The following is a 140746-nucleotide window of genomic DNA, read 5'->3' as shown; positions in this document are numbered from 1 at the left end:
TTTCAGAATGAAGCAATTCCTGATGAAGATTTTGATAAAAAATTGAAAAACATACCTCTTGGGATTTCAGTCTGGCTTTAAATTTGGCGACAAGATCCTGAGTGGTCACAGGTGCCTTCTGCAATAAAACAGCCCTGATTTCATCTTCTGTGACTGGTCCAGCTGACGATGTTGATCCAGTTTTCACAGATGATGATGGCGTTCCCTTTGCAGTTGCAGTAACTTTAGAAGGAGATGGGCCTTCATCTTTTGCAGAAGATTTTGATTCCTGATTCCCGATTCCCAAAAAAGATTAAAATTGAATGAAAATTATCTAAATAAAGGTGGTCGATTACTCAATAAAGAATCGCTCACATAAAATAAAGCAAGTCTATCACAGGTAGAGGCTTACATTTTCTGTCTTCACCTTCTTTGGAGGTCCACCATTAGTTGTTTTCATGTCATCACCATTTGACTTTCTCTTCCCTTTTGATGATTTTGAAGTAGGTGGTGTTGACCGAGCAGAAGCAGGAGCTGATTTCATAGGACTGTTATCAGCAGGCTCTTCTTTAGGTACATCCTTCTGTTTTGGAGCCAGCACAGGAGAAAGGCCAATCTCATCTTCCTGGACAAACCAAAAGAAAGAGGCCTATGAATGAGCAAAGCAAAAGTGAAAGCGTAACTGGGTTGATGACGGGTTTCTCAATGGGTAAAGAAATCGAGGAAGCAATTTCACACACAAAGCATGTTCTATGGCAATACTAGTTTGTTAGGCACCCATGAAATTATGATTAGGCATCAGAGGAACTAACTTCTTCATCGTCATCGTCATCCTCTGCATCTGAATCATTCATTCCAGCAGCTTTTCCAAGCAGTTTTTTCAACTCCTTTCCAGATTTGCTTAATCCTCCCTCCTCTTCATTAGAATCATCTTCATCCTCTTCATCCTGCAAGCATGTGTAAAAGAATCACCTTAACATAAATTGTACAATGTACAATTTGAAGGAGCCACAACCTTAATCATCTAGTGGAGTGCATAAATAAAAAATAAAAAAATAAAAACAAGTAGATATTCTAGCACTAGAGTGATGATATTAAACACATGAAAGTGGCACAGATTTTCATAAAACAGGAGCATAAACAGAGCAAACCTGCTTTATTTCTGGAGGTGCAGGAACTTCGGGGGCCAAATCTTCCCGTTCCTCAGGATCATTACCAACAGCTTCATCGTCATCAGTGAAAATTTCTTCATGCTCCCAATCATCACCTGGCAACAACCAAAAGCAAACAATCAGACCCATGCTGCATCATCAAATATGAAAATTATGATTCCCCTGAAGATGCTAAGTAGAGGAGAGAGCACTAAGAGTTTCTATCTAGAGTTCATGTTTCTTTAAGTGGCAAACACCATGAGTTAAGAGATGGTAGAACAAGCAGTTGCATATTCACAACAAAAGTCAGTAGGAACAATAGTGCTGCATAACTGGTAGAAGTCATGCTTTTAATGAACACTAAATAAGGACAATGAAATACAACTGAGAATAGACTTCATCAGCTATATTTCACTGTTGAAAAGGTTTTTTTCCTCTGTATTAAAAATAAATTGGCAAGGACATCTTGCAATCAAATAGGCTGCTCTCATAATTCTATAGAACCTCCTCTTTATGATTGGGCTTTAATCTATCAACTGCAAGAGATAGGAGACAAATGGTTGGAAACTTGAAGGCATTAAATGGATGGTGGGAGGAGACAACCCCTATGGATTGCAGGGAGACAGAAATTAATGAAGTAGACAAATGCACAAATATGAAGTAACATTGCTAAAACAATTATATTGGTGAGAGAAATCCATGTCGGTGATGACATTCAGGTCTGCTTGGAAAGTGGGCCACCTGAACCTAGTGGGCTATGATTATGATGCACCAGCTCAGGTTACAATCAGAATCTAGTGGAGGAAATAGTTTGCTTCATTTAAACAACTTCAGATACTAACAGGTTTAGTTTGATTCGAGTGTTGTAAACAAAACTAAGGAAAACTTGAAGAAGCCATTAACCTAGGATGAAATTGAGGGGAAAAAAGGTCCAAGGTGGGTAACCATTTAGGTTTTTTTTTTTTTGTCCTCCCCTAGAATGCAGTAACGTAGTTTAGTGGTCAACACCTAATCAAATAAATAGACAAATTATTTTTCCTTTCTTTTTGGTCCAAAGACAAGGATAGACTACATGGTTCTGGTCATAAAACCCTCCATCCTAAAAGAAAGTGAAATTTGATCCTAATTTTTTTGGTTACTGTGAAACCAAGGTTTGGTTAATCTTGATTTTGATGATAACAAAACAAGATTTAGAACCAATGATCATATTTCAAGTGTGATTAGGTAAGACGATTTCCAAAGTGGCAATCACAAAGACAAATCAAGTCAAGGAGAAATCATGAAGAAGAAGACCACCTCAAAGAAAAGAGTTTTTTTAAGACCAAAGCTTCATAAGATCTCTTTGTAAGGTTATTGGTACACTAGGACTTTCATGCATTTCATTCTTTATTTATGCACCAAAATCATCCAAGAGTAATATTGTTTTAAATATCTTAAGAATTGGATGATATCATGTTTTCAACTAAAACCTTGTGTTAAATGATTTTCAAACTTGTATTAAAAGGTTTTAAGTTGAAAAATGTTGGGTGTTGAGGCAAAAAATGGCTCAACCGGTTCAACCGGTCGACCGGTTGTGCTCGTCCGGTCGAGGACCGGTTGAGGGAGGTCAAAAAATTTATCTCTCTCCTAGTGGCCTTCTCTTCCCGGTCAAGGTTGAACCTCAACCGGTTGAGGTCCGGTTGAGGTCCGGTTGAGGCCCAATGGTCACTTGTCAAGCATTAAATGCTAACGGCTAGTCAACCTGTCGACCCCTAACTCGATCGGTCGAACCCTCAACGGCTAGTTTGACTTTTTTCTTCTATAAAAAGGCTCCAATCTTCATTGTTTCATGAGCTTAACCTTCTCAAATCTTTCTTGATTATATTTGAGCCTTGGAAAAGTATTTTTGAGTGCACCATTATTTCAAAACTTGCATATCTTTAATGCACTATTCAATCCTAGTTTTTCTTATATCATTTGAGCTTAAAGTTTTTGTGTTAGGATTTTTGAGAGATCATTCATTTGTAAATCTTTGAGAGGAAGTTTCTCAAGTGTGAGGTATCACTTGAGGGATTGTTCAAGAGTGGGATATCTCTTGAGAAGTGTAAAGGGTGCTTGGAGCAAAAAGTCCAAGAGGGTGAATTGGAACCATAAACCAATTGTATTACTTAAAGGCTTGGTTTGGAAGCTTTGGATTAGTGGAACCTCAAGCTCGGGATTGAAGCTAGAGGAGAGTGGATGTAGGCCGGGTTGCGCCGAACTACTATAAACTCTTGTGTTTGCATTCTCTTTTCCCTACTTTTTAATTTATATGCAATTGTCTATATATTGATTATTATATACTTGCATATAATTGTCTCTTGCATTCACTTGTTTGAATTTGCGAAAAGAGACCATCACCCTAATCACCCCCCCTTTAGGGTGATTACCATAGGTTGGATTAGCCTCAAATTCCTAACAGTTACAAACCCAGGACTTGAGCAGCAGACATATATTTGGAATTGGGAAACAAGCCAGCGCAATTTCAATATCCTTAATGCCTTCAAGAAAGCTTCTTTACTTGCAGTGGATTAGGACCAGATTAAGTTTCATGCTTGTTGTCCGGTTATCTTTGGGATGAAGTCAAGGCAATAGGCATCACTCAGTCAAATTTCATAATGAGTAAAGAGGAACAACCTTAGAAACCTAAGCTGAATGCAATTTAAGCCACAAACATGGAAAATGCTAACCCTTCTCAATATCATCATCATCTAAATCATGATCACCACCTCTTGGACCTTCTTCATCGTCATCACCACTTCTTTTGTTAAGTCCAAGTCTGTTCTTCCTTTCTGCCTCTTCTTCTTCATCTTCCTCTGCCTTATCCGAGACATTACCTTCTTCTTCATCACCAGTTTGTTTTTTACGTCCCCTCCCACCACCAGCTGCACCACCAGTCTCCTTGTCATCAAGCTTCTCCACTTCACCAAATGCAGCAGGTCCATTATTTGCTGCCTTCATCATCCATCTTTGATATCCATCTGCAGTCCTCCTCCTATTCTTCATCTTCTCTTCTGCTTCCTCCAAGGTGAGTTGCTTATACTGAGCAACTTTGTTAAAGTTGTACCTGTAAGTCAAACATATCAGTTACATTAGAAAATTGTGTGTTAAAATTAATGTTTAATCCTCATCAAGTAGAGACAATGCCAGAAGGGCTTGAAAAACAATATATAGCAACTTGTTGAATTAAAACACAAGTTTCCCAAAATGAATAAACCAAGTATAATAGATACGTTGCAGCTATTGAATACTCAGAGACAGCATAATTTTTTAAACATTCCCTTCCAACCAAATCAAACACCAACAACACCCTACTCCCCCATGGATACTAAAATATATAGCTCATGCGTACCAAGATCCAGCTGGAATAGCAACAAATTCCTTTCCTTGCATCATTAGTAGGTAGTAAGTTGCTGATTGTGAACCCTCAAGCTGACCATGATACTGATATTGACCTGTTTCATCCTCCAAGAGCCAAGGTTTATTCTTGTACTTCTCCTATGTAAATGCAGTTAAAAACTAATAAGAAGCAGCTTACAAGGAGCAAGAACAGTCAATTATTGGCAAGCAAAAAAAGTAGCACTTCTGCCCCAAGCCTTGAAAATTAAGCAAGAAAAGCAGAACAGTTTTAATAAGCCATATAAAGAGTGAGCTTGCACATACTAAGTCAAAGCTTACCAGCCAAATTGGTTGCATGTCAGATCCGTGTTAGGAGTTTTTATACTGACATTTTTTTTAGTGTGTATATATATAATGGATAGAACACAGTTTTCCCAGGGCAACCTAATTCAATCTGAAGGCAGGCTTCTCATCAATAATTAATCATATTAAATAAAAGGGAATATTTTAAAAGGAAAAAAAAAAATTATATCCTATAGCATAGCAAAGAGATAGCTATAGGTGCACCTCAACAAGGGCATTATAGCATGTTTGGGAACTGTTTTCCAGATTTGAAAACATGTTTAGTAATTTTTTTTATAGAAACCAATCTTTTGAGAACTTGTTTCAAAAATAAAATGTTTTTTGAGAACATATTTTAATTATTTTCACTGGTTTTCACTTATTTTTAAAAAATAATTTACAAATATAGAGAATTATTGAAAATAAAACACTACAAATAAAAGTTTTTAAGAACTATTCGGAAATATAGAAAACAGGTTGAGCATATTCCAAATTTCCAAACAAATTTTTGTTCTAGATAACATCAAAGAACATTTTTTGAAAACTATTCTCAAAAACTGCTTCCAAAAATGTCCCCAAGCAGGCCCTTACTCTTCCAATAGCGATTATAAACATAAAGGTGACAAAAAAATGAACTGATAAATAAACACTTATAGAGACATACACATATACATATATCCATAAAGTTTATATATATTTATATGTATATATAAACTCAAAATTAACATACACCATAGAATAAAAACTCAGAATTAACAGACACCATAAATCAAATAAAATGATACAATTTCACAGTAATATTAATAATACATCATATTGAAATTTTACATAGATCCAAGCCAAGCTATAGTGATGTGCAAGACTAAGAATGGAGGAAGGGGAGGACAAAAACACACTTAGAAAACAAAAGTGCCTCGTACAAACAACCACACCCCTTTTTAAGAATACAATAAACTAGAAAAAATGAACACCCAAATCTTACACATGAGTGTAATAAGATCTCTTATCTTGATGAAGACACTTGTCTTAAAGAGGTGGAGTCATGTCATCCTCACTTTCTCTTCAATCAACCTTTTAAAGAGAAAAACAATCTCCAACTTTTTAAAAAGAAAGGGACCATTGCGACTTTAAATTTGTGGAGACCTTTTAGTGAGCGGTAAAGGAATCCCAAAGCAATCATCCCCATTTGACTGAGTATAATCCTCCTCATCTTCTTCCATTATTCTAGTCGATGATGATGTGGATGCATTATCAAAATCTTTCTCGTCTTCTTCCAAAGCCATCAAAATCTTTCTCTTAAGTTCTTCTTTAGATAAGAAGTTTTTTTGAGCATAACTCTTTAATATGGGTTAATATAGATGGTACATCTATTGATCCAACCATTGATAAACCCATCTAGGTGGAAGGAAGGAGAGAGAAAATGGATTTTATGGAAATAACTTCCGGATATAATGTCCAGAAATTGAACTTTTCCCACCATCTAATTAGAGATATTTGACTCAAGATAAGAAACATAGTCCCAAAAGTCTTTTTATTTTTTATTTTTTTTGATAAGTAAAGAAAAATTCATTTGTAAAGAGACGCCAGAAAAGCGACTCAAGGTATACAAACCTATGCAAGGTATACAATACTATACACCCACCACCAAAAAGGCCAAAGAAAAAGAAAGTGACCCAAAAACCAACTAGCCCAAAAAATAGCCTTAAAAGGATCCCAGCCAATCAATAAAATTAACCATAGATTGAGGGCATTCGACTATAAATAGCTTAGCCTCAGACCAAAGAGAGAGGATAAAGGAATATTTCAATCCCTGGATTGACAACTCATCATCCTTGAATGTCAATCTATTCCTCGCCTTCCAAACCGTCCAAAATATATGAAGAGGAGCAGCTCTCCACACCTTCCTACGCTTTTCGCCCACAAATGAACCATGCCAACTAAGAAGAGACTCTCTAACTGAAGAGGGCAACACCCAAGACACAAATGGTAAAAAGTAACTCCCATAAGGCCCTTGTTTTTGAACAATGAAGAAGCAAATGGTCTATGGTCTCCTCATTCTCAAGACACATAAAGCATCTATTTGCTAAGGACCATCCTCTTTTCTGAACAAGATCTAGGGTTAAAGCCTTACCCCATGCAGCCTCCCGCGCAAAGAAACTAATTTTGGGCTGTACCCACACATTCCAAATACAGCTAAATGGAAACAAAACAGGACAGTCTGCTTCTAGAGCAAGGTAGAGAGACTTGGCCGAGAATTTGCCGCTCTTTGATTCGTTCCAAACCACCACATCATCTACATCTACAAGCATTCTCTTCCCATGAAGTGATTTCATAAGCCCGTTTCAAAATTCATAAAACCCATATAAGGGAAAGAACTAGAGCAATGATTGTCTATTATCAACTTGCTTATTGACAAACTTAAACTTATTTAATGGGGGTGACAAGATATATTGAATTAGTTCCCAAATATTTAACAAATATTAAAACTAATTTGATATATCTTTTAGGATCTAAAGTTTAAATTAGATATACCAACTATGAGCAAAATGTTCATTTTAATAACACACAACATTTTTCCATGCCCTTATACATAGTCAAAAAGAGTATACACATAGGACTTGGTATTAGAAAGCCTAATATATCCTGGCTTTTTAGGGTCAAATCCCTAATTTTTATAAGAGATTACATCCAAAATCTTCCAAAACTTGAAGCTTTGAGTATGCTATAAATCTCTCTTTATTCCTCAAATTGTGGTGGATGATTGAACCTGTATCCATTAATATCACTTTGTAGATATTTTTGTTCCTACATTCATAAGGAACTAAATGGCTTTTAACATATAGAGAGGCAATTTTCTTAGGCTTCTTAGAAGTGTCCTCATTTTTTAATATTATTACTTATAAGAGCCTTGTTATGCCTCTTGTTATATAAAAGAAATCTCCCTAAAATATTGCCCCAAGCAACCCATTGTAGACTAAAAATCATGGTTCTTTTCAAGGTGTAAATGCCCCTTTTATAAACTCAAAAGCGATTGTTGTAATAAAAATAGAGAATGAGGATACTTCTAAGTCCCTATTTAATTCGACTTTTGAGAAGCTAAAACCTCACTTTTAAACTCAATAAGAGGGTTTATGCTTGTTTGGCTAATTTTGTTCAAAGATCTTATGGATTGAAAAAGAGTTTAATATGGAAACCAAGTATAGATGCTTTATTTTGGCTTTGCAAGAAGTTCTTTCATGTTTGATTAAAACTTTTACAATACCCATATTCCTTTTTAAAACAATCATGAATTTGGCTTTAGCTTTTAGCTAAAGCCCAAAATAGGAAGCTATCCCAAATGAGATCCAAGAAGTCTCTAAAAATTGCCTCTATGTATCTTAGAGGCCATTTAGTTCCTTATGAAGACAGGAATTTTTTTTTCTAAGAAGCAATCTTAATGGATATAGGTGGATTTATATATATATAGATATAATTAATGGATATAGGTGGATTTATAGCATGCTCAAAGCTCCAAACTCTATATGTAGTCTCCCATAGAGATTGCGATTTTGACCTTCTTAGGCTTTCTAACTCCAAGACCTATTTGTGTACTTATTTTCACTATATAAGGGCATGAGAAATGTTTTATATTATCAAAATGAACAACTCATAATTGGTATATCCAATTTAGACTTTAGATTCTAAAAAGACATACCAAATTGGTTCAAGTGTTGGTCCAATATTTGGGACCAATTCAATATATCTTGCCATTCTATTAAAGGAGTTATTAAATAAGTTTAAATCTACCAATAAGTAAGTGAATAATAGACAACTATTATTTTGATTCTTTCACCTTATACAAAATGTCATGGATTTTGAAATGGACTTATGAAGTCATTCCTAAGGATGAGTTTTGGGACTATGTCTCTTATCTTGAGTGGCATATCTTAGTTAGATGGTGGAAAAGTTTAATTTCTTAGCATTGTATCCACAAGTTGTTCCTATAAAATTTGTTTTATCTTTCCTTCCTTCTGCTCCAATAAGCTTACTAGTAGCTAGACTAACATATGTACCATATTTATCAACACAGATGAAAGAGATTTGTGCTTAAAAACACTCCTAAACCAAAAAAGAACTTAAGAGGGTGCTTTTTATAGCTTTAGAAGAAGATAATGCATCCACAACATCATCAACCACAATAACAGAAAAAGATGCGTAGGATTATGTTCTATTAAATGAGGACAACTGTTTTAAAATTCCTTTACCACTCACTAAAAGGTCTCCACATATTTTTTTTTTTTTGATCAATAAATATAAGATTGTATTGCAAAGAGGCGCTAAAGAAGCGACCCACCAAATTACAGTATAAAGGGACTTACCCCCTTACAAAAGGGCCCAAACATCAAAGGACAAGGCAAAACAAAAAAACCTCTCCCTTAACGCATACACACCCAGTCTATAAAATCTATTAAGTTCGAAGGACCATCTTTTATCCACACTTTGGATTCCGACCACAAAAAATACACAAAAGATGCTTTCAGCCTTTGAATGGACAACTCACAATCCTCAAAAGCAATTGAATTTCTAGCCTTCCAAATAACCCAAAACAAGCATAACGGTCCCAATTGCCACGCCACCTTCCTTTTCTTTCCCACAAAAGACCCCCTCCACCCTAAAAGGGTTTCCTTGACCGACCAGGGGAAAACCCACGAAACACCAAAAAAGGAAAGGAACACCATCCATACTTCCCTCGTTTTTTCACAATGGATAAGAAGGTGATCAATTGTCTCCTCACTCTTGTGGCAAAGAAAACATCTATTTGCCATAACCCAACCTCTCTTTTGCAAGCGATCCAAGGTTAGAACTATCCCCCAAGAAGCCTCCCACGCAAAAAAGCTTAATTTGGGCTGTACACAAGAATTCCATATAATTTTTGAAGGGAAAAAAGCAAGAGACCCGGCTGCATAGTCCTATACAAAGATTTCACCGAGAAATCCCCATCCTTTGATGCCATCCACTTCACCTTACCTCCTCATCCCCCCTAACCTTCTTCCCCTCCAAGCAACAAAATAGCCTTTCCACTTCTTCCAACTCCCAATCGTTGAAAGGTCTATTGAAACAAGGGTTCCAACTTCCCCCCCATTCCCCCTCGGCTGTCCACACTTCATTTACCCAAGCCTCTTTGTTCGAAGCTAAAGCAAATAAAGAAGGAAAAGCCTCGCTCAAAGGGATGGTCTCCACATATTTAAAACTGCTTTAGAATTCTCTTTCTTATCAAAAAGTTGGAGATTTATTTTCTTTTCATAATGCTAACTAAAGTTAAAATGAGGACAACACAAATTCACCTTTTTAGGACATGTGCCTTTATTAGGATAAGGAATCTTGTCATAAACATGTATAAGATTTAAGTATTCACTTTTAATTAAGGGTGAAACTTGGGAGGGTTGGCTCAACCTAACCTCACTTTTGAGTTGGCTTGGGCAATCAACTTTTATACTCAAGTTGGAATAGGGTTAAGTTTTTATAACCTAAACTCAATTTGCGTTAAGTTCAGGTCAAGGTTTGAACAACCCAAATCCAACTTGAACCAGATTTAATATTTTTATAATATTTATAATTTATATTATCCCATCTAATAATATTCATTTTATTTATTCTTTTTTTTTTAGGTTCTTAATGAAAATATAAAATTATAATTATATCATATGCTTTTCATTTTTCTATAATGATAAATAATTTTATTTTTATTTTTTTTGTCATCTTAAAATTTTGTCTCATTTACTGTTTAAATTTTGGAATAAATATATCAATTTTTTTTAAAAAAAAATTATGGATAAATTTTGAATCATACAACCTAATTAACCCAAATATAATCCAATCAACCTCACCTTAGAAAAATAAGGTTGGATTAAGTACTTTCGATTAGAGGTCAAGTTGAGTTGGATTTGAATTGATTGTTGTTTCTTCATTCACGTTGAGCTTGGGTTAGTCACCAACTCAACCCAACCTTCCCAAGTTTTAGACCTATTTTTTATGGTTTATTGAATCTATAAATAGAGGTGTGGTTGTTTGCAGGAGGCACGTCTACTTTACGGTCTATTTTCTAAGTGTGTTCTTGATCCTTCCATTCTTCCATTCTCAATCTTGTGTTTCACTATATCTTGGCTTTGATCTATGTAATTGTGTACTCTACTCTTATTAAATCTTAGTGTGACTTTATTATTAATATTACTTAATTGTATCCTTTTATTTGATTTTATGCTGTGTATTGATTTTGAGTTTTTAGGCATGTAAAAGAAGACACTGCACATGACAACAAATCAGACACTATATTGCAACCATCAAAACTTGGCGACCCTGTAAATGGATGATAGAAGGGTGCCTCTCTTTGTGAATGTTGTCCAGTAGTTTCAAGTTTCTGGGGCAATTATTTCTGAAATAGGAATAGATTTTTCATTTTCATAGTATTGCAATATTGCGATTTTGGAAAGTAATTAGAACATTGATAACTCTAAGCAGCTAAAACATACAATTAGATCAACTAATAAATGAGATAAACTCAATACCCGCAAAGCATCAGAAACTTGGCGTCCTTGAAGCCCCTCTTTATGCAGAGACCATTTATTATCAGCATTTTTCTTCTTTGAAAAACCCGGCAAACCAGTCACAAACCTACCAATGAAGTAATTCTTATCGCCGCTGGAATTCGTCCGAACATTGTATTCCTGAAATTGAAAACCAAGTAAAAGCATAAATAAAACTTCAGCTTCAGTCCCTAAGAACCCATTTGGCAGCGGATAACATGATTTATGTTGAACCATTTCCAAAAATCAATACCGAATTTATTTCGGCAAACAGGAAATATTTCTGAGAAGAATGTTTTCACATAGGCTATCAAACAGCCGTAAAATTTGCGTGTTGTATTTTAATTGAGAGCAAGAAAGAAATAAACCCTAATCAATCGAGTGACAGGGGTGCCACAGTCGTAGCATTTCCCGTGGTTCTCTGCCATGGTTTTGCCACACGACAAGCAGAGAGTCATGTGCTTGCAGTTGCTTCCGTACAAATCCGTGGTGGATCCACAGCCGCTGCATGAGGGCTTCAACATCAGATCAAACGACATTTCTCCTCCTTCCGAAAATCCAAACAAAACCAAAAAATTAGGGTTTCGAAACAGATAATTCCATAAATAAGAATTGATCTAGAGCTGAATATCATATTGAATTGATCTTACTACCTTCAAATTCACGTAGGGTTCAGTCGGATTCAGAGCTATGATCGATTAGATTTTCCGAAGACAGTTTCTTTCTATGGATTTGAGGATGTCTGAAAGAGTTGAGTCCGTGGTCTCGGTTGAAGAAGCATCATGCCCAAACGGCCGAGAACATAAGCGAACCCACAAGCACAACACAGTGCACGTGCCTATTCTGCTTTAAAGTTACAGACAAAGCGAAAATGTTTTTATTTATTTATTTATTTATAGTTTTTCCTGTTCCTAAGAAAAATATTTTCGCTATAAATAGATCTATATTTTTTTTTGGGAGAATTACCCAAAATGGTGGGTTAGAAAAAATAATGACTATGAAGGCTGTCTCTTTTAGAGGACAATTTTACCCTTAAATATGTTTTTTTTATATTATTTATAAATAAATTGAGATTGTCAATGATGTGAGGTTCATACATGATGATCAGTACAGGTTGATAGGCAATCAACCATACATTTCTCAGTTTGAAAAAATTGTTGTCACTTTTGAACAATTAACTGTTTAAAAATTTGCTATTTAAAAAAAAAAAATCGAAATTTTTTAAAGAACCTTGTAAAAAAAATAATTTTTAATATCTCATCAATAAAAATCATATCCTAAAGTTATTATATCGTTTTATATATAAAACATACAATTAAAAACTTTGTTATTATAATATAATAAATAATTATTTTTTAAGAGCACTCATAAATTGAATAATATATAAATATTCAATTGACTAACACACACCTATTAAATGGAATAACTCACAATTATTCATTAGGTAATATAGCACATGAAAATTTTAAATAAAAATAAATTAAATTATGTTGTAATATATTGTAATGATAGTGTATTTATATTGTAAATATAATGCATTTATGTCGTACCTATATTTCATTATAAAAGTAATAATTATAAAAATGTTTATTCATACCCTATTGGTATTAACACATCGTATTAATATATTAATAACATTTATTTAGTGTTTTGAAATTATTTAATAATTTTTGTATATATATATATAACTACGTGAATTCAAATTAGTATTTCATTTTATTTCATAAATTATTTATGATATAGGTATGTTATGAAATATGGTATGATCATACAAAATTACAATTTTTATAAAAAAAATTCATAAATTTCTTAATTAAGTTTTATTGTAATTTGGATTCAACACTTCGTTCAGACATATGGTTCCGTATTGAAAGGTTCTAGCTTTTGTAGGTTTTCTTTGAGCCATGTTCATGTAATCATGAAATCAATCATTAGTATTATTAACATTATTAATTATTTGTCTACTTAACCAGTCTGCTAATATATTATCTTTTCCTTTAATATGTTCAAATTTAGGTTTAAAACCAATTAAAGAGTTTTGAAACTTTATCCATCTTTTGGTGAACAGTTTTGAAGAATTTTTGTTTTCAAAGAATTTTTTTAATATTCTCACAATCGGTTCTTAAAGTAAATTGTTCTTGGTTCAAAAATAATTGAAATTTTTCTAAGACTAATATTATTGCTTCAATTTCTAAATCTGTAGAACTAAGGTTCTTTTGATAATCATTAAAAGTTCCACTATAATATCTACAAAGTTTTTCTTCTCCTATATTAGTTACTGCTAAAAGTATACCTCCCCATCCTGTTTGACTAGCATCAGTTTGGACTATTTTATATTCATTTTCTAAGGGTAAATGTAAGGTTGGGAGATGTTTCACAAGTTCTTTTATTTTCTGTATAAGTTTAATATCTTCTTGGTTAAAATATCTTTGCCCTGTGTTTTTTGTTTTACTATAAAGGGGTCCAGCTAATCTGCTAAGGTTTTTGATATATGGCCTAGCATAATTTAATAATCCTAAAAAACTTTGAAGGGTTTTTAAGTCTTCGAGTTTGTCTGGAAAATTATTTATTTTTTGCACTATATGTTCTTGTAATTTTATTTGTCCGTCCTCTAATTCTAATCCTAAAAATTCTATTTGAGTCTTAAATAATTTCAATTTCTTTTTACTTACTATTAATCCATGACTAATTAATTTTTCAAAAATCAATTCTAGATGCTTTATGTGTTCTTGAAGAGTATATGAAAAGACAAGAATATCATCAATATATACAAGAACAAAAGAATATTTTCCAAAAATATTATCCATCATTCGTTGAAATATTTGAGGAGCATTTTTTAGTCCAAATGGCATTACATTCCATTCATATAATCATTGGACATGAAAACGCTGTCCATGGTTTACTATCCTCTTCTAATCTAATTTGCCAAAATCCACTTTTACAGTCTAATTGAGAAAAATATTTACATCCTTGAATAGAATTAATTAAAGAATCTTTGTTTGGTATTTTATAAGCATCATCATATGTATTATCATTCAATCTTTTATAATTAATAACCATCCTAACTTTTCCTCGTTTTTCTTCATTATGGTTCCTAACTAAAAAAGCTGAGGATCTATGGGGACTGAAACTTGGTTTTATAAGGTTATTCTGTAATAGTTCTTCTATTTGAATTTTGAATTCTTTTGTATCTATAAGATTGCATGCTATATCTGCCGTTTTTATCGTTAAATCTGGGTTTTTAATTGGTATTTTACAGGTTGTTTTATTTTTATTCCAATGTTTCTGTGGGTCTTCTCCTATAATTCCTATTTTTTCTGCCTCTAATATAAGGTTTTTTAATCTATTTGCATTTCCTAATTGTTCTGAGTAGTCATTAATTATGCTATCCTTTTGTCTATCCACTTTGCTAATTTGATGAGATGTTACATTATGATTTTTATTTAATATATTTTTCATGTTTGTATAAACAATTGTTGTGGTTTTAGGATGAAAACTAACTTGGTTATTTTGTATTGTTATCCCTCCTTGTAAAGAATGTACAAAATTTAAACCTAAAATAAAAGGATATAAACTTATAGTAGGTACAAGATAAGTTTGGGGTAATACTAAGGTTATGTTATTAATTATAATTGGTACGTTTGAAATATACTTGGTTAGTATTAGTTTTTGTTGATTGTATTGGATTAACTCTACTGGTTGAACTAATGTTTGCTGGTACTAAGGTTTCAAATAAAAGGTTTTTACTGGCTCCAGTATCTAACATTGCGTCTACATTTAATTCTATAGTTTTTAATTTAATTGTTGTTGGAAAAATAATAGATTTAACTTTATTTGCCATATTTATTTGTTCTATTGTTTGTATGGTTATTTTTTCAGGATTCATTGGTTCTTTTACAGGACTTTTTGGTTCTTCTGTGTCCTTAGGTTTTGAACAACTATCTTCTTCTTCTTTTGAAATTTTTCCTTTGATTATTTTTTGTAAATCTTTCCATATATTATAAGGTTTTATTTTACTTTCTAAGGGTTGTACAAGGTTTTCTAAATTTAAAGGGGTTTTCTTAGCTTGATTTTCCTCTTTTTCAATAATCATACAAATTTCTTCTTTTTCATTTTCACTATCTTCTATACTATATACACTCGAATTTTCACTTTCAAAGTCTAATTCACTGATAAGTTCTTCTTCTTCACTATCTAGCTGATACTCATTTATTAGGTTTATTTTTACTTGTGTTTTTCTATTTCGTTCATTTAATGGTTTTTTAAGTTCAGGACATTCAGGTCTTATATGGCCTTCCTGACCACACAAATAGCATTTACACTGTCTTTTTCTCTCTGAGGTTCTTTTTCTTTTTATCCAAAACTTTCCAGGTTTTTTATACCTTGTCTGATATGGTCGTTTTTTATAAAAGGTTCTTGACTTTCTTCTTAAAAATTTATTAGATCTCTTAGGTTTTCTAAACTTATATTCTCTGCATCCTATATCTAGATTTTCTCCTATGTGTAATTTTCTATAAAGTTGTTGATTTATGTCTTGTTTCTTTATCTGACTTCTTTCTCCTATGCTTACACATTCTCTTTCTAACCAATTTTTTACAAATTCTATTCTAGCACCTATATAAGGAGAGTTTTTATACTCGGAGGTTGTGAATTCATTCCATAGTCTAAGTCCTACGGGTCCTTGTATTTTTAATATATATTTATTTAAATATTCAGGGGTTCTGTCTACTCTAGCAAGGATTGCATATTTCCTAAATTTTTGTTCGTATTCTCTTATATATGAAAGGTTACATAATTTCAATTGTTCTAACTTATGAAGGTATATTGCAGGTTCCTTTACATCTTCTTGTGTTGTTCCTAAAAAATAAAGTTTTATTAGATTTATAAATACAGATATGCTAAAATTATTTCTGACTTCTTGAAAATAACTGCTGTTTTCTTGTTCCATGTTTCTAAAAAATTGTAGTACAGTTCCTCTAAGGGTGCTTTTACAAAATTCATAAATTTCTTGTTGGTTTTCAAAGGATACTACCACTCCTGCTGAATTTAAAGATTGCTCCCAATTTTCTATGGTTTTTCTAAGATCTTGCGCACTATCTATATCTAATATTGTTCCATATTCGTATACTGGTTGTAAAGAATTATATACTGGTTGCAAAGAACTAGAAGGTTCTGTTTTAATTTTCCATTGAGGTCCTTTTGGCTTGCTATACGGCTTATTATATTTTATTATTTCACTTTTTACATTTACAGATTCTTTTTCTTCATTTATTGTATTTATTGATTCATTTGAGATTATTTCTATGTTTTCGTTAACTTTTGGTTCAATAGTAAATTGATTTATGATTTCTATATCTACAAGTTTTTTGATTAAATTGGTTTTATAGAGTTGTTCTATTATTTGGTCATCTGTATAGTTGTTACACATTATATTAGCAAAGTTTTCCTGATCTACTTGTTCGTCTAATAATGTCGGATTACTAAATTCCTCTAACATTATATTTACTAACTCTGAGTTTTTGTATAGGTTTTTTAACTGTCTCAATGTTTAGTAAAATATCTTCTTGTATAACATTTACAGTTTCTATTTCACTATCTGACTCTACCTCTACATTTACAGTTTTATAATTTCCAAAGGTTATACTTGCACTTCCATCTTGGTTTTCATATAGGCTACTGGATGTTGGATATTTTATTATTGGTTTATTTATTTGAGGTAATTCCCACTCTCGTCCTAGTAAATAGTCTATATTTACAGGTTTTGCTTCTATCATATTTACTGTCTTACTTCCAAAGGTTTTTACTATATCATCAAATTCCATCATACATTTTAAACTTAAAGCGTTAGTAGTTTTTCCTATAAATCCTATAGCTATGCTAAGGTTTTTACTTCCTAATTCCATATCATAACCTTTAGTATTTACAGTTATTTTTATTTTTTCTGTGAATTCCTTAAGATCTATACAAAATTGAGGTATACAACCAATAACTGCGTAATTTTGGTTCATATTAACTTCTGCACTAGCTAAAAGAGCTCGTCCTACTGTATTGTTTCTAGTATCTAAAAGGTTAATATTTATAAGTGCTCCAATTTCTTTACGATGAAGTCCTATTATTCCTATCAGAATTATTCCTAAGTGCATATATTTATCGGTTTTATTTTTTAATAGTTTGTGTTTTGTTTCTGGAGATACTAAATCTAAATATACAATATTTCCTATTGAACTTATAGTATGTTGATTTAAAAATCTAGTTATTTTATTATTTTGAACTAATTGTTTTTTGTAAGGTGTTACTTCCTTTACTGCCTTTTTTAATTTTTCTTCAATAAATTCTTTTACATTATCTCTAGGGTTTATTGCTTCTACTATTTCCATGGTTTTATTGCTAGATTTTTTGGTTCAAAAGGATTTATTTTTCTTTCTATTTTAATTATTGGTTTTTCTCCTAAATTAAGGTTTTCAAATTGTTTTAAAAGGTTATTTATTTTTTGTTCCTCTGATATTACTATATTTCTTTGTTCTAAAAGTTTATCTATTTTTTGGTTAATTTTTTGTAAAGTTTCTTTTAAATTTTGTTGTTCTAATTTTATTTGTTCTATTTCCTTTCTAACAAAATTTTCTTCTCTAGCTAATTGTTCTTTAATATAGTCTAGGTTATTTCTTAGCAAGTTATGGTTCTTAAAGTCTTCCAGCTTCTTTTCTAATTCCTAAGACTGTGTTTAGTTTTTCTACAGATTTTATTTGTCTTTTCTGGATTTCTTTTAAAATATCTATATTATTTTGGTTTTCTTTCTGATTTTGTTCTTGTAGTACTTCGTTTGTTATTTTTAATTGTGTCTCTACTAAAAATTTTAACTGCTTTACCTCTTGGGTTTGTAGATGAAGGTTCATTATCTTTAATATGTTTTAATTAGATGAGCTAGCATATAAATTATCAATATAATATTTTACAATTTCTCTCCTAATTATGGTTTCTGTAGCAAAAAGTTCGTCAAAAGTTTCTTGTATAGCTACTTCGTATTCATTCAAATATTTAAGAGAAGTTAAGTTTTTAATATCTGTGGTTAAATCTTTTACAGTAGTTCTTAAATTATGTAATTTATCACAAGTTTCTCTAAATTCTTTACGTTGAGCATACAACCTATTATTAAGTTCTTTTACACGATCATAATCTATATTATATATACCAGGAGGACAAGGAATAAAAGACATTAATTCTTATGGCACTAATTCATGCTAAGTAAACAGAGCAAATAAAGATTCAGAATAAATTAAGCAAAATTAATCAGACTTTATATGGGGTAAGATAAAGTTTGGTACTCTGAAAATTAATTTGAATGAATCTACAGTCTCCTTTCCTAATTAATATACTGCAATATACAGAGAAAGGCTCTGATACCAACTTTTCCCATCACCAGACACTTTTCCTAATAATCAGTTTCAACATCATTTTGGCTTCAATACTTTTTCTTTTTAAGTTACAAAACTTTTTTAATAAAATTATTTAAATACATCCAAAATTTTTAATTGAACTTATGGTCCACCTAGAAGTAAGCTAGAGTTATAATTTTCATAGGATGGTATTGATATCATAAAATTTTTATTAAGCATAAAGTAATTTCGTATAAAAATCAAAATAGAAATTATATATAAAAAAAAAAACATTTGATTTTCATATTAAGGTTTTTTTTTTAATCTTGTTTAATAAAATATCAATCTATTTTTTAACTTGAAAATGGTTTACATCCTCTAGCAAAACCAATACATTCGTAAACAAACCTCAACTTGGTCTCAAAATTTCAATATTTGTATGTTATTTAAAGTGTGTTTGAAAGTGTTTTTACACAAAGTGTTTTGAAAGTGGAAATATTTTTATCTAAAAATGTCTTTAAGAAAATCACCTATCAAGTATATATCTAAAAAAACATTATAAGAGTTATTTTGATAGTGATTTTAGAAAACGTTTCAAACTAAAAATTGTTTTTGAAAAAAAATAAAAGACTTGTTTGATAACTATTTTCAATAATAGTTTTTTGTTATCTAAAATAAATAAAAAAATAGGAAACAGTTTGGTAATAACAATTTTTTTTTATTTTCTATTTTTAAATAGTTGTTTTATGTTGTCCTCACTTGTTTTTCGAGGGCTCTTTTAAAAAATAAGTATACAGATATGTAAAATGATTAAAAATAAAATATTATATATAAATATTATTTTTAAAATATATTTAAAAATATTAAAAATTTGTTAAAATCACTTTAGGGAACTGTTTCGAAATTTGTTAAAAAATCACCACACATATTTAAAATTTGTTTTTATAAAAACTATTTTTTAGAACAATTTTCAAAACATAGTTACCAACACATGTCCTAAGTATTTAGCAAATTTTATGAAACACTTGTAAAAATCTAAAAAATCACTTGTGGCATTGAAAAATCACTTATAATATTGAAAAATCACTTATCATGTTTTTTTTTAAAGAAATATACATAAGTGTGTTTGATAGTGATTTTAATAAGTGTTTTTAGAGTGCGTTTGAGAGTGATCTATAAAACATTTTTAGCATTTTTTTTAACTAAAAATGATAAAAATTTTCAAGTATTATAAATATTTAAAACTCTTATTAAAATAACTACCAAAACAGACTTTTAATGTTTTTAACACTTGAAAATTTACATCATTCAATTTTATAAATGTTCTCTAAAATCACTACCAAACACACTTGTGCATTTGGAAGTGATTATAGAAATTATTTTTAGTATTTATAACACTTAAATAATAAAAAATTTCAAGTATTAGATATATTAAAAGCGTTTCGTATAATCACTACCAAACAAACTATTTTATCGAGTGTTTCTAGTATTTTTAATATTTAAAATTTTTTATCTTTAAAATATAAAAAAAACTAAAAACACTTCCTAAAATCATTACTAAACACATTCTTAATGTGTTTGACGATGATTATAGGAAGTGTTTTTAGCATTTTTAATGCTTGAAGGATAAAAAATTTAAAGTGTTATAAAAACTAAAAACACTTCAAAGAATCACTATCAAACACACTCAAATATAGTAATTTTAGGAAGCGTTCTAACCTTTCTAATACTTAAAAGGTAAAAAATTTTAAGTGTTAAAAATATTAGAAGAACTTCCTAATTCCTATAGTCACTACCAAATGGACTCTTAGAGTGTATTTGATAGTGATTATAGGAAGTATTTATAATATTTTTAATGCTTGATAAATAAATATTTTTAAGTATTAGAACAACTAAAAACACTTCCCATAATCATTTAAACGTATTCTAATAGTGTATTTGGTGGTAATTTTAAGAAGTGTTTCTAATACGTTATTAATGTGTTTGACGATGATTATAGGAAGTGTTTTTAACATTTTTAATATTTGAAGGATAAAAAATTTAAAGTGTTATAAAAACTAAAAATACTTCAAAGAATCACTACCAAACACACTCAAATATAGTAATTTTAGGAAGCACTACCAAACACACTCAAATATAGTAATTTTAGGAAGCGTTCTACCCTTTCTAATACTTAAAAGGTAAAAAATTTTAAGTGTTAAAAATGTTAGAAGAACTTCCTATAGTCACTACCAAATAGACTCTTAGAGTGTATTTGATAGTGATTTTAGGAAGTATTTATAATATTTTTAATGATTGATAAATAAATATTTTCAAGTATTAGAACGACTAAAAACACTTCCCATAATCATTTAAACGTATTCTAAGAATGTATTTGGTGGTAATTTTAAGAAGTATTTCTAATATTTTTTACACTTTTTTTTTTAAGTATTAGAAAAATAAAAAACACTTCTTAAAATCATTATCAAATACACTTTAATTAATTAAGTGAATTTCATAAAAACACTTTAAGTGACAACACATAAATGATTTTACAAACCCCATACGTTTCTCCAAAAACACTTTCAATGCTAAAAAGTGTTTTTAAAAAATCCTACCAAACGTTGTCGTCGTTAGATTTGAAAGTCATATTTACTAATTATTAAAACCCTACTTTTAACCATTTTCTACCTTTGCAAAACGAGAAGGCAATTATCAATACCCATTTGCTAATACAATACTCCTAAATCGTGCTTGGAAAAGACAAATTCAGCCACCATAAACGAGGCATGAGCCAACCAAGATTGAAAAAGTATAGATACTTTAATATTTCTAATAAATTTTGAAAACCTTTAATCAATGGCTAATATTCGATCCCCAAGCCCAGGTTGTAGTTGGATATAGTTTTTTTTTTTTTAAGTACTTTTTTTAAACTATATTTGATTTAAGATAGGATAAAAGACGATATATATATATATATTATATTATATCATATATTTAATGGGTGATGTGATATGATAAGTTATTTCATCACTTATTCTATTTTATATTTAATAGAATAAAATAAAATAAATGATGAGAAATATTATCTATTTTTTTTCATTAATTTCACACGTGACATGTTAATCTCATAGTAAGATATGAGATATACATATCCCATGTATTATTTTTTTTTTTATCAATTTGTTGTTTTTTAATAGGCTCATTTTACAAAATAATTTTTTTATTATAAATTAAATTTATGATTAAAAAAGAAAAACTAAACAAATATTAATAAAATAATATTAATATATGATATATAAATTATTTTTATATATTAAATATTATAATAAAAAAATTTATTTGTAAAATTTAAATATTCTAATCATCAATATTATTAAATATAATAAAATTTTCATTTTTTTAAATGATAAATATTTGTATGTGATATAATTTTTATTTTAAATAATGAAAATAATATATATTTCATATTATTTTTTTAGTCATTTTAAATATTATGTCAATAAAATATGTATATCAAAGAATATCATATTACATTGAAAATCATATTATAAGATATACATATATATATATCAAATGGGATATGATATCTTAAGATATACATATCTTATCTTATCTTATCCCGCAACCAAACATACCCTTACTTTATTAAAAATGAATTTTTAAAAAAATACTTTAATAATTATATTTTATTTTTTGTGTTAGAAAAAATGTATTTTCAAACACATATAAAAATAATCATAAAACATGAATTCTTTAAAATTAATTTAAGTTTCATGACTCACAAATCAAAATTAATATATAAGATAATCAAAAGATAGTCTATGAAGGGTGAAATTTAGTACATTTAATAAAAAATATGTAAAATACTAATTATTTTAAATAAATATTTGAAATTTATATTTTATAAATTGAAATTTCTATTTTATAGTTTTTTATCATATGGGTGTATGGAAAGACACTTTTTTTTTTTTTGAGTTTTTTCTCATTTTATACAATTCTCAAATTTAACAAATAAAATTTAAAATATCATATTTATAATTTTTAATAAATGAAAATTATTTTCTAAATATAACTATTATCTTATCTTTTAATTAAATATTTCTTTTTATATACATTTATAAATATTTCGCAATTAGATCGTAAATTCTCTAACTACTTTTATGGTAAGTCTCAAATATTAACAGATAATATTTCTTGAACGTATATGTTTTTTTTCATTTTTTTTAAATCGACTATTAAAATAATTATAGAATTATTAAATTTGCTCAAATAGATTTTTGAAGAAGCCAATTTCAACTTTTCTTCTAGTCCTGCAAATGCAGAGAATTGGAACTGAAAGCGAGAAGATGAGAGTTTGGTGGCCATCTACCACATGACCGGCTGTTGATTCCACCTACCACACCAAGTCTACAATTATTATTATTATTATTATTCTTTATAATTACAATAAAAATAATTTAATTTCCCATAAATAGTTAAATATTAAGCGAGAAAAAGAAAATGAGCATGCTATCTCCGAGTCTTAAATTCTTAATCACTTCACATACCTCTCAAAGCATCACTAATCGCACTACTTCACCGCTCTGCTTTCTCTGGACACCGAGACGACGTCGTTTTACAGCAGCCATGGCTCTCCAGTCTTTCGTCGAAGTTCACCCTGACTCTCACTTCCCCATCCAGAACCTTCCGTACGGTGTTTTCCGGCCTGGACCGTCTGCGGAGGCTCGGCCTGGCGTGGCGATCGGAGACTATGTGTTGGATCTCTCGGTGGTTCAGTCCGCCGGTCTGTTGGACGGTCCGATTGTCGGAAAATCCGATTGTTTCCTGCAGGTAAGTTGATTTGGGTCATGCGTGTTGCTTTGTTGGTAGGCGGTGTCGTTTTGTTTGGAGGTGGAGGTTGAAATCTGGAGTGTGTTTTGAGGATGGGAGACTTTGTGTGCTGGTTGCTGATTTGATTTTATTAGCGTGTGGTCTCCTGTTTGGTTGCTGAGAAACTTGTGGAAAAGAGAAGGAAAATGTTGAAGGGATAGGTAACCGAATAGTTCCTAGGAGTACGGCTTGACTTGTTGAGTTTCTTACTAAAAAAATTAAGTAAATTTTTAATTTATTTTTTCTCGCCAACCAGACATAGTCTTAGGTTGCAATCCTTCGATTGTATACTACAATTGTCTCCTTATTATTCTTCTAACCATAATTTGTAATTATCTGTGTTTTTTTTTTTTTTTTTGTTAAATTCCTTCTGTGACACGGTTTATGATGAATATATTTTCTGGTGACTGCTTCATTGTAATTATGATTGGGAGTGTGGCGGAGATGTTGAGAAATGCTTGCGTTTTGCTATTGTTTTGGTGACAGCCGAATCTCAACAAGTTCTTGGGAATGGGGCGGGCTGCATGGAAGGAAGCTCGATCGACACTTCAAAAGCTGCTGTCATGTATGCCCATTTCCTATAATGTTTTGATGTTATGATAATTTTCCTTTTTCATGGGCAAAAAGAAAATTAGACAAAGAGCTCCTAACAAAAGGAGGCAACCTCATGATGTTAATAGTAAAAATGAACTAATCTCTAACAAAATTAAGAAGCAACAAACAACTCTTGATTTTTTGATGCAGCTACAGAACCAACACTGCGTGACAATGCAAGCTTGAGGGAAAAAGCACTTGTACCAATGGTAAAATGCATGTATGGTTCTACATATTCAATTAGTCTGGCAATATTTGAATTTCTAATGCTGGTTTTTGTGCTTGATCCTTCAGAACAAGGTAGAAATGTGTCTTCCTATGGTGATAGGGGACTATTCAGACTTCTTTTCGTCCATGCATCATGCAAGGAACTGTGGGAGCATATTTCGTGGACCAGAGGACCCGATTGGAGCAAACTGGTGTGTCAATTTGAAATTTATGGGAAATGGTAGTTGGTCCAGTAAAACAGTAATGTTATTTTGTGAACAAAAATTTTAATCTTCAAGTATGGAATTTGTCAATTGTTTTTCAGGTTCCACCTTCCTATTGCATATCATGGGCGGGCATCGTCTATTGTTATATCTGGAACTGATCTTATTCGGCCAAAGTAAGAAATTTAACTTGCTCAAATTTTTTTTGTAATGTCAACAAGGAGTTCAAAATTGAGTGGAATTTATGTATGCTTATATGTCCGTATGCCAATCTTATTGAGGACAGGCTTATAACTCCTCCACTCTTGCCATGTGTTCTCATGAGACAAGCAATGAAGCATAAAAATAAACAATGGAGTAAAGGAAGCAAAAAATGGAGTGGGAATAGATCAACCCTTCTTTGCATGTTCTGTTTAGATGTATTTGCACGTATTTTCTCATGTTTAGAAAACATAAAAGTATGCCTCAGATTGTTATTGTTATTATTATTGTTATTATTATTTATTATTATTAGTCACTTGTTTCAGCTCTATTTGGATGAATGCTTTCATTGGCCTAAAAACAAGGCTGAAGAGTACATTTATATCTTCTTACAATCATGATTGGAGTCTTTAGTAGTCTGAGTTAGTATGATATTGTTTCTCACTCATCACATTAATCTGAATCATGTCTCATTTTCTACTCTTTTTGTTTCTCTCAGAGGCCAAGGTCATCCAATTGGCAATTCACCATATTTTGGACCTTCAAGAAAGCTAGACTTTGAGCTAGAAATGGTTAGTTGATATGCATTTTTATCCGATTTAAGAATTTTAAACTCATGATTAATTTTAGTATCAAATTTTGTCTTATGATGAATTTATCGTTATTGCACCAGTTGTCTTGTTGTGATATGTGTTGTCTCTGATTCTATTTGTTAATTATATGGCTTCTTTGTTGCACCCAGGCTGCTATAGTTGGTCCTGGTAATGAATTAGGAAAGCCTGTGGATGTTAATGAGGCTGCAGATCATATCTTTGGACTTGTGATCATGAACGACTGGAGTGGTACACATGTTATTTGTTGATTCATTTCCAAGTTTTCATTGGGTTTAATATCAGTTCTATCTTGACAAGAAGTTGTTTTTGACAGGAGTGCAAGAGATATTCAGGCATGGGAATATGTGCCTCTTGGGCCTTTTCTTGGGAAGAGTTTTGGTAAGAAGTCATATTTTTATTGCTTCATACTTTCAATTCCATTTAGCCTCTAGGTTCTTGTAGCAGAATCATACATTTTTATCTTGGCCTCTTTAGGTACAACACTATCCCCTTGGATTGTGACCCTTGATGCTCTAGAGCCCTTTGCTTGTGATGCTCCAAAACAGGTAGCTAATCACATATACTGTTAATTGTTTCAGAACAGAAACTCTGTTCATAGCCTTATTTTCCTATTTCTTGTGTAGAATTTACTTATTATACAGTAAGGTGCTATAATTTGTTTTCTGGAAATTGCAGGACCCTCCTCCCTTGCCGTATCTGGCTGAAAAAATATCCCAAAACTATGACATTTCCTTAGAGGTATATCAAACTGCGAACTTGAGAATCCTTGTAATATTTATTTGTTCATCAACACACATTTATCTTTCTATGTAAAACGTTTGTAATCTACAATTGAACTTCTTTGAGGGCCTTCTGTAATTTCTTCCTTTCTATAATGTGAAATAGTAAAATTTTAAGAAAAATGCACTTGGGGTATTGCTTTAGATTATCCATTATAATAATGAAACTTCTTTTTGTTTTTGCAAGGTTGGGATTAAACCTGCTGGACATAAAAATTCGTGCATTGTCACAAGGAGTAACTTAAAGCACTTGTAAGGATTTTCAACTCAACCATGTTCAATGTAATTAGGAATTTCCAAATTGGATTTATTATTGCAAGCAATGATAACCATTAGTTCTACAGCCTGATTCTTTCAGCCTTAGCTCAGAAAAGGCTATGTGCTCAGCCTGATCTTGATATGATCGAAATCAATTTTTCGGGGGGCTGAGTGATATTATTCATCTAAAAATTTTACCTGCAGTGGCATAAAAGATATTTTACGGAGAGCCATCAATTTATCTGGTGGCTTGGTGCTATATATTCCTGAGATCCTCACAAGCCACTTGTGTTGTTATTGAATCATAGCAAATTTCCCTACAAAAAAGACATTCTTGGATTTATAAAATTTTAATGGGTACTTGTTTTGCTGCTAATGAAAAAAACTCCTAACTGTCTCTCCCTTTCTCCCTTTCTCTCTTTCTCTCTTTCTAATGTGTTATATGTTCATCTGCTTCTTGATTAATGTTTAATACTTTTCTATCTCATGGAATAGATATTGGACACTGACTCAACAACTCGCACACCATACAATCAATGGTTGCAACTTAAGGCCAGGCGATCTCCTTGGAACTGGAACCATAAGTGGACCTGTATGATTTAAATTTGTTTATAGGAAGATGTCGTAGTGCTCTTGTTCTACCTTCATTTTTTAATGCAGCACATAGCTTAAATAGTTGTAAATATTTCTTGGATATTTTTCTGAAGTTCACCTGCCACATTAATTTCACACAGGAAGCGGAATCTTTGGGATGCTTGCTAGAATTAACATGGAATGGACAAAAGCCAGTATCTTTGGATGGAACAACCCGTGGATTTCTTGAAGATGGAGATGAAGTCACTATCACTGGTTATTGCAAGGTTAATATTTTCATAATTGTTTCAACTCATGAACTTCACTAACATCATTTCTTAATACTCTTAATATCTGGGACATCAAATTTAAGTTTCTATTCTTTGTCTCCCAAACACGTCATGGCCCAGACTGATACCCTTAGAATTTGAACGATAAAAAAAATGACCGTAGATGGCTAGGTTTTTGTTTTTAACTTGAACTTTCCTGTTCTAGCTTGGTGATCAAATAAAGTCTGTGGTCTCCTTCATGGTCTTTCTATATGGAGGCCCATGAGAAATGTTAGCTATTTCATGTTCCTTTTGAGGAATGGCCACCCATCTGGAAAGGGCCTATGAATTTTTCCCTTTGGGAGGATGTTAAAAAGGTCTCTAGCCTGTGGTGATTGGAGTGTTTTGGGAGTTTATTGTCTTGGTGCTTCTTTTAATGTCTGTGATTTGGTTGATTGAGGGTTAACTGGCTCTCAACAGAGCAAAACCATTAATTCTGAATCTGTGCGGTGATTGGGAGCTAACAAGCTGGAGCATTGTTTCCTTAGTTTTTCTTTTTTCGTCCTTCTCTTGGAAGTCTCATGTTGGGATATATGTTTGGACTAAAGATGGCTTGAAATTCGATTTGATTTGCAGGGCAATGGTTACAAAGTTGGGTTCGGAACATGCTCAGGCAAGATTCTTCCATCATCTCCTTGAGGAAAATGTTGGCCCTGGTGATCAGAATAAGTGCTCGTTTCTCACTTTACCTCAAACTTGGGTTGAATAATTGTAGAGCCTAGAATTTCATGCACAGTTTTTTGCTATTGTTTTAGTGAACTGAAGTACATGTCGTATCTTGGCCAGGGGCTAGAAATCTTCTTTATGCTGTGTGTTTCATTTTTGGCGCTGCCCTATAATGCATTAGGAAGCACGACAATGATGAGTTCTTTGAAATATTATCGCCTTTTGAGCAGTAACAGTTTAGTTGGTGCTCTAGAACTTGGATCATTCTAGAGTATTTAGAAATTAAGTTGAAAACATGAAATTCAATTAACTTCTGCGTTTTTGTTCAGGGCGTTGAAAAGAGAATTAAGCCAGAGTAGGGTGTTCATGTCTGTGTGTGCGTGCTTTTTATATTATTTTATTTTAATTTATAATTTTTAAAATTTTTATTATTAGAGAGGTCCCATTCTCTCATAAAGGAGGGTCTGAGTGCGGGCCGCACCACCGTCCTAATCCAACGGCTCGAAGTCACTGTCAAGCAAAATTCACTCTTTTTTGTCTATAAGAGTCTCGAGCCTCTTCTCCGCTTCTCCGTTATCACTGTTCTCTTTACCCATGAAACCCTCTCGTAGATTCAGCTTCTTCTCCTCCTCCTCCTCTTCCTCTTCCTCCACAACCACCACTACAGTGATATACACTTTCCGTGACGAGCAAACTACCCCTCATACCCAATCCAATGAAATTCCTATCCATTCCTCACCCGAACCCCCCATCCCCATCACCGTCCACCTCCCTCAACCGTCGGAATCCGCCGCCGCCGTAGCCATCCAATCCGCTTACCGCGCCCACCTGATCCGCACTCTTGTCCGGAAAATCTCCGCCGTGAGCTCCGAGGCCGACCACCTGCAGCGCCTACTCCAGCGGCAGGAAACCGTGGACGCCATCCGGAGCGACGATCGCGAGAAGCTGAAGATGAACGAGGCCTTGATGGCTCTGCTCCTGAAGCTCGACTCCGTGCCGGGGCTTGATCCGGCAGTGCGGGACCTCCGGAGGTCCGTGAGCCGTCGGATCGTTGGGCTGCAGGAGATTCTAGACTCGGTTTCCGACACCAGAACGGACGGATGGGATGGATTCTTGAGGAATTGGGACAAGGCCATAGATGAGATGGAAGAAGAAGTTTGTAAAGAGAGAGGCGGGGATGAAATGGAGAGGTTTTGTGCAGAGCATTTAGGGTTCCGGTGCCTCCAGAGGTTTCTCCGAGAGGCATAGTTAGCCTGGAGCTCAAGCGTGAGTACGTAATTGAACAGAGAACGAATCCGAACGGAGTTCATACCATAAATCTTACATAATTAACGGAAAATTGTTCACGCTTCTGTAAATATAGGGGGAGTATTGATTCCAGCCTGACGGACGTTCTGCCACGAGGTTTTGTAATTTGCAATATAATAGCAATTAAACAGAAAATAATTTGTATTATTATTATAATTGTTATATCTAAATCATTTAAATTATTATAATTGTTATTTTTGATGTTGCTCGGGCATCATAAGAAAGATGGAAGTATCGTACCATATAGACGTATTGTACCATCTAAATCAAGAAGCTTCCTTAGTTGAAATTTTAAAAATTCTTATCAAACATATGGATTTTAAAGATTATTTATGAAGCATGCTGATTAATTTACTCTTACCTTCAAATCACACAAGGGACCCTTCATAATTGGAAATATAAAGATGGTTAATAAAAATATTATTGGGATATACATGTTTTAAAATAAATAACAATAATAATATTTATATAAAATATAGAAATCTTCATTAAAAAAATATATAAACTTAGTTAATGCATTTTAAAATTACTTTAAAATTGTAATAAGTTTTTTTTAACTAATCATTATTCTAAAAAGTTGCTAATTTTTTATTTTTTATTTTAAAATAAAAATGAAACTTACATCTAATACGAAACCCAACAATGAGCTGCACGTTACCTATAAATAATAATAATAATTAAAAAAGAAAAAGAAAAAGAGAAAGGAAGAAACCAGAACCGCACGCGGGAGTGGGGCTGCGAGGTCCGCGCTCTTATACTAGATGTCGCATTGGTCTAACGTGTGCCGACAGAGCTGATGGAGGGAGAATGGAAGCAGAAGAGGCTGTATCCTTTGCTCGGAACTCTCTCTATTCTCCTTTTTCTCTACTTCAACTTCTCCGATCACTTCAATTTTCCTGTGCTGTGGCTCCCTGCCATAGGCTTCGTGGGGACGAACTCCACCAAGTTCGTCATTGTCGAACCTGATGGCTCTCACCAGTCCACGCTCTACATCAACGGCTGGAACTCCTACTGGTTGATGGAGGAGAGCGTCTGGGGCCCTTCGAGATCTAGGGTTTCAAATATGCTCAGAAGAGGAGCTGAGATGGGTATGAGCGTTTGTCGAACTTGGGCTTTCAATGATGGAGATGGCCCCAATTCTCTTCAGATATCACCTGGAGTCTTCAATGAAAGAGTGTTTCAGGTTCGTTCTACTGATTTTCTTTTTCTTTTCATTTCTTTCTTTCTTCTTCTTCTTTTTGGCAATAGCCCTATGTTTGGTTGCTGAGGGAACCAAGAAAAATTTGGAGTGTCGTGGGAATAATCCCATCAGTTAAATTAGGGAGAATTGAGTGGAGTTGAGGTTTCATCAAAATTTTCTGGACTTTTCTCGGTAACCAAACAGAATAGTTGGAGTTTACGTCATGGAAATGTTGGACAGATTCGAGGGAATAAATGTAAGAAGCTTGCTTGTAGAGCTAATGTTTAAGCTATATTTGAGAGCATTGAGGGAGAGAAACATTAGTTGGGAATTCATTGAATTGAACGTTTCATTCCGGATTTCATCTTTCCATATGGAACTATAATGAAATGTGGGATCAACTAACAGTTGTCGAATTTGAAAAGGAGTCCAAAGAAATAGTTAGATCCTCTTGTATTTATTTCTCGGGCCATTCATACAATGTGCTTTTGAGGCTAATGAAACTTAAGTTTGGGAAATTTCAATCAGATTTGCAGGTGAAGGTCCCCATATGAAAATTGAAGCTTGACAGATTCTAGGCATCTAATATGCAAAACCATTATAAATCCTTAATTTTGTAATGCTATGGTTACAGGGCTTAGACTATGTGATAGTTGAAGCTAGGAGGCACCAAGTCAGATTGATCCTCAGTCTAGTCAATAATCTGAATGCCTACGGTGGTAAAGCACAGTATGTGAGGTGGGCACAAGAAGCTGGAATCAATGTCTCTTCCTCAACTGATTCGTTTTTTTCACACCCAACCATAAAAGATTACTACAAAGCTTACATCAAGGTATGCTTAAGGATCTGCTTACTTGGTCATCTTTTTCTCTTTTAAATTAGAAGTGGAAAATCATGAAGTCACTGTGCTTTGTCCATATCAGTTTAGTACGGAGTGCTAGGTGATGAAAGTTGAACCGTTTTTCTATTAAATGACATTCCCTGTCCTTTGTGTATTGTAACTTCATTATATACTTTGGTGGTTCCATACAGGGTTTATGAAATCTTTGGAGAAACATACTGAAAACATCATTGGATAATAATCTTTTAAGCTGTTCTTCCAAATTGAAAGCAATCAAAAGTTTGTAATTGATGCTTCTCCTTACGCTGTGTCTAAATAATAATAGTGCATCTATTTTGTTGATGTTCTGCATTTTGTAGGCTGTTGTGACAAGAAAGAATTCCTTGAGTGGAGTTAAATATTCTGAGGAACCAGCTATATTTGCATGGGAGCTCATGAATGAGCCTCGGTGTGCATCAAGTTCTTCTGCTCCTATTCTGCAGGTAAATAGTAGAACTTGCTGTCTCCCTTTTTTCTCCTCCTGTATTGTTGCCTTTCATGTGGGAAGAAAAGTGTGAGGGTAACTTATGGAGGAGTAGCTGGAAGCCCTTTCAGTTGGAAGATCTTTTTTCTACAGAAAACCAGCCCTTTTAGGTGTTTTAGCATTCTTTCCTTGTGGGTAGTTTCTGTACTCCTCATTGTATTTCCAAATATTAGAGAAAGGAGCATCATAAATGGTTAGAATTGTTTGATAGTGTCTTAATTGGACTTTTATGTAGGGGAGTGGTTCACCCTATCCATTAGTATGTGTTGGGGTGCAACAATACCGCTTTTAAGCCTAGGGATGTCAGCCAAATGATAGTGGTCAAATGCCATAAAAGGCTTAACCTACCCTTATTCAACACCAATTGGTTTTCAGCTGAGATGGTCACTGCCCGATCCAAGAGTATGCTCTTTGATTGAGCAACCAAGTGGTTGAGCTCTATGAAAATTTAGTCATTTCTTTAGCTTTCATTTATAGGTGTTGTGTTCTTAAACTAGTTATTATCCCTGAAATGTACTAGAAGTTTGTTTTGGCCTGCTTTGACTAGGATCCATTATGTTTTGTTTCCATGCATTTTTATTTGGGGAACAGGCTTGGATCACAGAAATGGCTGCATTTATCAAGAGTTTGGACCAAAAGCACCTTGTCACTGTTGGGCTTGAGGGATTTTATGGTCTGAAAACGACTGAAAGATCTGGAGTGAATCCTGGGGATTGGGCATCTAAGCTTGGATCAGACTTTATACAAAACTCAGCAATTGATGATATTGATTTTGCTTCAGTTCATGCATATCCTGACAGCTGGTTAGTTACTACAACTGCAATTTGTTTTGACAGTTTTAAATGATGAGAGTTGAACTTTTGGAATTAAGTCCAAACGTAAGGATGTTTGAACAGTTTTGTCCCAATAGTTTCATTAATCTGAAACTGTTATGAATGGGGAATATTTACACAAATGATTTATGGGTAAAATTTAGGCTGAAGAGAAATGTTAATACTCAGGTTATGCTTTGATAGATATGGGAACTAGGTCTGTGGAGTTCCCTGGAAGAAAATTTAAAATGTTTGCCAATAATAAAATAAAAAAAAGGCAAAATTAAAATGTTTGACTTGGGGCTTTAATTAATTAGAGGGGCACTTGTAGCAGGCACAGGCTGTATTGAGGACCTTGGTTATATTCATGTTTATTTATTTATCTTTCCAATTTTTTTGGGCATAATATAGGCTCCCAGATGCTGATTTGGAAGAGAAAGCAAATTTTCTTTCACATTGGGTGGATTCTCACATAAGTGATGGGGAATATGTCCTGAAGAAACCAGTTCTTTTCACAGAAGTTGGCTCCATTATGCATAGGAAGAAACAAGGATTATATGATACAGATACTTTCTTGAAGACAGTTTACGATAAAATTTATGAGTCTGCAAAGAAGAGGCAAGCAGGAGCAGGAGCCTTGATCTGGCAGTTACTAGTTGAAGGGATGGAGGAATATAGCGACCAATTTTCCATTGTTGCATGGGATTATCCCTCCACCCATGAACTGATAATAGAACAGTCATGTAGGCTTCGGAGCGTTTTTGCAGAAGGCCAAGTGGAAAGGAAACTTCAACATGGTGATCTCTGCTTTGGTAAAGTATTTAACAACAGCAATGAGTAAGCTGGAAAAAAAAGAAAAAAAAAAAAAAAAAGAGAGAAAAAGGTGCGCTCCACCCATTTGGAAAGCTCTTTATGATTTTTGATCAAGAAGGTTGATGGGTAAATTCTTGATTGAATGAACGAGAAAAACAAGGAAGAAACACCGGCAAGAATTGTTCATTTGAGGTTTGGGTTTTCGATATCACTTAAAGATCTGTATAGTTTATATAGTGATACTGACATGCATAATGTTATCACCCCTAAATAGAAAGGTTATGAACCTCTGGCAAAGGCTTGTTGATGCTGTAACAGAGGAAATATGGTGTAAGTTACTTGGGATTTGTTGTGTTGGTCTTTTGTATAAAATAAATCTGTCTATTTACTGTGTTATTTGCTTCTTCAACTTTGGTTGAACCAGCTTTTTAAGACTAGTCTGTGTTATAGTGCCCTGTTAGAAGTATCAGAATTCTCTCTATGACCAGGAAGCTATGAACCTTGAAATCTAAACACACAGAATAAATCAGACACAAAACAGAAGGATCTATCTTTTAACAAATAGGAATTCATACACACAAAGCTACAGTTAAATAAAACAGGCTAGGCGGGGAAATTCATCTACGCCTCACAGCTGCATTTGCACCTTGACATGCATTTCTTGCAATCCGAGAGCCTTGGCTTTCCCCCATAACAATCACACCTCTTAACACACTTAGATTTCGATGTGCCACCCCACAAGCATCGTGCCATGCAGCGTAGAACAGGTGCGCATGATGGGCAACCGTTCCTTATCTGATTAACGATGCAGTCCTTACACTCGCTGCCATCTGACGGGCAGCTCAGTGCTGGTGAGATCATCAGCCAAAACACCAGCAGCAACATCAGCACTGCAGCCATTGTAGAGAGCTGCTTGTTCTTCTCCATCTTTGCCATATAGTGGATCTTTGCTATGCTCTGTTCTAATTTATAGATAAATGTGCATGCAGGCAAGAGATGAGGTGTAGTACTTCATGCCCTTTCTATCACCATTCAATGAAGATCTAAGGGCCATCGGATGTGAGAGGTGTGCATGGGCTCGTGTATTAGGGTTGTGTACTGCAGGAGGTGTTCATCTCCATTGAATGACCTCATTAACTGCTATTCAATGTGAGTTTCATCTTTTTCATACTCCATGTCTTGGGTTGCTCAATACTCCATCTCAAAGCTCCTCTGTCTCCTGCTAAGTTTTCCCAAAAATTGCATCTGGCTACAGCTCAGTGCCCACTACCAGATGAAGGCAATAACACTGAGTAACATTGGCTTTTTTTATTTAACTCCATGCCTAGCAGCCTAGCAATGTGCCTGTTCACTGTTTTACCACTTGAAACAGACTCTTCAACTCCTGAGTTCATCCTATAAAGCTGATTTCCAGAACTTGAACTAATGTACTCCACTATAACAAAGTGAACAAATGTTGTTTGAAGCTTTTTGGGTGAGTATGGGCACAGGCACAATATGCTTTTTACCTTTAATTTTCGTAATTGCTTGTAAGAATTACTGGGGAAATTAAAAAATTTCAATAAACGACACATTCTGACCTCCATCTTTTATTTCATTGATATTTCATCGTATTTTCAGTCTGGTGGATCAATCAGACAATCACCATTGTTCCAAGAATGAAGGGAAGATTAGAAAAAGAGCATAGGGGACATGTATGAAAATAATTCTAGGAATTTCAGAAATCAATCACCTAACTTTGTTCCAGCAATAATACAACCAAACCCTATAGAGATAGATTTGGAAACAACAATCTGCGACATAAGATTACATATTCTGCAGTGGCCAACTCATTGTACACAAATCTTCCGCATGCACTCTTTGTAGAATCATCTCACTCCACTTCATTGAGGATTGGGACAATGAGTGGGTTCATCTGTGCCAGATATACAATTGCCCACCTAACAAGTGGAGAAGGGATTTTAGTAAATCACCATATAAAATATGCATAATGACATTCCTACTGCATTCAAGTTCACTATAAAAAAAAAAAATGCAATTAATTCCTGTAAATATTCAGTACAAGAAAACCTATGTCAAGAAATTAAAGTAGTTGGAATGATGAAAGGAGTAGGTCTTAACACACAATCCATGGCCTACATTAAAATAAGAATTAGGGCCTTCCTTATCCTCTGACGTTTCAATTTTATTTTCTAACCTGTAAAATAAACAGAAGAAGGTATTTTGTAGGAAAATAAGACGAATGTGGTGAATGATAAGTCTTTTATGGTCCTGCTGTTGGATGTCTACTGGTTTTACGGTTCCAAACAGGAGTGAATAACATAATGGAGATGATCATTGACATGTAGACGAACCCACAATTTTGTTGACGACCACAGATATGGATCAAGAATAAGTGGATATTTACATGTTTATATGAGTGTTTTGTCAGACTTTTATGCAGAAAAATCTCACAGGACTTGCAATGATAAAAAGGTTAAATCTTGATGCAGAATCCAATAAATAAATAATATACAAACTTATGAAATAGCTTACATAATCCAACAGCATGCTGTTGCTGTAATAACCAATGTTAAGTGTAACCTGCAGGAACAGAATGAGATCAGCGGTCTACAAATGTAAGAGTTAAAGGGAATGAATGAGTCAATATCAAGTTGTGACTTTTAGATGTGAAAGGCCTGCGATCAAAATCCAAAAAGAAAACATTCTACAGGATTTGTAGTGCCTGTCAGCTGTGACTTCAGGAGCCGATAGAAAAGTTTTAGCATAAGAAGAGTTCTTTGAACAGTAAGTTTTAAAGGTCTGTTTCTCACTCACCAATCCACACATGACATGGAGTAATAATATTTACCCATATTGACAAGATGTTTTAAAGAAAGGGTGAGCATAAATACTTCTACAGCACACACACAGAATTTATGAGTTGGAACACCAAATCAACAATCATTCAGACAAAATGGGGACGACAGAGAAAGATGTATCTACACAACAGGACATTTTCTGTGGTACATTTTGGTTAACATGCCTGTGTAAATAAAGCAAATCAAGCATGAAAATTAGATCTCATATGAAAGTTTTCATATCTAAGTAAGAGAGTCAAATAACATCAAGACACAACATTTCACATTTCACAAGAAGGATTGTGACAATCCAACTTTGTGGGAAACATGCAGATGTTTTTAAGAAGATAATCTGATACAAAGCAAAAGCGGCACAAAATGATTTGAAAATTAATATAAACTCCGTTTTCGAAGATATTCTTAGCATTAACAGAATGTTGGAACATGCAAAATCAATTACAATCCATCCTGGGCCTCTCTAACACCTTATAATTTTTCCTTTTCAATAAAGTATTATGCAACTAAAATTGTCGAAAGCCAAACAAAAAACTGGCAATACAAGGCAAGGCCCTTAACAAAATCATGTATAGCAATGAAAAAGGAGAAATCAAATGCATTTTCCCCACCAGATCTGTTAAGGGCGTATTTGGACATCCAATAGAATTTGTATGGCTCCATAGTAGTTCATGTAGAATTTGAAAGAAAATACAAACAAAAGATGAAGCATTCTCATTTTGATTAAAAATCTAAACAAAATTGCAAATGATCTCTTGTGACAACAGCCGTAGCTGCTCAAGTGATTGCATTTTGGCCAAAGAACTTTACATTCAAATTCCACATAAAACACATTGCATTGCAAGTAGTTGTTTAAACTTTAAACAGCCTAGCTCAGGTGATAATGCTAAGCAAAACACTACAAAGTCATTCGAGCTCGATGACAAGTCCAAACACACCCAAACATTATTAAAATCCTTGACCACTAAGATTTTATGGTTGTTGTCTAAACAGCCTAGCTGAGCTCCAAACACTAAGCAAAAACACAATGAAGCCATTCGAACTTGACTGCAAGTCCAAACACACCCTAACTGTATTAAAATCCTTAACTACTAAGATTTTATAGCCTACAGTCAGCACCAACAATAAACCACATTAAGGGGTAGCAACCGTAGCATGGCCTACATTAATTGAAATCCTAACTGCAAACATAATCTGAAATCCGGGAAACCACCCAATTGCAACCAATCAGCACATCTTACATAAAAAAAAATAATCCAATTAGCATATTGAAGCTAATTTTAGTAAATAAAATCCCCAAATGGAATGAAACTGAACAAAGCAAACAACTTTAAATTCATAGAGAAAGAACATTGGATCAACAGGTACCGACTAGAAATTGGAGAATGAAAAGAACCATACAGATTTGCAGAAGGGCCTCTGTTGCAGCAGATTCTAACCATAAGAGATGCAATAATGCCCACCATGATGAAAATTAGGGTAGTCACAAAAAACCCCATGAAGTTCCTCTATCCAATCGAATCAAGAACCAACAATTATCTGATCTGCAAATAAAAAATTTCAATCAAATCAAACCCTATTTGAGGCAAATAGCAGCATGGAAGTTGAAAACCCTAACGGGTTTGGGACGAAGATCAGAGAAGAGAGAGATTAAACGCTTACTTGAGGATTCGATGATCCGATCGCGAAGCTTCGTCCTCTCTTTCTTTGTTGTGCTGCTGCGGTATAACGCAGCTTGTACTGATTTAGAGGGTGGGGCTATGAGCCACTATGATCTTGACACCTCGGCAATACAGAAGAATCAGGTCTCATAGTGGGCCCTTGTTAGGCTCTGTTTGCCTAAATATTTTGTTTTTTTTTTTGCTTTTTCTGTTTTTTTTTTTGGCTTTAACAAGGTGTAGTAGAAGCTAAACCTATAATTTTCCAAAAAAATAATCATACTCTAACCCTACGTGTCTTGAAAAAAATTAGCAAAACACAAGAAGAAAAACATAGAAGAAGAAAGAGAGAAAAAAAAAATAGAGATTTAAGGTTAATTAAATTATTTTTACATTTTTAAAATTATTTCATTTTTTCTTCTCTATATAAATATCAAATAATTTTAAAATATATAAAATTTTAATTAATTTATAAGGACATTTGATTATCTATTTTTTTTAATTGTAAATCAAATATGAAAAAAATATTTTTTTTAACCATATATAATACTTTTTTAAAACCAAACATATTAAATAGCAAATACATTTATCAAAATTTAATTTTTACTATATTTAGTCATTGTTTGAATTGATAAATTTATTTAACTAAATCATTGTTTGAATTGATTTCTATAAGCCAAAAGTTTTTTTTAAAAAATTAAATAATTTTATTTAAAAATTATAAGATTTAAAAAAAAAAGGTTAAGAAAATATTATTTCTTATATAACCTCTATTTAGATTATAAAAAGTCTTTTCCCTATAAAAAGTTCTTTCTTATTTAATAAAACTTTTAAAATACTATTATTGATTTTAAATTTTATGACTTTAACTTCAATTTTCCATTTAGCTAAAGAAAAAAATACAAAGTTATCCAAACTGGTTGTAAATGGTAAATACGTCAAATTTAAGAAAAAATTTTCTAAAACTTTCTTGAAGTTACTTCAAATGAGACATTTGTGGGTATCATTTGTACATAAACATAATCTATTTTTTATTAAATATTTAATTATAATTAAATTTTATTTTAAATTCTGTTTAGTAGTAATTTTAGGAAGCATTTATAATATTTCTAATATTTGAAAATTTTTACCATTCAAATGTTAAAAAAACTAGAAATGTTTTCAAAAATCATTAACAAATACACGGCTATTAAGTTATGTTTTTTCATATTTGCACAATGATTGATAAAACAAAAAATATTGAAAATGTAAATTCTCATACAACATGAATAATATCTTTCTTATTCCATATTATGAAATCTTTCATTTTAAAAAATTTTTGGTGAAGAAATTTGTGTCACGATGTAGAAGGGGCTGGGCTCGGCCCACATGGGTTTAAATTCATAGTCCAATTGTTAAAGCCCATTCCATTCCTAGCCCATACACACGTCCAGGGCTTCTGGTCAACAACCGAGGGCTAACCCCATGAACAATGGTGCACCAATAACCTACTCGGGTGGGATTTCATTCGAGTATAGGCACCTTCATCCTAATTCTTTCTCTTTTATTCTCCCTCATATCTCTCCAATACTGACTTGATTTGCAGGATTTATACAATAATTTGAAATAAAATCTCAGGACAATTAAGAAAATTGGGTCCCATTTTGTAATTGTTTTTTAAAATACTCTTTGTTCTTTAAATTAAAAAATAGAAAACATCTTTCACAATAAATAAAAAAGGGAAAATAAAAGTCTGTTTGATCATATTTTATGAAACTTGTTTTTGTTTTTTGTTCTTTAAACTTAAAACCAGTTTTTGAAAACAAGTTTTAAAAAACATAGTGAAACGGGTATTATGTTTTTATTTTATTTTTGAAAATTGGTGAAAACAACTACTATTTATTATCTAGATTATTTTCTTCATTTCACTTTATTTTTAAAAATTATTTTAAAAAAATAATGGTAAAAAATGTTAAAATTTTTAAAAATAGAAAAATGTTTTTAAATCATACGATCAAATAGACTTTAATTTTATATTGTTATTTTTTAAAAAAAATATTTTTTATTTATTTTCATTTGTTTTAGAGGAGGATTTTAAAAAATAATTATATAAATAATGATTAAAATAAAACATTTCATGTAAAGGGTTATTTTAAAAATATAAAAAACATATTAATAACATTTTAGTCTTTCAAACAATCTTTTGTTCTACAAAATATTATAAAATTAAAAAAAAATCATAAAAAGTGTTTTACATAAGTGTTTTTTAAAACACTTATCAAAGAAAACCTTGGTATCATTGTTAGGAAGTGTCTCAAATTCCTAATTAGTATAGATTCCTTTTTGTAAAGAATATTATATAAAATATTTCTAGGTTGATATATTATTGTAATATTAGACTTCCTTATAGAATAAGGAAGGTTGTTGGAAATATCTCTATAAATATTCTAGGTCATGAGGGGAAAAAGTTATGAGATGGAGATGGGCCTGTAGAGACTATACAAGGTGGATAGAGATGTGAGGAAGAATGGGAGGCACCCGGTGGAGCGAGATGACTCGTAGTAAGATATGAATACAAGGAGTGGGGAAACATGGGATGTTTCGGGAACCCAATAGTTGTATCTGGTTCTATCCTCTGTAATATTCTCTATTGTATAGTGGAATCATTATCTCTCATCCGTGGACGTAGGCATGGTTGGCCAAACCACGTTAAAACCTCGTGTACCGTATGTGTGATTGTTTTATCTTTGTATTCTTGAACTAACATTGTTGGCATCAAAGCTTTCGTTGGCACTACAACTGGTATCAGAGCTTAGGTTGAAGATTTCTGGAAGAGCAAAAGATCACAAAGCACACAAGATGAAAACAAAAGGAATTTTCACTGAAGGTGGAGTCGATTGCTCTCTCGTGGTGATATGATACAAAAAGGTTTGTGTCATGGAGAGATTGAAGATTAACTTCATGGAATTTGGTCCAAGGTGGAGATTGTTAGGAAGTGTCCTAAATTCCTAATTAGTATAGATTCCTTTTTGTAAAGAATATTATATAGAATATTTCTAAGTTGATATATTATTGTAATATTAGACTTCCTTATAAAATAAGGAAGGTTGTTGAAAATATCTCTATAAATATTCTAGGTCATGAGGGGAAAAAGTTATGAGATGGAGATGGGCCTGTAGAGACTATACAAGGTGGATAGAGATGTGAGGAAGAACGGGAGGTACCCAGTGGAGCGAGATGACTCGTAGTAAGGTATGGATACAAGGAGTGGGGAAACATGGGATGTTTCGGGAACCCAATAGTTGTATCTGGTTCTGTCCTCTGTAATATTCTCTATTGTATAGTGGAATCATTATCTCTCATCCGTGGACGTAGGCATGGTTGGCCGAATCACGTTAAAACCTCGTGTACCTTATGTGTGATTGTTTTATCTTTGTGTTCTTGAACTAACATTGTTGGCATCAAAGCTTTCGTTGGCACTACAACTGGTATTAGAGCCTAGGGTTAGGTTTGAGTGGGAGCAATGGCAGAAGAAGCAGGAAAGGCGTCTGGAATAGAAAAGTTTGATGGCACTACAACTGGTGTCAGAGCTTGGGTTAAAGATTTTTGGAAGAGCAAAAGATCACAAAGCACACAAGATGAAAACAAAAGGAATTTTCACTGAAGGTGGAGTCGACTGCTCTCTCGTGGTGATATGATACAAAAAGGTTTGTGTCATGGAGAGATTGAAGATTAACTTCATGGAATTTGGTCCAAGGTGGAGATTGTTAGGAAGTGTCCCAAATTCCTAATTAGTATAGATTCCTTTTTGTAAAGAATATTATATAGAATATTTCTAGGTTGATATATTATTGTAATATTAGACTTCCTTATAGAATAAGGAAGGTTGTTGGAAATATCTATATAAATATTCTAGGTCATGAGGGGAAAAAGTTATGAGATGGAGATGTGCCTGTAGAGATTATACAAAGTGGATAGAGATGTGAGGAAGAACGGGAGGTACCCAGTGGAGCGAGATGGCTCGTAGTAAGGTATGGATACAAGGAGTGGGGAAGCATGGGATGTTTCGGGAACCCAATAGTTGTATCTGGTTCCGTCCTCTGTAATATTCTCTATTGTATAGTGGAATCATTATCTCTCATCCGTGGACGTAGGCATGGTTGGCCGAACCACGTTAAAACCTCGTGTACCTTATGTGTGATTGTTTTATCTTTGTGTTCTTGAACTAACATTGTTGGCATCAAAGCTTTCGTTGGCACTGCAACTGGTATCAGAGTCTAGGGTTAGGTTTGAGTGGGAGCAATGGCAGAAGAAGCAGGAAAGGCGTCTGGAATAGAAAAGTTTGATGGCACTACAACTGGTATCAGAGCTTGGGTTAAAGATTTCTAGAAGAGCAAAAGATCACAAAGCATACAAGATGAAAACAAAAGGAATTTTCACTGAAGGTGGAGTCGACTGCTCTCTCGTGGTGATATGATACAAAAAGGTTTGTGTCATGGAGAGATTGAAGATTAACTTCATGGAATTTGGTCCAAGGTGGAGATTGTTAGGAAGTGTCCCAAATTCCTAATTAGTATAGATTCCTTTTTGTAAAGAATATTATATAGAATATTTCTAGGTTGATATATTATTGTAATATTAGACTTCCTTATAGAATAAGGAAGGTTGTTGAAAATATCTCTATAAATATTCTAGGTCATGAGGGGAAAAAGTTATGAGATGGAGATGTGCCTGTAGAGATTATACAAGGTGGATAGAGATATGAGGAAGAACGGGAGGTACCCAGTGGAGCGAGATGACTCGTAGTAAGGTATGGATACAAGGAGTGGGGAAACATGGGATGTTTCGGGAACCCAATAGTTGTATCTGGTTCTGTCTTCTGTAATATTCTCTATTGTATAGTGGAATCATTATCTCTCATCCGTGGACGTAGGCATGGTTGGCCGAACCACGTTAAAACCTCGTGTACCTTATGTGTGATTGTTTTATCTTTGTGTTCTTGAACTAACATTGTTGGCATCAAAGCTTTCGTTGGCACTACAACTGGTATCAGAGCCTAGGGTTAGGTTTGAGTGGGAGCAATGGCAGAAGAAGCAGGAAAGGCATATGGAATAGAAAAGTTTGATGGCACTACAACTGGTATCAGAGCTTGGGTTAAAGATTTCTGGAAGAGCAAAAGATCACAAAACACACAAGATGAAAACAAAAGGAATTTTCACTGAAGGTGGAGTCGACTGCTCTCTCGTGGTGATATGATACAAAAAGGTTTGTGTTATGGAGAGATTGAAGATTAACTTCATGGAATTTGGTCAAAGGTGGAGATTGTTAGGAAGTGTCTCAAATTCCTAATTAGTATAGATTCATTTTTGTAAAGAATATTATATAGAATATTTCTAGGTTGATATATTATTGTAGTATTAGACTTCCTTATAGAATAAGGAAGGTTATTGGAAATATCTTTATAAATATTCTAGGTCATGAGGGGAAAAAGTTATGAGATGGAGATGGGTCTATAAAGACTATACAAGGTGAATAGAGATGTGAGGAAGAATGGGAGGTACTCAGTGGAGCGAGATGACTCGTAGTAAGGTATGGATACAAGGAGTGGGGAAACATGGGATGTTTCGGGAACCCAATAGTTGTATCTGGTTCTGTCCTCTGTAATATTCTCTATTGTATAGTGGAATCATTATTTCTCATCCGTGGACGTAGGCATGGTTGGCCGAACCACGTTAAAACCTCGTGTACCTTATGTGTGATTATTTTATCTTTGTGTTCTTGAACTAACATTGTTGGCATCAAAGCTTTCGTTGGCACTACAACTGGTATCAGAGCTTGGGTTGAAAATTTCTGGAAGAGCAAAAGATCACAAAGCACACAAGATGAAAACAAAAGGAATTTTCACTGAAAGTGGAGTCGATTGCTCTCTCGTGGTGATATGATACAAAAAGGTTTGTGTCATGGAGAGATTGAAGATTAATTTCATGGAATTTGGTTCAAGGTGGAGATTGTTAGGAAGTGTCCCAAATTCCTAATTATCATTGCTAATAGTCTTGTAGAATTATCGCCCCAACATTTGATTAATTCATAAATAATAATAATAATAATAATAATAATAATAATAATTAAGAGTAGGGAAGAGAGTGACGAGTGGGATGGTAGTGAGGAGCCTGGTTGTGCCTTTGGGGATGATCTTGGCCATGGTATAACAGTAGGAAAGAGAGACGAAGGCTGTGACCCACACCATCACAAAGTTGTTGAACTCACCCTCCATTTTCTCACTGCAGAGATTTCCTCCCTTTTGTTCTGTACTACAGCTGTTAAGCCCATGAGCCCTACGGAGGCTGCTTAAGCAATATGAAAATGGGCAGGTCTCTTACGCCTTTCTGATGCCCTTGCCGACTTGACTCAGCTTCATCACTACCAGCCAAGCGCGCGCGGTCTCAATTTTATTTCGTCAACCATGTGCTAGTTTGTTCTAATGTTATTTTTCCAAAATATTTTTGGAATTTTGTTTTTATATTTGAATTGATATCTTATTCTACCATGCCCAAGTATAATTCTCTAAAAGACTTTAAGCATACATATTTGAATGAAGCTGAAGTGATACTTCGAATGAAACCACATTGTCGTTTTCGTGCGGGAGTCATCAATATAATGTCGATCGTGTGAGACAGCAGTCAAATTTAGTCAGCTTGAAATTTTGGGTTAGAGAGGGTGAAAACTGAAAAGACAGATTTTTGATCATTGTATGTTGAATTTAAAATTAATTTTTTAGAATACATTACATCAATAAATATTTTTAAATCTATTGTACTTTTTATAACGTTGAAAAGTGTTTCGTGGAAAATATCTTTCATCAATTTTATATCAATAATACAAGTTGAACAAAATTGAATTTACAATATATTTATTTTTGAGACATTTTCTATCATTTTTATATCAATCACACACATTAAAAAGAAAATTAAATTTATATTAAAAAATCCTTTTAAGATATATATTTTATTTTATAAAATTAAATTTATATTAAAAATATTTTAGAGACTTTCATAATTTTTATATTAATTATATAATAAAAAAATTGAATTTATATTAAAAATATCTCGTAGTATATTTATGCTCCATTTGGTTGCTTGAACATATTTAGTTTCTGAGACTCACGCAGCCCAAAGATAAGGACATGGAGGGAACAGAAAATTTCAGAGAGAAAATGGAGGGCGAGTTCAACAACTTCGTCATGGTATGGGTCTTGGTCTTCGTCTCTTTTTCCTACTGTTACACCATGGCCAAGATCATCCCCAGTGGCAGAGCCAGGCTCCTCACTATCATCCCAGTTATGGCTCTCTTCTTGTTCCTTCCTCTCAGACTCAATACTCTGCATCTGTGCGGCACATTTGCTTTCTTCATTGCCTGGTTGGCCAACTTCAAGCTTCTCCTTTTTGCCTTCGGCGAAGGCCCTTTAGCATCCGACCCATCAATCTCCCTCCTCCGTTTCGCAGCCCTGGCTTCTCTACCAATCAAAATCCAGCAAAATCCACCTCCCAATGGCCCTTACAGAGAGAACCCATCTCTTGAAAAGCCCAAAAAGGGACAGAAGTCACCTCTGGTTTCTACTGTAAAGGGTGTGGTTTTGGCCGTGGTGATCGTTGCGGCTCACTTCAGCGAGGATATGCATCCAATTGTTTCATTATTCCTCCTGATCTTCCAAATGTACTTGAGCTTGGAATTCATTCTAGCATTAGTTGCAACCCTCCCTCGAGTTCTTCTGGGCATGGAGCTCGCTCCACAGTTCAATGAACCCTACCTCTCCACCTCCCTCCAAGACTTCTGGGGAAGACGATGGAACATCATGGCTTCCAGTATCCTGCGCCCCACCGTGTACTTACCCACCCTCCACGTCTCGGCGCGCCTCTTCGGCCGGAAGTGGGCCCCAATTCCTGCGGTCATGGCAACATTCATTGTGTCGGCGGTGATGCACGAGCTGATATTCTACTACATGGGGAGGACGGCGCCCACCTGGCACATCAGCTTCTTCTTTGTCCTCCACGGCCTCTGTTTGACGGTCGAGCTCGCTCTGAAGAAGGTTCTCGGCGGAATTCTGGTCCTTCCGGCATTTGTCTCTGGTCCGTTGACGGTCGCCTTCGTGGTGTCAACTGGCTTCTGGCTCTTCTTCCCTCAGCTCCTCCGCCTTAAGGCCGACGTGAGAGCGATTGAGGAGTACGCCGCTTTTGTCGCGTTTCTCAAGGATATTGGTCGGGCTTTGACATTCAACCTTATCAGAGGTTATCAAAGTGCCACGTATGAATCTTTTGTTCATGATTATCCTTGACATGTATGCTCATCAGTCGGTTCTCCTAGACCACACAACAAACTAATGGTGGACCTCCGTCGTGTACATTACGTACAAGCCTTAATGACTTGTCTTTTTCATTATAATTTTTTGACAAAATATTGATATTATTTTGTTTTTCACCATTTTATGCATCATAGAAAATAAAAAGAAAATACCCATAATAATTCGTATCATTCCATTTTATCAAATTGGCTAATAATGAACTCCCATACATGTAATTAAATCATTAAGTTCTTTTTAATAATAATAATAATAAAAGCAAGCATTCCCCACCCACCACTCCATTTTTTTTTTCCTTTTTCGCTTTTTTAATATGTCCTTTTCCTTTTGAGTTTTAATATATGATTTTTTTTTTAAATTTATATTTATTTAATATAAAAAATATAAAGAAATGCTTCTTAAAAAAAATTGTAATGATATTTTCTATATTTTTAACCATCAATGGACCAAATAAAAAAAAATAAGATAATTAAAATTAATTAATTTATTAAAATATTATTTAATAATTTTGTTTACATGAATATCTACATGTATACGTATGTATATATATATATATATATATATATGTTAAAAGATGTCAGAGTGTTTATGGTAGGCTCATTTCATCCTTGTGGTTTGTCAGAGTGTTGATTGAAACTCGAGAGAAATGGAAAAATCTTGAAATGTCGACAAAAGATTTGAAGATTGTCTAAATGTCGACAAAAAAATCACCAAAAGACAACCAAGGGGTGTCTATTCTCCATTTGTGACTACAAATATTTCGTGATTTTTTAAACCTTGGTTAGGGTTAAGTTTAAGGGTATACGGCAAGAACAACAACAAATTTGGTATGCTTTTTATGTAGTATGTTCAAAAAGGAAAGAAAAATGTTTACCCTAAAAACAATAAAAATTATTGATTTTTCTATTTAAATTTAACTATTACTATTTTGAGGTCTATTGTAAAGCCAAATTCAATGCTATGAGTTGAAATAAATGTTGAAAAGACAGAAGTTCAAAAGTTACAATACAATGGATGAAGACCCATTTGAGAGACTTTTCCAAAATCAAAAGTCGATGTAAAAGCACCTTTTAGTTGTGTTTGGAGGGAAAGAAAATTCAAAGTAGCTTTTTTCTTGTTTCATGTGCTAGACAAGAATTAATCACCAGAAAGGACCGCCTATTGTAATGCTTTCCAGTCAAAACAGCTTACAAGACCAAATCTATTAATGATGTTACCTTTTTATAATCCAATGTATGGCCAAAACAATTTCAAAGATTAGAATTTGAACGGAAATATGTTACCTTTTTATTTTTGGGTTTTTTTTTATTAAAAAGGTTTTTGAAAACCTAAATTTTAAAATTTGACTTTCTACCCTTTTCAAACTTTATCCGGATAAAAATGTATTCATTGTAAAAACAACTTTTTTTAAAAAAATCTATTTATAAATACTTGAAATGGTAAATGGTATTTATGTAAAAAAAAAAAAAAAAAAAGAGAGATACTTTTCAAGAAAAAACATGGAAAAAGTTAGATTCATGATTTAAGGTATATATATATATATATATATATATATATTATAATATATTCTTATAAATATTTTTTATTTTTTAACCATAAAATTAATTATAATAAAAATCTTTATTTTAAAAAATGAATATATAAAAAAGTGATAAAAAAAATATGTTAACATATCTCATATAGAAAAAATATATAAAAAAAAGAGATAATATATTTTACACTATATCATATTTGATTGAATATATGATAAAATAAGTTATGAGATAATTTATTATATCTGTTCACCAACCAAACATGAGATAAAATATAATATCATATCTTTTATTCAATCCTATAGTATATGAGACCTTTAATTGCATAATTCTCTAAAGCTCGAGGCAAGGTAGGAATGTTTTTGGGTTAAGCAAAGACTTCAAAGTCAATTCAAGCTAACTTCTAAACTAACCAAATCGTATTAAACTTCATCGATAAGGGGATGTTGCTTGCTTCACCGGGTCTATGAGGTCAATGTAGATCAACAAGTAGACATTTCCTAAGTAGGTCCATACTACTGGAGTTGCTAAAATGGAAGAAGAAAATATGTTACTTGTCAATCACAATGAATGAATGAGGGAAACTTGGGCTTGCCCAATCTATCAGATTCGTTAATCATATTGAGCTAATCGAAGCACTGATCAGTCACTCACATCCGAAGCCTATATATATATATTTTTGCAAAAAATTATATCCCATACATGTATCAATATTTTTATTTATTTAATTTTCAACATGTTGATATGAAAATTGATGTGAAAAAACTAGCTAATAATATTTTTTTTTCCATATCCAATTACCCTCTATCAATATAAGTATAATAATAAAATTAAGATATATTTTTCTTAATATTATGTATACTTTGGGGCATAGTGGATGATTTATAAATATTCAAGTCTCTCAAATGATCAAGTATTAAATGGTGAGTTGCATGAAATTCAAAATTATAAATTAATTTAGAAGTTCAAATTATGAAAATTTTTATAACATTATGAAAGAAGTACAAGAGAAGAAACAATTAATAAAAGAAAGTAAAAATTAAATTTAAAGTTAAAAAATGATTTTTGCTTCAAACTCATTTTACTTAATTTTTTTATTTTATATAAAAATTAACCAATTTGAAAATTTATAAATTTTTAATCAATTTTAATTATTTGTAAATATTTTTCATTCAAAGTATTTTTGTAATAAATATATATGAAAAATTAATTAGTATTTGAATGTAAATAAAATATTAATTTTTAATAATGTTTTTAATAATATTGTGGACCCCATATTTCGACTCATGCGTTTTCCACTCGATGACGAACTCGATTTTATTTTAAAATGATTTTATTTATTAGAAAATGACTTGGAGTCGTAACTTATTTTTGTTTTATTTTTAAAGGGTAAACAAAATAAAAAAGAAAATCTTAAGTGTGACTCCTTATTTTGGAAAAGGTGGTCAGTGAAAAAATCGGATCAGGTTCAGGAGTCAGGTTACTTATCAGGAAGGTACGGTGAATACCGTAACACCTTTCTAAGTCTTTAAAGTCGGGTCTCTACTAATAAAATGAAACTAACATGACAATCAATAAGAAAATTAATGGATACTCAAATCAATCATGCACATATGAGAATCAGAACATGCATATAGAATGATCAGAATAGAAGTGAATATGTACTTGAACGATGAACCCTAATGCGCTATCAAGAAATGAAATCAGTGCACAAATAACGGACATGAAACATAGCTCACATGCCACTAAATCGAGTACGAAGTCATCATAAGTCATAATTCAATCAAACGGATTTTCAAAGGAAACATCCAATAATGTAGGGCCCCCACCAAAGCCTGTTTTATTCTTGCATGAATTAATTCTATAGATTCCATCACTTGGAATTACGGAATTTAATTCACACTTATTTTTAAAACATTTTAAAAAATGATGGAAGTTATTGAAAATTGCATGCCGAAGAAAATGGCAGCAAAGCATTATTAAAAATGTGATTTTTAGGACCCGAAGACTCTAAGGATGAAAACTAGGAGAGTTGGGATCATTTAAGAAACTAAAGTCCTGAAAATTATTTGAGGAAAAGAGATTTGAGGAAAAAAAAATAATAAAAATTTCAAGAACAAAGGCAATGAGATAGAGGATGGAATACGACCCAAAGATTGCCATGCAAACTCAGGTCATGAAAGTGGGCCCAGAATGTAAATGCTAAGGATGGGTATAAAGCAACCAAATGAGAATGAATGAGCGCGATATATCTCCCAAGAGGACTTTATGAGCAGTGTCATTCATCTCTATCCAGCTGTATATAAGAGCTTTCAACACCCATTATCTCACATTCCAGGCCTGCGCTTTGCAGCATCATGAATCTTGCTTTCCTCCATAGCTTTCCAATGACAGTGGAGGCTTTTCATCTTGACTGGCTTGATAAATGGGGTAGGATGGTGGATAAAAATATGCATAGGCATTTTGGCTAGGAACTTTTGTCGGGAGTTCAATTAATTCTAGCAAGCTGAAATGTGACTCACACTCTGAAACATCAGCTGAAGAAGACCAAATAATCTTAAAATCAACTGATTCTGATTTATGATCATCTAAAGTCATTTTAGCTGAAGATAATGGATGAACTGCTGATGCTCCTTCAATGTAAAAGTAGTTAATCCCTTATGAAATATTGTTTATATCTGTAAAAGGAATATCAAGGGCAGATAACGGGCTATTAACCACATCTAAAATTCTAAGACATGACCTCCCATTCTGCTTGTAGCTACAAACAATTGACTCTTTCTGCCCACCACTTTGAAGAAATTCATGAGAGCTAATGCACAAAAAAACATATAGTGGTCTTGAAAATTTAGCATCCAAGGCATAGACTGCCACCACTTTATTGCTGGATTCAATCCATCTGTAGAGATTCCAAAACCCACTTTTCCAAAAGCGTAGGGTCACAACCAGCAGCACAAATGCGTTTGCAAATATTTCCATTATCTGAAATATAGCCAACCCAAAACTTTGCTTTATCCCAAGGCATGTTAGGGTGATTCCACTCAATCCTTGCAATTCGTTCTCCTTTAGAATCCACACGAGGGAAGGCATAGAAATCACTGCCACCAACTAATACTTTGGGTTCTTGGATATTATTGTCGCTAAGGTCTATCGCCATGATTGTTGTGCTAGGATTTATACTGCTTTCACGACAATCTTCCCTCACAGTGACATAACGGTCAAATCATGAATCAAATACTCCATCAACATAACGAACTGCCTACTTCCCATAATCTGGAGTGATTGATACAGGAAAATGATCTCCAGACGAAATCGATTGCTTGTATAGCCTTTTGATCTAAAAAATCTTGACGTTCAAAGCAAACACAGATGCTTCATCCTTCCCGTTAAAAACAGTCTTCACTTTCTAAAGAGTGGCTTCCATGCCAGCTTTAACGGCAACGCGAAGACGAACGAAAGTGGCATCACCGGAGACACTGAGACTCTTATGCTTGTCGATGTCACACTTGTAGCAGTTCATGCATAATAGCTTCGGATCCGTTTAAGAGATTATGGCCTGCATGCAAAGGTGTTTTTGTAAATGCTGAACAAGAGGAGTGAACATTGCTTTTATTCCGAGAATCTGTGCGAATACGCCGAGACTAGCCAACTCAACCCAATTCAACACAAAGAAAATGATGATTTGTTTTAAATCCAAAACTCATCTCTCTATCAACCAACAACTGCGCATGAAATGCATGTGGTGTAGAGAGAGAAAGGTGGTGATATGCATGGGGGCATAGAAGGTGACCATGGGTGTACGACTCTCATAAGTGTGAGTAAGGAATGGGTATGGGTAGCATGATGGATGGAGAGAAATAGAGCGTCGTGATCAACCCAATTCCACTCTTGTTTTGTGAGAATGGATTAAGCAACTGAGGAATGGCCTTCTTGTCTGAGTTGAACACGATAAGACTGTGAATTGGATATTTCAATTTGCTTGTTCCAAATCTTGAATCAAAAGTAACCAAACTGCCATTACCAAAACGAATCATCTGTTGCAACTGCTGTTGAGGCCTTGCGTCCTAGTGATCCACGTAGCTGCCAAATGGACGCACGCTTTCAACCAATATTGAGTTCTGGTTCAGTTGTCCCTGCAAAAGATGTCCGGACAGGGTGTCCGGACACACCCTCCGATGGTTTTGTCAGCCATGGATAGAGAGATTAATCAGTTGGCTTTTTCCTAGGTATAGCAAGCTTACCTTCCTCCTTGTGTGAAGGTTCAAATGACAGAAGCTCTGCCTCAATCTTTAATGATAGGAAGACTTTTTGGCTCGTCATGATGCCTCTAGGTGGTGGCAGGGCCATCATCACCTTACGGGCGGCTGTCAGAGATCGTGGGAAGTGACTTGTCATCATTCCTGTCTTTTCGCTCTGCAGGCGGCGGAATGTGGGCTGTGGCAGACTGTTGGAATGACGTAGTAAGACATGTTTTACTTTAGTCAATGATCCAGACAAACATATCCGGATAGGATATGGCGATCGTCTGGATGTGATGTTTGCGAGTGTCGTGTGCCTCTCCCTGAGGGAGTCCGGATATGAGGAGCGCGCCACGTGTCATCAGGGGGAGGGGTCCCTACAATGCCCCCTTTTTAACTTGCCCATTTTGCCCGGGCAAAATGGGCGGGTTAAAAATGATTGTTTTTGAAACTGAGGTTTACTTTTTTCGCTTATTAGGCCACGTGGTGCGCGGGGGCGAAGAGAAAGAAGAACATTTATGATGAGTCGCCGTCTCTGAGAATTCCCAGGCAGCGTGTCTTTTCAATAATGGCGCAGCTGAGCGTGTCTTTTTACTAGGCAGAGTCTCTCACTCTTGCATTTTTTCTTCTGCATTTTCTGTTGGTAGTGTTTTCTCTTCAGCCTTCTGCGTATCCTCGTCTGTGAGTGAGGTTCTAGGGTTTCTGCTAGCAATACTCGTGTCGTGATGGTGACTGCACCGTGGATTTCATCTCCATTTCGCCAGTTTACACTCGGTACGTTCTTTATTCCTGCCTCCTACTCGTTGTGTTTGCTTTGTGGTTGTTTCTGGCTTGTTTGGGTAAGCTACTTGTGACTGGGGGTCAGTACTGGTTTTTAGGGCTTTTTCGGGGGGTTTTGATTGTGTTTTGGGTGTGTTTAGGGTTTCTGTTGCCCCCCTGCGCCTTTTGTGGGCCATCGATTCTTCTTTGGGGTAGAGTCAAGGGTTGGGATGGGGATGCTGATGATGTTAGGTTTTCTGAGCGTTTTTTTGCCGTTAGGGTTGTGGGACCGGGTGCTTGTTTTTTGACTGTTGGAATTCTGCCATGCAGGTTCTGTTTCAGCCTCATTCTCAAAAATGTCTACGAACAAGGAAGCTACTTCGTCTAGCTCGTCCAGACAGAGCGACGAAGATGCGTCCGGAGATGCTTACGCGGAGAAATCCGTGGACAAGCTGAATGTGAGGGAGTTTCGTGAACGCTTCTGCATCCCGAATGGAGTGTCCGTTCAGCTTGTGGACGGAGATGCTGTGTCGACTGGGAAATCTGAGGACAATGTCATCTTCTTCACCAATGAGCAATTCAATGCTGGGGTCCGATTCCTCCTCCTATTGTTGTTCAAAGAATTTCTCTACTTCACCCAGATTCCCCCGGCTTACATCCATCCCAACATGGTCCAGGTGCTAATGGGGTGTAGCATTCCGAGCATGCTGTTTAACCTGGACCTTTCACTACTGGAGGTTCTCTTCATCTACTCCATCAAGAAGGGGAAAAATGATATCTATAGTTTTGTCGCCAGCCTTCCATCCCTTCAGTTGGTGACCAACCTTCCTGACTCGACCAAAGGGGCCGCTAAAGGACATGTGCTGGTCAAGGGCCTATGGGCGGGTTTGACGGTGCATCCGAATATGTAGTTCGCTTCCAACCAGTCATTGAAGGTCCCGGGTATGAATAAGTTACTCCCTATCTTTCCGCGGTTGCGAGTTAGGTCAGCATTGTTAGGTGGCTGACATGTTTTATTCTTTTGGGTGCAGACAAGGATAGAAGGGGGAAGTTGGTAGAATGGGTGGAGAAAGCTTTGTTCGACTGGTTGAACAGGCTTTTTGAGATTGCGGCGGACGAGAGGAGCTGTGAAAAGCTTCTCTTCTGGCAAAATCTCCGCTCGGTTACCCAAGAGACCCAGCCGTACGTACTCAACATACTCCCGAGGCGACTGCCCAAAAAGGTGGTGAGCGGAGAACACTTTGTTCTCAAAGATCTCCTATTCTACCCGGAGGTGCGAAAGGCAAACGCCTAGGCACGCAAAGCAGTCCTCAACGAACGGGAGGAAAGAAGGCAAGAGGGGACTTTGCGGAAGGCCTCTGGTGATAAACGCTTCGCGCCCACTCTTCTCGCTGGCGTCCCAGCGAGAAAGAAGAAGAAGGTTCCCTCAAAGGGAAAAGCAATAAAACTTCCAACTCCCCCAAAGGAAGCAGCAATAAAATCTTCAGGTCCCATAAAGGGAATAGTAATAAGATCTCCAGCTCCCTCCGGCTTGCCCTCCGTTTCAAGCAGCTCTGCACATATCGCGGGTATAAACGGATCGGGGCCTTCAATGCCAGCGACTAAACGGCTGGCTCTTATGGCTGAGAAAGCAACCTCAGTGAATCAACCCGGCTCTCCCCATCCGGACGCGGATGTAGTCGGGGCCTCTTGTACTGAAACGTTGCCTCATACGACGCCTTCAATGGAAGAAACGGGGGCTGAAAGTCAGGGTTTGCCTCATTGCGAGCCAAACTCCCTTGCACTTGTACCGGTGAAGGGGCCAGCTATAAGGAGGTCTCATCCGGCCCGCGACTTAAAGTCTGGCCTCATCGGGCGGCTTCAGGATCGTCTTCTGGAAACCATCGAAGTTAGTTGCTCATCCGCCCAGGAGGATCATCCGGAGGGGAGTGAGACAGAGATGACAGAAGAGAACCCAACCGACCCAGTGCTAGTCCCGGATGAAGGTTCACCCGAAGAGATCCAGCCGGCCGTGAATGATGGGGGCCCGGATCCGGGGGAGGAGTCACACCCTACCGCCTCGTCAGAGGGAAGTCCAGTTGATGATGCGGCTTGCATCTCCGCTACCCCTTTCAGCTATGCGGAGCTGGGAGAGATGCTGAAACGGATTCCACCCGGCATAGATGTTGCTCTGCCTTCAGCGAAAATGTTTGAGGCGGTGGAAACGATATAGCTTACTCCTCGTGATTTTGCTTGCCATACTGGCGTGTTTTTCACATGGGTTGTAATTGCACTTCTTGTTGTGGGTTTTTCTGCAGCTAGTGAGCGGTATTTGCGGCATGGTTCAACAATGCGATTTTTTTTCAGACTTGTTGCGGACTGCCGATTATATGAAGGCCTTCGTCTCCCAGGGCATGAACAATGAAGAGGAACTGCGCTTGAGATTGGAGTGGGCCAAAGCCAGCTTATCCGCTACCCGGAGAGCCTCTGAAGAGAGTGTCGAAGCTTTGAAAAGGTCCCAGGAGGACAACGAGGCTCTCCGGATGGAGCTAGCAAAGGCGAAGAGTCGGGAGGAATCTACAGACGTCCGACTGCATGAGGCGGAGGGAGAGATGGCCCAGTTGAGGGGGGAAGTGAGACAACTCCGGACAAAGGTGTCAATCGAGAAAAAACAGAAAGAAGAATTGCAGTTGCGTTTATCAGCGCAAAAAGAAGAGTTGGAGGCTGAGTTTGCTGCGCAACGGGAGAAACTCGAGACGGAATACCAGAAGCAGATAGACGAGATGTATTTCTTCGGCTACCGTTGCTGCATGAAGAAGCATGGTATCAAACGGGACGTCCCTTCGATTCCCCCGGGTGAGGAGGACAAGCTGCGCGGCAAGCCTCCCCAATGAGAGCTTTTCTTTTTGTAATTTTTAGTGCTATTTTCTCCCTGTATTAGTAGTCCGGAGAACCCTCTTGTATATAATTTTTACAAGTATTAATAAAACATACTCATTCACATTGTACTTCTATCTTTCTTTCATTGGTAATACTGCTTTAAATTGGATACATTCCATGGTCGGGGCAATGGGGTTCCGTCTAGCTTCTGTAGATGATAGGCTCCACTTTCACTTGTCTTAGATACTATATAGGGGCCTTCCCAGTTGGCTTGAAACTTTCCTACTCCTATCTCAATAATATTTTCGAAAACCTTTCTAAGGACTAGCGTACCACTTTTAAAGCTCTTAGGCCTTGCCTTGCGATTGTAGTGAGCGGCTGCTCTTTGTTGATAGTCAACCATCCAGATGGATGCAGTTTCTCTTACTTCGTCTGTCCAGTCCAAATTTTTCCCTAATTCCACATTCGCATCATTCTGTTGTCTTGCCTCGGTACGAATAGTAGGTAGCCCTATTTCAGTAGGAATGACTGCGTCCATACCATATGCGAGGGCAAAAGGAGTGTTTCCTATTGGACATTTGGGTGTGGTTCGATAAGCCCACAGGACGTCGGGTAGCTCCTTCACCCACTTTCCTTTGGCTTGCTCGAGCCTCTTCTTTAAGGCAGTTATTAGGGTCTTGTTTGTGGCCTCTGCTTGCCCATTGCTTTGAGGATAACGCGGTGTGGAGTATGAATTCATGATGTTTAGTTCCGAACAGAAATTCCGGAAAGTTTTGCTATCAAACTGTGGACTGTTGTCGGCTATAATGGTTTGAGGGATTTCAAAGCGGCATATGATGTTCTTCCATACGAACTTGGTGACATCTTTGTCTTTGATGCTAGCGTATGCTTTAGCTTCCACCCATTTACTAAAGTAATTTGTGGCGACGAGCAGGAACTTCTTCTGGGCGACTGCGGCTGGTAAGAGTCCTACTATGTCCATGCCCCACTGCGCGAAGGGTCAAGGGCCTGAAATTGGTTTCAATGTCTCTGACGGCACATGTGATATGGGAGCATGCCTTTGACACTTGTCACATTTTTTGACATAGGTTGTCGTATCTTTTTTCATTGTGGGCCAGTAATACCCTTGTGAATGGGCCCTATGAGCCAGAGATCGACCGTCGGAATGGTTCCCACATACCCCCTTGGGCGAGAGGCAGCGGAACAGAACAACACTAATTGCCCACTCCGATACAACCAGATACATATATAATTTTTCTTCGCGGGGGGGGGGGGGGGGGGGGGGGTGTGCTGAGAATGGGCGGTTGCATGAGGCAATATTTAATTTTTTCAAAAGCGCTCTAACAGCTGTCCGTCCATCCGCTTGCTCTAGCCTTTCGTATTGCCAAGAAAAAGGGTCGTAGTTCATCAGTGAAGTGGGTTATAAAGCGTCCTAACGTGACGAGCTTGCCCATGAGGCGCTGTAATTCCTTTTTGCTCCTAGGGGGTGGTGTTTCCATGACTGCCTTAACTTGATCCGGGCTAACCTTTATCCCCCTTTGGCTGACCATAAATCCCAGGAATTTGTCAGCACTTACGCCAAATGCGCATTTAGAGGATTCAACTTCATGTCATACTTACTTAAGAGATGGAAGACTTCTTGCAAGTGGAGTGTATGTTCCTCTCGGGTTTTGCTTTTGACCATGATGTCATCAATATATACCTCCACTTTGAGACCAACCAGAGGTTTGAAGATCTTCGTCATCAGTCTCTGATAAGTGGCGTCAGCGTTTTTGAGTCCAAACGGCATGACTTTGTAACAGTAAAGACCGTGTGGCGTTATGAAGGCTGTCTTTTCTTCGTCAGCCGTGGACATGGGGATTTGGTGGTATCCGGAGAAGGCGTCCAAGAAGGAGAGCATCCCTTGCCTAGCAGTGGAATCCACAATTTGATCTATCCGTGGCAAAGGGAAACTGTCTTTTGGGCATGCATTATTGAGGTTGGTGTAATCAACGCAAACCCTTCATTTGCCTTCTTTTTTGGGTACCACCACTACATTTGCCAACCAGTCTGGATATTCCACTTCTCTGATGAATCCGGCTTCCAGCAACTTGTCAATTTCATCCCGGATAATCTTTTGCCTGTCCGGGTGAAAACGTCTAACTCTCTGTCGGACGGGTCTTGCTGTTGGCAAGATGTTAAGCCTATGAGAGACGATTGAGGGATGAATTCCCTTCATATCAGAATGCGCCCATGCGAAGACGTCATGATTTTGTCGAAGGGCGTTTTGAAAGTTCCGGGTCTCTTCAGGCATCAAAAGGGAACTGATATATGTAAGGTGAGTACCTTCTTCTGAAATTTGGATTGTCTGCAAGGGATCCGCTACCGGAGGATCTTTGTCCGCTGGACACAGTGATTGCTATTGGTCAAGTGCATGGGTGGACTCAGGAAGGGGTTTATCCTCCTGGCTGGTCCCTACTTCTCGTGCTATCTAGTAGCATTGGCGAGCGGCTAACTGGTTGTTGTATAGGTCAATTTGCCCATCTTTGGTAAGGAAGCTTACCATTTGATGATACGTAGAGGGGATGGCTTTCATGTAGTGCAACCATGTGCGCCCCAAGATGACATTGAAGGGTGATAAATCTTGTACCACCGAAAATTGTATGTTGAGAGTGACTGGGGCAGCTTGGACCGGCAGTACAATATCTCCCAAGGAAGTAGTTGACGCCCCATTGAATCCGAACAAGATTAGCCCAGGGTTTTCGAGACCTGTGAGACTGCGTCCCATGTGGCTAATGACCGATGCTTGTACAAGATCGGTCAAGCTGCCCAGGTCAACTAAGATGCGTCTCACGTCAAAGTCTCATATTTCCAGGGACAGAATGAGGGCGTCGCGGTACGGTTGCAATATCCGTGTGGGGTCTATTGGTGGGAAAATGATTGTCCCATCTATGGGGCGAGGGCCCCCCCCAGTTATCCCGGGCCGGATGGAGTTGACACGCTCACGCACCAATGCTGACCGCAACAATCTCTGTCTCTTTCGTTTGGAGTCGTGTTCCTCGTCTGATGGGCCTCCGTTGATATAATTTATAATGGCTTTGGGGGCGGCTGGAGCCTTGGGGGTTCCAGAGTTGTGATTTCGGGAAGCGTCTCTACCTCTGGCATCTGAGTGGAGATATTGCTTCAAATGTCTCGCCTTTATTAGCCTTTCGACCAAATAATGGAGGCTCCTGCACGTCTCCGTTGTGTGACCATGGTCCTTATGGTAGACACATTTTTTACTATGATCCCTTTTAGATGGGTCCGTTCCGAGGGGTCTAGGCCACCTGAAGTCGGACATGTCTTGGATCATAGGGAGAAAATTCTCATAGGATATGGAAAGGGGTGTGAAGGACGGCATTTCCAGGCGACTTGGCCTTTTCTGCCTTCGATCGGATGGCCTTGGCCGGTCCAGAAGTTTGACACTTCTTTCTGCACCATTTCTGGATGCCTGTCTGGCAACCAAGATTTGCTGGGTGGCTACTCGCACGTCATCTTCGAGCATTGAGTATTTGCTTGCACGCCGGAATAAGTCGTCCATCGTCGTAGGAGGCTTCTTAGTGAGTGATTCGAAAAATGGGGTGCCTGGACAGATGCTTCACTTGAAGATCTGCAGGACAACATTCATGCTGTAAGCCTCTATCTGTAGCACGACCTGACCAAACCACTTCACGAACTCCCTCAAGGACTCGTTATCCTGCATCTTTATGTTTTGCAGAGTGCTGATGTTCTGCTTATGCCGAGCGGAGCATTAGTATTGTCCCACAAAGGCTTCCGACAGGTCCCTGAAATTATCAACAGAGTTGGAAGGTAGGCGGTGAAACCATGAGAGGGTCTGCCCTTGTAGGCTGACGGGGAATACTTTGCATAGCAGCACGTCGTTTCCTATATCGAGAGTCATGAGTTGTCGATAATGCATGATATGGTCGAAGGGGTCGCTGGACCCATCGTACGTGGAGAACTTAGGCACAAGGAATCCCCTTGGGGGCTCGTAATGAATAATATGAGAGCAAAAAGGCGTGGAAAGCATGTCGTCCAGCCTTTTGCTGATGGAGCCAATGGGTGGCTCGTTTGGGAGATTTCTCCCAGCTTGTCGTACCACTTGGGGTGGGGGAACGTTCTGCACCATAGGGGTGACCATAGGGTCAGGGTGCGCTCCCCAGGTTGTGGCTATTGGCGGCCTTGGCCTCCCAGTCTCCTGTGGGCCTAGCCTCGCGTGCATTGAGTCTGACAACTGGGGTCTTTTGTCGCGTTGTCTTTTTGTTGAAAGATGAGTAGAGTCTGAGTTTTCCTCATGGGGAGCTCGGTGCATGGGCGTGTGTGGCTCATGTGGCCTAATGTTGCATGTTTCAGGGATTGCTCCTACTGTCCCAGGGTATATTGACTCTAGGTCAGGCCTTGAGTTTGCTACCTGGCCTCTTGAACGCTGACGACGGGGAGACCCTGTCGATGAAGCCTGGATGCGCAACACAACGTTTTCCTCTCTTAATCTTACTGTCTCCTGGAGGAGAGCTTGCAGTTGTCGCTCGCTTGCCAACTGTTTTCTCTCGATGGCTTGGCGCCATTCAGAATTATTTTCCTCTCCCCTAGTAGATGAGTGGCTTCTAGAAGGTGTGGTCATCTTTGCCGATGACTGAATCAATGAAGTTTCCCACAGACGGCGCCAATGTTGAGGCCTTGCGTCCCAGTGATCCACGTAGCTGCCAAATGGACGCACGCTTTCAACCAATATTGAGTTCTGGTTCAATTGTCCCTGCAAAAGATGTCCGGACACACCCTCCGATGGTTTTGTCAGCCATGGATAGAGAGATTAATCAGTTGGCTTTTTACTAGGTATGACAAGCTTACCTTCCTCCTTGTGTGAAGGTTCATATATATAGTAACAGAAGCTCTGTCTCCCTCTTTAATGATGGGAAGACTTTTTGGCTCATCATGATGCCTCTAGGTGGTGGCAGGGCCATCATCACCCTACGGGCGGCTATCAGAGATCATGGGAAGTGACTTGCCATCATTCCTGTCCTTTCGCTCTGTAGGCGGCGGAACGTGGGTTGTGGCAGGCTGTCGGAATGACGTAGTAAGGCATGCTTTACTTCAGTTAACGATCCGGACAAACATATCCGGATAGGATATGGCGGTCGTCCGGATGTGATGTTTGCGAGTGTTGTGTGTCTCTCCCTGAGGGAGTCCGGATATGAGGAGCGCGCCACGTGTCCCTCTTTGGGGAGTCCGGATGGAGTTGCTCCGGACAGCTAGGCGCGCCACGTGTCATCAGGGGGAAAGGTCCCTACAGATGGGTGTGAAGGATATGTGGTATAGAAGATGGGTATGAGAAGGTTGAAGGAAAGCCATAAGTGCATGCATGATAGGGATGAATAGGAGAGGTGGTGAAACGAAAATGGCTTTGCACATATGGATTAGTGTTAGGTTGAGTCAAGAATAATGGGAGAAAAAGGCTTTATGGGTATAGACTGATGGAACGAAAATTGATGATGTGGAGCATGGTGAATCTCTGCACTGAGCCATTGCTGCCATATAATTCCGTAGATGATTCTCAAGTGAAACTTGAAGGAAATAGTGGAGCCTGATGTTGCATTAAAGCATGATATTGAGCCCTCAGCAGCTTGATTTGTTACCGAGTTTGTACCAAAATTGACTGACCTTGGATCCAGTGGGATGGCCTGATGACCAAAGAGTAACAAAGGAGCTCCGTCTGGAAATCATTTCACCCACTTTCTTCTACTCAGTGAACATAATTGAATGAAAAGAAACCCATTCTTAAGCATTAAAACACCCTTCACTAGCTGAGAGAGCTTCATTCACCTTCAAATACCCAAGAGCTGTGATTGTCTGTCAGCAATACCCACTTACCAAAGAACCCATAAAATAATCTAAGTGGGAATAAACACAACCATCCGATGCAAAACTCAACAACACCTCAAATCATTATAAAAAATCCTCTCCAGAAATAGTATATACATCCCTCATTGCAAGCCAAAAAACAGATGAAAATAAAAGGGGAAAACATAAACAATACTAGAACGCATATAACTATAAAAGAAAACTGAGTGTGATAGGCATGAGATGCTTCAGACATAAATAGATATCATGGCTGAGCTCCCCGAGTGAAGAGGGTCAAACTTCTTCTCCCCTCACCTGCTCCTCAAGCCTTCCTCTCAAAATATTTCCTCTTTGTAACTTCAGCTTCCTCTCTCACTGAATACGCTCTCCTGACGACAATTCTCATACAGTAACATATAACCCATTCACCACTGAAGATATATCCTCTGTAACTCTTTGCTCCCACGGGTAGAAATGAGAATAATGAGCACTCTATGAACAGGTACCAGAAACAGGGGAAGATGGAAAAGAGAAACATAGCACAAAGTGTAGGAGTAAAAATGAAACCACACAAGCCACATTTCATGTTTGAATCAATGAGTTTATAAGAGGGTGGACAATTTCAAATGAGTTTTGAAACAAAATCAAGACATGAATGCCAATACTCCATATGAAATCTCAAAACAGAGGGCATAAAGCAAGTTGGAAATCAAACAATAAAGGGAGTGCAAGCAAGCTCAGATTCCATAAAGATAGGCAAGAGTCCTCAAAAGGCACGCTCAGGCATCAAAATCCAATCTAATAATATCCCGAAGACACAAATAAAATGGCATGAGTATGAAAGAATCAACATCTCATAGAAATAGTACCTGTGTCACCTTCTTTCAAGGCGATTCTTCTATATATTTCTTCTTTTATTGACCAACTCTCCCTTCTAAGAAAAATCCAGCTGATCTCTCCTTGCTCAAGCAATCTTACTTCTCCCTCCTAAGCTATCTCTCCTCAAGAAAATGCTATGTCACTCCCCCTCTACTCCAAGGCTACTCCTTCCGGTTCCTTTTGAAAAACCAATACGCTTCCCCCATCTCTACCTCTGTAACCCCAACTTGCTTCCTTCCCTAGCCAAAACAAAAACCTCCCCATCTCTACCAAAAACCTCTCCTACATGTAACAAAATACGCTCCTCTACAACGGCTTCTGCAGATTCCCTCATTTACAAGCGTCTCATCCTCATTGGCTCATTCAATAGCACTAGCTGAATCCATAGCAACCTCTCTTGAGGCAGCACGTGGCTCTTGAAAGAGCCCTCCACTTCGCAAAGAAAATGAGCTGCATAAAAAATGAGAACGAGCCCCAAATGGGGTCTACAAATATATTACATAATAAATAAGTAATTATTGGACGAGACTTTTGCCAAGTGTTAGTTCAAAATTATTATAATTCTATGTTTGATTGTAAAAAATTTTAAAGAAAAATGTAGGAAAAGAAAATAATGAGGAAAAAATAAGATTTAAAAGTAATAAATTAATTTTATATATATTTTTAAGTTAATTCAAATATTCTATTATTAAAATTAAATAATTTTAAAATACATAAATTTATAAAAATAAGCCAAGAATGGTTATAATTAAAAATCCTTTTTTAGTTGCAACAATTCTGTTGGAAATGTTTTTAAAAATGAGAAGAACGAGTTTTGACTCATTAATTTGAAAAAAATATAGAAAAATGAACTTCAATTTTTATAAATCAGTTTTATCTTTATTTATTTTAAAATATTTTAAAATCCATGCACTTTTTCATAAGTTAAATAATTATTTTCTAAAATATCATTTTACTTTTACTTGATAATATTAAATAAATTTATCAAAAAATTAATTTATTATTTTAATTTGATAAAAGTATGTTATAAATAAATATATTATAATTTTTTATTATATAATATGATTTTTGAAAAAAAAAATTGATCAAATGATTGCTCAAAACTATTTCAAATGATTCTCTAAGTTGAAAACTTTTTTATTTTTTGAGTAGCTTTTAAAACTTTATCAAATTTACAAAACATTTTAAGTTTTAACACTTGATTTTATATTTATAGAAGAATTTAAAAACAGTTTTTTAAAAAAAAGTTCTAATTTTTTTTCTTTTTTTACATATTAAGCAAACTGTTTTTAAGTTGGATTTGATTTCATATTAATATAAATTAAATTTACAAAATAAAAATAACACAATATTTTTAAAAAGGATATAAATTGAAACAAGTTTTTTTATTTTTTGTTAAATTATTTTTTAAAACATCCTATCGAAAACTCTTAATTTTTTTAAAAATTCTGAAAAATTATTTTTTATTCTATATTTTGAAAACAATTTTTAAAAGTTTTTAAGTGAACATGAACCATGTGCCTTCTAAATTGATTATTACTATTATTATTATTATTATTATTATTATTAAAAAATTAAACAACTTAAAGATTGCTTAAAAGCATAAGAATAAGTGAAAAGAGAATTTTTGTCGGTTTTGATTAAAAGACCGAGCTAAAAGGGAGGCGGGGATTGGGGGTAAGTGGGTAACGTTCGGCGCTCCCTTTCACATCTTTAGGCTTTGAATATTAGGATTGTTTTTTGTACCCACTCTTCATTTTGGGTACCTACCCTGACTACCCACATTTCATCCCAACAATAAAATGACACGTGTAAAACATAAAAATATTTTTTTAAAAAAAATAGTCACATGTATTTTATACATATCTAAATATTATAATTTTTTTATAATTTATTTATTTTTATATTTTTAAAATTTTTTAAAATACATAAGCCTGATCCGGATTGAACCATCTTCGACCAATGGCCAAAACTATATTTTGGGGTACTTGGTACCGTAGAATTCTCCTAAATATTAATGATTTAATAGTGGGAAACAGAGTTGCTAGAATAACAGCATATTTTATAAAGCTCCTTAATCACAACCGTAGAGTACAACTACAACGTTGTTCGATCGTAAGCCATCACAGTATTTCGTACAAGGTGGCGCTATTCTAACGTACGGTTTCGTTGTAGGGTTTGGAGGTGAAAGCCGTGCCGACGCTCTTGAAAAACGCGCCGACAGCCGCGTACTCATCAAACGCCCTGACGTCCGCTTTGCATCGGAGGAGTTGGGGAAAGAACAGCCAGAAGCCGGTGCCCATCACGAACACAACAGCCAACGGCCCGGATATGAATCGCGGCAACCGGCACGTGTCGGGGAGGGCCTTCTTGAGGAGAACCTCCACCGCCAGGCAAAGGCCGTGGAGGAGGAAGAACCACGTGATCTCCCAAGTGGGCCTCACGCGGGCCAAATAGTAGAACATGAGCTCGTGCATCAGGGCCGAGACCACGAAAGTCCCGAGAATGGCCGGCAGTGGGGCCCACTTCCGGCCCAGGATCCGCGAGGAGGCCCAGAGGGTCGGCTCGTATACGGTGGGGCGCAGGATATTGGACACCATGATGTTCCATCGTCTTCCCCAGAAGTCTTGCAGAGAGGTGGAGAGGTAGGGTTCGTCGAACTGCGCCTCCAGCTCAACACCGAGAAGCAGTCGCGGCAAGAATCCGGCGACGGCGAGGATGAGTTCTAAGGTGAAGTAAATTATGAGAGAATACACACAGAGTATCACCTTCGGATGCATATACTTATTGTAGTCAAGCGACCGAACCACCAGAGCCAGGAGCAGGGCCTTGACGGCATAATTCAGAGTCGATTTCTGGGGTTTTCGGGAGGTTTTAGGAGATGGTTTTTGCTGGATCTTAATGGGGAGACAAGCGACGGCGATGAAACGCAGGAGGGAGATTGATGGGTCGGCGGATAAAGGACCTTTACCGAAGGCAAAGAGGAGAAGCTTGAAATTGGAGAGCCAGGCAATGAAGAAAGCGGAAGTGCCCCCCAGATGCATGGTATGGAGATTGAGAGGGAGGATGAGGAAGACAAAGACGATTGGGATGATAGCCAGGAATCTGGTGATCCCTTTGGGGAGAATCTTAGCAATGGAGTAACAGTAGATTAAAGATGCGTAAACTAAAACCCAGACCATCACAAAGTTGCTCATCTCTCCCTTCATTTTTCTGAGTTTCCCCCCTCCACCCTCCCTCCGGATCATAAACAAACTGAAAGGCTAAACAAAAAATGGAGAATGTGCATGTGCATGTACAGAATGCGGAGTGATTCGTCATATTGTCATATGAACGAATAGGAATCTTGTGTGAGTTGAGGAAGCTTCTGGTAGGTGGTCGTGATGTGCGGTGAGTGATCTTGACGTAGACAGTTTAATCCCTTTCCCTAAATCAGATTTTTTTTTTTTTTTAATTTTTATGACCTCTGGGTTGGATGGTTGGGATTTTAGATGTCTAGACCAAGAAGTCTTGCTGCCAAATTTTATTTTTGAGAGTCCTGAGTTCATTGGTGGTTAATTTGACTCTGATTTTTTTTTTTTTTTATAAAAAAAATGATTGTTTCAAAGTACCAAACAAAAAATAATACCAAAATTCTATGTGCCCAATTTTAATATTCTATCTGCCCAAAAAACTGTATGCTATATCTCAGTATGTTTTTAAATAATTCTCAAAATCAAAATTTTAAGAATATTTATTAAAAATATTTAGAAATAAAAAAGTATATTTAAAAACTTAAATACAAAAAATAATCTTCTCACCTTATTTTTTTTATAAAGACATTAAACATTTATATATAATATAAAAGTTTTTAAAATATTTTTCATATTTTCGATTATTACTCATAAGTATTTTTTTCTAAAGAATTTAAAAAAAATCTTTTTAAAAATTCCAAAGAACCCATAAATTCTCCTTTTTATTAGGTTGAAAAATATGTTAATATTTTATTTGTGGGACATCACAGCCTTACTTGGGATACTTCTTTATTTTTATTTTTTAATTATGTAAAAACAAGACAAAAAGTTGCGTATCCGGTGGGGCATGAATAATAACCAAATTAGATTTTTTAAAATTCACAATACCAAAATTAGATCAGAAACTTTTATGAAATCTAATGAACAATGGAATTTAAAATAATATTTCTTTTTAAAAGAATCATAATTTAAAAAAAAAAAATCAAACTAATGTTTTTATATTTATGGTATTAGGTAGGCATAATAAAGTTTGATATATTTTATCATGCAACATACTTATTTGAATTAAATATGAATGAGTTTAAATTAAATTCATATTAATATGCATAATTTCCTGAATAAATAGGTAAATTTTTAATCAACATATATAATATCAATTTGACTTGAATTAATTCATTTAATAACTTAATTATATTTTAAAATTATTTAACTTATATTAAAGTCATTTTAAATAAATAGATCAACCAATTCAATTTAATAATTACGTAATATTTAGATTATTTGGGTTTGGATTGAATTATATAATGGAATACAAGTTTCACCACGGGAATGCGACCCACCGAATGGGGTAATCAATCTAGAGTCAAAGTCATGCTGCTTGTCTTTCCCTTTGCTCATGTCGGCTGAAATCGATTAGCTGGAATTCTATGTCCATCTCGCAAGGGAAGCACACAGTCAATTAAATAAAAAGGGTTGGAATTCTATGTCCTACTCGCAAGGGAAGCACACAGTCAATTAAATAAAAAGGGACATTTATTAGAGAATAAATAATCGGAATGTATAGCGTCATCAGTTCATTAATACCAATAATATATATGGATATTTGTATGATCATACAAAAGTGTTTTTGATTGCTTCGGAAAATTCTTTCTTTCTTTTTCTTTTTTTTCCTATATCAAAAATTTTATACAACAATACTTGATTAGGATAAGATTTGATAACGCTAAATTACAGATATTTTGATCAAAATGTCAGAAATATCTTCAATTTTTTTCCATTTTCCGACACAAATTCATTGATCTAGAAGCCAAGACGAAATTAGCACAATTTTCCATCAATCAAGAACATGATGAGAAAACTATAAAGCAACAACCAAATAAACAAGAACCAGAAATTATACCAGAGCAAAATTTAGGGTTTTCACAAAAAGTCGATATCTGAAATCAAGTCAGCCACAATATCAAAATATTGGAGGTTTGCAGTGGGCGCACCTTCGAGAGGGTTCGTTTGGTGTACTTGGTAAGGTTCTGATTGTGAAGATAGGATTATTTGCCTAAATGTAGATACAAACAAGGGTTTATAAATTGAAAAGAAAAGACAACTATGACTTCATCATGGACGAATTGAAAGACAGCCACAGCTACTGAAGCTTGTAGAACAAGAAGATCACAGGCAAAGAGACAATATATCAGCTAAATGCCAACTGAACTGATTTAACATATAATAGCAGCAGTATGAATGAATCACAAAGTCGAATATACCGTTTGATGCTATTTGGAACATCTGGCAAAACTAAAGTTTCAAATTTTCAATTGAGCTACTGCAGCAAATAGTAAAAAAAAGAAAACAAAATCTAATATTGGAAGATAGAATTCAAAACCTACAGCTCATTCTCATTGTATATACAATAATTCTAAATTACCAAACATGATCACTAAACAATGTTTTATGAGAAGTTTGGTACTCTCAATGATGGATATATTTATAGTCAAAATTAACTATCAACCAGTGAAGTTGAATGATCATCAGGGACTAACACCTTTCTCAATTCCCATGGGTCTTCAATTTTTTGTGTTTTATATGTTGCCAAATCTACCACTTCTGAAGGTCTATATTTCCTTTTTCCAATTGTTTTGGCTCATGCACTCAACAGACATCATTGTTGCTGCTCGTAGATCTGCATGTAGGTCTCAGATAGAGCAACCATTTGAGGAAGAGTTTCTGAGACATGCAAATCCTGCATCTCGTACCTGAAAAAAAAAACTTAATGTCAGATGGAGGTAGAAATATCTATTACATTTCCATTCACAATTATACAATTAGAAAGAACAAGATTACCATAGTTCTTCTGACTTCCGCTGTACAAATACCCTGTAGAACCCTTCACCAGGCTTTCCATCATGAACAATATTTGCAATCAAATCATACTTTGAACGCAGTTTCTCATTCTCTTTAGGTGCAGGTAGGGGGATATAATCCTTCAGCTCTAAGTTCTTCACAGGAAAATTGACTGACATACCATAATAACATCAATATGGTACTTGGTTAAAAGAAGAGCATCAAATCTAAAAATTCCAAAACATAATTGAAGTTGAAATGTCAAGACTGGCACAAGGTTTGGCTAGGAGGTGAAAGGTTAGAGTGGGGATGAGAAGGCTCTGAGTTTGAAACAAGTTAATAAAAAAATTGTCAAAACTGGAATTAAATTTCAAATTTTCAGACATTTTTGCACAAATTATTTAATACAACCTTGTGTAATGATCTCTTGGAACAGGCTCAGAAAGCAACAAACTTGCTGTAACAAGTTGCTTTTTATCTTTTAATTCCTTTAGACCAGCTAAAAAGGTGGAGAGAAAAATATTAGAATCTCATCTCATCAGAAGAGGTCAACCGTTCAAACCCACAAACCCATAAGCATGAACCATTACTGTAGGAATTCAGTTATAATGGAAGAAGCATATCATAACCCAAGAGTAAGTTGCCGCTAAAATATAGAAACTTGTTTCCTTCACCGAGGCTGATTAAGGATTTTTCATTTTTCATTTTTGACAGGTGAGGACAATTAAGATTTATGATCTAGAAAAACAAATTTTTATGTCCCCAACTTGTGAAAAGAGGAACCCTTGGAACCATTTACCAGATCTAACTTTATTTACCAACAAGGCCAGAGTGTTAATTAGGTCTAATCATCTAATCTAAGCAGGATTCCAGCCTTTTTAGATGAATTTAGAAATCCAATCACATTCAAGAATGCGTAAAACTCACCAAGAGTAGGGTTCTTCTCGATAAAGAAATTGTTCTTAGTAAATCTACGCATGTGGAGAATTAGATACTGAGGCAATCGGGTAACACGATATCTCATCCTTGCTATTCGAGGCCGGACAACTTCTGTGACAAGCTCACCATCAAACTTCTTTAGGATGTTGAAAAGTGGAACCTAAGAGCAAACCACACTTGAAATTTAGTCTATAAGAAACATTCTGATGAAACTCATATAAAATATTTGAAGAATCACAAAAGCATTTTCAGTCATCAATCTCCTTTATGAAACACTCTTTATAAAGCATTTTCTAGAAACCAATAATACAAAATACACTTAAAAATATTGTATAACATATTTATAAGAGAAAATACTTGCTATTACATACAAAGATGCAGATGAACTAAGGACAAAGAGGCAGAAAAATAAAAAAGCCCAGTTTGGATAAATATAATTTTTTTTTTTGATAAATATAATTGAGCTTAGGTGGAACTCAAACCACTCAATAAACTTGTCCAGACTTGATTCATGTAGATATGGAATTTGAACTAGTTTTACTAGGAATTCACAGGCCTAATCACAATATAATTACCTAATAGTATATTCATAAATCATAATCCTAAACACTTGTTAAACACTAGGCAACTTTTACCATGAATGTTTGGTTTAACAAATTTTCTAAGGGGTTATGTTACTACAACTGCAGTACCAATTTCCAACTCTTCATGTGGGCATAATCATCAAGCATAATTTTCTGTTATTCAAGCTTGAGCTTTGTTCATTTAAACTAGCAAACTAACAATCAAACATGAGTTGTTCATTTCTACAAATCTTTATCAGGCTTTCAACTAACCATATCTGAAACACTAGAAGAGTTTGAAAGAATGGAAGCTTTATTACTAAAGAACACTTCATAATGCCTTGAAAGCTCTCAAGTGCTTGATACTTTCCCCAAGTCGGCATCAGGAGAACTCTTTAGAACCTGATGGTTCTCTACAATTCTATAATATTCTATGTACAAGGCTATATAGAAGTCTCTTACAAGATTTCTCAACTACTCTCTAGAATTCTCCACACAACTCCAATATCTCCCATTCATTTATGGAGATATGTAGACGAATTCAGGTTCTTCTTGAAATTTCCTACCCCTATATAAAAGACAGGTGAGGGATCATTTTGAACCCACTATTATGTTATATAATGAGTTGTTTATGGGCAAATGAATCTGCCGGGTCTTTATCCTTACAATTAGTCCTTCTAGCTATAGTAAGTGTCATTAACCAATCTCTAAACCTAAAGAACCCATGCTCATGTCCCTTGTCTACAACTTCCCTTCCTTTGTTTCCTTCTTTTCTCAATTATTAACAACAGTAGTTGCATTTTTCTTAGCTAATTCTGAAACTAATCAATTTTTTCATCATTCTATGCATTTCAAAACATATCTCCCCCTTTTCCAAAGTTTAAAGGAAAGGTGAAAAATAAATAACTCACCCCAAATCTAATGTTACAATGTGTTGATTTATTATTGTCCTTATTTATAATTCCTAGCATTTATGTCCCCAAATTTTTCCAACCTTTTCCAAAATTCGTTGAAATCAAAATTTACATCGTGTTTTCTGAAAACTTTCCATCAATACTAAAATTATAAAAGCGGTGACAAGAGGGTGACCTGAGGTATGATATTTTTCTCCATCACATCTTTAAAAAGAGGTGGTGGTGGCAAGTCCAATCCAAGCATTAAGAACGGCATTCTGCAAGTTTCCAAGATAACATCAGCATGTTCATCTGCAGTAGTGGCCTTATTCTGGTCATCGCCATTTTCCCTCTTCTCAAAGAAACCTTTGTTAGGGATCTCCTTCACAACTTCCAATTCACCCTATTGAGAACATTACTTCATAAGCACAACTTAAAAGAATAGTAGCAACAAGCAACAAAAAAGGTAAAAGAATACAACAAATGATGAAAAAACCTGAAAGCAATTGTAGATAATGCTGCTATTTTTCTTCGAAGTTCTTAGATCTCCATGAAGGGTATTAAGAAGCCATGACATAAATTCAACTGGGTCAGACTGTGCACCTATTCGAAACCGTTTCTTACTAGCTTTCATAATTGCCTGTAGAAACTCATGTGGACTCACCTATAGGCAAGCAAAATTTTTAAAAATAATGAATTTTCAAATTCAAGAACCATAATTAAGATAATCATTAGGGTCATACCTGTCCCTTAAAGTTCCGTGCATGCCAGATCTTTCGTGTAAGTTCTCCAAATCGGTGAACAAGTGGAGATTTACAGTGTCGATAGTTTTCAGGTATAAGGAAAAAGTTCCTCAAGGGAGTGACCCTCATTAAAGACTGAATTGTGACATTTACAAAATCAGTCTCTTTAATATTATTCAATCCCACCTGAAAATTTGCAGAGACCAATCATCAATAATTAACACCAAGAAATGATCGAAATTCAATATTTTGATTGATAATGATGATGAAACTTGAACTACATGCTCATGTGATAAAGAATGAAGATACAAACCATCCCAGGCAGGTAATCAGATCCATCAAGTGCTCTTGACCATTGTTTGTTTTTGTCAAGCTGATCAACTTGTTCCCTTGTAAATCTGTATAATTTAAGACTCAGAAAATCAATATTAAAGAGATTGGAGATATTCGATGTTTAATCAACCAATTGAGAAAAAAATGAGGAATGTCACATGAAGATGAACAATATAATGGAACTGATAATTCAGAAACTAAAAATCATTTAAAATGAAGTAGCTATATCCCAAAAGGAAAAGCAACTTGGAAATTGATTGTATGTTACAACACAACATGCTAGAACCCCAAACCCAAACAGTAAAATTGGCTTCAAGAAAAATATTGATGAATTAGATTATGTTGACAATTGTATTCAATTATTGCACTAAATTTAACGTATCATGTTGTGAAGGTCTTACTAGTTATAATTGATTTCAAACTGCTTAGAGTTGACATTTGAGGTATGTATGCAATGGATGTATTAGGGTATGATATATAGCTATGTTATACAAAGAAAATGAAAATTCAGAGGAAATTAAAAAAAAAATGAAAATTGGAATTTAAAGGTGGGTGTTCAAATGTCCCATTGAATGCCTTCAAACATCCTCTGCTGGAGTTTAAATGTCCACAAAGAGTTCAAACACTCCTTGTGGGGCATTTAAACAATAGTTCATTCATTCAGTTTTTTAAGCATGATTTTTGCGTTTTTAATGGACTTTTTGGTAAAATGACATTGTAAGAACCTTCTCTGAATATTCAACTAGGGTTTTGATAAAAAGACCTAATGTTCTAACTAAAAGCTATGCACTTGATCACACAGTCACCATTTTGCCCTAACACTCTTAACTCTCAATATTTTTCAAGAACCTTCTTAGAAAATCTTTTAACAGAAAGGCGTGGCTTTTAGATTATGTAGGTGATTTTTCCATGTACATTTGATGGTCTTGTGCAATTGATTTTGTATTATCATTGATTGAATTACTGAAATCAATACAATCCGAAAATAATTAAAAATTAAAATATATACTGCTTGGAAGACCTATTCACCCTTCCTTCTCCCTTAGATAGTTTCAAAATCAAGAATGAACTAACACAAATCACATGATAGAGAGATGCAAGTAAAAGCAATTGAACCTTGGGTTTAGAACATGTCGAATATCATCCAAAGATGGATCATTAATTTCATATCCATCAGGAAGACAATAAACTTTCTCGGTTCGAAGATTGATGTAGACATGGTGTCCTGCTTCAAGACTATGAGTATATGCATGAGATTTTTGTCCTCTTCCTTGATAATACTTTCCACAGACCAGACATGCATATACATTTAAGTTCGAAAGAGACACAGAGCAAAACTTCTCAAAATCAAAATCCAAAACCTGCAAAAACATCAACAAGCAAATTCATTTCCATATAATGGTTATTACCCACATAAAAGAAAAACACAGATTTATTTTTTGATCATTCGCATAATGTGAATGGATTATCACATATTCCTTTTAATACTTAAAATGAGCTTGGTACCTGGCGGTTAACAGTATCAAGATAAGGGCAGTCTCTTCGAACTTCAACCAAGCGGCTTCGCTTCACTTGGTTGGCCTCTTGATGAGGATCATCATCATCATCATCATACTCTTCTTCATCTCTATGACCATTCCGTTCAGCCCTTCTATTATCTTCTCTACCACGAAGACCACTTGCTTCCTTCATTTCCTCTTCTTCTTTCTCGTCATCATCATCATCATAAGAAGCAAGGGTGTGTAGGGCATTTTCAAAAGCAAGGGAAGCAGGTGGTGGAGAAGACTCATCAAGCTTCTTCTGCCTCTTCAAATCAGGAAACTCCCTTCCTTCATCCTCATCATTGTTGTCTTCTCTCTTTGTTTTCATCTTTTTAACCCTCTTGCCTCACTATTAAAAAAACGCACAAATTTAGCAATTTTGTAGTCACCAATACAAGCACTTCTATGTTGAAAAATTGAACTAAGAAATTTTAAAAGCACTGAATTAAAGAAAGCTTTGGATAAAACAATTTATAAATTGAAAGAAATCAAACCTTTTTAGAGAATAAGTTTTTTTTTTTTTTTCCTGCAAGTCTATGCTTGGATAAATGAATAGAAATTATTTGACCCTAAATTTAGATGAATCACATTCCTATATCATACCAACCAGCAAAACAGACTTAAGATTCTTGCACTCCATCAAATAGTTTGAATGAATTTATGAGCTACAAACAAACAGAGAAGCATCTACTTAAAAACTGAACAAGATAAAAAAAAAAATTAAATCTATACCATATATATACAAGTACAAAGAGTTTGTAGACTTTTTTTATTTCAATTCTTTTCCCTTATATTTCTCATCTTTTGCTTCCCAAACAGGGAAAAAAAAAAGAAGAAGAAGAAGAAGTGGGGGAGGAAAAGGAAAAGGCCCCGTTATTAAAATCATTGATAGTGAAGCTTTTACTATTCAGAATTTTAATTACTTTTTTTTTCATATTTTCTCTGCATCCAAACATTCCCAAATATCAAAGACCGTTACTCTAACAAAAACTTCTGTCCGAGCTCTAATCCAAACTGGCAATGGTTCCACGCCTGTTCAAACAGAAACCCTAGAATTGAAAACCTCCAGCAATAGCATATCCAACTTATAGAAACACTCACAGTGAAATCCGACCCTGGTTACCAAGAAAAAGAAAAGAAAACGACATTTTGAAAACTCAGATCAACTAAGCCAAGGAGTCTTATGAGTTTCAGGTAAAGTGCAATTTTCTGTATCCTAGAACCCTAGATAGTGAAAATTTTCTCATTATTTCGGTCGTATTTAACGTAAAAGTCGATCGAAGGGATTGAGAATAGAGATTGGAACAGTACCTTCAACTCAGAGATCGACCACAAGGGATGATTGATTGTTCTTGTGTAGCGACTAGCGAGAGATGGAATGCACACAAAAGTGAATAAACGCAGCGTCTGGAGAAAGATGAATCGGACGACCAGATGCTGTAAAGAAAGATGGGCCAAGGTGAGTTCAGTTGAGTAATAATGGGTTAAGCATGGGCCGGCCCAATTTTTGAACTATTGGGCTGTAAGTGGGCCGATTTCTGAACTAGAAACACATTCTTGTAATTGTAGAAATTAGTTGTTTGATAAAAATTTGAAAATTACTTTTAAAAATTTAGATAATCATATAAATAATTTTTGGACTATCACTTAATAAATGATTCTTTCAAAATCAATTTTTTATCATGTGTTATCAAAATCATTATCAATAATTTTTTTATGTGTAAACAATTATATATATATATATATATATATATATATATATATATATATATATATATATATATATATATATTTTAAATTGATAAATATTATAAATATTTATAATTTATTTTTACAAAAATTAATATTTTATATATGTTAAAAAAAATTAAAATTGAAATTTTTCTAAGATTATATATAATTAATGTGGGATAAAGTAAAACTTGGACAAAAAAATTCTCAAACCTATCTTTTTACGCATTTATATTTTATCTCAAACTTATCCCATCATAGTATCCAAAAAGTTGACCCATTATCATCTCCTAGATGCATATATATATTGTATACCCCCATGTGGGGTTTGTTTTGCTGCAGCATTGTTTGCCCAAGTGTCGCGCTCTTAAGCATCCACGTGTCAATTCCTGATTGGCCATATGGAATCATAGTAGTGCTTTTGAAGGCCAATCTGGGGTCGACACGTGTCAAGGGGAATCAGAAAAAAATAAAGTCATTTTGGCTGTTATTTGGTGGAGGAACCAGTTGCAGAGGGGGAGGTGGTGTTGTTTGGCCATTGAGGGATACTTTTTTTCTGCCAGCTGCAGGGTAGTGGGGCTGGCTGTTGTGGCTTTTTCCAGGGATATGGCTATAGGGAGATCGGCTAGAAGGGAGGGGGTGGCAGAAATCTTTAGGGAGGGGAGAGCTTTTGTTTGGTGATTTTTGGGTGAGAAATGGCAACTGGAGAGGAAGCTCAGGGAGGCCGTTGGAGAGATTTTTTTAGAGAGAGGGAGAAAGGGAACTGTGTTCTCTGGAGGGGGAAGCTTGGAGAAGGAGAGAAGAGGAGAAGAGGGCAGCTGCAGGTAAGTTGAAGGCGATTTTCTTGCTTACTTTGATTCATATTCTTCTCATCTTGGTTTGCTTTACATTACTCATCAGTTTGGGTTCGATTATATGCTGGAATCTCTTGATTTTATGGGTCATTCCCTTCTTGTTGTTATTGATCTTGCTGTTATCCTTGTGGTTTGGCTTGGAGTTAATGGAGTTATGTTTCTCATATATTTTGTAACTCTAGCTTGAGATCCCCTTACCCGTATTAGCCTATGGATGTCACCTGAAATGAGGCTCTAATACGTTCATGTTTTTACTTCTTTCCTCGTCTATCTTTCCCCTGTTTTTGTTTTGGCTCCTTTTTCTTCCATTTTGTTTCCCTGTTACTGGTACGTTGATGAGGCTGAATATCAGAGCTGGGGATTCAGTTTATGAGGATTTCTGATTGGCAATACGATGTTCACATATTAAGAGAGCCATGCATTATTATCCTGTGCAGTCTGCATCTCCAAAGCATTGTTACTAGAGTGAGTAGATAAGAGGTTATACAGGTTGAAGGGGGTGCCCAGTTTTGGTTATCAAAGGGAGAGTATGGGATGATGCAGCAAGTAAATATGGCTGTTAGTCACAATAGGGCGATGAGAAGCATGTGATGGCAACTTTTTCTCCCTACGCCCAAGGCATGATGGTGTGATGTCGTGCCGTTTTGGGGATCACTTCCGTGGTTGTTATTGTAGTTTACTACGGGTTCTCGCGGCAAATAAACGGAGAGGTTCCATTGTCCGAGATGACGTTCGTTTTGCCGTTTGAAGCTGCTGCTGTGATTTTCAAGGCTATGCTAGGAATATTGGCATAAAATCATGAGGTTAATGTGATATGGACCATGACTATATCCTCTGTTCATCAAACATTACTTCTGGGTCTATTCCTTCAGGCCCATGAATTTCACTTAATGCCCTTTTTCCCAGTAATGGACCCGATTACCATATCCATCACTCTCAACCCCCTTCTATGTCTATTTTATCCCTACCTGGCCCCACAAACATCCATTATACATTCCTTTAACTTATCACCCATATCCTCCCATGTCGTTCACTCCATCATCCTATACTCACTACATACATGCCCTTCCATTCTTCATTTCACCTTTTCTCATCTTCCTACTCATTCTCATCCCCATACTAACCACGTACATGCACTTCTATCCATCCTTTCACCACCTCTCACCGTTCAAACCCACTTTCCCATATTCATACATGCCATCCATTCCTTCTAAACCAATCAGACTCGCTCCATTGTACCCATCATCACGTCCACCTTCTCATACCCACCATACCTGTCATCTCATTCTTCCCAACACCCAACTTACCCATTCTTTTTCCTCACCACATTTTCTCTCTCCACCCGTGGCCATACTTCATCCATGACATCACGTGCCCTTCATGTTCATATCTACCTCTCATTCCTTGCATTACTCACTTGTTGCCCATTTTCTCACATGTATGAGGTCCCATAATCCTACCAAAGAGCAGAGGAAGCCCAAAACATTGTAAAAATCAACAACCAAGGGTGCGTCTTCAAGGGTGACACGCGGTGGCAGTTTAATGATGAGGCCTGGAAAGAAAGAGAGGCTGGTCTGTGAGGATTCTGGCGTGTTTTACTTATATGAAAGCGGTTTTTATAGGCATGGATATTGTGATGAAGAGTCCCATTAGGCTTCACGCAGAAAAGACTTGGTGGATTTCAGTTCCATGCAGATTCTGTAGAACACACAGCCACGGTGTTTATGAGTACATCGCGAGTTCTCTGCTGCCTCTGCAAGGATTCTCTCACAATCCAAGAGCTCTCTGGGTTGAGTTTTTCTGAGAAAAACAGGGTCTCATATGGTTCGGATTCCCTACAACAATTTCTTTTGCACATGCTGGTAGATATGTTTCCTTAATTTAGTAAAGGCTATACACGAGAGCCATGCAAAAAAGATAACACTACCAGCGCCCTGCCAATACCTGTTGCATGGGTTCGGTCGCGTAAACGTTCAAATGAGGTTCTTCCAGAAGCTGGCAAAGCAAATGGAAACCATCTACTTGTTGATGATAGGAACAAATATAGGTCCATGTGAATCTGGGCACACTCAACAGTCTGGATGATTGGGGGGATTTGCATTAATCATATACATGGGTCATTTCTACATTTGGTGCATACGTGGTTGGCAAAGAAGATGCTTTTGGGATTGTGAGGATATAGAAGTTGATATGCCTTCAAACCATCAAGGGATGTTACAGGAAGCTGTGACCCGTGTGTTGAAGTTAAGCTTGGAAGCTATAAGGGCACCACACCACATTTTGAGAAGAAAACTAATTTAGAATGGGACCGGGTGTTTGCTTTCTCAAAAGATTGGATGCAGGCTTCAGCGCTGGGAGTTATAGTGGAAGATAAGGATTTAATGAAGAATGACTACATAGGTCAGGTTGTATTTGATCTCAATGCCAAACGGGTTTCCCCGTACAGTCCTCTAGCACCTCAGTGGAATAGGTTAGAGGACAGAAAGGGGAACAAGGTCAAAGGATAGCTTATGTTGGCTGTTTGGATGGGTACTCAAGCAGATAAAGTATTTCCTGATGCATGGCATTCTGATACTGCAGCGGTCAGTGGTAATGATGGTCTTGCAAATAGGAATTCAAAGGTGTTGGTCGTTTAATTCTGAAGGATTGGCTTTGCTGGGATTCCGGGCAGGAGTGGATTGTGATCCATATGGCACCTTTTCCAATGGGAATTCCAGTGACAGTGATGCTTGCATATGGCTGGGTGTTCACTGTATTGACAGTAAAGCGCAAACACCTCACTGATCCCCACCCTACTCTCCATGCATGAACCCATATATTGAGGATGATGTGAGGAAGTTGAGTTTGTTGAACACGCTCAACTCGTCTCGCCATGGTTAGATGGATCAGGGCTAAATATTCGGACTTTAGAGGCAGAGAAGTATAGCATTGGGATGGGCGTAAACCGAGTGACAAGTGGCATCCTCCCAATGCATTTCATCTCAATGTACAAAGCCATCATCATTAGAGGAAGCGTGACCCGCAAAGATGTTTCAGACGCTGGAACGAAATGCTAAATGGTGAACAACAAGGAATCTTTTGTTCCCGCTTGGGTATATAGAGTAATTGAATTTGAATCTTTACTTTGTGGGACCAAAAATGATGGTGTCCTTGCAAACCAGCCCATGAATATGTCACCTTGCTCTGGTCCCTCAAGCCCCACATCTGTTTCTTCACATCTTGTTGCTCAGTCTGGGAGTGGATATACTAGCACCGAGGAAGTGTTGGCTGCTAAAACCACATGGGTTTCTGCCACTCCTGTTACCAGATTGGATTCCCCTAAAATACTCTCTGTTGCAGCAACACCTATGATGCCATCAACCGTCTCTGGACAAGCCTTTGTCTCTGCAGCATTGGCTGAAAACAGAGGTGGAAGAAAGCAAGGGATTCTTTGCCATTAAAGATGGAAATGTTAACATGATGTGTAAGGATCAAACAGTGGAGGATATTAGGCTGGTAAATGAAAATGATTGTTATTTGGAGGCTTTGTCATAACATCATTAAAGGATTTTTGTTTACCCTTGTCATGCTATCATCAACTCCTCTTCATGTGATAGCTAGTGGAGCCATGTCTCTCTTCTTATCCAAGATGGCTACCCGCGGACCAAAAGCTTATGCAACAGCAGCAACTGTAGTAGAACAGACAATCGACTCAATTAGAACAGTTGCATTATTTACTGGGGAAAAGCAAGTTGTAATTAAATACAATTAGTTTCTGGTAAATGCTTATAAATCAGGTGTTTTCGAAAGTCTGGCTGCAGGATTTAGGCCTTGGAACAGTTATGTTCATCATCTTTGCAAGTTGTGTTTTGGCAATATGGTTTGGTGCAAAAATGATACTGGGAAAAATGATACACTGGGGGTACAGTTCTGAATGTCATTATTGCCGTATTGACTGGTTCCATGTCTCTAGGGCAGGCATCTCTTTGCATGAGTGCATTTTGCTGCTGGTCAGGCCGCAGCATTCAAGATGTTTGAGACGATACATAGGAAGCCGGAGATAGATGCTTCTGACACCAAAGGGAAGATATTGGAGGACATTCAAGAAAAGATAGAGTTCAGATACAGGTACATGGAGATTCAGTTCAAGTACTAGGTCGGTCACAGGGAGATTCTGATTGGATCACAGCTTTGGTGGAATTGGGAAGTGGACATGGCAAGACTAATGAGAAGCTAAACGGAAGGAGAAATCTCTTCAAAGAGGCAAAGAATTTGGACATCTTGGTGAAAGACAAGAATGTAGATACGTACACGGTTCCAAATACAGCTTTTGATGTGGAGATGCTGTGAGTAAGGATTTCTGTATTCAGCATGCACAAGTCAACTGGGCCCTATTCCTACCGGACCATGCATTGGCCATCTTTAGTATGGGCCACCTTTGGGCCATATGACATTCTTGGATTTCTTTTTATTTGATTTTGAAAATGTTTTCTCAAATCCCATTTTGTAAATATCTTTCTCAAAATTCTGATTTTCAAATAATTCCAATTTTCTCATCTTTCATCCTTAGAATTTTTAAGATCACCCAAGAGTTCATTTTCAATAAAAATTTGCTGTCATCTTTCCTTCTGGCAAGCAATTTTCATAACTCTTCTGTTTTTTAAAATGTTTTAAAATAAGTATAGATTCAATTCTGTAATTCCGAATAATGGAATTTATGGAATTAATTCATGTAAAAATAAACGGGCTTTGGTGGGGGCCCAACATCAAATAAAATTTCTTTAAAATAAAAAATGAATTTTGAGTGGAGTGTCGTGCATGCCTTTGATGATTTTGTATTCGATTTAGTGACATGTGAGCTACGTTTATGCTCTTTATTTTGCACTAACCCTCTCTTTTGATAGCGCATAGTGGCTCGCTGCTCAGGTACACACTCATTCCTACTCTGGTTAGTCTACATGCATTTTCTGATTCTCACATGTGCATGATTTATTTGGGGTATCCATTGATTTACGCATCAATTGTCATGTCAGCTTCATTTTATTAGTAAAGACCCGACTTTAGGGACTTAGAGGGGTGCTACGGTTTTTACCGTACCTTCCCGATAAGTAACCTAACTCCCGAACCCGATCCGGTTTTTCGTAGATCACCTTTTCCAAAATAAGGAGTCACACTTAGGGTTTTTCTTTCTTATTTTGTTTACCCTTTAAAAATAAAACAAAAATAAGTGGCGACTCCAAGTCATTTTTCCTAATCAATAAAAATCAATTTTTCGAAATAAAAATCGAGCTCGCCATCGAGTGGGAAACGCATTGAGCACGAAATGCGAGGTCCACAATATATATAATACAACACATTTAGAACGTGTTTGATAATGATTTTAGAAAGCGTTTATATCATTTCTAATTCTTAAATAATATAAATTTTAAAGTATTAAAAAGTTGGAAACACTTCTTAAAACCACTCTCAAAGGGGTTTTTAATTTATTTACATATTTAAAAAATAGATTGTACTAATTTTTATAATTTATTTTATATAAAATATTTTTTATCATTATTTTTTAATATGTTATTATTTATTTTTCATCAAAAGAATATTTTTAAAGGTTTTAAATTGATATTATTTATTTTTGACCAAATAATATGATTTTAATATTCATTTGAGAATATGACGATTAGAGAAACCTTTTATGAAAGGTTAAAAATAAATAAATAAAAATAAAGTAGGTGCATTTAGTAAAATGCATGGATATTATTTGAAAAGTCCGCTCGCATCTGTCCAAATCTTTTTAATGAGTGGCTTGAAACTATAATTTTTCATAATTTAAATGAGAACTTACTTTTAAAAATCACTTTTGTCAACCGTTTAAATAAAAATATCTTTAAAAAACCTTAAATATACTTTTAAGAATCCACTTTAATTTATTTTTCAAATAAAAATATGAAAGCTTAAATTTATAAAAACGCACTAATTTTCTATGTCTCTCAAAGACCGCTAAACCCCAAAAATTCCCATCCCTACATGAAAATTAGAATCGATCGAACACAACCCATCAGAGGCCTGTGCTTTTCCTACCAGAAATCAGTGATCAAAGCCTGTACTGAATCATGAAACTGGAATAAACGACCAAACATGCAAGCATCTGGGCACATGCAGTGATAAAAAATGAAAAGAAGTGCAGTAGAGAGAGAAGTAAAAGAATGCCAAAAAGGAAGACAGACAATTATTCACCAAACCCTTCGCTGCTCTGCTTTCAAATTCTAGCAATCTTCTCTAGAAACCCGTTTAAAAAAAGGTTCAAACTACAGAAACAAAGCTCAACACAAACACCAACCAGTAGCTTCCTTGCACCTCAGCCTGGATTTCCTGAGAACCAAGAGTGCGAGAGCTCTGAGAAACAGGCCAAGCTCGAGTTTATTAAAAGAGGCCTAATAAATGAATATCTCTAACAGCTACTTTTTTCTTTTCCTTTCTCCATTGTTTAGATAACCGGAATGAGACAGGCTTTGAACTGAATGCCCAAGAATGGAATGAGATAGATATGGGGCACACCATATAAAGTGGGTTTCCAAAACAATCAGAGTTGAGGCAAATCAAGGACACTGAAGATGTAAGAACTCATGACTGCCAATCTTTCCTGATGTCGAAGCTGTAGTTGATCTCCAAGTAGCACTTGTTATCGTCATCAAGAAACTGAACAGAGAAGAAGAGAAATATCAAGGGAATCAGCAAGATCATTACTGCTGTACTTGCATGATTTTAAGGCAAATTCTTATGATTGATTGATAAAATCTTATTTCGATGCTAGGCTGATGTCCTACAGTTTTGATTTTTAATTTTATGGCAGCCCAACTAACAAATTGATTGCTTCAATGGGGAAAAGCCATTACATGACAAGAAACAAAATTAATAGGGGCAGACAGGATTTCTTGAATCTGTGTATTTTCGTTTTCCATGGTCATGGAAGAGGGTGGTCCAGCACCTATCTGAAGAACTGCAGCCTCAAAATCCAACCACCCCTTCCCACCAAATTAAAGTCTTTTATTGTGAGACAGGTAGGACTCAGAAACCAATTCCCAATTTTCTTTGTTCAGTTCTGGAGAATTATTTGGTGTAATGAAGAAAAATTGAAGGCTGAGAAAACCGAGGGAATTATTCGAACTTACCTTGGTTTTAGCTGAGTAAGTTCCTCTAGCAAAGATCCCAGATGGGGTCGTCTCTTCGGGCATCTCATGAGTGTAAGTCTCCTGCTGAGGACTGAAGGTTCCAAGCATCTCTTTTGTGCTGTCCACTGTTAAAACAGTAGCTCACATAAGGAAGAACATCCACTCCAAGGGTCTATGGCCTAATTCTTTTAACTTAAAATTGAGAGAAGACAGAGAGATTACCCTTGAGTCCAGTTTTCCAAACAACATTGGTGCATCTGAGGCCTGATACAATGTTGTTACTGACTTTGAAAGTGAAGTTCATGCTGTAACGACTGCCTTCTTTCAATGTAAACCACAAGCCCTTAGGATTTCCCGACTCAGGGATTGGAAGAACAATGTCAGGTCTACCAGGGGACTTTATTGCAAGTTCCAGGATCTTAACATCTGGTTCTAGAGTTTCTACATTATAAAGGAAAAGAGGTTCAATAAAATTCTCCCAGACTCCATAACACAAAGCAGCCATACTGCAACTACTGTTCCATTAGAAAACACAAAAATGTTCCATAAGACATGCAGAGGCAAAGAATTAACCAAAGAAAGAAGACGCGAAGGACCCGTCTCAAGATTTCAGTAATTAGTCACTAATCCAATTGGGGAGAGGATTTAATTTCAAAAAATGGGAGAGAAAATGGTGAAACTGTCATCAGGAGCCCAAAAGGGCTAAAACCCCACCAAAGGTAATAGCAGATGATTGAATAGAAAATGTGGGAAAAAGATGCCAAAATTCAGAACTTTTCGCCCAAAAAAATTTGTTTCAAGACATTAATCAGGAATAATTTTTATGACTTCTACTTGGGAAAACAGTCCACAACACACAGACAACATCAACATACATTTCAAAAGATGTCAAAATTCAAACTTTCTGTCCCCACAGGATGTTCCAAATTTACCCTTCTGCTATTTTCCAGTCTTCCTTCTAGTGATTCTGGATAGAATAATGTGGAAAATATGATAGCACAGGAATGGATGGGATTCAACCAGGAATTTGGAGGAAAAGGGGGGTCAAAATGGTAGTTGAAAGACCGCATTTTTATTTATTTGTCTCTGTTTTTCTCAGCGACCAAACAGAATTCAAGGGGAAAAATGGAGAGGAAGAACATTACCTCCAACAGAATTCAAATCCACACTGCCAAGAAGCTGTTCCTTCCACCTCCTCAAGCTCTCATCATCCTTAATCCTCAAAAATCACCACAAAAATAAGCAAAATTACAAAGAATTAAAAGCAAAAGCAAAAACAAGTTCAATCAACAGCTTTAATTAAGGAAAACGAACCTTATCTTTCTCAAGTTGTTCTTTGAGAGTGAACTGAGGACCCAACTCTATCTTCCTCTCTTCATCTTCCTCTTCCTCTTCCTCAGTTGCATCCACAGAATTCTCACACCCTCCATGTTCATCACCTCTCTCTTCATCTGCAGGAGTCTTTGCTGTGCTCTTAGTCTCTGAAAGATCAGTGTTTACTGCACCCTCATTGTTGTCAAAACCCATGCTTTTGGAACTGGAAACCACCCCAACAGCCAGAGACATCAACCACAAATCAAACAGCAGAAACCCAAATGGCACGGAGGACTAGACTCCTCAACAAACAACCCAAAAAGGAAAAGTAAAAAATAAAAAAATAAAAAAACAAGGATCCACTAGGAAGAATCTCTCTGACCCTAATGAAGACAACAACAAAGGGAAAACCCAAGGAAAAAAAAACACTAAACTATGGTCCAAGAATCCCAGAGGGGTAGATGGCAAAGGAAATGAAAGAACCCCACAAGATAACCCTTCTAAGAAGAAAAGCCAAGCCACCCGGAGAAAGAAAGAGAGAGATGGGTTTGTTTAGGAAAAGCTCAAACAATTTAGGAAATGGTCATGTGGTAATCCGAACTTCCCATCCCATGAAAATAAAAGAGAAAAAGAGGGAGAGAGGTGGGGAGATCGTGAAGGTCACTCCTGCAAAAGGTTCCTCAAAGACCAAGGATTGGAGGTCTTCGACACATGAGACAGCCTAGGATTGGGTGGATGAGAGATGCCCTTTGACCACTTCCCACCTCCTCAAAAGCCCTTAACCATTGTGTACGTATCACCACCTCCATTTCCATATTCCCAACCGTTGAAGTGCTCAATTGCTTCATCTTCAAATCCCCATTACACCCTTCCAAAATCCATTTACTTTTGGCAATTCAAGGTCACTGGTTATTGGGTGGTGAATTTGGATTGTTTAAATGGAAAATTAGTTGATGGTCCAATTCTTTATGGCATGTATTTCAGTGGATGAATTAAATTTTTGATACATGTGGAAATGCCCAGCATGAGTAGGACTATTAAATCTTGATTTCTCTTCGAGAAAACCATTCATTTAGCGTTTTTAAAATTATATAATTTATATTGCCAGAGTCTTTTCCTTCCATCTTTGTGAGTTGGTAAGTCTTCATGGTTTTCCTTCTCAGCAGAGGAAAATTAAAATTTGATATGTTAACAGTGATTTTGAATTAAAGATGGATAGAGGCAAATGAATGATCTTGTTGGATATGAAAAGGAATATATTATTCTTAAATTTTTTTTCCCACTTTTAGAAAAAATAAATACAAATATATTTTTTAAATAGACATGTTTGGAAGGATTTTTTTTAGTTTTTTCCTTCTGCTTTTAATGATGGAAAAGAAAATATAACTATTTTGCTCTGCCCTTGACCCTGTTTGTGTTTGCCAAAAAGGCAAACATGTCACAACTAACATTTAAGAATCCGGTACAAATATGATTTTAAAAAATGCTTTTGATATTTAGGACTCACATTTAAGAAAATTTCCCATCTTTTGGTATTTAAAAGGTTTTTTCATCGCCCACTATCAATAATTCATAAATATTTATTTTTTGTAAGTGATTAAGGAGTGATAACTTATAAGTCTACTTTTTTTTTTTCTTTTTTTTTGTAATTAATTTTTTGCATTGATTCAAGTGTCCTTTTTGGCTTTTTCTGTCATAAGAGGTTGAGGAATTAATCTAACATCTGTCACACGGTGGAGGGTGAGACTGGCGGAGCAAGTAATTAAGTTCTCTTAATAAAATTCTATTTGATAATTTATATATAAAAAAGTTATCATTAGTGGCCCAACTCTACCAATTACTATGGTATGGAAATTTGTGCCACTTTTAATGCAGGTATGCAGATTTCATTTTCTGGACACTGATGTTTTGGAACACTGCTAAAGCCTGTTTGCACGTCTCATTTTCCAGACAACTTGCTGAAAACTGGAGACAGTACAGTAAAACACCCCTTTAGAACATTCAGTATCATGAAATCAAACAAAAAGCAGTGATTTTCAGTGGGCAATCCCATGTTCCATTAACCTTTTTCCCAGTCCTAAATGAGATTGACCTTGAACATGATGGCATGGTAGCAGTGAAGGAGACAACAGGACAGAAAAGCAGAATAAATGACACCTGGGCTTTGACCGTATGTGAGGTTAGGTGAGGGGTTCAAAATCTATTCTGGTAAAATGACTCTGCAGAGGATCTTAGCAAACATTATGAGTGTTAAGACTTTGGAAACCATATGAAATGAATTTGTTCAATTCAACTTCCTCATCTTTTGAGTGCACGGATCCTAAGTTTGAAATGACTTCCCAGCTAAAATTCTATACCTGTCACCACTAGTCAGTAGAAAATGATATACAAAAGCCTATTAGTTTGAAATGATTACCCAACTGAAAGACTGTAATCTAAGATAACCTTAGTTCAATACATGCATAATATGCATACATGGAAATCAACCTATCTATAATGTTCTTTTGTTGGATTTGAAACAAGTTCATGGTACATGCTTCACATGAAAGCAATCTGGGATATCCATAACCACCCAGATTCCAGTTCTACCCATCATATAAAATATTAGTTTATCGATCTGTGTGTTGTTCAACTGTTACATTATACACAATGAATTGATTCAAATAATAGAAAAACAAAATTTTAATTAATTCAGTTTATACAGGATCACAAAACTGCACCATATCTCATATTCAAGTGATTGAATGGTTCTGATTTGAAAATTGGGTTGAACCCATCTAAGGTAAGGCATAAGGCATTTCCTCCAAGCTAAACATGAGAAAGCTATTTGACTTTCAGAAGAGAAATGGATGTGTTCTACAAATTCTGCATTCAACTACGAAACTCGCTGCAAATGATAACCGCCCCAGTGACAACACATGACCAGAAGTGATGTTGGAACCTGGAACAAATTATTATTCCCCTCCCCATTTTCTAACTACACTCTCTTTGGCAGAGACAGGAGAATAGACTTCCTCTTTTGGCATATTATCAAGCCCTGTATGAGTAGCTGGAGATACCTTCTGCAGTATACGCGAGATTATGAAGTTAAACCCATTTCTCGTTCCTCGCAAAGCAAACAGCAATGGATTGAAGATGACAGCAAGCAACACTTCGCCTTTTGCAATTATGAGATACTGTTGCCCAAAAGAGAGGGACTAAAATTATCCACAGGAGAACCAACATACAAGCTAAGAAATGGAAAATAGAAACTGCTTACCATGATAATGATACCCAAGATGGCAAGGCTTGCTTGTTGTGCTTCTTGCCAGAAATGATCATCATTGGACCAACCAAAACGTCCACCCCATCCAAACCAACCTCCTCCACCAGCCTCACCGCCTCCCCCAACCTCCTCTCTCTTCTTAATTTCTTTGTTCCATTTTTCAAATTCATCTTTCTTTCCCCCAAGTGCACTTTCTAGTGCTTTCCTTGCTTCTTCCTGCAGCCAGAGACACAAAATAAATCAAGTAAAAAAGAAAACAAGAAAAACAAACCTTTGTATCAAATTTTACACTTTAAATCCAATAGACACCAACACAAGTCTCTCTTTTTACTTTTCTTCCTCCTCCCTCCCTCCCTCCTTGTATGGATTAAGCGAATAAACTATCTATCTATCTATATATATAAGGAACATGGTACATTAGGAATATGTCCTAGTGGAATGAAAGGCACATAAACATAAATAAGAACTTCCAGCAGGGCCTCTTAATTTCCTCACTGTATTTCTACAACGAAACTTAACAAAGCCTAATCCCACTATTTAGACTTAGCCTTGCAAACCTTCTTCACCATTCATTTCTATCAAACACAACATATTGTTGTAAGCCCACACCCTTCTTCCATGGCTCCTAGGTAAAGGTATCACATTCTATCCACCAGCAAAAGGAGATACTTCACCGTCTTTTGCCTCTATTATTCCTCATTAAACCTTTTCTAAAAATACCACTGATCCCTATCTCTTAAACAAGACAAACCTTGGGAAGGATCTCAAGCATATTATTCAGGGCATGGCTGGAACAATGGAGTAGGGAATGAGAATGGGAAATTAATATTTCCCATTCATTATTGCATTCAAATTACTTACTAAAATGGGAATAGGACAAACCAAAACTCTTGTGGGTATTTTGATTCCTTTCTTCCACATGGCATTGTGATTCAACTCTATTCCTATTCCTACGCCACTCCCATTCCCCACCAAGGCTCAATGTGAATGTGCCTCTAGGAAGAACACGTTAGAAAGTTTCAGACTTAACAAACATAAAACTTATCACTAAACAAGTCTTTCTCAGACCAGCTCAATTCCTTTGGAGCTATCGAACCAAAGGCTGAAAAACTCTTATATTTGTAATTTGTGGTTCCTTAACTCAGCTTTATTGATTGGTTGAGTTCTCGGTGAAGGGTGGGTGTTGTTTTTTGTAGCCCCTTTTCTCTAGGTTCTACCTTTTGGCGATTGGTGTCTACTTCCTATATACTTTGGGATCCTCATTTGATGCCTCCTTTTTATATATACCCTTTTATCTTGCCTTTAAAAAAAAAAAGACTATGTTCTCAAAATCTGTTTCTTCAGTTCAATTAACAGGAACTTGCGGGTGCCACTTCAAAACCTACTTCCCCAAAATCAGATATGCAAATCTCCTCTAGTTCAATTGGTTGAGTTCTCAGTGAGGGCAGATATTGTTTTTTGTAGCCCCTCTTTTCTCTTGGCTTTGCCTTTTGGCAACCTATGTATATTTCGTGTATACTTTGGGATGCTCATTTGGTGCCTCCTTTTTATAAATACTCTTTTATTTTGCCTTTTAAAAAAACCAGACTACATTCTCAAAATCTGTTCCTTCACACTTTCTCTATCATTGAATCCATACTATAGTTGAAGATTGTACATGAAACTGCCTGCTGCTAAATACCATATCTCCCACTGAAGGAACCTCCAGTTCAATTATTAGCAACTTCTGGGTGGCATGCCAAATTATACTTCCCTAAAATCAGATGTGCAAATTTCCCAATGTTGCATTCTTTTTCAAATGCTTCTCGAGTTAGAGGGCAGTGAGTTATGAAGTAAACTGGGAAGAACCTAGAAGCTCATTTGAAGTCTGATATAGGCTAATCTATCCCTTTATGCTATAAGTTAGTATTATGCTTTGGAATTGTGCCTGTTAGCCAAACACCTAAGCACCCAATTCTCAACAACATTCATTTTACTTCAACTATTCCCTTGACTCCCCATTAAATCCCCAACTAGAGTTATTGATCATAAATTAGAACCACAACGTAAGCACAAGGAAAATTAATAAATTGATAGGAACTCATTCAACCCACAAAGAAGGAAAAATATATTTGATTTTCTTAAAGAAACTGTGAATTGGCATAAAGGGTTTTATAGAAACTTCCCCAATCCCCAACAAACAAGAACAAACCCGGAAATCTCCACCCAAAAACAACGAAAAATCAACGCCCAGAAAGTTCCCAAGTGTAAAAACCAACAAAATAAAATGAAAGTTGGAATTGAAAAGAATGAAGAAAACACGGGTACCTGTTTGCGATTGTTTGAGAAAAGGCAAGAAAATCTGCCATTGCACTTGAGCTTCTGCTGCAGAAAAGCCCATTTGGGGTTTAGGGTTTTAGGGCAACACGATAAAACAGCTGAATCAGTGCGCGTGGATGGCGCAGATCGAACGGCTGTGATTGGAGGGCGTAGGGTAAGAAGCTGCGCCATTTTTGCTTCTCCCTCTTCTTCAAGGCGAAATCTTTGTTATATATATTTGACCTTTGATTTGGTGCCCACCTACGTGGCATTCATGAACCATGCCATGTCAGCCACTGAAATAATAATTTTTTCTTGGGAAGTATTTTCAATTTTGAAAATTTAAATAATGAAACAATTGTTTCTTATCATATTTTTAATTATTAAAATTCTTATATTTTAAACTATAAAAACCAATTTTTTAAAGAGAGAATTACAGCATTGGGTGAGGTGGATCTGATAATGATTTTTTTATCATAATTTTTGGGCAATACTGTTTTCGTAACTCCATTTGATACAATAAGATGCTAAAATATCATAAATATCATTCAACTAAAAGCATTAAAAAAAAATATTGACATATTTTTATTTTTATTCTAATTTTAAATTTTATTAAAAACAAAATAAGTTTCATAGTTAAGTAATAAGAATGATGAATTTTTCATATATATATATATATGTATATATATTTATTTTAAATTGGTAAATCATGTTTTTGTATTGAGTTTGAATAACTTAGAATGATTAATTTTTCATAATAATCATGAAGAATATTTAATCATTTTTTTACAATAAAACATTTAAAAAAAATTATATGATTTTTCCATATTTTTTCCTTTGCATTAGTGTTTTTTCTTAATTTTTGTATATAACTTTTTTTTTTCAATGCATCTAATAGACAATGTTAAAACATACGAGTACAATAAAAATATATTTACATTACAATCAAACCTAATTATAAAATTTTTAAACTTTTTTTACAAAAGTAGTAGTTGTGTATGATCATACTATAACCTATAACATACTTATATTATGAATCATTTTTTAAATCAAATGAAATAATAATTTCAATTTATGAGGCTTGTAGTTTTATATATATATACGAAAATTATTAAACAATTTCAATGCATTAAGTGAATGATATTAATGTATTGATACGATGTGTTAATATCAATGTCAATAAAGTATAAACAAACATTTCTATAATTTTTGCTTTTGTCATAAGGTATAAGTACATTATAAATGTATTATATTTACAATATAAATATATTAATAGTACAACATATTATAATATAATATAATTTATTTATTTTAAAAAATCTTACATGCTATATTGCTAAATGAATAGTTGTATGTTATTTTATTGATGGGTGCTCATATAAAATAATTGTTCATTTTATTATGTGACAAAGTTTTTTATTATATGTTACATATATAAAACGATATAATAACTTTATGTTGTGGTTTTTATTTAAGATATATTGAAAATTAATTTTTTTTATTGATCCTCTAAAAATCTCAAATTTTGAAAAAAATATATATTTCAAAAAAAATAATTTCGTATAATAAAATAAAAAAAATTATGTAATTTTTTATTTTATAGTATGATAATACTATATTCCCTAATATACTTATATTATTTTTTTTTGTTTACATATATAAAAATGATTAAACAATTTGGATACATTGAGTGAATAACGTTAATACACTGGTATGATGTGTTAATAACAATGCCAAAATGATATAAATAGATATTTATAAAATTATTGATTTTATCATAAAATATATGTACAACATAAATGTATTATACTTATAATATAAATACATCAGTATTACGATATATTGTGACATAACTTAAATTAATTTATTATTATTATTATTATTATGCTATACTACCGGGTGAATAGTTGAGCGTTATACAATTGAATTACTCGTAAAAAAATAATTGTATATTCTATTAGGATAATAAAGTTTTTACTTGATCACGAGCAATACAAAATATATATATATATATATATATATATATATATATATATATATATATTATAAATAATTTAATTTTTATAATAAAATAAAAATATAATTATTTTATTTTAATTTATTACTATCTTTTCTTTTACCTATTTTTCTTGATTATATATGTGTATTTTATTTATTTTTCTTTTTCTTTTTTTTAAAACCTTTTTTCAACCCCTCATAAGCAAAAGAGTGATGAAAAGTTTATTAAATCATTCTTTACTAATATACTAAATTGATGTCTCGGTGAAAAATAATTCACAATATTAATATAAAATAATACACTATATTAATAATACACAATTTATTAAATTGTTTTCACCATAAAATAAAAAAGATTTATCTATTATCTTTGACTTTTCTTTTAGAAACTAATCTCATCAACATGTGCCATCATTTTTAGGAAATAAGGTATGCAAGTAATTAATAGTCCTTATCAGTAAGATAAAGTTGTTGTCCAATAAGATAAAATTGTAGATGAATAATATAAAAAATGACATTCAAATATTAAAATTGTCTTATAATAAATTTTGTTCATGAATTCACGAGAGAAGTGATCCTTTTTTATCATTATCACTTTCAGTCTATCATTTTTTATAATTCTCATTTTTTTTAAATACCTATTGAAAAATATGTTAATCAGATATGTTTTCTATTTTTTTTTTCATTTTAATGTTAAAAATAGTTATTATTTTTTATTGCTCTAAGAGAGTAAAAAAATTAAAGAAATTATGATAAAAATCAAACATATAAAGGAAGAATTTAATGACCAGAGAACCCTACCTTTTAATATCATAGGATATTATTATTTAATGCCTTCTAAGATCTTTTTTGTTTTTACACAAGCAATTGAATTAAGGAAAAATTTAATTAAAATTGAATAATCCACCACTCATTTTCAGCTTAGCTCATTCAGAGCTGTGAGAATCAAAGCAAAGAGGCAAGATTGGTGAGGACATACACCAAACTTCATGGGGCATGCTTTTCTAAACTCCCAATCCACAGAACTCCACTCTCAGCCGTTGGATCAAGCGACTTCTCATTTCTCAAAAACACACACCACTTCCAAGTTGTTGACCAAACTCACTTGTATCCCCAACCAACGGTCCAGACTATCTATTCCAACTTGACCAAAATGTCACCACTATCCCCATAATGCAAGCCCCAAATGGATGACCAGTGAGGGTAGAAAGGTAATTTGGAAGCACTTTTAAATCTGCCGCAAAAGATAGGAACGTTCCATTTCGGTTCGTCACTTTTTCTTTATCTGTCATCTTTATCTTTATTTTAAAAAAGAGATACCACCTGTAACTTTTTGGAAATTACTCTAATGACCTCCTCCTCTTCACCAGATCCAACGATTCATGAGGGTAATACAGTACTTTAAAGCAAAGAGAGTTTAAACCGATGGTGGGGCAATTTCGTCATTTCAGGATTATAAAGAGTGAGAGAGAAAGGGAGAAGAGAGGTGAAAGAGAGAGAGTGCAGTGGAGAGAGACAGAGAGAAGGGAGAGAACCGTTGGAGAGTCCGTTTTTTCGGTTAATATATGAAGGTGAAGCTATGGTGTCGGATCAAGATATCGCGAAAGGCGTGGAGACACTGCTCCGTCAGTCTGAGCCCAACTCATTCACCTCCTTAAACGGCGTCGTTAAGCAGCTGGAAGCCAAACTAGGGCTCGACCTGTCCCATAAGGCTGCCTTCATCAGAGACCAGATCAGTTTCCTGCTCCGGTCTCCCCCTCAGCCCCTTCCCCCAAAAGACCATTTTGCCCTCCAGCAACACCCCCAATTCCTCAGTCCCCACCCCCAAATCCCTTCCCATTTTGCCCTTCAGCACCACCGCCCACCGCCGGAAGACCTCAACTTCCTGTACCCCCTCCCCCAGCCTCAGCAGCATCAGCCACAGACGCAGCCGCAGCCGCAGCCGCATCACCTACCGAAAGGTGAAGCCTTTCTGCAGAATGCAGCTAGTGTCGCCGCCCAAGCGCCCAAAGAAAGGTCTGTTTTTCCCCAATGTGTAGGGTTGGTTTTGTTTGGTTTGGCGGAAATGTTGGTTCTAGGGTTTGTTTGGTTCAATTTCATGGTTAGGGTTGTAATTTTATGTTTTGTGTAAAGCGACCCAGTTTTTGTTGAAGTTTCTTTGGTTTCGTAATTAGGGTTTCGGGTAGAATATTTTGTTTTCACGAGCCAAAACTGTACTAGCTGTTCAAAATGCACATGGGTTGCTTTGGAATTTGTCTTAAATCGGGCAAATTCGCTCTTTGGTTTCTGTTGTTGTTGTTGGTTTTTTTTTTTCCTAGTACCAGTTTTATTTTATTTTATTTTATTTTTACTAATTTTTGGAATATTTATTACTGATCTGAAAATTCAGTTGCAAATTTTTGGAAGTGCGTTTAACCTTTCTAACACTTCAAAAATCTCAAGTATTAGGAAACACTTCCAAGAATCCATTCTAAATTATTTATATTAAATAAAATCCAACTTGTTTATTAGTTCTAATTTAAATACAGATTGTTAATTAAAAATGGACTGAAATAAAATAATAATAATAATAAAACTGTCATTTTTTTTCGTAGTTTTTATTTTAAATTGTAGTCAAGGAGAAAGCATTGGCTATACAAATCCGAGCCTGCTATCCTATTTATCTAGATTCATACTTATGTTAAATTATTGCAATTTGCTGCTTCTTGTCAGTGGTGCACCGAACCATGTCAAATAACTTTCTACCTCTGCTAGAGATAGATTTATTTCTAAGTTTAACAGAAGTTCTTTTAGCTGAAGATTGCTATTTTGTCTCACTACAACATTATATATGCATTACAATTTGCCATTGCTCATTTCTTTCTATGTATGAATCTGCAATCTTCATTTAATTTTTCAAGAAAAGGGTAAAAATTTGATGTGTCTGTATTGTGGTTTAATTGCAGTGCTCCAGCTGCAGCCAAAAGAAGAGGCGGCTCGGGGGGTCTAAACAAAGTCTGTGGGGTTTCAACTGAACTTCAGGCTGTTGTTGGCGAGCCAACCATGCCAAGGACACAGGTTCTTATTCTCATAGAAATGAACTTTCTCTTTATCAGGCTCACTTATCAGGTTTTGTGAAGTAGTTATAGACTATCTTGAAGTAACCCTTGAACTCCACCTTGCTTGGTTCAGATTGTGAAGCAGCTTTGGGCATACATTAGGAAAAACAACCTCCAAGATCCTAGTAACAAGCGAAAGATAATTTGTGATGATGCCCTCCGCTTGGTGTTCGAGACAGATTCTACCGATATGTTCAAGATGAATAAGTTGCTTGCTAAACATATCATTCCGCTTGAACCTTCAAGTATGTTAATGGTTACAACATATGACATGGTTTGGTCCTAAGAATAAAGACTTTGATTAAGACTTTTGTTTGTTGTTTTTGTTTGCAGGAGAATCCAGTCAAGCTAAACGGTTGAAGGTGGATGTTGAGTCTGCAACTGAAAGTAGTGAAGCCAGTCCATCTCCTGTAATGATATCTGATGCACTTGCCACGTTTTTTGGTACTGGAGATAGGGAGATGCTCCAAGAAGAGGCCCTAAGGCGTGTTTGGGAGTACATAAAGGTCAACCAATTAGAGGTGGGTATAAGGTGCACATGTCGTGCCTTTCTTACTTGATTTCAAGTTTCTTTTTCTGTCATGATTATTCTCTCTATTTATAGTTTCTTATACAGCTTATATTTCAAAAGTGTAAAATGTCTGATTGTTTTGCATCCACTATTGTCCAGCCTGTTATTTCATAAAGCTCATGTCCCTTGTGGAGAGGTTATTTACTAATAAGAAAAATGAATAGTAAGGAAAAGCAAACTGTTACTTGTAGCTTTTTTGGTTTTTGCAGTTAACTCTTGCATGGTTTGCTAGAAGCGTTGCTATGTCTATTCTAAATTACATTAGATGGCCTTAAAAGATGTGTCTCAGGGTTACACTTCATTCTCTTGCCTTTGTCATGAGGTGTCTATGCTGTAGATATTTCATCATATGCTATGCTGTTTTACAAAGAAAGGTGAAATAAGCAGTTCATATTTTGTTACCATATTTGGCCTTATCATTCATGTCTATGCATCATTATGTCTACGTGCTCGAAATAATCTTTTTTCTTGTTGTCCATCCCGTGTCAGGCAATTTGTAGCTGTGTGATAATTTGAATCTCCAGTTCTTGATGACCCCTCAGATTCCGCCCTGTTAACTCCTTTCTAGTTGAATCACATTGTTCTGTACATATTTAAGGAAAAGGATTTATGCATCATTGAGCAATTCTTAGCATTTATGCATCTGTTTCCATAAATTGTTCATACTTACAATTTTTTTCATTTTTACCATACTGCTGTTCTGTTTATTTTTTTGGGTGGTAGCCTATTATTATTTAGAAATTCCAGTTAGTGAAAAAAGTGCATTGGCTTTTAAGGTGGTTTTGTTTGTCACTTTTAGGATCCTCTAAATTCGATGGCAATACTATGTGATGCAAAGCTTCAGGAGCTCTTTGGATGTGAAAGTATTTCTGCACTGGGGGTATCTGAGATGTTAGCGCGCCATCATTTGTTCAAGCGATCTTGATGTTTGGTCATGTTGACTGGTATGTATTGACCCTCTAAAATTTTAGTTCATTTCTTTTAGGCTTTCCTTTAGACCATATATCTGCTATAGTTTCCTATTTAATTGCTGACTTTTGAGAGGAGCATGTTTCATCCTTTCCTCACTCACATTAGGATTCTCCTTTATAGTTGCTCTGCTTGGTTCTGATGGTGCTTATATTAGAGTGTTTTTATCTGATGAAGCATTTAGGGGTTCATGAATCTCAAACTCAATGCAGTTTTGAGGGCTAGTTGGAGCTTCACTTCTCTTGGGATCTCCATCTTCTTTCACATTCAGATACTAGTAACTTTCTTATCACTGTTAGTTCAGGCTGTAGTTCTGAAGCTTCAGCCTGAGGTCCTGAGTGTCTGATACTGCCTGAACTAAATGATCAAGTTCTAGTCAGCTGTCTCCTTGTTACCATTTCATTGAGTAAAAGGTAGTGTAAAATTAACAATATCAGCAAGTTTTTAGCATCATCATCATATAGTGTGTGTGTGTGTGTGTGTGTTTTTCTTTCTTTATTATTATTAGTATTTTTTCTGATTCAACAACCCAATTATCTATTTCATAAACTTTGAGTTGTTGAGTCCTTCGGCCAGTCAAAAGATCCAATTGTTTGCTGCTAAGGCACATTTAGTTTACTCAATGAGTCTGGCATTGGCTTTTCAGACAATTAGTTTGAGTTTGTCCTCAGGAATTTCTTCCATGCATTTATTATTGTGAAACCATATTTGTCTGAGGTAATATTTTCTGGTGTCAACTTTTTGATGTGTTTATAGATTTTCCCTCTTGGTCAAGTACTAATTCTTTTACTTGTGGATTGATATATGGTAAGAGAAAAAAAAAAATCTGATAGAATCCTACCTTCTTACTTTATTGCAGGTGGAGGGGGGGGTGTTGCATTGTGGTTACTTGTGATGGTATGACACACACTGAAGAAGTCTTTTGTTCCTCTTTTTTTTTGTGCATTAACATGTTTAGGTGTAAACTTGGTTGTTTCTAATTAGAATGAAAATGTACTTGGGCTAGTGGTAGGGAATAACTTGTCTTTATGCCCTGATCTTGGGTTTGGGTTTTTTCTCTGTCATCTTTGGTCACTTTCTCGTGCCAATGCCTAACCACAATGGAATGTTTAACACCTCTAACATCCTGGTAGTGATGGATATATGATATTACATGCCAGGAGCTGTTCTGTTTCAATTAGCACATGGAGGCAGTTGGTTTTTCAGCATGGACCCAGCTGGAATCAGGATGAAATTTCCTGAAATCTTGTCAAACTAAATGTTAAATTTAGACATGAAATGGGAATATACGAAATATTGAAATGGTTCAAATCAAAACAAAAAAAGTTTCTGAATTTTAAACTCTGATTCCTTCTCAGTGGTTTTTGGACTACTATGACAAGTGAGTTTTCTAAATTCTCATGGATTATGCATGAACACAGGGTTGCTTTCTATTCTGTATGATTTTTTTTTTTGTTTGAATGTTACAATGTTTGAACGTAATTGATCAAAGTTTGATTCAAAACGGCTTCCTCATAGCTTGTCTATAACAAGCCCCACCTAATGGAAATGTCTTCGAAGTTTGATTGACAATTCAAACATATTAGAGGAAGAAAATGGGGGTATGGCTGTAGGATGTAAATGAAGAAATTCAGGACTCTGGGGTTATATTGATATTTTTCTTTCCTAAAAGGGTAAAGATCATTTGACAGGAGCAAATATGTAATTTCAATTTGGCACAGTTCATAGTTTCAGTTCTATGTTATAAAATTTCTAGTAAGTACTAGAATTTGTAACATTTGAACACTCGATATCACATTTTTTTTATACTATTTACCAATGGATTACTATCAAACTCGAATTTTTGGATCTCATCTTGCATCATAATTCAATTATGATGGGAACTTGGACTCCATTTGGTAGTGATTATAAGAAGTGTTTCTAATATTTCTAGTGCTTAAATTTTTTTTATCAAAAGAATTGTTTTTAGGCACTAGAAAGACTAGAAATGCTTCTTAGGATTATTACTAAATAAGCTCTTAGTTTATGAGCATCAAGAAACAAACTGAAGGAGAGATGGAATGGTTTGAGAGTCTTGTGATGAGTCTTTGCAGTCCCAAAGAATGGCAGAGGCTAAGGGGCAGTGTGCCCCATTGCAGTCTCTCTAAGACACCTTACCTTCCCAAGAGCATCTGTGTCTCTCTGAGCCTCTCTTTCTCTCTCTCTCTCTCTCAACCCCATCCTCATAATAGTTCTAAAGCTCATCTGGGGAAAACTATGCCACATGTAGCATATTTGCACTATACTGATCATCTTTTGGATGACAGCTCTTTTGCTGTATTCCCATAGCCTTTGGTTATGGTCCCTCGTGACTCAACAAAAACCAAGTTTCAAGTTCCAATTTCCTACTCCAAAACGCTATAAATTGGCTCTAAAGTAAAACGAACTTCTCATCTGTGACTTGGGTTGGAGAGAAGTCATGGCTAGGACTACTGACATTGGTTTTGTGCTGGGGGTGATAGTGGTAGTGCTTGTTGCAGTGGTGGGTGGAGCCAAGTCCATGACCATATGCAGCATGGACTCAACCCAGCTGGCTCAGTGCCTCCCTGCAATTCGAGGCCCATCACCATCCCCTCCTACTAAAGAGTGTTGTGCAGTCATCCAAAAGGCCGATATGCACTGCTTGTGCAGCTACAAGCATGCCCTCCCCAACTTTGGCGTCAACCCTGGACTCGCCATGGCCTTGCCCAAGAAGTGTGGCCTCAACCCACCACCCGAATGTGACGGTAATCCTCCTAGCCCTGCATCTACCATATCAAGAACGATAACCATATCATATCAAGAATGCTCATTTCTCAGTTCTTGCTCTGCAGGTCCTTGAAGTACTTCAATATCAACTTGCTGCAGCTCTACTTCCTCATGTCCAGAAGTATGCTGGTTTATCATCAGTAGAGGCTAAGTACTTTAGAGACAATCTAGCCTCAATTTTGTCTGGAATTATGAAGAATGATGTGTGTAATGCATAATAAAATAGCAGCAATTTCCATTGGAGTTCATATTTTCATGCTTACTGTCCATTACAAAAGGAATTTTATTGAAGGGAAGAGGGAGAACTATGCTCTGGACCTTATGCCATGGCTTAATGGGAAGCCGTTATTAGAAAGAACAGTATGGCAAAGGTGAAGGAGAGAATGAGAAACATGTATATATCTTTCTTTCTCTTACCCTCGAAGGTTAAGTGCCCAAACTTGTCCATTACGAGCGTCACTATCCCCGCAATTCTCTGCAGAAAAAAGGAAAAACATATGCATTAAAGCCCACAAAGAAGTCCACAAACAAGTGAAAAAACTTTCAAATGGCTTACCAGTCTAAGGGGTCCAAGGTGAATCAGCGGGTCCATAAGCATATTAACGTTCCTGAATCATTGAAACAAAGATTCAGTTCAGAGATGACAAATTATAGGTTGGTCTGATAGAAAGTTGTGTTGAAGAGACTAGTAAAGGAAGATGAACTTTCGTGACCCCGTTCTTTCTTGAGTAGATATTATTCAATCTAGGCTTAAGGCTGAAATGCTTTTAAACAAGGAGTTAGAGCCCACTATATAATATCAGATATTCTTTTCCTACTCAATATTTCATAATCATCCTACATACATTTATCCCATCATGGATACCTTCATGAGAAGAGAAAAAAGACCCTCCCATCAAATTTAGGGTTAAGCTTTGATACGATCCATATCATTTTCAACACAATTGAATCATATTGGTCCTCTAATTACTTTAGATATGTTTTAAAATTATTGTTTATATGAACCTTTTCTAAAATTTTCTTTAAATTACTTTGAAACCACATTTTGCCAATATGACTCCTATACAAATTAGATATAGTGATTTCAAAATGTGGTTTTTAAATCTATACTAAAGTTGCAGTTTTAAGATACAGTTTCTAAATATACACTAAGCCATTGTTTAAAATACGATTTCAAACTATCTTCCTTTTTCTCATTCAAAAAAGAATAATAATAACAATAATGATAAAACATGTGGGAAAGTGCTATTTTGAATAATTGTTTGGGGAGGACCAAAAGATATATTTTAATAATCGAAATGACTCATTTAAACTCCCATTTGATTAACACTCTCGATTAACTAACCAGTAATAAGAGTCTTTATTTCATGAGGGGTCATTGAAAATCTAGATTTGAAAATTTAACCTTCTATTCTTTTTTGACCTCATTTTGATAAATATATCCCCTTTTTTTTGTTAGTAAAAATAATCATTGGTTTTAAAATTACATATAAATACTTAAAATGAGAAAGGGCATATATATCAAAAATTGGTTATTTTTCAAAGTAAAAATATATACATGGTTAAATTCACAAATAAAAGGATTATTTCATCCTTTTTAACCGATCAATCTTTTATTTATCAACCTCGAAATCTAATGAGACGTAGTATCAGCATGAAGATGATTCTAAAGTTAATGCATGCTTATTTGTCAGATCTAGTAAATCTCATAAAACACACGGAGATGTTGTCAAATGAGGGTGATTGTAAAATCTATGTCAATTAGAGAGGAGATAACTGCATGGAATTTTGGAAGCACTTTTTAATAGATTTATACGTTGCCTTGAATCTATCACTAGATTGTCATCTTCTATTACATGTCTTACTTTATCACCACCCTCCCTCGGTATTCTTGGCACACGTAGTAGCTGAAACCAGTTCCCAGAGGCACCGGATTGTTTTTCCATTCTGCAGAGAAAACCAACATAAGGTGGGAGACTAAGAACAATTCCTAACAACTCCAGTCATATGAAATGACAGAATTTCATTACCTAGTCTCCATGTAACTCCAACGGCCATCCCATCATGCATTGTAAAGGAAAATCTGATTGAAGCATGATCTCCCAAGATTTTCATCAGATGATCGAAAAATTCCAACGCTTGCTGCAAGAAAAAACACCCCACCATCCTCGTTACCACCCAGCACTACTGGTTTAATCTCAATCCCATTTCATATATACCAACTGATAAAGAGAGAAAAAAAATAAATAAATAAAAGAAAAGAAATCATGGGTGATGATCCTTTGAAATTGATCACCTACCTTCTTTCCATGGAAGGGTTGGGACGCTGAGATAAAATTGCAGAAACATCGGCATTCATCTCCAATTACATCTGAGACTTCCTTCACATTTTTGTTCTTAATAGCAGTGTAAAGCTTCTGGACTGCTTCCAGAGCTCTGTTATCTTCTTCCCTTGGCCCTGTGCTTTCAGAACTGCACGACACTACCGGCGGTAAGCGTTTGCGCCTTAAAGACAAGCCCCTCTGAACCACAGCCTGGTTCGACAATGGCAGAAGAGGATCATTGAAAACTTGAGCTCTTTGAGGCTGTCTCTTCAGAATGGACTTCAGATTAAGCCAAGGATTGTACGAACGACTTGATTTGGTTCGCAATGGAGGAGAAATCGACAGTGGTCTGCGGCAGAATACATTGGTGGGGAAGGAGATTAAGCCCATTTTTGAAGGATTGGGTTGATGAGATGAGCTTGGAATTCAGTAAAAAAAAAAAAATTAAGAGGGAACAGAATGCTGTGTGGGAGAAAATCCAGGGGGAATACTTAGAGAACATGTAAAAGAATCAACCGACCGCAGGTATGAACCAAGCCAAGGATCTAGTACCATTGGGACCCTGCAAAGTGCAAACAGTACTACACCATTTAAATACAAATCTATCACTTGTATTTTCTTTATTGGGCGTTTTTCAGTATTTATTGAAAAGACATTCGTATGTCACATATGTACGTATTTTCATTTCACATTGTTTTTACCTTAGTCCCATTTATCTGTATAAAGGGTGTATTTATTTATTTTTTCTTTCTGATAATCGTGGATGTCCGGGTCAGCTTACGCGCACCATGAGTAATCTCATGGGATCGAATAAACCTCTAATAACCTTGAGGGGACTCGAACTAGTGACTATTTATCTGTATAAAAAGTTACCCACTTTTAATGCATTTTAGGAAGAAATGAAGAAGCTTGTAGGGCTGAAGATGCTTAACTTGTGTTTTGCAATAAGCTTTATGAAGGCTATTATGCTATACTTATATCTAGGCTTGTGAAGGGGTTGTGTGGTCCGGCCTCATAGTTTGGGTTCGGGCTGGACTCGGGTTGCCTTTATGGCTTGGCCCATGTTAGTCTTTTGAGTTGATTGTAAAATGGCCCGGTTCAGTTGGTTTTTGGGGAAAAAAATTAGTTGAATTCATCTTTTAGTGACAGAAAAACCAACCAATCAAGTTTGTTTGAGGTTGGTTTGGTTTATAATTTATATGATCAATTGGATGCAAATTAATTTATACGTTTATTTCAATTTGTTTTTAAAAGTAATTAAAATTTACTTAGAATTTGAAGTTCAAAATATATTTAAAATTTCTAGTTTAAAATATAATGGATGTATTTAAATATTAATACGATAATAGTCTAATAATAATAAATTATTTTAATAGAATCACCAATATATATTAGTAAATATAAAATATTTTATCAAATAAATAATCATAAATTACAAGAAATGAAAGGTTTTTTAATATCGATTTGGTTCAATTGTTATGAGTTTGGAGATAAGAAAACCAAAACTAAACTGATATAATTAATTTTCAAAATTTTTAAATTCGCAATTGTTGAAAAATGAATTAATTTAATTAAGTTCTTGTATTTTTTTTTATTTACACTTTTAATCCGAACTCGAAATCCAAAATTTAATTATTTTACTTATACACGTGAAAAAAGCTTGCTTTTAATGATAGTGTTCTACATATTTCAAAATATTAAGAATATATTTTGTAGTGATTATTGGGAGTGTTTTTAACTTTTATAATGCATGAAAGTTTTTTATCTCTCAAAGCTAAAATTACTATCAAATAGATTTTAAATTTCTTAGGAGATCTAACATGTTTGGGGTTAAAAAATCATTCCAACCTCGGCCAAGCTTAAAATTTTCAAATGGGGCATGGCCAAATTTATAGCCTTAGTAATATCTATAGGAGTGTGAAATTGGTGGTCTAGGTTAAGGTTTTGGGTTTAGTTACCAATAAATTAAAAGGCTTAATTATTAGATAATTAATCAATAATATGTATCAATCTAATTAGGATTAAAGCCTAATACTCTTTCTCTTAGTTTTCTTTTGATTAACCCTTTAATTTTCTGAAAATATATTTTATATTATATTAAACTTAAAGTATTATTTAATGCATTTTAAATATTAAAAAGATGTAAATTGATTTTCATGCTTCAATATCAAACAGGTTTATTTTAAAAAATATATAGAAAATTGATAATAAATATAAATTATAAATATTAATCACAAATAATTAATATGGTTTTAATTTTTAGTGTATAACTACTAGGGACTGTTTGGGCAATTCATAAGCTGAATGAATATTGAAACGACGTCGTTCGTAATACAATGAAACGGCGTCGTTTAGAAGTGGAAAAGCCTAATATTGACGATTCGTGCGAGGGGTGAAGCTGTGTGTGGAAACAATGGCGGAAGATCTGGTGCTGGACACGGCCATCAGAGATTGGGTGCTTATACCACTGTCGGTGGTGATGGTTCTCATCGGGGTGCTCCGCTATTTCGTCTCCAAGCTCATGCGATCCTCTCAAGTGCCCGATTCCAAAATCGTTAGAGAAGGGTTAGAAACCCTAGCTCCTGCATGTTAGCGTAATCTATTCCTGTGATTTCATGTGTCTGATTTGATTTTTTTTTTTTTAATTTCAGGCAGGTGATTGTTAGGGCTCGAAACTTGCGGGCGGCGGCGAATTACATTCCGGCCAAGTCGTTTCGTGCTAGGAAAGTTTACTTCAATAACGAGGTTTGTGTGTCTGTACGTTTATTTTTTAAAAAAAAAAAATTAATAAAATTTCTGTTGATGGTTTTGACTAGAAAATTGATGTGATACTGATGAAAAGGTTTAGGTTTTGATTACTGAATCAGGATGGTCATTACTAATTATAGGAGGCAAAAGGAAAGAAAAGAAAATCAAAAGCTAACGTTTCGAAATTTTCTTTTCATTGATTTATGCTTTTGTGTTTAGTTTATGCAAACTTTTCTGGCAAGAATCGCCAACTGTTGTCTGGTTCTTATTCTTACTCTTACTGTTTTAGCTGTTAATTTTTTTTTTATCCTCAGTTTGGTTCTTTCTCGGAACCAAATGAAGTCTAAACCTTTCAAGGATTGATGCGGAAGATGGAGCTCTAGGATGTACATTTTGAAATTAATAAATTATGAGTAGGAATGAGTGTCTAGTGAAGATTTGTGCTTCTGAGAATGACCATAACAAAGCAAACATTACTCACAGAACTAGAACAGGATGGATGAAGTGGAGAATTGCTCCTAGCGTGTTGTGGGTTGAATCCATGCTTCCCAATTTGAACGGAAAATTATGTGGTAATTATAAGGCCAACTGTTTTTTGTGGGAAAGTATTAAGCTGTTATGAAACAATATGTGTATAAAGTGAGTGTAATTGGAATGAAACGTTGAGATTGATGAGTAGCAAGGCAAGAAAAAATGAATAGGAAAAGAATGATGTAACACTAGTACAAGGTTTTAGAAAATTGGGTGTGGCAAATGTTTTGGTCCAATCCATCTGGTTGTGATGTGTCCAACCCAGCAAGCTGGGTTCATGCATGCATACATCTGTTCGATATACAGGTGTGAACAGGGTCTGGATGCTCCACTAAATATATACTATCCAACTTGAGCATAGGTATTAAGGTTATAACAACATCCATGGATCTGCAATCATCAAGATGGTTTGAGTGCTTCCTCATTCAAGACCTGGTTTGGTTCTTGACATGCCAAATGAGCATTATTCCTTTTCTTTGACTGCAACTCGTTGGTGTAGTTCAAGGTGAAAGAATCTAGAAGGATAAATGAAGGCCCTTACGGACGTGGTGTGAGACATTAACTGATGACATTGTAACACAAAATATCGGTTGCTGATTAAACCCAAACTAAATGCAAATTTCATCCTTTTCTCATAGCCATGTCAACATACTTTTGTGGATCTAATGTATATCACTCTAAATTCATGTTTTTAGTGTATCTTTTGGCTGGCTTTGCTTTATGGGCTGCCTCAATTGTAATAACTCATAGAAGCCAGGTCTTTTGAGGGAGTGCATCCACTGAAGCTAGCTTGCAGTGTGCCTTCTCTTGTGGGTTATTCTAATGCCATTTATGCACATTTGCTTGACCATGGCAGGAAAATGGATTACTGCATGTTCCTAAGGGTCAGGCGCAAAATGCTCAGGCACAAATGTTCTCTGATCCAAACATGGCTATGGATATGATGAAGAAGAACCTTTCAATGATCATACCCCAGGTATTGCTGTCGGTGTTTTCTGTTGCTATTCTTTAATGTAATAGATCAGATGACTAACCATTAATTACCGTTTTTTACCCTTGTGGACAGACTCTTACTTTTGCTTGGGTTAACTTTTTCTTCTCTGGATTTGTAGCAGGTCTGTTTTTCTTTTTTTTTACCTCTTTATCAAGTTCAGGCTTTCTGAGTTGTTTCATTTATCTATTTGATGAACCTTGAGTTTTCTTGAGATGGGGCTTTATGCTTTTTGTTTATTGCTCTTCATTTGCTCATTTTTTTCAGGCTCAAATTGCTTGTTATGTTATCAATCTATTACTTTTCTTGTGTATTTCTATCAATACTCAGTCCATTTGTTCCTTTTTCCCTTTTTTTTTTCAATTGCTCCTTTCCAGAATCAGGACATTCTTTTTGCATATACAACAATTTTTGGAATATCAGTCTTGAATATTCCTATATTTATTCTTTTGCTGTATTGATCTTCACTTTTCCGTATAATTGTTTATATCAACATTATTTTTTTTGATAGGCAAGTTTATATCAACATTATTAGAATCTGAATCTGTTATTTTTTTCCCCAGCCAAGATACCTTTCCCCTTGACTCAGAGGTTTCGCTCCATGTTACAAAATGGAATTGATTTGAGCACTGTAGATGTTAGCTATGTCAGCAGTCGCTCCTGGTACTTGCTTAATATCAAGAACAAGAAAGCTATTACTTCCAGCATGTCAAATCTTTTGCTTTGAATTTGATATTAACCTTTAGAATACTGGGCTGAATGTCTTCTAATTTGCTGTAATCTTTTATCAGGTACTTCCTCAACCTGTTCGGATTAAGGGGTTTATTTAGTCTCATTCTGGGAGAAGAAAATGGTTTGTATTGGTTTATAAACTCTAAGATGATGCTTTAGCCAACTGTGTGATAACTATTTGATTTATCTCTCTTTTCTCCTCCTTTTCAAAGTACTCTTTAGACTTTATACGTTTTTTTTAAGAAAAAAAGAATAAACCCTCTTTCAACTCATGAGAGGCTGATATGATATTTTGATACAGCCACAGATGATACCCAGCGTATGATGCAAATGAGTGGGTTCGGCGTTGATCCTACAAAGGTATATTATTTTCCCTGTGATTACTCGGTGTCACATAGTAACAGCCACTATTTATTCTCTTTCATTTTACATGAAACAGCACTGCACAAGTATGTGAAAATACCCTAAATTTTTTTTTAAAAAAATAAAAAGCAGAAGGTAAAAAACCTATAGGATTATGTACAGTAGTCTGTGATAAGTTGAGGTTTTCCTGTGTGCCCTGATGGTGTATGTCTTAAGTGTTCTTTTGTAGTAGGAGGTGATTTGCATGAGCTATGGATTTATTATTATTATTTTATTTTATTTATTTTTAGTTTTTATTTGGGGGTTTGATTGGAGTGGGTGGCCACTTAACCTGTGAGGAATTCAAAGCATTGGTTTCTTGTCTTGAGGATTGGATTATTTCCCTTTAGAAATATGCCCTAAGGATTTTGTGATTCCTGTATGGAGCTTCCAAGGGGTAGATTGGAATTTTTTTGATAAGAAAATGGCAATAGTATTAATATAAAAGAACCAAAAGAGGCGCACCAAAGTACACACGGTGTATACAACAGTGGTCAAAAAGTGCCAAAAGGGGCGTACCAAAGTACACAGTATATACAACGACCACCGAAGAGTGCCAAAAGGGATAGGGAAAACAAAAATGCTCATTCCCTCAATCTAACACCAACCAATCAATAAATTGTCTAAGGACATAATTGTATTTTTTATAAACAAATTAGACCAAGATGACAAGTTGCACAAAAACAAGAATTTCAGCATTTGAACAGAGAACTCCACTTCTTGAAATATCTTCTATTTATCTCTTTCTATATTATCCAAAAAGGGCATAAAAGCGTTGCTCTCCAAACTTTTTTCCACTTTCTTCCAACAAAAGAGTCATGCCACCCTAAAAGGATCTCTCTTATTGTAGAATGGATCACCCAAGACACCCTAAAAACAGAGAACAAGAGCTCCTACAACACCCTCACTTTTCCACAATGCAAGAGGATATGATCAATTGACTCCTCATGAGCATAACAAAGGGAGCATCTTTTGGCTAAAGACCAACCCCTCCTTTGTAGTTGGTCTAAAGTCAAAACTTTTCCACACGAAGTCTCCCAAGCAAAAAAAACTCACCTTTGGAGGAACCCATGCATTCCACTCTACACTTGAAGGAAAAGGCTCCACCCTTCCTGCCTCAAGGATAGAATAGAGGGACTTAATAGAGAAGGATTCACTCTTTGTTGCCACCCAAAACATCTTGTCTTCCCCTTCCACATCCACCGCCTTATCTTGAAGCCTTGAAAAAAAGCACTCCACAGTCTCAATATCCCAGTCATTGAGAGGTCTAGAGAAATTAGGAATCCAAACACCCTTCTTATTAGAGTGCATCCACGAGTCCGCCACCCAAGCCTCTTTACAGCTAGCTAGGGCAAATAAGGAGGGGAACAAGACACACAAAAGCTCATCACCACACCATTTGTCTTTCCAAAACTTAATCCTTCTCCCATTGCCCACCGTGAAGGAAAGGGGTAAGATTGGAAAATGCTGCATAGTTTTAAATTATGGAATGTTTAGACTGCTTTCATTCCCTAGGCACCAAGGCATGACAGGTTCTCATTTGTCAACCATGGCATCAAGTGTCAGGTTTCATCTCCTTCTTTTGCGACATACCCATAAACAATAGATGTCTAATGCTTGTGTTTTTTAATTAAAAAAGGGCCTTTGATGCCTCGGTACCACCTTCTACCGATGTGCTGCTTCTTTCATGCCAACAACAGTAGTATAAGGTCCATGCTTTTTCAATCATGTGTCTAGCTCTTATGTGATCCCAGCCAGCTTGGGCCTTTTACAGTATGCTTGTTTAGTGTTGCTGGGGAGCTGATGTCATTTGTTTGTTCATGATCAGCTGTGGATTCTTACACCCAACCAAATGAACATAAATCTCACATACCCTTTTGGTTTCAGAAGGCATTACAACAAGGCCATGTGTAGTGTTAAATCAAGAAAAGCTTTTCACATTACCATATACTATATGTTAACCAGTGATCTAAGGTGACTTTTCTGTTGAACCTCCTCCAACAAAGATGAGTTATTAGTTTCCAAAACGATGGGATAGATGAAATTTTATCAAGGAATGGCTTAGGATAGAGCTCAGGGAAGGCTTTTGCTATTGAGTGTAAAAGGAATTCAACATTTGACTGGTTAGGTTATTACGGGTTGTGAAACATAGGTTCATCAAGGCTTCTAGAATCTAGGCTGATTGGCCCTCTATGGACAAGGAGATGCCAAGGTAGGTGAGATAGGTCAGCTCTATCTGTTCATGAGTAGTGCATAGCCCTACTGAAGATTGGACTCTGTGTTAGAGGGAAATTTAATGCCAGCATTTGCATTTGACTTAAGACTTATTGTACAGTCTGGCGCTAATATGTCTGCTTGTCTACTAAGATGTTATTTTTTTCCTGTTTTGTATCTGTTGAAATGTTCTCATTTGTGTAAAGAATGCCTAAAAAATTTGACGAGAACCATCAGAAAAAAATTGAATGAAGAGTGATTTGTATCCTTCCCCATCTCATTTTTAAATTTTCAATTACGTTCCAACATTTATAGAGCAATTAAGTTGTAAATGAGAGGGTTATACTTTTCATCCACTGCAAAGAGAAGGATAATTTTACTTTTCTTCATAACCTTTATTCATTCCCTCCATATGGCTGCTCAAGAGTATGGATAAGATGTCTTGTTCATTGGATGACCATGACATATTATGCTGCTGCGTTACAGATTGACATGCATTCTTTGACTGACTAGATAAATTGGACTTCTCTTGTGTTAGCCTTTCTTTTATAAGTAAAGACCATCCACCAAGACCAACTTAAGGAAAGGTGGTAACCTCAGTTATATTTGGTGTATATGCAACAAATAGGCAGACAAAAAAAAGGGGTACAGCAAAGTACTAAAATTACACTACATAATTCAAGTTATCTAGAAATGACATAAAATGGCTTTCCCGAGCCTATGCCAATTGACCCTCCATTGTTTCTGTTTCAACTTTCAATGAAGATGCTTCCTTGCCTCTGAATGTTCTTCTGTTAATGTCCTTACAAGTCTATATTAAGAATCTAAGATCAAGGAAGCTGTCTTCTGCACTGCCTTCTTGCCCTTCCATACAAGGTGACATTTATTGGCATTCACAGCTCAGTCAAATGAGGGTGGTGGCCTTTGATGCTGCTCAAGTCACATCATAGGTGCTTCATGTCTTGCACACCTAGGCATGACAATGAAAGTCAGATGTCTTGAAGGTTATGGTTATTGTGTTCTGCATTCATAAGTGTCTCAAATGCCAAAAAGATGGAATCATCCTGTGTTGCCCATTTGCCAGTGGTGGGGCAAGCGGGCAATGATGAGTCACTTGAGCTAGGCAATGGTTACCATTTCAGTTATTACTTGGCAGATCAAGGCTTATTCTCTCTCATGCCTCAACCAATGGCTAAAAGGGATGAAAGCAAGTTTACATCAAAGCTAATGTTTATGAAAGGATGTTTCTCTTTTAGAAGTGACAACAAAAACCCCATCATGCCATCTGATATTCTTCTAGTATAAAGTTGTTACCACATCAAACATCATCACATGAACAGTCTATGTTACAATGATGGCCTTAAAAAACCATCATTAAGAGTGTTAGCCAATAACCCTCCATTTTAGGGGACCTTTTTCAAAAGGAAAAAGGATAATGTCACAGGGGTTCTACTCATTAAAGACTTGGAGCCAGGTTATGGAGGTTCTTTTTGTTTTTTTGATAGGTAATAGGTTATGGAGGTTCTATCACCGCTATTGCTTTTTGTGCCTATCAAAAAAAAAAAAAAATCACAACTATTGCTTTTTGTGGTTCACCTGTAACAGCTAGATTGTATTAGGTTGAGCCGTTGGGGGTATCATCTGCACTGGAAAGGGTTAATGCCCCTTTACTTGCATATTTCACAGTACAGTCATGCTTCTTGTTCTGTGCTTTTTCCCTTCACTTTAAGGGGTTTTCCATGTTAACATTTACCATCCTCATCCTTGGTTATTTTGCTTCCATTTTACTTTGAGAATGTTGTCTTAGGGCTATTGTTTGGCATGCTTACAAGTTTGTAACTCCCACCCTTTAGGAGGTTGATGCATCTTAAGAAGCTTTCCTATGGTTGCCTGATTGATTTCCTTGCTCATCTAATATTATCATCTAATTTTGTTTCTTTTTGCCTTTTATTGAATCTGATCTTATTCCTGCCAACCAAGACCATGGCATAAAAATGTTGTTGCTTATTGAAAAAAACAAGGAATTATCGAATTAAGTCTAAATATTTCTGAACTTTGGTCTCATTTGCATGATAATAAATTAGTGAAATCAGATGAGAGAAACAAAAAGGTTTTTAAATGTTTTCTGTTCATTAGTTATTGTAATCACGGTCTAAAGAACACAAAGGTTCTCTTTTATTCATAATGGAAATAAGAATAAACTTTGGAAAACCCCCAAAACTTCTTTTTCACCTTTGTTTACTGAAACAGGATATCAGAGAGTACTAATGAATGGCTTGAAAGCAGAAAAATGATTTCCATCCTAATAATTTTCCACTTTTCTTGTCAGAGCTTGGGTGCTGAGAAAGACAGTCTCGACATAGTTCAGCATGAATGGGCCCTACCCAAATTCGAGCAGCGAGCTGAAGCAGTGTTGAGAAAACTCGTCAGCTGAAATATATTTTACTGCATGGAATTGGCTACTCCATAGATAGGGTTCAAGCACTGCCTGGTTCTCTTTATGTTTTCTGCTTAACTGAAACTTTCGAGTCAGCTATCATCATATTCACCCCAGATTTCAACTCTTTATCATTGAAAACTGGTGAAATCACCTTTATAGTATTCACCTTAATTGCAGTCTCACAGTTAATTTGTGTATCAGAGAAATTTTCAACATTTTCCAGTTTTAATAACTATTTTATCTTCGGAAAATTGATTGATCTCTTAATCCTTGTATCCCCATCCTGCAAATATCCTCATATTCACATGTTGTAACATTGGCTTGTTGGTGAACCGTCCTTGGATATGTATTATCATCAAGTCCAAAATAGGAATTAGAAGCCCTCATCCTCTTTTAAGGCTTGGGTAGGTGATTTATTTAATATTTTTATTACAGAATGATAGACAGGTTATGGCTTATACCAAACTCTTTACCCCTTAGAAGAGTGCATGAAATTGGAAACCCATGAAGTTTTGGTGGGCGCTTCTGTACTAAAAAGATTCTGTAAATCCTCTAATTCCCATGGTTGCTGAAACTTTCTTTTGAGAACAGTGATTGACATTTGCCTCTCAAAAGGCCCACCTCTCAGGCATCTCTTTTACAAGGGACCAGGTTAGCTGCTAACTCAGATTGGAAAAAGGAAAAGAGGGAAAGAAGAAAAAAAGTGATCGCCGACCAGTCATGATTTGGACTTGGGAAAAGAAAAGCAAGCTTCCCATGGATAGAGGTTGATGGACCAGCGTTGCCTCCTCGAATCAGGTTGGTGTCACTCTAATCTTTGCAAGCTAGTATGCTTTTTCTTAAAATGCATGCTTGGAGGTAAGCACTGATAAAACATCAAGTTTCAAATGTAAGCTAATGGCTTTTTCCACTGATTGATTGCCTCCAAAGCATGTATTCCCTATTGTTCTTCATGGCTTTACTCACTGTCAATCCATCAAGATTAGATTGGATCTTGTGGGATCCTCCTAATGGTCCCTTTATATTGGTAAGTATGATTTCACTATCCTACGTTTTTATCAAATTGCTTTTTCTAGTCAAATAAATTATTCGTCTACCTAAATGTTGATGCTAGAAATAAGCCTAAGAAAGGGTATATGATTTAAACCTCAGGAATCAGGATGCCTGCAACCGTAAGATGGGTGTAAGCCTGAAATGAACGGTGATTTGGGTTTATTTTAATTCGATTAAATATATTTAACTTTCATTAAAAATTAAAATAAAAAGGTAAAAATACACTCAATATTTTAATTTCAGAAATTGAAAGAATAGAAAGGAAACAATTTTCACTTTTGTTTAAACCGTTCACCCACCAATTTTTTTTGTTTTTCTGACGGTTTGGTATAGCCGTTTACCTCATGGGCCCCACACAACTCGAAGCCCATTAGTCCACCTCACCAAGCCTTAAATGATTCAGTTGGTGGGCCACCCACAGGAACCCTTTGCAGATCAAACCCAGCAGCTCAGACAGTGGGGCCCACCACGTCAACCGAACACAAGGGCCATAGGCCCGTAACCCATGGTGACGTAGGCCCGGCAGCACCCGTGCCATGTCCCTATTCGCCAACGGTAACCCTCCAAAATCATGTAAGAGAAATAGGGTCCACTCTGGCCTGCACTCCCCACCGTCCAAACTTTACATCAACTTTTTATTTTGTAGTCAACTTTCAGAATCACCACATTGGTACTCAAATCCAACGAATCATATTCACAACTGACGACACGTACGTCGAGGCTTTTACCCACTTACGTCCAAAATTTCATGTTAATCTGTATTGAGATCTACACTCTCCACACTCTCAACTTCACCATCGTCCTTGGATCCGTGGCAATTCATGGAAATGACCTAAACACCCTTTCCATTTCTTCCACTTTAAAAAATTCAAACAAACAATTAATTAGGACTAGCGGCATGTTTGGTTACTGTTTGTCTAACTTAAATATAGGTAAAAGCGATAAAGTGGGTCATAGTTAATTATCATATAGATGAAAAATGATAATAAATATTTTGATGACGTCATTAATTAATAATTAATATATAAAAGTCCGATTCAATTTTATTATTTGTATATATAATTTTTTAAAAAAAAAATTAAAAATCTGATTTTAATGTTCATTATGAAATTACAATTAATCTTTTAGTCGAAAAACACGTGGATTTTGGCTATAAATCTCATGAGCTGCTATGAAGATGATGTCCCATGAAAAATTGAATAGACACATTTTAACGTGGGAGAACATATATTGAAGTAGACAATTCCTCCACGCTTGTGACATCATTATATTTGGTTTTTATAAATCATATAATTAGTTTTTATATCGCACCTAATGAAAGTAAAATAAATTACCCCATAAAAAAATGATGCTGAAAATGTTTTCACTATTAAAAAATGAGAATACATGTGGGTGGCACTTTTCTGGCACAATGGAACATGATCAGAACTATGACTCAAATCCGACGTGGCACATCCGACGGCTGCATGTGGGTCCGGAGTCACGTGGATCCTACCTGGAAAGTACCAGCAGTGGGGCCCGACAGGGTTCATCTTTAGAAAGGGCGGTTTCCAAAGGCCAAAGGCAGCTCTCATTGTGGTTGAAACAAAGAAAGAAAAGTTGGCCACGGCAAAATTTTTATTTTATTTTCAATTTTTGGTGGGCCCATGGGTTAGGTTCATGATCATCCTTGATGGTATGGGTCCCACGTTTCGGCACCGCCCTGGACCCCACCCACCTTGGCTTTTGCCTCCTGTCCGTTCTTCAAATGCTTCAAACCTTAAACATTGTGTTTTACAATTACACTTTGGACACAACTTTTCTCAACATTCAGTACAATCACTAAAGCGTCCAAGAGCTTTGAATTAGGGTAATAATGATTTGATGAAAGAAAAAAAAAATTCAAATATTTGACATACTAATAATTCTTGGTTAACATATACAATAAAAATCAAAATTTTAATTGTTAAAATTATAATTATTAAGAGATGGTCTTAGATAAACGATTTCAAACAAGTCTTGTAAGACGACCCTTCCGTTATCGAACGGAAAAGAAATTTCATCGAATCAACATATAAAAATTGCTCTAAAGATAACAAATCGATCTTCTCTGTAAGCTTAGATATATTGAGAATTATCATAATAAAGTAATATTTTAAAGTGGGATAAATTGTATCGTAATGGTGTCTAAGTTATATTTTAAGCGTACGTTAATAATTCTTTTGATGAGTACGATTGAAACTTAAAAATGAAGGGAATTTGTAGATTTCAAAGCGATCCCGTGAAGCAAGGGGGGTAAATCTTGGAGAGGACATGGTTAAAAGAGAAGAAACAAAAAATAATGAAATGCCAACATGAATGCATGATGGTAGTCACCTAGTTGCCCTACTGCACAAAACACAGCGAAACCCACTAAAAAAGGCTAGTTGATAGCTGATATGGGAAATGGCCTCCACCATATGGCATTTCAATTTCAATGTATACAAAATTATTTACTATAATAATGGTAATTTTAAATATATATACAAACTTTCACCTAAAAATACTTTATTCAGAGACTAGACATCCCCAATGGCCCTTTTCTGTCAGTGATGTGGCTGGGATGTCAATTTGCCAAGATTCCTCCACTCCTCTCTCTCTCTCTCTCTCTCTCTCTCTCTCTCTCTCTCTCTCCTCCTTATTAATACTTTTATCGCTACAATGCATTTGCTTCTCCATATATATATAGCTATCATTCTCCTTCTCTTCACCTCGCTCACAACCACCCCTTCTCTTAGGCTCTAGCTCCCAACTCCCTTCGCTTTTCTCTTCTCGAGTCGATCAGTCGCAACACTTCCCTTTCATTTTGCCATGGCCACTGTTGAGGTACCTCTCAACAGACTCAACTGACAGCTTTTGCTTGTATATATACTCATCTGTCTGTCTCTCCGTTTCTTACTAAAGATTTAATTCTAGCGTAATTTTCACTAGAAGTTTCTTTTCTATTTGTTGATGATCCAGGTGTTTTTTAGAGTATCATTTCACTATTTTCTGAATAACCCAGTTCTTGTTTGTAAAATCCTCATCTGGGTCTAGATGAATGAATGGATCAGAAGCAGAATCCATCATTTTGTGATCACCCAGTTTTAGAATATGCAAAACTGGAGTGCATGGCACAGTATGAATGGATCAATATTATGATCATCATGGAGCTTAGCTTGATCAAATATTGATCCAGCAAAAAGTAATGGCAGCCAACATTATTGGATCCCATTCATTTGATATAGAAATAGCTCTCATCATTTTTGCAATGCCAATGAAACCTCATTTCATTCAAAGTTAGAATAAGAATGAGAGATTCATTTAAACCATATAATATCTGAATTGGATATTTTATGCTCACTCTGATATTGGCGACTTACTTTTTTGGCTATAATTATTGGCATCAACGTTAATTCATTGTTTTTCCTATGAATATTTTTTTATTCGTGACAAAGTATTGTCTCAGTAATTTCCATCAGAGGGTTATTTGTTTAACATCAAACGGGATTCATGCAGGTTGTATCAGTCACCGCAGCATTGCCGGAGAATGAAAAAACCGAGGAATTGAACAAGGTGGAAGAGGGAGCCGTAAAAGAGGTAGAGGCTCCACCGGCTGCTCCAGAGCCAGTTACTGAAGAAACAAAGGAAGAGGCTCCAGTGGAGGAGGCAGCGGCACCTGAAGCTGAAGCCAAAACTGAAGCTCCTGTTGAAGTTGAGACAAAGGAGGTTGTAGAGGAAGCCGCGGTTGAGGAGGCAGAAGCAGAGAAAACCGAAGGAGAGACTCCAGCAGTGGAGGCAGAAGCCGCGGTTGAGGAGGCCAAAGAAGAGACTACTGAGGAGGCAGCTGCAGCTGCTGCCCCAGCCCCAGCAGAGGAAGCTGCCGCCAAGGAAGAAGAAGAAGCCAAACCAGCTGAAGCAGCAGAGGAAGCCAGCACAGAGGTTCCTGTCGAGAAGATTGAGGAATAGATCTACCTAGTGAGGGCAGCAGCAGTGGTGGTGGGGGTGATGGTGGGGTACTCTTTTCTAGGGTTTGCATGTCAAAGTTGGGAATTAAGTTACTAGTTTTATTTTAGTCTTTTTTTATTGCTATGATGAATGGTAAAGGGTTTTGAATGGGGTTTGGAAGCTTAAGAGTTAAGATAACCCACTTGGATCCACGTCAGCATATTTTGCCACTTGGCAAATATGCCCATGGTGCTTAGGAGCTTCAATGGGAGATGACTAAACCATAGAACTGCACCACTTTTCAGTAGCAGGGGATGTTGGTTTCAAGAGGGTCCATGAGTTTGATATGGTGTGTTGAGATGTCTCTAGCCTTGAATAATAATAATAATAATAATAATGATATATTCTCGTTTTGATGATAATTATCATATTATTCTCTCTTTAATACATTAGATCGTCCCATATTCATTATCGATACAAGCAGATAGCCAGAACTCAGCCATAGTCTTGCTGTTAATCTAAATTACAATCCTATTTTCAAAACATTTTCTTTAAAAAAAATTTCATTTCAAAGTTTATCAAACTTGATTTTTTAATTCCAAAAAAAAAAAACCTATGGCTAATGTTTGGAAATGGTTTTTAAAAATGGTTTTTTTATCATTTTTTTTTAAAAAAAGATGAAAACAAGTATGATCCATTGTTTTCAAAACATGAAAACATATTTTAATTATTTTCATTTGTTTTTTGAAAGTTATTTTAAAAATAATTATATAAATGCAAAAAAATTGATTGAAAGTAAAATTATTTTAAAAAATATTTGAAAAAAAAAAACAACTAAAAACATTCCAAATTTCTAAATAGGCTTTCATTTTAAAACAGACTTTAGAACATTATAAAACTATTTTTGAAAACTCTCAAATAAACACAATATATATATTGTGGTTTTAATGAACTCTTTTTGAAAACTGATTTTCAGAAACAGTTTCCAAACAGCCCTATTGGCCAGCTACATGCTGCAAAAGAGAAAACATGTTGCACGGCAATTGAAATAAAAAAGAGAAAACTCTGGATGTGTCAGGGACCTACATTGGATATATAAACACTGATGACTGGAACCTAAGAATGCCAAAAGAATGTTTAAGCAGCGATAGCATGCATACCAAGGCTGGAGGCGTCCCGCATCATGTGCCTCCACATGATGAATGTGAGTATGAGAGGCCCACATGACCAGGTTCTGCCAAGTACAAATATCACCAACAGAAAACACCTTTCCAAACCAGCATAAGCTTCAGTAAAGCACATTGCACACTCTTTACCAAACAGCTTCGTTGTGTAGTAGAATGTAAAAACAGTGACAAATCCAAAGAATACAAGAACAAAAAGAGCTGGAAAAGAGGACATTTATCTTATGGTAAGCGACTTGCTACAATTTCCAGATACCCACAGTAAAACGACAGATCACCTGTTTCTTTTTAACCTAAGAATGACCTATGAAAAATGATGCTCGTGAACAAATGAAGCAAAGTGGATCACAAGAGAACTGCATACAACAGCATAAAGTTGCCAAATCTATTTTCTAGCTAGGGGAATGTAACAATGAAACAGAAGTTCTACATAGCTTTACAGAGAAATATGTTAAAGACAGAAAATGGAGAGAGAGAGAGAGAGAGAGCTGTTTATGTTGCATGTCATAAAAAGTAATCCAATAAAGCAGGGAAATTCCTTTTTTCCTTCTCGCCTTCCTTTTTCTTATTTTACTGAAGGAATTCTATAACTATATAAACAGTTGACTGAAAAGAGCAAAGGAATTACAACCTCCATATAAAAGAGCTTGATAAAGGGGGAAACCTTCTTACATAGTCGAATTAGAAAAAGAAAAAAAGAAAAAAGGGGGAAAAAAAGAAGAAGAAGATAAGATTATCCTATAATCTGTACATGCAGAGGTACAAATCTCTCTGTGCAGTCAAAAACCCTTCTTATCCCAAAATGAGATGCAATAGATGGCTCACCAGGTACCGAAGCTGCATCCAACATGTTCTTGGGTGATGATGCGAAGCCGATCTTCCATGATAGCCATTGATGGATAAGGTGGGAAACTCAACCGGTAAAAGCATGTGTGAGATGAAGGCAGGCGAACACAGGGCTCTGAGGACTTGTAGATATATAGACGAGAAGCCAAACCACCAAAACCCTCTACAGGTAGATACTTAACCGAAGTCCAAAAGAAGAGTAGAATTTTCCTCTGCTCTGCTGACATTTCGCCAACAATCTGCAGGAGTATAAGTAAGACAATTAGAATAACTATCATCATATTAAAACCAAATAATGCTTTTCCTTATTGTAAGGACCCCCCACACAAAGAAAGTACTGCAGATGAGAAAAAGGAAAATTCCTCCAAGGATTGACAAAGCCCTTTCAAAGATAAAAATCTCATCTTAGACAACCCCATACAGAAGACAGTCAACCACAGACAACCCAATTAAAACTTCTGTCGAGGAGGGTAAAGTGCCAACTAGAAGCCTCTAATGCGGTGGCAACCCTCTTCGCTAACAATTCTTCCTCCTGATTAATCTTTTCTCAACCCAGGAAGCACCCACACAAAGAGCTATGGCAAGATATCTAGCTTCTCACAACAAATGACAGTAGCACCAAAGACTCAGTTGCCCTGCTTGATCCAATCAACCATCTGCAAAAGCATCCCTTCTCCAGAAACATTCTCAGCCCCAAAGAAATGCTTCTTTCAACCTTCCAAAACAGCCAGAATCTCTGCCTTTAAAGCCAAACCCCACTTCTAATTGGTTAGAGAAAGAGAATATAATATCACCCACTAAACGTTCTTTGCATCCACAGAAATTTATCAGGTGATAATAGAGATCACTGCCATCCCAAACACAGTTGGTAATTTCAGATTGTAGTCTTTTGATGTATGACTCTTCTTTTCACACACATAGATATGCAACATGTAGTGTAGAGGGTGAGACAGAATAATTGTCTGTATCGACAGAATGAAGCATTAGATATTATAAAGTATTTCAAACGGCCTAAGTGTACTTTTTTTTGGCTAAGGGCCTATCCATGACATAAATTCTGTTAAACCATAATCTGGCATCTTTTACAACCACTACATGTTACCTTTTTGGGCTTGCTTATAATAACTATTTTTCATGAGTTTCTATCTACATAAACAAAAACCCACTTAAGCAAATATGTATGATAATTACTTCTTAGGTAAAAGAAATGTATATATCCAGTGAGCAATTGCCTGTATCAACAAAATGAAGCCTAAAATATTATATTAACCCATTAATCATCATCATTTCACACTACTTCAACATGTGACCTCTACTTTCTATGAGTTCTCTCCCTTGTCTCTCCCAAACACATACGACAATTTCTCATCAGATGAAAAAATGCGTATATCCAATGCACGTCTCTCTCTGCCCAACTCCCTTATCAGGTGCATACCCATTTCTATTTTAAATAAAATTTCAAACTTTCAAGAGCCATTTTACAAGTAAAACCTAACAATTTTGCATCAATCATTAGTGCAACACTGACCAATGGTGCTGCCACCCAACAAATAAAGTGATGCCATACTGTAAGAAAGGTTTGCCTGCAGTAAAAGATGCACATTGTGTGGAAGACCTGACAACATACAAACCTCCACTAATATCATAAAATCTTAAATTGCAGAGAAAATCCTGAAAACTGGAGAAAAGAAAACTAAATAAAAACGAGATAATATTTGGGAAAGAGAATAATATTCATGCTGCGTGCATGCTGATTAATCTCCAAGAAATAAGATCCTTCCAAGAAATATTAAACCTAATACCCCTCAAAATAAAATATATATGAAATCTTGCATGCACATACCTTCCAAAACCAGAAAATCTGAGGATCAGTTTCCTTGTAGCCGTTGTACTCAGTATGTGCCTTCCAGTCATCAACACAAATAGCACTTTCACTTCCATATAGCATCCAATCAAGATCTTCAAGCTCTAAACTCTGGAAAAAGAACTTCTGGAGCTTTTGGTTACAAAGAATATCAGCAAAGCCTCCAGCAAATTGTGCTACCTGTTCAGAGGTAGATGTAACAAAGCGATGCCGAATAAGAAGATAAACATATTCATCCCTGTTCTTGCTGTTCACAATGATGTTTTTCCCACCAGGGCAAAGCTCCACAACTCTTCTGGATCCTAGTTCTTCGATTTCTCTAACAAATGTTAGTCCCAAAGCATCTGAATCCATGAATTCTGCATCCATATCCAGAATTTGCTTGCAGCTAGTATACAATAATGGATCTGCATCCTGTATATCTTCCAAGGAAATATCCATTCCAGCCAATTGCAAGAAAAATACTCGATCAAAGACAACACCAACTTGCACTTTATGCATCAAAGCTAATGCAATCACTCGACCAGAGAAGCGGAAATACTGAAGGTGCATGGGATCCACCTCAGATGCTGCAAATAGAACAAATTTATAAACTATATGATCTATGTCGAACATGCATTGTGTGCATCTACTAAAACAGAATTTAAAAAACAATTTAATTTTGAATTTTTTCAACAATAATAAGTTTTTTTTTTTCTTTTTGATAAGTAAAAGAGTAAATATTATAAATAAACAAGGATGCTATACATCAAGGTATACAGGACATATACAGATGATACTAAGGCACAACCATAAAGGGATTGGACAACCAAAAAACAACCACTTCCTCCCCCACCAAGAACCCACCCAATCTACAAAATCAATGAGAGACAGTCAGACTACTTCTCTGTACATGCTAACCCCAAGACAAAAGATTTTTTTATTTTTTGATAGGTACCTCAAGACAAAAGATTACTACGGAGTGATTGTTTCAATGCTTGAACCAGCTGCTCCTCACTGTCCAACTCTCTTTGGTTTCTTCCTTCCAAATTGTCCAAAAAATGCAAAGTGGGGCCACTCTCCAAACCTTCTAACGTTTCCTTCCTACAAAGGAACCATGACACCCCAAAAGAGTGCCCCTTACTGACGAAGGAAGGACTTCCAACAACAATAAATTTATCCCAAACAAAAGAATAGGAAAAAGATACAGGAAAATGCTGATGCACAAAAAACAGCGTATGATTAAATGAGACATATCCAACAATTAATAATGCCAAAAGCTTTGTGGGAGGGCCCTGACAGATGGTTCACAGTGGTCCAGAGAAAATTGATGCCTGATTTGCCAAAGATATTTGATTCTGGTATAAAGAATTCTACATATACTCATCTTTCTATCTTAAAACATGTTCTCATCCTACAATAGAAGACAGAATGTAGCTGCAGATCAATCTGTAGACTCCCAAAAGGTTAATTTTCCATTAAAGTTGACCTCTCATCAGTTCATTACCATGAAAAGAATGTTAGTGTACATGCTATAAATCATTCCCTTACATAGTAAATTTCCTTCCACAGTGAATGACTCTTCATAAAAAGCACATGGTTTACTCTAATCTGCAAATATTGTCGAAGCCAATAAACTTAAACCACCCCCAAGGTATTCAGCATAGAGTGGAAAGTAAATTACCTTCCACAGTGAATGACTCTTCATAAAAAGCACATGGTTTACTCTAATCTGCAAATATTGTTGATGCCAATAAACTTAAACCACCCCCAAGGTATTCAGCATAGAGTGGAACCTATAGAACTATCTCGGCTATGGTTGCCTTCTGGAATCTCCATATCTTCTGCTAGTCCACAACTTTGATCTAGGGTTTTGGCTAAGTCTATTTAGAAACATGTTTGGAAAACAAGAAAATGCACCAACTTCCAAAAGAACTTGTTGACTTTCTTAGAAAATACCAAGGGCTTTTTTATTTTTTGGATAGACAAATAATCATTATATTCGTTATATTAACAACACATAATAAAAGGGCACACTAAAGCATATATACAGTGTATACAAAGGCACCAAAAGGCCACCCCAAGTGGAGGAATACACAAAAAAACAACTCCCACACTACATTGAACTCAACGAATCAATGAAGTCCATTATGGATAAATTGTGATCTCATACGCACACTCTAACCCTCTTCCAAAAAATTATACATGAATGATTGTTTGATTAGTTAATCGGCTTCTTCAGCATTTTCAAACACTCTCCAACTTCTCTTCTTCCATATGATCCAGAATAGACATCATAAGAGAGCAACTATCAAGCTTTCTTCCTCTTTTTCATAACAAAGGATCCATGTCAGTTCAAGACAGCATTCCTTACTATGGAATGCCTTACCCACTGTATTTTAAATAAAGCGTAAATCGACTGTCACAAGATGACAGTTTTCGGGTAATGGAGAATGTAGTCAACTGTTTCTTCTCCTCCTTTAAATAAATAGCATCCATATAGCACCTTCCATCCCACCTTTTGAGCTGATCCAATGTCCATATCCTTCCCTACGCTTCCCAAACAAGTTGACTCCCAATGGAACCCATGAATTCTAAACAATACAGGAAGGGAAAGTCTCTGTACTTCCATTGGATAGAGAATAGTAGAGAGGTTTCACTAAAAATATACCACTCTTAGCATTCAATAAAACCATTTTATGCTTTATCACCCGACCGATTGTTTGTGATTGCAATCTCCTAAATAAATCCTCCACCCCATCTACTTCCCAATCAGGGATTTGTCTTGAAAAAAGAGGATTCCAGACGCCCTCTACCTGTTCCTACTCCCATACCTTAACTACCCAAGTATCTTTTGTAGTGGCTGTGGAAAACAATGCAGGAAAAGCCTCTCCAAGGAGTAAGCCACCACACCACTTATCCTTCCAGAATTTCACCCTCCCATTGCTCACCCTAAAATTGATTCTATTGCTATAAGTCTCCCATTTGCTTCTTATTGTCTTCCACACTCCCATTCTAAGCCTTTATCTACTATTGAGAACCATCCCCTCTCTTCCTCCCCACATTTCCTTATAATCACCTTCTTCCACAAGAAGTTCTTCTCACTAGCAAATCTCCAACACCATATACCTAAAAGAGCTTTATTGAGATAGAACAGATTTCTAATCCCTAAACCTTCCTTCCTCCTGCCTATGCAAACCGTTGACCCATTTACTAAATGAGGCTTTTTCTGCGTAGCACCTTCCCTCAAACGAAGTCCCATTAGATATCTTTTAGCCTTAAACTCACTTTTCTCAAGGTGACAAATAATAACATGAAGTAAATTGGCAAATTAGAAAGAGTGCTTTTCATTGGAGCTAAACTGTCCCTTTTTGACAAGTACTTGCTATCTTTTCTATATGGTGAGCCATTTTTGAAACCTTTCTTCCACCACATTCCAAACCCATTAAGATCCAAAAGAGGCTCCCAATAGAAGGCCAAAATGACTAGTAGGGAGGGTGCTCGCTATATCAACGACGGCCCCACTAGGACCAACTCATTTTTCTTCAAATTGATTTTTAAACCCGATATTGCCTTAAGACCCATCTGTTCCTTCTCCTACTCAACCACACATTGAAAAACCCTTTACAAAGCCTTCTCTCTTAGCCTTACTCGGTATAGAGGAGAGTGCCTCCATGGCCATGATGAAAAGATACGAGGACAAAGGGTCTCCCAATCACAAGCCTCTGGTATTTAGAAAAATTAGCATGGGGTCCCATTAACCAATAAAGAGAAGTGAGTCGTAGAAGTGCACCACTTCATCCACCTTACAAACTTGAAACCAAAACCAATTTTTTTATGACTACAAGCAAAAAAACAGTAATTAATATGATCATATACTTTCTTGATATCCAACACACAAATAACCCCACTTTCAAAGCTCCTTAGCCTTGAGTTAATTACTTCATTTGCTATGATGACTAGATCCAAGATTTGCCTTCCCCTCACAAATGCATGTTAAGAAGTTGAACCAAATTTGCCCAATGACTTCTTTAGTTTGTTAGCCAAGACTTCTACAGGAAGTTTGTATAAGCCCCCTACCAAACTAATAAGTCTTTTAAATCTTTTGTCTCCCTTTTTTTGGAACTAACACCAAATAAAAGCGGCATTAACGCTTCTTTCAAAAGAGCTTAGCTCAAAGAACTCCATAAAAAACTTCATCACTTCACTTTTCACAAAATCATAACTAAACTGCCAAAAAGACTGAGCCATTTGGCCTAAGGGCTTTATCCCCATACAAACTTGAAAAGTCTAAATGACTTCCTCCTCAAAGAATAGAGAGACTAGAGGAATCTGAATTTTCTCCACCTAAAATTTCAAACAACAACCTATTGATATGTGGTCTCTCTTCCCCCGACTTAGGAAGAAGAATATGCAAAGCATTTGTCACTCATCTCTTTATGTCTGCATCCTCTAAGAATAATTCAATGTTCAACCAAACTTTAGCCAAATAGTTTCTTCTTCCAAAGCATTGGTCATTTTATGGAATAACTTTGTGTTTTTACATCCCTCTTTTTAGCCATAATTCTTTTGATTTCTACCTCCAAAAACCCTCTTCCAGCGCTGCCCACATTCTAAATTCATCCACTGCCTCTTTTCTAGTCTTAATCTTCCCCACTAAATGGATGAGTTCCATTTCCTCAACATCCTAGAAATCAATTTGATTTAAAGTTGTGTGACTTTATTTATTTTTATAAGTAAACACATATATTAGCAAAAGGCAAAACGCCGCATAGCATACAGGGAGTATACGAGGCAACAAAGGCCTAACAACAAAAGACAAACGAGACAAAAAACCCACCAACCCTTAAATGGAGGCTAACCACTCCAAGAAACCTATAAGGGAGTGTGGCTCCGCTCCACTGTACAATTTTGCCCACCCCCACATATTACAAACAAAAGAATTCCTAATTTTCTGAATAGCTAACTCCCCCTCCCCCTGAATGTTAATTTATTCCTCTCCTTCCAAACCGTCCAAAAAATAAATAACGGAATGGATCTCCAAATTTTCTCCCTCTTTTTACCCACAAAAGAACCATTCCAGCTAAGAACCACCTCCTTTACAGTTTCTGGAAAGACCCATTGGGCACCAAACAAACCAAGGACAATCTCCCACAACACTCTAGCCACTGTACAATGAATAAGCAAATGATTTACCATTTTCCTCTTCGCTACCACATAAATAACAACAATTAGGGAGCTTCCATCCTCTCTTTTGAAGCCGTAAGAACCCTCCCCCAAGCAGCTTCCCACGCAAAGAACGCTAATTTAGTTGGAACATTCTCCACCAAATGCCATTTTTGGGAAACATGGAGACACTAGGGCTGATCAGCAAGCCATACGCTTCCTTAACGCCAAGCTTCCCATTTTTTCCTCCCTTCCAAAAGACCGAGTCCTCCTCCAAGGTGATTCTTTGACTGCTTAAGACTTGAAGTAATTCGCCTACCACGTCCAACTCCCAATCGTTGAAGCCTCTAATAAACCTTAGATTCCAACCTCCTTGACCAGAATTCTGGTCCCACATATCCCCCATTGTGGCGTTCCTTTGGGCAGCCACGGCAAAGAGTTGAGGGAACCTTAGAGACAACTCCACATCCCCACACCAAGGATCAGTCCAGAACCTAGTTCTAGTGCCTTTTCCCACCTTAAAAGCCATATTATCCCAACACCAATCAGATTCCTTCAGAATTTCCTTCCAAACCCCACCAAACGCCCCATTTGCCTTCTTAGTCCTCCACCCAAATTCCTCTTGCCCATATTTTGCCATAAGCACTTGCTTCCACATCTCGTCCTTGGCCCGAGCGAATCTCCACACCTATTTTCCAAGCAAAGCTTTGTTGAAGGGGACTAACTTCCTCAAACCAAGCCCCCCCTTCTCCTTACCCACACACACCTTCTCCCAATTGACTAGATGGGCTTTTCTTTCCATACTTCCCCCTCCCCACAAAAAATCTCTTTGCAGCTTTTCTAGCCTTCTTGCCACTGTCCTAGGCATACGGAAGAGGGACAATTGATATAAAGGCCTACTAGCCAAGGTATTCTTTATGAGGGTGATTCTTCCGCCTTTGGAGATATATTTCCGTTTCCAAAGGGCCAATTTCCACCTCATCCTTTCTTCCACCCCATCCCACACACAAGAGGCTTTATTGGACGCACCCAAGGGCAGCCCCAGGTAGGTTGATGGCAGCTGGCCTACCTTGCATCCCAACTCCACAGCCATCTCAAGGATCTCTTCCACCTCCCCTACTGGAATAATTTCACTTTTAGCCAGATTTATCCTTAGCCCTGAAACGACTTCAAACCAACATAAAATCCAGCTCAAGTAGGTCATGTCTTCTTTCTTTGCCTCACAAAAAACTATTGTGTCATCTGCAAAGAGAAGATGAGAAACGTTGGCAATCGGCCCACTGCCCCTCCGAATGTTGCACCCGGAAATGAATCCCCCTTCCACAGCCCTCCGAATAAGGGCACTCAGAACCTCCATTCCCATGACAAACAAATATGGGGATATAGGGTCACCTTGCCGAAGCCCCTTTGAGCTAGAAAAAAACCCAGTCGGCTCCCCATTTACTAATACTGAAAATTTAGCAGTTGAGATACAGCTCCACATCCATTCCCTCCACTTAGCCCCGAACCCCATTTTTTGCAAAACCCTCATCAAGAAGTGCCAATTAACGCTGTTATACGCCTTTTCAATATCCAATTTGCAGATTAGGCCTTTCTCTCCTCTTTTTTGCCATGAATCAATCACCTCATTTGCAATTAAAGATGCATCCAAAATCTGCCTTCCCATGACGAAAGCATTCTGATCTGGGGAAACCACTTTACCAATCACATTTTTAATCCTATTGGCCAATAGTTTGTACAACCCGCCCAAGAGACTGATAGGCCTGAAATCCCCTAGCTCCTCCGTCCCTCATTTTTTTGGTAAAAGAACCAGAAACATGTTGTTGAGGCTCTTGAGAAAGGCATTTTGCTCATGGAACTCCTTGAACATCTCTAAAACCTCCTCTTTCACGAACTCCCAGCAGCATTGCCAAAAAGCCACCTTGAAGCCATCCGGACCTAGAGCCTTGTCCCCATTCATGTCCATTAGGGCCAAATGGACTTCCTCCTCCATGAAGGGAAGCTCCAAGGTATCCACTTCTTGCTGACTGATCTGATTCAAAATTAACCCCCCTATATCCGCCTTCCACTCCGAGTCTTCCGTTAGTAACTGTTTAAAGGCGTCTACAATTCCTGTCCTTACTTCTTGTTCCTCTGACAGCCAAACCCCACTGACTTTTATTCTATCCATGGTATTCCTCCTTCGGTGTGCGTTTGCCATACGATGAAAATAACCCGTATTTCTATCCCCTTCCCTTAGCCATAACTCCCTTGATAACCGTCTCCAATGTATCTCCTCCAAGTTATCCCACTTAGCATATCCTTCTTTTGCTTCTTTTTTAATAGAGGTTTCCTCCTTTGTCAACCTCCTCTCGCTTTCCACTTGATCCCAATATTCCACTTGTTGTAAAGCAACCAATTTATTACTCTCCAAACTCCCAAACACCTCCCTATTCCAGATTTTTAAGTTCTGTTTAATCACCTTCAATTTTGTAGCCAGCTTATAGCTAGCCCTTCCACTGACCGACATCCCCTGCCACCAGCTCCGCATGAGGTCTTTAAACCCTTCCACTTTCAGCCACATATTCTCGAACCTAAAAGGTGAAGGTCCTCTTCTTATGCCACCCCCCTCGATTAGAATTGGGAAATGATCCGAAATGGGCCGAGGTAGTCTCTTCTGGATCACATTGCTGAACTGATCAAGCCAGCTGGGAGAAACAAGAAATCTGTCCAACCTAGCCTAGGCTTGATTATGAAGCCCTCCACTCCAAGTAAAAGATCCTCCTTGTAGGAGAAGGTCAACAAGCTCGAGGTCGTCTATAACCTGAGCAAAACATCTCTATTCCATAGTTTTAGATCTCATTTCAAAGCTTTTAGTTTGAATGCTAAGATATGGCTATACAAACCACTCACATTGTAGCCCACTCAGCAATTTCTAACAAGATCTTTGAATCCTTCCACTTTCAAAAACAGGTTTTTAAACCTGAATAGCAATTTGACCCCTCTCATTCCTCCTCCATCTAATAAAATGGAAGCATGGTCAGAAACAAGTCCATAGAGGACACTCTAAATTAACAACCATAACTGATTCTCCCATCTTTCAGAAACAAGTAAATGATCCAACCTTGATGAGGACCGATTATTTGACCCACCACTCCATGTAAAAGGACCAATAGTTAGAGGAAAGTCCCTCAAATGAAGCTCCTTTATAAACTCCGATGTTCATCTCATTGTTGTTGTGCGTCTCAAATAGTTCAGCATTTCCCCAAGAAATCTGACCACGTTAAAATCTCCTTCAACACACCACAGATTGTTCCAAAGGCCACTTCTTTGACCAAATCCACTCAAAATTCTCTCCCCTCATTTTGACAAGCCCACACACCATAAAAAAAATCCCAATAAAGTTACTCTCAAGTTTTTCAAACAACAAGAGATTGAATGCACCTTGACTTCCATATTAATTAACTCCAAAATCCTAAAATCCCAAAAGGCCACATTCCTCTCAACCTTACCCCTGGCACCTATAACACCACATTCCAAAAATCTACCACACCCAAACTTTTCATAATTTGCACTAACATCTATTAGACCTTTGTTTCTCGTAAACACACAAGATCTACTATTTGAGATTGGATCAGGTAATTTATGATTTTCTGTTTTACTCCCTTGTGTTCATTTTTATAGACAAATAAAATAAATATATCAACAATGCCAAGAAAAAGCATACCAAAGTCCACAGGTCGTAAATAAAGGATGCCAAAAAGCAAAATGCAATGGAAAAGACAACAAAAACAAAAGCCCTTCCTGAAGACCTTAACCAATTTATAAAATACTAATAAAATCACATGAAAATTGAATAATAAAAAAATAATACCATCTATAATAATCAAATTAATTGTTTGTGATTATCAATATTTTCTAATTTAGTTCCTTTCTTTTTTCTAAAATCCAATCCTCTCTTGTGGCTTCAATCACCATCAGCACCATCATCACCATCATTTTGAAAAGCATGATTATGAAAACCATAAAATTTAAAGTTCTCTTAACCAAATGCCTTCTTCCTTGCTTCATGTCCTTGACCTTCTCCTTTTAAGCTATTTCCAAAGGAAAAAATTGGAATACGAAATCAATCTATCAATGATTAGAAGGTTCCATACTACAACGGGCTCTTTTTTTCCTTTCTTTTTTTATGTGGTAGAGGTGTGGAAGTAAGCTAGGTAGGGCTGCTTTTCAAGAGGAACCATGAGTAGGAGCTTGATAGGGTGGAGGCATGGGAGACTATGGGTGTAAGCGCTTTAAAGGAATGAGGAGGATAGAATGGTTTGGTTAAAACAGAAGTGTGGTAAATCAGTTATGCTAGCCTAGAGACAAGAAGGGTAGTGCAATTCCCTTCTAGTGTTGTGTGGAATGCATGGGTTCCTTCTAAGGTGTGTTTTTTTGCTTGGGAGACAACTTGGGGAAAAGTTTTGACTCTTGACTAGCTTTAAAGGAGGGGGTGATTTTTGGCCAATTGTTGTTTCCTATGTCTGTCTCATGAGGAGTCTATTGACCACATCTTTTTACATTGTGACAAGGCAAGGGTATTGTGGGAGCTATTATTCTCTCTCTTAGTTTTTTAGGTGATGCAGTCTACAATTAGAGAGACTCTGCTAGGCTGGCATGGTTCATTTGTTGGAAAAAAAACGGAAAAAGGTTTGGAGGGCAGCTCATTTATGCCTCTTTTAGACCATTTGGAAAGAGAGAAATAGAAGATTTTTCTCAATCCAAGGACTGAAATACTTGTTTTTGTGTAACTTGCTAACTTGGACCAAACTATTTATAGGTGAAAGATGGTTGCCTATAGTAGATTTCATTGATTGGTTGGGGTCGGTTTGAGGGAGGGGATATCTTTTTGTTTTCTCTTACCTTTTTTTGGCGCTTTTTGGTTGCCATTGTATACATCGTGTGTACTTTGGTTTGCCCTTTTTGGCCTTTTTTTTTTTTTTTGATGAGCAAGCGAATATATTAAAGAAGGCTTAGAAGCCGCAAAGCATACAGGTAGTATACGAGGCTACAAACCCCTCAAACAAAAAACAAAACAACCCAACCCCTAATTGGAGGCTAACCACTCCAAGAAACCCCTCAAACCTTTTTGGCGTTTTTAATACAAATCTCATTTACTAATTAAAAAAATTAAAAAAAGTAAATTCTCAATTAAGTCCTACTCCTCTTTGTCTATGGGAAAAGGAGTCTTTCCTGCAAGAATAATCTGAATTGGCTTCTTTGTGAATTGGAAACAGCTTAGGCGAGGATTTTGTCATTAGACTGACTCAAAAGAAGGAAATGGAAATTGTTGAACAGTTTATTATATATGCAAAGGAGAAGAAATAATTGATCATATTCTCCTTCACTGCTTGAAAGCAATACTCTTATGTCAATTGATTTATATTTTGTTTGGTATATTATGAGACACTCTTTAAAAATATGAGCTTTCTTGAGTTTGCATAGTTCCTTCATTGAAAAAAGCATAAAAGAGCTTGGAGAGCTACTTCTTTGTGCTTATTTTAAAATATATGGAAAGAAAGAAATAAAAGGTCGTTTCAAAATACTGAATTAAAGGATCAAGGAATAAAATTGTCCCTTATATATAAGTTTTTGGAGTGGGTTAGAGCGTGTGTAGGAGAGTTCTCAATGTTTTTTTTTTTTTTTGAAATGTTAGTGATAGACTATGTTGATTAGTTGAGCTCTAGCAGGAAAAGGTTGTTTTTTGTTTCTTTTTTCTTTTTGTTCACCTTTTGATGCCTTTCTATACATTGTGTGTAATTTAATGCACCTGTTTGCTAGGCTCTTTTAAAATATTCACATTTTGCTCATTAAAAAAAAAAAACTTCCCTATTCATCCATACCACTATCTTCAAAGGATAGCGATTTTCAATTTTTGTCCATATTCAATGCCCTAAAAGACTTCCTACTCTGGAAGCTAGCTTTGATCCAAGACCTTCAATGCAAGCTTCCACCATATTCTTCTATTTTGCAAGGTTATCTCAATACACCTTCAGAATTGTTGTAGCAAGCTTATGGCTCTGTTAAGAGCTCAAAAGCAACAAGAGAAAAGGGTGAACACTTAGAAGGAAAATCGATTTCTCTTGTTTGGTTGTGATGGAAAATAGGAAGCAAAAGGAACTACAAATGAAATAGGGGGGAAATTATACATTTTGAAGCTCCCAATTTTCTCTTTAAACAAGCAAGGAAAGTTGGGGTCTGAGTTGAGGAAGGAAGATTTGCTTGGGGATTCAACTTGAATTTCATTTTCCTTCCTTTCCTTTTCTTTTTCCCCTTCCCTAATCCTACCCCTCAAAATTCTAAAAATCAAACATAACCTACTTGTATGTTGCAGGTTTTTTTTATAGGCAATATGGAAATATATATATATAATCTAAGAGTAAGAAGGGGGTGGTGTTCTAGGGAGTTTAGGGAAGGGCTTGGTGTAGGTGTTTGGAAAGCTATAAGGAAGTAGTGGGGGCTTGTGAGTAGTAAAATCTCCTTCGAGGTAGGTAATGGACAAAGGGTTAGATTTTGGAAGGACAAGTGGTGTGGGATTGATCCGTTGCGAGACTCTTTTCCATCTTTATTTTCCTTAGCATGTTCTAAGGATGCATGGGTGGAGGATGTTTGGGATTTTTCTATCCCTAAGGAGGGGGTTGGAGCCCGTCTTTCTCTAGACCCCTCAATGATTGGGAAGTGGAAAGTGAGGAGAGGTTTCTTTCTTGCTTAGATGGGATGACGGTGAATAGAGACGAGGAAGATAGGATGTGTTGAACAGAGACTAAGAATGAGAAGTTTACTATGAAGTCGCTTTATATGGCCTTTGAACCTGGGACTTCGATTTCTTTTCCTTGGAGCAATATATGGAAGGCATAGGTGCATCCTAGAGTTAGATTCTTCACTTGGGAGGTGACTTGGGGAAAAGCCTTAATCAAGTCCAGAAAAGGGGGGTGGTCTTTGGCAAATAGATGTTTTTTCTATCATGCTGAGAAAGAATCCATAGACCATCTCCTTGTCCATTGTATAAAAACAAGAGTCTTGTGGGAGTTGTTGTCTGCCCATTTTAGGGTGTCTTGGGTGTTACCTACGTTAGTTAGAGAAACTCTTCTAGGGTGACATGGGCTATTTGAGGACTAGAAGCATAAGGTGTGGAAAGTCAGACCTTTATGTTTGTTTTGGATAGTGTGGAAGACAAGAAATAGAATTGCCTTTGAGGAGGAAGAGCTCTCTATCCAAAGGCTAAAAAGTTTGTTTGCTTTTTATCTTTGGTTGGAAGCAAAGGGATACTTAGATAATGTTCCTTTAACTCTTTTTAGCTTTCTAAATTGGTTGGGCCATTGGTGAGGGCGGGCTGGTTGTATTCCTTTTATTTTGTATCTTGGTGTTTTTGTGGTGGAGGCTAGTGGTAGCTATAAACTTTTTGTATACCTTGAGCTGCTTTTTTGGCAGTCCTTTCTAATATATCTTCCTTTTTATCTATCAAATATATATATATATATATATATATATATAAGAGTAAGAAAAGTGCCTAAAACACATGCATCGCAAAGTACACACAAAGCATATAAATGTCACTCAAAAACAGGCAAATGGAAGGAAGAGGAAAGAAACAAAAAACAAACTCCCTCACCCTTTCTAACTAATCCAATCTACAAAGTCTATCATGGTCATGGAAAATTTATCTATATAAAATCTATCCAAAAAATATTTATAAAAGAAAGTTTAAGCATTTATTATGCTTGCTCTAAATCTTCAAATACCCTTTTGTTTCTTTCCTTCCATGGCGTCTAGAATAGGTATCCAAGCTTTTTCAGTTTATTACCCACAAACGAACCATGCTAGTTTAACAAAGTTCATCTAACTATTGAATGCATCACCCAAACTACACCAAACAAAGAGAAAATCAGTTGTCACAGATAATTATTGTAGGGCAGTGGAATAGCAAATGATTAGTTGCTTCCTCCTACTTTTTACACATGTAACATCTGTTTGGCATACTTCATCCACTTCTTTTAAGTTGATCAATCCTCAAAATTCTAACCCACAATGCTTCAAAGCAAAAAAAAAAATATAAAGAACCCTACCTTCACAAGGACCCGGAGATTCCATACCCAATTAATGGGGAAAGACTCACTACTTTGTTGGACTAGTGAAAGTTAAAAGCTTTGATAGAGAAATTGACACCCTTGGAATCCTTCCACTCTAAACTGCCATCCTCCTCTCTCCTACTTGCAGTTTTAGGAAAAAGTAAGTCACTCCTTCAAGCTCCAATCATGAAACTGCTTAGGAAAGCAAGGGCTTAATCAATCACTTTCCCCATACTACTCACATATCCACCACCCAAGCATCTATGTTTGAGGCTAAAGAGAACAAAGACAGGAAAGATTATTCCAAAGATGAGTTACCACTTCATCTATCTTTCCAAAATTTGATCCTTCTTCCATTGCCAATAGAGAAATGAGCTCTATCCTTAAGGGAGTCCCACTCATTTCTGAATATCTTCCACACACTCATCCTAAAACCATCCCACACCCCTTTTTTTTTTATCAATAAGTATATGAATGTATTGCAAAGAGGCGCTAAAGTAGCGACCCACTGAATTACAGTATAAAGGGACTTACCCCCTTACAAAAGGGCCCATACAACAAAGGACAAGGCAAAACAAAAAAATCCTCTCCCTTAACGCATACACACCCACTCTATAAATTCTATTAAGGTCGAAGGACCATCTTTTATCCACAATTTGGTTTCCGACCACAATAAATACACAAAAGATACTTTCAGCCTTTGAATGGACAGCTCGCAATCCTCAAATGCAATTGAATTTCTAGCCTTCCATATAACCCAAAACAAGCATAATGGTCCCAATTGCCACGCCACCTTCCTTTTCTTTCCCACAAAAGAGCCCCTCCATCCTAAAAGGGTTTCCTTGACCGAAAGAGGAAAAACCCACGAAACTCCAAAAAAGGAAAGGAACACCATCCATACTTCTCTTGTTTTTTCACAATGAATAAGAAGGTGGTCAATTGACTCCTCACACTTATGGCATAAAAAACATCTATTTGTCATAACCCAACCTCTCTTTTGCAAGCGATCCAAGGTTAGAACTCTCCCCCAAGAAGCCTCCCACGCAAAAAAGCTCAATTTGGGCTGCACACAAGAGTTCCATATAATCTTCGAAGGGAAAAAAGCAAGAGACCCTGGCTGCATGGTCCTATACAAAGATTTCACCGAGAAATCCCCATCCTTTGATTCCATCCACTTCACCCTATCCTCCTCATCTACCATAACCTTCTTCCCCTCCAAGCAACAAAATAGCCTTTCCACTTCTTCCAACTCCAAAAAAGCATCGCACAAAGGGATGGTTTCACACCATTTGTCTTTCCAAAACTTCACCTTCTCACCATCACCCACCACAAATCCAAAAGAAGGGGTTACTAGATGTCCCATTTTACTTATTGCCTTCCACAACCCAACTCTGTAGGCCTCCCTAGTCTCATAAGATCTCCACCCACCTCTTTCCTCCCCGTATTTCCCTCTAATCACTTGGTTCCAAAGTGCCTTTCTTTCATTTGCAAAGCGCTAAACCCATTTGCCAAGGAGAGCCCTATTGAAAGCCCCAAGACTCTTAACCCCCAACCCTCCGCTTCTTTTGTCTAAACACACAATTGATTTCTTGCTTGAATTTAAGAGTGATAACTTGTTTCCAAAGAGATTCACTCTGAGTCACTAATCTCCAACACCAATTGTCAAGAAGAGCCTTGTTGTAGGTTAAATGGAACAAGCATATACAAACCTCAGAATCTATAGCCATGTTACACACTAGCACCATCCATCCCAATATAACAAAGTCAACAATCCATTTATCAATCAAGATAACAGACACTTCCAATTTTAGACATTTTACATGGAGAAAACAGCAATCAAAAGAAATGTTTCAAGAAAAACGTGTCTAGAGAGATGGAGGAAGCTTACCAGGATTAGGAAAGAACCTTCTGCGATCATTTGGGCACGCTACAAAAAGGGCATTTTGTGGATTGAAAATTTCTTGGCATACCAAGAAGAACCACTCTCTCAACACACCAGGTCCTGTAGCTTCCTCATTTTTGAATTCCATGAACAGACCACCATGTAGAGATTCACGCTCTGCCCGTGCAATGTACTCGAATGACTCTGCCAATAATTGTGACCTGTCAATGAGCATTTCATGTAGTTCTTCATAGTCTTCCTTTACTTCAGGGAACATCATCATTGCCAAATGCCTCCTTGATTCAAAATCAGTCACATCCTTGTGCTCAAGAAGCCAACTATGGTCATCACTTCTCTTTGCATATCTAATCATTAGAGAGCACACTGCAATCTTCCTACGTCTCATAAATGTCCAAAACTCTTCTTCAGCACCATGATATAATTTAGAAATGCTATTCAATTCCTTCAGAACGGCAAGATACTGGGGCCATACAGTATGATGATCAACTCCACCTTCCCCTGCCAAGCATTGCTCCATTTTATGGAGACACCCATCCATTTTTGTCATCAAATCAATGAAAATGCCATGAAGAAACTCAATCTCTTCTCCATACCAGGGATTAGTACTACCACGTTCTCCAAGTGGAATTGAAATAGGACCATGAAAACTCACTTGCTCCATAATCACAGATCGCACCGGGTGCAAGAATGCAGTAAAATCACGCACATCATTTGCTAATGTATGCCCTGCAATCAAATTGCGCCCATCATTTAGTGAGTTCCCTGTGCTCCCTGCTGATTCCATGCTTGATATCAATGACTTTGACAAGCTACTAGCCAGCTCACTAACAAATGGTAAAATCTCTTTAACTACAATCAATGTCTTACTATTATGACAATACCTCGAAGCTCTCACTACCCCAACATTTTCCACCAGCGACCCAAGAGTGCTTCGGCATGTCAAATACAACGGATCCTCATGATCAGTTCTACTAAGCAACTTACAAAATTCTAACACTATAGGAACACATTGTATTTGTACAGACTTTGGTAATAAATTCCGACTCGAGTTAAGAAATTGCCTAATAGTATCATCTGCAGTCTCCTTGTTACTCTTAGTCGGGGACATGTAGAGCATGACCAAAGCTGAAGGGGCCGACGAAGACATGAAAACCTGAAGATAACCGGCCGCTGACTCGGTGTCGTCTTTTGGAGTGAGCATCAAGAACTCCAACAACTGCGATTTGATGTTCTTCAACGGCCGGAATGTTTCCCCCCTACAAAGCCGACAAATCGTTGACACCATCTCGCCAGCGACTCGCCATGCCGCCGGATGTTCCGTACTCCGCATCCGACCGACAAGTTGAAGCCCGGCGTCGTTTTGAATCGAACATTCAGCCAAAGACTGCTCCCACTGCAGCTGCTTCCCTCTGTATATCAGCCGCTGCTCCATCACCGGAATCCCCGTAATCGACTGAATCCGGTGGTGCAGCGACTCCACGGTATCATCCGAATTCGCGTGAATCACCAGAGTATTCCCCTCGGAGATCATCCTCACGAAGAACTGCAACCGCGAATCAGGCCGAGCCGACTCGGCGCTGCACGAACTGGGACACGATCGGGCATCGACAACCCTATGCCTCTCGAGATGAGAGTCCGGCGGAGAGTTGCAAGAAACGAAGGCGTTTTGATCGAATTTTCTCATTCTGAAGGAGACTAAATCAGAGAAATCGTCATCGGCGGGGGAGGAATAATCGTCCAATTTTCGCTTCGAGGAAAGACGATCGAGGCGTTGGTGGACGCAGTCGATGGAGGAGGTTTCTACGAGAGACATGAGGGGCGGGCGGGAATCAAAGCCCCCGCCGGCAGATTAACGAAACGGCGGCGGCGATAGCGGCTGTAGCGATGGCAATTTCGCTGCCGATATCATAGAATCGAAACCCCAAAACCCTAGCTTTGGAAGAGTCGAGGACGAGAGAGCACAAAATCGAAGATTTTTAGATTTCATCAGAGAGAAACAAAGAAAAGAAGAGAGAGAAAGAGAGGTGGAGTTGAGACGATGTGGGCTGCATTCACACACCGCGCTATTCCACCTGCATTGTTACGCTTCGCTCCCAAAATTACTCTTTTGCCCTTCGTAAAGCTGCCGATGTAACTCCCAATTCCCCAAATGCGGCTTTTCTTTATTCTAAATCGATTCTGCCCCCACCAAAATAAATAAATAAAAATACAAAATGTAATTGAAATTAAAAAAAAAAAAAGTGAACTTCTTTGGTTTTGGCTAATTTCATTAAAATTTTATTTATATAATTTAAAATTATGAAAAAAGAAACATGGTAATGTTCAAATTTCACTATGAAAATTATTATTTTACTTCTTTTTTTTTTTTACTTGATTTAATATCATTTAATATTATTTATTTCATTTGTTCCTTAATGAGATGGTACAGTTTTTTTAAGAATCTTGGTGGAAATTTATGGACATTCAAATTAGATGGCAATGGTACAAATATGAAAGGTATTGATTTACTTTCCTTTTTTTCATCTTTCCCTTTTTTTTTTCTTTTAACTATCATCCATATTCATGAATTTAAATTTAGTTAAATAACATTTTTAAAAAATAGAAAATTAATAATTTCTATATAAATTATAATAATTCTCTATAAATGAACTTCCCTTATATTCTTAAATTTTGTTATCAAATTTTTTGAAATACCTTGAATTTTTTTTATTATCAAATACTTTAATTATTACTTTCTTTTTTTGTTTTAAAAACTAAAAACTAAAAAAAGTATGTACATTGCATCTTATAACCTGTTTGGGACTATTTTTTAGAATAATTTTTTATTTTTAAAAATAAAAAATATATTTGAAAATCAAAAATTATTTTTTATTTTTTATTATTAAGAATATAAAATATAATATTTTCAGATAATATCTTTTAATTATTTTTTATTGTTTTCACTTGTTTTCTGATTTTAATAAATAATTATACAAACATATAAAATGATTAAAAATAAAACATATAAAAAAATTTAAATATTAAAAATATTTTATATCTCCAAAAAACTTTTATTCTATAAAAATTAAATAATGATTTTTAAAAACTATTATCAAAAACTATTTTTAAAAATATTGTTTTGAAAACAATTACCGATTAGACCCTTAATTATTAAATAATTTTCTTTTATCTTACTTGATTTATTATTATTTTTTTTCATTTATTCTCAATGGTACGATTTTTTAATTTTGTTTTCCTTAAGTTTTCATACGTCTAAATTAAGCACGGTGTTAGAAATCTAAATACGTGACTTTTAATCATGGTACGATATTTTTATTTTGATTGGAACATTATTTTGAGGGTCCAAGTGGTTGTTGATGGTCCATGGAAGCATAAAAGGAATAAAATCTGGGGAGATTTGGTTAAAATGAAAACACCAAATAAGGAAAGAGAGAAAGTATATATATTGATATAAGAATTTTTTTGATAAAAATAAATTTATGCATGTGTGATTGGAAATTAATTTAGGATTATTTGATTAAAATGATTATTGAAAATCGAATTTTAGATATATAACCCTTCATCAATTTTTTTAACCCTATTTTAACAAAAATGCTTTCATTTTTTTCTCATAAAAATAATAAGTTTTTTAAAAATTTATGTATGAATATTTGAAATTATAAAAGACATTTATGTTACAAACCGGTTGCTCTTAAGAAAAAACGTATGGTAGACCAGGAATGCCCAACTTATTCGTACAAGAGAAGCTCGTGTATGAATAATGATTAATTTTACTTCCCAACCTAGCTACTCTAGGTTGGGGATAGATCTTAGTGGGGAAGTTATTGACATATTTCCATATTTTGTATTTAGAGTACTTCACTTAATTTCCTCTGCAGTATTGGGCTTTGACGATATTTATCATGCAGGGAGGCTAGATTCACAAATTTTAAAATTATTTCATATACAAACTTACAAATATTAATATGCGAATTTTTATAATAGAGATTTTTTCATAAATTAGAGTTTTGACGATATGCATAATATCATTTTTTATGATTCATCATAATCGTAGTAATTTGGAATTAAGTTTTGACAAAGCCTATAAATTTTTATATTATCTTTTTTAGATGATGATTTAAAATCAACTTTTGTTAAAGTCTCAAATATGAATTTGTAAGTTTTCATAAGAATATTCCTCTATTACTTTTAATTATTTAGGAATAATTATAAAGTCTGAATAATATAAAAATAATATATTAATAATGATTTTCGACTTGCACGTAAAGTTATTTGCTAGTGATATTTGAACTAAACTTCGAGACAAAAATCAATTCCAAATTTTAGGCTAAAGTAGTTCTTGATCCAAATTCAACTAATAGTGAGAACACCCTTTTAGGCCACCCACAACAATGGCCTAGTGTCGGCGGGGTGATGCACACCTTCTTAGGCCACCCACAACAATGACCTAGTGTAGGCGTAGTGATGCTCACCTGTGTATATACTTGCTTTTTAAAGTTGTATCGATCCACGATTGAGGTTAAATTTGATCTTAATCCAAGATTGATACCAAAATTGTTCAATTGATTGAGTGAAAATACCTTTAATTAAAAGTTTGATAATATAATTTGTTACATGTAATAACTCAAACACCATAATATTAAATTTCAAAAACAGTTAACAAATTTAATAACAAAGACATTAGTTGATTTTTCTTAATATTTGATTTTCCT

The 140746-nt window shown here is 36.0% G+C and overlaps 17 protein-coding genes and 1 pseudogene across 18 annotated transcripts in view; 8 read left to right on the top strand and 10 right to left on the bottom strand.

The window, feature by feature from the left end:
* LOC117923780 (transcription initiation factor IIF subunit alpha) overlaps window positions 1-12218 on the bottom strand; it is a 13179-nt gene extending 961 nt beyond the window's left edge. The window contains exons 1-9 of the mRNA XM_034842227.1: window positions 12046-12218; window positions 11761-11939; window positions 11375-11533; window positions 4501-4646; window positions 3839-4215; window positions 1131-1246; window positions 792-926; window positions 392-604; window positions 56-268 (exon numbers count right to left, since the gene is read on the bottom strand). Coding sequence (XP_034698118.1) covers window positions 56-268; window positions 392-604; window positions 792-926; window positions 1131-1246; window positions 3839-4215; window positions 4501-4646; window positions 11375-11533; window positions 11761-11931 — 1530 coding nt within the window. The 5' untranslated portion in view covers window positions 11932-11939; window positions 12046-12218. The remainder of the gene's footprint in view (window positions 1-55; window positions 269-391; window positions 605-791; window positions 927-1130; window positions 1247-3838; window positions 4216-4500; window positions 4647-11374; window positions 11534-11760; window positions 11940-12045) is intronic.
* An 11047-nt stretch (window positions 12219-23265) lies between these two features.
* On the top strand, window positions 23266-28294 carry LOC117923649 (fumarylacetoacetase). Its single transcript, XM_034842049.1, has 14 exons — window positions 23266-23577; window positions 24103-24181; window positions 24361-24419; window positions 24505-24629; window positions 24743-24817; window positions 25342-25414; window positions 25585-25684; window positions 25775-25834; window positions 25931-26001; window positions 26132-26194; window positions 26423-26487; window positions 26989-27085; window positions 27228-27353; window positions 27972-28294. Exons 1-14 carry the CDS (start codon window positions 23374-23376, stop codon window positions 28032-28034), a joined length of 1260 nt encoding a protein of 419 aa, XP_034697940.1. The 5' UTR covers window positions 23266-23373; the 3' UTR covers window positions 28035-28294.
* A 166-nt stretch (window positions 28295-28460) lies between these two features.
* Window positions 28461-29557, top strand: LOC117923651 (BAG family molecular chaperone regulator 5, mitochondrial). Its single transcript, XM_034842050.1, has one exon. The coding sequence runs from the start codon at window positions 28656-28658 to the stop codon at window positions 29307-29309; it is 654 nt and encodes a 217-aa protein (XP_034697941.1). The 5' UTR covers window positions 28461-28655; the 3' UTR covers window positions 29310-29557.
* Window positions 29558-29990: 433 nt separating this feature from the next.
* On the top strand, window positions 29991-33934 carry LOC117923665 (mannan endo-1,4-beta-mannosidase 6-like). The gene is made up of 5 exons (XM_034842073.1): window positions 29991-30552; window positions 31184-31381; window positions 31750-31872; window positions 32505-32716; window positions 33137-33934. The coding sequence occupies exons 1-5, from the start codon at window positions 30166-30168 to the stop codon at window positions 33564-33566; spliced, it is 1350 nt and encodes a 449-aa protein (XP_034697964.1). The 5' UTR covers window positions 29991-30165; the 3' UTR covers window positions 33567-33934.
* A 108-nt stretch (window positions 33935-34042) lies between these two features.
* Window positions 34043-34993, bottom strand: LOC117923667. The gene has a single exon (XM_034842074.1). It carries the CDS (start codon window positions 34472-34474, stop codon window positions 34160-34162), a length of 315 nt encoding a protein of 104 aa, XP_034697965.1. The 5' UTR covers window positions 34475-34993; the 3' UTR covers window positions 34043-34159.
* Window positions 34994-35114: 121 nt separating this feature from the next.
* Window positions 35115-38154, bottom strand: LOC117923668 (V-type proton ATPase subunit e1-like). Its single transcript, XM_034842075.1, has 4 exons — window positions 38056-38154; window positions 37795-37937; window positions 36074-36121; window positions 35115-35478 (listed from the first exon to the last, which is right to left on the bottom strand). Exons 2-4 carry the CDS (start codon window positions 37890-37892, stop codon window positions 35412-35414), a joined length of 213 nt encoding a protein of 70 aa, XP_034697966.1. The 5' UTR covers window positions 37893-37937; window positions 38056-38154; the 3' UTR covers window positions 35115-35411.
* Window positions 38155-45195: 7041 nt separating this feature from the next.
* Window positions 45196-46508, top strand: LOC117923461 (acyl-CoA--sterol O-acyltransferase 1-like). Its single transcript, XM_034841752.1, has one exon. It carries the CDS (start codon window positions 45214-45216, stop codon window positions 46360-46362), a length of 1149 nt encoding a protein of 382 aa, XP_034697643.1. The 5' UTR covers window positions 45196-45213; the 3' UTR covers window positions 46363-46508.
* Window positions 46509-58172: 11664 nt separating this feature from the next.
* Window positions 58173-59333, bottom strand: LOC117923229 (annotated as a pseudogene).
* Window positions 59334-64550: 5217 nt separating this feature from the next.
* Window positions 64551-65857, bottom strand: LOC117923333 (acyl-CoA--sterol O-acyltransferase 1). Its single transcript, XM_034841585.1, has one exon. It carries the CDS (start codon window positions 65755-65757, stop codon window positions 64663-64665), a length of 1095 nt encoding a protein of 364 aa, XP_034697476.1. The 5' UTR covers window positions 65758-65857; the 3' UTR covers window positions 64551-64662.
* A 2215-nt stretch (window positions 65858-68072) lies between these two features.
* Window positions 68073-75028, bottom strand: LOC117924083 (U4/U6.U5 tri-snRNP-associated protein 2). The gene is made up of 10 exons (XM_034842638.1): window positions 74904-75028; window positions 73558-73941; window positions 73168-73412; window positions 72032-72116; window positions 71719-71904; window positions 71472-71639; window positions 71172-71378; window positions 69508-69679; window positions 68581-68752; window positions 68073-68492 (listed from the first exon to the last, which is right to left on the bottom strand). Exons 2-10 carry the CDS (start codon window positions 73918-73920, stop codon window positions 68399-68401), a joined length of 1692 nt encoding a protein of 563 aa, XP_034698529.1. The 5' UTR covers window positions 73921-73941; window positions 74904-75028; the 3' UTR covers window positions 68073-68398.
* Window positions 75029-82351: 7323 nt separating this feature from the next.
* LOC117922863 (rho GDP-dissociation inhibitor 1-like) lies at window positions 82352-85489 on the bottom strand. Its single transcript, XM_034841049.1, has 5 exons — window positions 84637-85489; window positions 84468-84534; window positions 83545-83763; window positions 83323-83447; window positions 82352-82849 (listed from the first exon to the last, which is right to left on the bottom strand). Exons 1-5 carry the CDS (start codon window positions 84886-84888, stop codon window positions 82775-82777), a joined length of 738 nt encoding a protein of 245 aa, XP_034696940.1. The 5' UTR covers window positions 84889-85489; the 3' UTR covers window positions 82352-82774.
* A 1742-nt stretch (window positions 85490-87231) lies between these two features.
* LOC117923312 lies at window positions 87232-90391 on the bottom strand. The gene is made up of 3 exons (XM_034841546.1): window positions 90209-90391; window positions 87896-88117; window positions 87232-87812 (listed from the first exon to the last, which is right to left on the bottom strand). Exons 1-3 carry the CDS (start codon window positions 90389-90391, stop codon window positions 87591-87593), a joined length of 627 nt encoding a protein of 208 aa, XP_034697437.1. The 3' UTR covers window positions 87232-87590.
* A 3290-nt stretch (window positions 90392-93681) lies between these two features.
* LOC117923921 lies at window positions 93682-97957 on the top strand. 2 transcript variants are annotated; one of them, XM_034842417.1, is made up of 6 exons: window positions 93682-94213; window positions 95143-95254; window positions 95369-95540; window positions 95629-95816; window positions 96666-96810; window positions 97013-97666. In XM_034842417.1, the coding sequence occupies exons 1-5, from the start codon at window positions 93777-93779 to the stop codon at window positions 96789-96791; spliced, it is 1035 nt and encodes a 344-aa protein (XP_034698308.1). In that variant the 5' UTR covers window positions 93682-93776; the 3' UTR covers window positions 96792-96810; window positions 97013-97666. The 2 variants fall into 2 exon arrangements, with proteins under 2 accessions (XP_034698308.1, XP_034698307.1); XM_034842416.1 differs by lacking the exon at window positions 97013-97666 and adding an exon at window positions 97695-97957 and having other exon boundaries at window positions 93683-94213.
* Window positions 97958-98142: 185 nt separating this feature from the next.
* On the top strand, window positions 98143-99870 carry LOC117923924 (putative lipid-transfer protein DIR1). Its single transcript, XM_034842419.1, has 2 exons — window positions 98143-99600; window positions 99688-99870. The coding sequence occupies exons 1-2, from the start codon at window positions 99294-99296 to the stop codon at window positions 99693-99695; spliced, it is 315 nt and encodes a 104-aa protein (XP_034698310.1). The 5' UTR covers window positions 98143-99293; the 3' UTR covers window positions 99696-99870.
* LOC117923922 lies at window positions 99831-102443 on the bottom strand. Its single transcript, XM_034842418.1, has 5 exons — window positions 101923-102443; window positions 101653-101764; window positions 101488-101569; window positions 100179-100230; window positions 99831-100097 (listed from the first exon to the last, which is right to left on the bottom strand). The coding sequence occupies exons 1-5, from the start codon at window positions 102334-102336 to the stop codon at window positions 99954-99956; spliced, it is 804 nt and encodes a 267-aa protein (XP_034698309.1). The 5' UTR covers window positions 102337-102443; the 3' UTR covers window positions 99831-99953.
* A 1894-nt stretch (window positions 102444-104337) lies between these two features.
* LOC117923998 (ER membrane protein complex subunit 3) lies at window positions 104338-112255 on the top strand. The gene is made up of 8 exons (XM_034842539.1): window positions 104338-104511; window positions 104598-104691; window positions 106082-106201; window positions 106292-106340; window positions 106780-106879; window positions 107008-107069; window positions 107250-107308; window positions 111894-112255. The coding sequence occupies exons 1-8, from the start codon at window positions 104360-104362 to the stop codon at window positions 111996-111998; spliced, it is 741 nt and encodes a 246-aa protein (XP_034698430.1). The 5' UTR covers window positions 104338-104359; the 3' UTR covers window positions 111999-112255.
* A 3521-nt stretch (window positions 112256-115776) lies between these two features.
* LOC117922845 (fruit protein pKIWI501) lies at window positions 115777-117415 on the top strand. Its single transcript, XM_034841032.1, has 2 exons — window positions 115777-115901; window positions 116574-117415. Exons 1-2 carry the CDS (start codon window positions 115887-115889, stop codon window positions 117021-117023), a joined length of 465 nt encoding a protein of 154 aa, XP_034696923.1. The 5' UTR covers window positions 115777-115886; the 3' UTR covers window positions 117024-117415.
* A 1144-nt stretch (window positions 117416-118559) lies between these two features.
* Window positions 118560-138072, bottom strand: LOC117922905 (E3 ubiquitin-protein ligase UPL5). The gene is made up of 3 exons (XM_034841115.1): window positions 136020-138072; window positions 120876-121465; window positions 118560-119271 (listed from the first exon to the last, which is right to left on the bottom strand). Exons 1-3 carry the CDS (start codon window positions 137845-137847, stop codon window positions 119008-119010), a joined length of 2682 nt encoding a protein of 893 aa, XP_034697006.1. The 5' UTR covers window positions 137848-138072; the 3' UTR covers window positions 118560-119007.
* Between the last annotated feature and the right edge of the window lie 2674 nt (window positions 138073-140746).

The sequence above is a fragment of the Vitis riparia genome, chromosome 10 (assembly GCF_004353265.1).
Source record: "Vitis riparia cultivar Riparia Gloire de Montpellier isolate 1030 chromosome 10, EGFV_Vit.rip_1.0, whole genome shotgun sequence".
Lineage (NCBI taxonomy): Eukaryota > Viridiplantae > Streptophyta > Magnoliopsida > Vitales > Vitaceae > Vitis > Vitis riparia.
The sequence above is the reverse complement of the archived record's forward strand: the minus strand, read 5'-3'. Positions and strand labels throughout refer to the sequence as shown.

Bases quoted from the DNA above. Each gene is read 5' to 3' on its own strand.
- LOC117923649 (XM_034842049.1), top strand. From the start codon at position 23,374: ATGGCTCTCCAGTCTTTCGTCGAAGTTCACCCTGACTCTCACTTCCCC. The intron at 25,415-25,584 runs GTTAGTTGATAT...TGTTGCACCCAG, and splicing joins TAGACTTTGAGCTAGAAATG to GCTGCTATAGTTGGTCCTGG. The intron at 25,685-25,774 runs GTACACATGTTA...TTGACAGGAGTG, and splicing joins GATCATGAACGACTGGAGTG to CAAGAGATATTCAGGCATGG.
- LOC117923651 (XM_034842050.1), top strand. From the start codon at position 28,656: ATGAAACCCTCTCGTAGATTCAGCTTCTTCTCCTCCTCCTCCTCTTCC.
- LOC117923665 (XM_034842073.1), top strand. From the start codon at position 30,166: ATGGAGGGAGAATGGAAGCAGAAGAGGCTGTATCCTTTGCTCGGAACT. The intron at 31,873-32,504 runs GTAAATAGTAGA...TTTGGGGAACAG, and splicing joins CTTCTGCTCCTATTCTGCAG to GCTTGGATCACAGAAATGGC. The intron at 32,717-33,136 runs GTTAGTTACTAC...GGCATAATATAG, and splicing joins CATGCATATCCTGACAGCTG to GCTCCCAGATGCTGATTTGG.
- LOC117923667 (XM_034842074.1), bottom strand. From the start codon at position 34,474: ATGGCAAAGATGGAGAAGAACAAGCAGCTCTCTACAATGGCTGCAGTG.
- LOC117923668 (XM_034842075.1), bottom strand. From the start codon at position 37,892: ATGGGGTTTTTTGTGACTACCCTAATTTTCATCATGGTGGGCATTATT. The intron at 36,122-37,794 runs GTATGGTTCTTT...CTGTTCCTGCAG, and splicing joins AGAGGCCCTTCTGCAAATCT to GTTACACTTAACATTGGTTA. The intron at 35,479-36,073 runs GTAAGCTATTTC...TCCACTTGTTAG, and splicing joins ACAGCATGCTGTTGGATTAT to GTGGGCAATTGTATATCTGG.
- LOC117923461 (XM_034841752.1), top strand. From the start codon at position 45,214: ATGGAGGGAACAGAAAATTTCAGAGAGAAAATGGAGGGCGAGTTCAAC.
- LOC117923333 (XM_034841585.1), bottom strand. From the start codon at position 65,757: ATGATCCGGAGGGAGGGTGGAGGGGGGAAACTCAGAAAAATGAAGGGA.
- LOC117924083 (XM_034842638.1), bottom strand. From the start codon at position 73,920: ATGAAAACAAAGAGAGAAGACAACAATGATGAGGATGAAGGAAGGGAG. The intron at 71,905-72,031 runs GTTTGTATCTTC...GCAAATTTTCAG, and splicing joins CTGATTACCTGCCTGGGATG to GTGGGATTGAATAATATTAA. The intron at 68,493-68,580 runs GTAATCTTGTTC...TTTTTTTTTCAG, and splicing joins CGGAAGTCAGAAGAACTATG to GTACGAGATGCAGGATTTGC.
- LOC117922863 (XM_034841049.1), bottom strand. From the start codon at position 84,888: ATGTCTCTGGCTGTTGGGGTGGTTTCCAGTTCCAAAAGCATGGGTTTT. The intron at 83,764-84,467 runs GTAATGTTCTTC...TTTATAATGTAG, and splicing joins GGATTTGAATTCTGTTGGAG to AAACTCTAGAACCAGATGTT. The intron at 83,448-83,544 runs GTAATCTCTCTG...CTGTTTTAACAG, and splicing joins TTGGAAAACTGGACTCAAGG to TGGACAGCACAAAAGAGATG.
- LOC117923312 (XM_034841546.1), bottom strand. From the start codon at position 90,391: ATGGCGCAGCTTCTTACCCTACGCCCTCCAATCACAGCCGTTCGATCT. The intron at 88,118-90,208 runs GTACCCGTGTTT...CTCTGGCTGCAG, and splicing joins TCTCAAACAATCGCAAACAG to GAAGAAGCAAGGAAAGCACT. The intron at 87,813-87,895 runs GTAAGCAGTTTC...TTTGGGCAACAG, and splicing joins TCTTGGGTATCATTATCATG to TATCTCATAATTGCAAAAGG.
- LOC117923921 (XM_034842416.1), top strand. From the start codon at position 93,777: ATGGTGTCGGATCAAGATATCGCGAAAGGCGTGGAGACACTGCTCCGT. The intron at 94,214-95,142 runs GTCTGTTTTTCC...GTTTAATTGCAG, and splicing joins GCCCAAGCGCCCAAAGAAAG to TGCTCCAGCTGCAGCCAAAA. The intron at 95,255-95,368 runs GTTCTTATTCTC...TGCTTGGTTCAG, and splicing joins CAACCATGCCAAGGACACAG to ATTGTGAAGCAGCTTTGGGC.
- LOC117923924 (XM_034842419.1), top strand. From the start codon at position 99,294: ATGGCTAGGACTACTGACATTGGTTTTGTGCTGGGGGTGATAGTGGTA.
- LOC117923922 (XM_034842418.1), bottom strand. From the start codon at position 102,336: ATGGGCTTAATCTCCTTCCCCACCAATGTATTCTGCCGCAGACCACTG. The intron at 100,231-101,487 runs GTAAGACATGTA...TCAATGATTCAG, and splicing joins CGAGGGAGGGTGGTGATAAA to GAACGTTAATATGCTTATGG. The intron at 100,098-100,178 runs GTAAGCCATTTG...TTTTTTCTGCAG, and splicing joins ACCTTGGACCCCTTAGACTG to AGAATTGCGGGGATAGTGAC.
- LOC117923998 (XM_034842539.1), top strand. From the start codon at position 104,360: ATGGCGGAAGATCTGGTGCTGGACACGGCCATCAGAGATTGGGTGCTT. The intron at 104,512-104,597 runs GTTAGAAACCCT...TTTTAATTTCAG, and splicing joins TCCAAAATCGTTAGAGAAGG to GCAGGTGATTGTTAGGGCTC. The intron at 104,692-106,081 runs GTTTGTGTGTCT...TGACCATGGCAG, and splicing joins AAGTTTACTTCAATAACGAG to GAAAATGGATTACTGCATGT.
- LOC117922905 (XM_034841115.1), bottom strand. From the start codon at position 137,847: ATGTCTCTCGTAGAAACCTCCTCCATCGACTGCGTCCACCAACGCCTC. The intron at 121,466-136,019 runs GTAAGCTTCCTC...TTCTATTTGCAG, and splicing joins AAGGTTCTTTCCTAATCCTG to CATCTGAGGTGGATCCCATG. The intron at 119,272-120,875 runs GTATGTGCATGC...ATACTCCTGCAG, and splicing joins AGATTTTCTGGTTTTGGAAG to ATTGTTGGCGAAATGTCAGC.